The sequence below is a fragment of the Rhinatrema bivittatum genome, chromosome 5, assembly GCF_901001135.1.
Source record: "Rhinatrema bivittatum chromosome 5, aRhiBiv1.1, whole genome shotgun sequence".
NCBI lineage: Eukaryota > Metazoa > Chordata > Amphibia > Gymnophiona > Rhinatrematidae > Rhinatrema > Rhinatrema bivittatum.
In genome coordinates this window covers 121,027,248-121,171,426 of record NC_042619.1, presented here as the reverse complement: position 1 = coordinate 121,171,426, position 144,179 = coordinate 121,027,248, and the positions used below count along the sequence as shown (strand labels likewise).

The 144,179-nt window shown below is 42.9% G+C and overlaps 1 protein-coding gene across 2 annotated transcripts; it reads left to right on the top strand.

Annotated features, from left to right (window-relative positions):
• Positions 1 to 34,155: 34,155 nt before the first annotated feature.
• CDADC1 (cytidine and dCMP deaminase domain containing 1) lies at positions 34,156 to 136,515 on the top strand. 2 transcript variants are annotated; one of them, XR_003856935.1, is made up of 10 exons: positions 34,156 to 34,301; positions 46,338 to 46,441; positions 75,540 to 75,717; positions 98,853 to 99,431; positions 100,991 to 101,040; positions 121,239 to 121,414; positions 127,152 to 127,341; positions 130,098 to 130,158; positions 133,974 to 134,128; positions 135,435 to 136,515. XR_003856935.1 is itself a non-coding variant. In XM_029602860.1 (9 exons), the coding sequence occupies exons 1-9, from the start codon at positions 34,196 to 34,198 to the stop codon at positions 135,509 to 135,511; spliced, it is 1,521 nt and encodes a 506-aa protein (XP_029458720.1). In that variant the 5' UTR covers positions 34,156 to 34,195; the 3' UTR covers positions 135,512 to 136,515. The 2 variants fall into 2 exon arrangements, 1 of the variants encoding a protein (XP_029458720.1); XM_029602860.1 differs by lacking the exon at positions 133,974 to 134,128.
• Positions 136,516 to 144,179: the final 7,664 nt, after the last annotated feature.

Sequence of the window (144,179 nt, the reverse complement as noted above, 5' to 3'; positions counted from 1 at the left end):
CAATGTACTAAATGTGCTTTTTAACATTAACAAAGGCACTAACACCTTATACTGCGGTCTGCCACAGAGCAAGTGTCATGAAAGGGTTATCTGGGGCTTTTTCAGGCAGGCAAATTATTCAGAACAGCTTGAAAGAAAGAATCCCGGGGCATGCAGAAGGCAAAACCACCATAGATGATTCAGTAATGTTTTACCCTCCATCCCTGACCTGATCCAACAAACGTTAATTAGCACATACTTACACAGCAATTATTTGCCTTCAAGAGGCCTTCACCGCAAGAGAAACTTTTAGGGCCTCCCTTTTTCCCTCTTATAACTTCCATTTTCTTCTTTTGGAGACAAAATGTGAACTTCATTTTCTTTTCCTCCCAAGGCACATGAGAAGAGCTGAAGCCATTCCAGCTTGTTTCCTGTTATTCTCTCATATCCCCGCAGAATGGATTACAAAAAAAGTGTCAGGAATGAGATTTTAAATTATCCAAATTTGGAGTCATTTCTCCATGCTTTTAAAGAGACATTGCCATATCTTCTGCCACAGATCATAGCACTTGCTAAATGAAGAGTAGCCCGGAAAGCCTTTCCTGCTACATATGTATGCCAACACTCTCCCTGTCATATATGTCTCATTCTTACATGCTCTTACATACTTATATTACATATGCCTACACTGTACAAATGCAGCCATATGTCTGTACTTATACACATCAGTCCTACTGCCACACTACTAGAAACTATAAAGACACAAGGCACCAAAGTTATTTAAAATACATTTTTATTCTACTGTAAACTAGTTTAAATGATTTTTTTTCTGTTGTCTTCCAGGGTAAGGGGTGTTACTGTATCCTGGTGCCACGCTGTGTGGTTGGGGGGGGCGCAGTGTCCTCCTCCTCCAAGGTGCTAACTTTGCCTTCCCCTTGCTCCAAGTGGTAGAAAAGCATGGTTGAGCTAAAATAGAAAAAAATAATAATCTAGAATGCACCGGATTAAAACAGAGCATTACAAATCTAGATCAGGATTTAACCCCTCTGGCTATCCTTAGGCCACTGGACAGCTTGCCACAAACTCCGTAGTCACGTGGCCATGTACTAAAGTTGCATGCTAGGAGGTCTTTCATAAATCATTGTGATCAATGCTGCTAGTATGACAGCTGGCCCAACGTGCTGCTCTGCAACAGGGAGTAATACTTAATGCCCTCATTTGCATGCTAATGACTGCCTGCAAATTTAATTAAACTTACATAACCCCCCCTCCCCCCAGTTTTAGAACCCAAAATAGCATGCATTGTTTCCCCTATTGACTAATGGAAAATGAATGATCAAATGAACAAAATACACAAATGAAATTTTGGATCCAGAAACAAATAAAAGGAATCTCTGATCCAAACAAAGCAAACCAAACATTTTCCATGCATATCCCTTATCTGTTATTTCATATCAGTAAAAAGCACTTGCAAATATTTTCCTTCAAGATTCACCTTTGAGCAAAAGAGGCAAAGACAGGTTTTACCTCTTCCCAAACCTCACACTCTTCAGAGAGATGAGAGACTGAACTCCTCTCGCTCTCTCTCTCTCTCAGCCGCTAACCTTACTCAGAGACAAAGAGATTTGCTTCCTCTCTGTCCCCTTACTCCTAACCAGAATCTACTCAGGCTAATCTAACCCAAGCCTGGGACTGTACTATGTGGACACTCCTAAGCGGCGTGTCATAACAAATGGTTTAGTTCAAAACACAATTCTGCCACTCTCAATATTCCTCCACTGGTGAACATAGACACAGTGAAGGGACCATAGGCTTCTTTACATAGGCAATGGAAAGTGTTCTCTGAGTAGTGCATGTCAGGCTACTTGTCTTTGATTTTCTTGGTTACTTTGTGGGGGCAGTTTTCAATAGCTCTGGATTAGAAATTATGCACATATGCACTTATTCCAGCTCAGAGCAGGTGTAAACTTGACCTGTCTTCTTTTTTGCCTGCATACTTTTCATTATATCCTATGGGAGAAAACATATATTTTTATTTTTATTTCATATGTGCCATGTTGCACTGCACTATTTTCTTTTACTCAACCTGACTCCACTGGAAAAACTTCTCAGGAAAAGTAGCAAAAAAATTACATTTGGAGCTGTTTCTCCATGCTTTTTAAAAGACGGTATTGTGAAGACTAATACATTGTCACATTTGCTTGTTAAGAAGCAGAAATGACCTAGCAAGCTTCTGAACACACTATTTATTTATTTATTTATTTAATTTCTTTTCCTATACCGATGCTCAAGACTAGGTCTTATCGTACCGGTTTACAATGTAACTGAGGGGAAACCAATTAACATCAAGGTAGAAAGTAAAGTTACATTAAACAGGGAGCATAAAACCTGGGCAATGGAAGACAGTGCAGAGTTTAAACTAAGAAACAATTAGAGAGAGATAAATATATAAATCAACAAAAACTGTAAGATACAAAACATAGGTTTGTCCTAGGCAGTTATTAGCCTGGTATGTCCAGAGGGAGAAGGAAAGGGTGAGGTTGGGTGGGGGGAAGGGATAGGGGAGGGGTGGGGGAGTGAGAGTCAGTGATGGTTGAGGAGATCCTTCAGCGGTAGGCTTCTGCGAAAAGCCAGGTTTTCAATTTCTTTCTGAAAGTTGAATGGCATTGTTCTTGGCGTAAGTCTTGTGGAAGTGAATTCCAATGTAGTGGACCTGCTGTTGAAAGAGCTCGCTTGTGAATAGTGTTGTGGACCGATGATTTGTTGGGGGGGCCTTGAGCGAACCTTTGTAGGCAGTTCTGATCGGTCTTGCGGAAGTATGTAATTCAAGTGGGAAGGTGAGTTGGAGAGTGGATTGCTGGTAGACTGATTTGTGGATGATGGTGAGAGCCTTGAAAAGTATTCTATATTGTCGCACGTTTCCAGTGAATAATTAAATATTTGGCCCCCAGGCACCTCTCTTGGGGGTGCCATGCAATATTTTAATTAGGGGTCGCATTGTTAAGGAGGCACTAGGGTTGATTGGTCGCCCCCAGGGTCTCCTTGGCTTCTGGCACCCGTGAGCAATCGGCTGTCCGCTGGTTTAGAAAATGGATGCTGAATTTATCGGCATCTGTTTTCTTAATTTGCGCACAGCCACGGGTTTGGAAAACAGGTGCTGGTTAATTGAGTGTCCGTTTCCCAAACCTGACCTCCAGCACTTTAAAAACATTTTTTTAATCTTTTGTTCTTCTGGCGTAATATTGCCACAATATTAAGTCGGAGGATGTACAAAAAAGCAGTATTTTCTGCTTTTCTGTACAACGTTTTGGGATGCTCAGAAATTTATGCCTGGTCCGGGCAAGTATTAATTTCTGAGCACAAAAATGTGCGTATTGGATGCACATTTTTTTTTGTGTTTGGATGAATAATTAATAGACTCATTCGCATGCATTTGCATGTGATGAGCACTATTAGGATGCACCTACACAACCTGCATCCAACTGTTGAGCGCACGGTATTGCATCGGCCCCCAAATGTAAACATACACTCTGGGAACACCTCTTTTTAATCTTTCTAACAGTAATTATACTACAAAGCAGGCAGAGGAAAGTTATTTTCATCCAAGCCAATTTACCCAGTTGTCCTCATTTTAGGATAGATTTTAAAATGTGTGCATGTGCTACCCGGCGTGTGAGCATGTGTGGGCGGAATGTGCAAGGGGGGTAAAAATATGCAAATTCGCATGGCGACAAAATCGGGGCTCCCCCAGTTCCCTCCCAATCCACTTCAATTTAGGAGCAGACTGGGAGGGAACTTTCCTACCCCCTACCCTAACCTCCCTTCCCCTTCCCCTCTCCACCCTCTAAATCGCCTTTTTTTTTTTACCTTGTATTCTACAAGTTAAGAACATAAGAAAATGCCATACTGGGTCAGACCAAGGGTCCATCAAGCCCAGCATCCTGTTTCCAACAGTGGCCAATCCAGGCCATAAGAACCCAGCAAGTACCCAAAAACTAAGTCTATTCCATGTTACCGTTGCTAGTAATAGCAATGGCTATTTTCTAAGTCAACTTAATTAATAGCAGGTAATGGACTTCTCTTCCAAGAACTTATCCAATCCTTTTTTAAACACAGCTACACTAACTGCACTAACCACATCCTCTGGCAACAAATTCCAGAGTATAATTGTGCATTGAGTGAAAAAGAACTTTATCCGATTAGTTTTAAATGTGCTACATGCTAACTTCATGGAGTGCCCCCTAGTCTTTCTATTATCCGAAAGAGCAAATAACCGATTCACATTCACCTGTTCTAGACCTCTCGTGATTTTAAATACCTCTATCATATCCCCCCTCAGCTGTCTCTTTTTCCTTTCTTTTAATTCAATCACATATGCTCATGCTGTACCTCCCGGAGCAGGAGGTTACTTCAGGGCCTGACCTGAAGTAACTTGCGCATGCCGGCAGCTGGCCAGCATTCGAGGCTCCAGGACAGCGATGAATGGCGCTGTCCCAGCCTGCCCCCTGGCCCACCCCACTCCGCCCCCTGGCCCGCCCCACTCCGCCCCCTGGACTGCCCACCCCCACGGCTCACCCCATTTGTCAGGGCCCAGCACTAACGCACATGGCTGGGTCCTTTTTAAAAGGCGCGCAGTGCGTGGCCAAGCACATAAGTGGCTATTTGTACGCACGTGGCCGATTTAAAATCCGGCCGCATGTCTTCTCTATGCTGTATTTCCCGCCTCTGCATTCTTTGTTAATGCTTCTTTGTAACTATTACCCTCTTGTTTCTGGCTTTCTCTTCACTTCTTCACTTTTTTCCTAACTACCCAGAGCGAGTACCTGCCTCTTCAAAGTGCTGGTGTCCTGCAGACCAGGGATGCCACCAATGAATATTTGCATGCGTGCATGTATTCCCTGTTTGCTATTGGAGGTGTAGTTCTCGGTGCTGTCTTTGATTACTGCTTTATTCCTGCAGCTTTCTATATTGTCTGTGAGACTTTCCGAGTGGCTATTCTTTTTCCTTTCTTTCAGTTCAATCACATATGCTCATGCTGTAACTCCCAGAGCAGGAGGTTGACAGAGGAGGATAAGGAGGCCACCCCTTTCCTAAGATAGGATCATCACTCTAACTCCACCCAGAAGTTTGAGAAGCCCTACACCCTCTTTCCCTTCCACCCCTTATGTACTTTCTTCTTTTTGCAATAAAAAAACATTGGGGCCGATACTCAGGTGCAGAGCGGCCAGTTAAGTTTGCCGGATCCACCTATCTGGCTAACTTAACCGGGATATTTAGTGGAGCGGCAGCACCACTGGAATATATTCAACCAGGATATTTAGCGGCAGGGCAGCCCTTCGGCACAACCAGAGTTAGCTGCATAATTTATGAGGCTAACTCTGCGTCTCCCAGAAATGCCTCCCACCCACCTCTGGCCTGCCCTCGATTTATGTGGCTACATCTAGCCGCATAACCCCTTATCCGTCTAGAATGTAGCCACATATGGCGATGAATATCATCTGCTATGTCTTCCTTTGGTTGATTTTTGGTGTTCTTTTTTTCTTAGGATTAGTGGTATGTGTATATGCATTATGGGTGTGCGTGTAGAACCTTGAGTTCATGTGTGACAGGGTTGGTCCCAATGGTATATGAATGTGAGAAAGATGCATAAGAGGAGTCGTCACTGGAAACGTGCGACTAGTGTGTTCAGAAGCTTGCTAGTAGGTCATTTCTGCTTCTTAACAAACAAATGCGACAATGTGTTAGTCTTCACAATACCGCATGGAGAAACAGCTCCAAATGTAATGTTTTTGCAGTGGAGTCAGACTGAGTAAAAGAAAATCGTGCAGTGCACCGTGGCACCTATGAAAGAAAAATAAAAATATATGTTTTCTCCCATAGGATATAATGAAAAGTATGCAGGCAAAAAAGAAGACAGGTCACGCTTACACCTGCTCTGAGCTGGAATAAATATATTTGGGAGAAAGTCCTTGGGAGGGCAACTAAACGTTGTGTATGTAGATAAATAAATAGCCAATTCTAAGCAAGAGCGGAGCTTGATAATGGAAAGTATATGCAAACTCTGCCTCTTGATTGCTCCAGATATCTTTTTTTGGACCTTTGCTCCCATCTGGAGTATTTGAAAATAGACCGAATAGCAGCTGAATATTCCCGTTTATCACAGTAAATATTTGGAAAACCCAATATTTGGCCATTATTCTCCTTTTGGAAGCCAAAACTGCAAGGAGTGAATCAAGGCCTTAATTGATAGCCTCCTACTCATGGCAAGATATATGAAAGTTTAGAAAAAGGGTCAAAACACCCACAGAGAAGTGGAGCAGGTGGGAAGATTTGGTAGATTAATACTATGGAAAAATAACCCTTTTGTTAAAGGCTAAATTACACGTGGACTTTGTATCAAGAAGCAGGAACTTCATCCTTAATATTTTTCACATATTTATTAAATTGTATTATATTGTTAAATGTTTTGTGACAAGAACCTTGATATTAGTATGCTTTGTAGCTAGAAGGAAGAGGAGGATGGATGGAGTGGTTCTACGTGTTTTATTCCTAGTCTATTTATATTGTATTAATGGTGAGTGGTATGTTGTATAATGAACCTGATTTTAAAATGAATAAAAAATATTAAAAAAAATTGTGAGATTTATCCAGTAGAATAAACCATGCAAACAACAGTGCAGTGTCTACTCTTTGTTCATCTTTTTGTTCAGATTCTTCCTGGAATCCCTAGTAACCAGACCTTCCAAGGAAAACTATTCATTTCTGCCCCTATCTCCATTAATCTCTGTGGTGACATAGTTATGAAACAAAAAAAAAAAAATCTCCAAAGTAAACTAGTGCAGATGTGTTTGTGTGTGTGTGTATATATGCATCTTTAATAATGCAAAGAATCTACCCAAAGCAGTACACTTCAGCATGTAGTTTGTTTTATTCTGTTTTGCAGTTAATATAGCACTTCTTCTGTCTAAAAGGACTGCCCAAAGCAGCTTATAACAAAATTTAAAATACAATATAGAAATTACAAAAAGACTGAAAAGCATTTTAAAATATCATTACAAAATCCAAATTGTTTCTGCATGCAAATGAAAGGCACTACTATCATGAACAGTGAGCTTCAGTAATCAATTTTTTCAATCAATAAAGTGATGATTGTATTGCTATCAGGGCTGATGTTAGTTTCTACCCTGGACTCTAGTTTCTCTAAGGAGTGGGTGAGCTGAAATCCTGCCTCACTGATATCACTCAGCTTTGTTAAAGGGGCCATTCTGGATGTTGACTCAACCTAGTGACTTGTGGACTATCCAGATGGCCAGTAATTATATTCTTCAGAATGATTTCTACCATTTGGCTGGTACTGACACCAAGCTTACTGATCTGTAGTTTCCCAGATCACTCTTGAAACCTATGTATCATAGGTGATTTGAATGAGAAGTTAAAGATTACTAATAATTAATTTTCAATTTCAATTTTTAGTTGTTTTAGATCTCTGGGGTGTATGTCCAGTCCTGGCGATGTGTTAATCTTTAGTTTGTTAATTTGCTCTATTGCATCTTCCCAGTTCACTATGATTTGATCCATCTCCTCTGAATCATCACCCTCAAAGAATGTATCTGGCATACAGTAGGTATCTCCCTGATATCCTCCTCAGGAAAGATCAAAGCAAAGAATATTCATTCGGTTTTTTTGCTATGGCCTTGACTTCCCTGAGAGCCCCTTTTATGCCTTATCATCTAGTGATACAACTGACTTCCCTCATAGGTTTCTTGCTTCAAATATACTTGAAAACATTTTTATTTTGTTTTTTTATCTATCTGGCAAGTTTCTTTTCAAATTCTCTTTTAGCCTGCCTTATTAATGCTTTCCTTCTGACTTATCAGTGCTTATGCTCTTTCTTCTATTCTTCATTTGGATTCTCCTTCCATTTTATGAAAGGTGTCCTTGCTGGATGTCATTTAGTCTCCTTTCTATCTTTTCTAATGCATGGAATACATCATGAGGTCACCAACTTTAAGAGGGAGTCCACGAACATGGACTCCCTCTTAAAGATAAGTGCACTCGATAACTTCATTTCAAAGGATCTTGAAAGTTCACACAAGTTGGTGACCTCATGATTATACAAGCCCTAGCGCTTCTCAGGGCTTGATACCGATATAAGCCAAAAAGTCATTAGTGGCACTATATGAAGCTCACCAACACATAAAGAACAGCCCTTTGTATAGCGAGGTTATATGAGTGGCATTCAAGAAAGAGAGACGTTGAAAAAAATGTTTTGGAATTATTAAGGAAATAGGTATAATTGAGCAATAAGATTATGTAGTAGACATTTTATATAAAATTAGTATTAATGTAATAGAGAGGATAGGTAAGAGTTTTTTTAACAATACGAAAAGTACATGAAGTAAATGTGCTCAATCGAGTGATGCTGGTTGAAGCCCATTGCAGGCAAGAGCCTGTGGATTACGGTCTGTGAGCACTATGTAATCTGATACTTTTCCTTTTTAGCTTTTAGCTGTGGTGGTCCTTTTTTAAGGTTGTGGGATATTTCTGTTATTAGGAGGACTGTTGAGCTCAGTATATTTGTGATTTTTAAACAGCATCCATGCCTCATGCAAACTTTTAACTTTTGCAACTGTTCCTTTTAGTTTTATTTATAATTTCCCCATTTTATAATGGTTTTCTTATTTAAAATTAAAACCTACCACAGTAATTTTCTTTAAATGTCCTCCCTTCAGTGAATATGTTAAATTTGATTACATTACATTGATTACATTTCTGCCATCACTTCTTTGTTTCTATATTATGATCACTATTTCCAAGCAAACCCATCACTGTTACTAGGGATGTGAAGCCACATAATTTTTGGTTCAGTTCATTTTTTCATTTCAGAAGGGTTCATTTTAATTCAGTTTGTTTAATATTCCTGAGGAGAGATCTTTTATTAAGAGAATAGTGATGTAATTGAATAAGATTTGTGCTTAATTGTTTTGCTATATGTTGTATATCGCTTAGAAAGATTTTTTTTTATAGTTATAGTCTATTATTTTTTATATACCAACATTTCGGGGTTCCTTCATATCGGTTAACAATAAATAAACTTAAAAATTAAAATCACAATCAGAAAATATAGTTAAACAAATGATACTAAAATACTAAAATCAAAAACATCAGCTTCAACAATATGAATAGACTTTAGAATTCAATAAAATGCATAATTATACTAGATAAAACTATATTAAAATATACTAACAACATCGTAAAATAAACCTTTGCATTCTAGCTAAAAATGAAGCGTTAAAATTCTAGCTACTATCCAAGAAAGCACATTTAAAAAGCCAGTTAGGCGATTAACAAATGATTTTACATAAATATTTTTTTTTTTGTTAGGTTCATTTTCCAAACTGAAAAAAAAAACATTAAACAACAACAAATAAGAAATAAAATATAAAAAAACAGGAGTTCAGAAGTCCTGGCTGAGCACTCCTGTCACTAAGGCCTAGGCCAATGCAAGGCATAGGCTTGGGCTGGGCCTGGGGCCGCCCTCCTTTACAATTGCCAGGACTGGGGAGCTCCCACCCAAGCCCCCACTTATCCCTTTCCTAAATTAAGTGAAAATAGGCAGGAGTAAGGCCAATTGCTTCTGCAGGGGTCCTAGTGCTTTAAAAATGGCACCCTCAACCTGGAGGATGATACCAAATGATGTAAATTCAGGGACTCCCTCCAGTGCGGCAGCACCAGAGGAAGGCACTAAAGTAAAGTCACTTCGGTGCCATCCTCCAGGCAGATATGGCATTTTTAAAGGGCTGAGACCTAGGTAGGAGTCTTTAGGCTTCGCTCCTGCTCATTTTCAATAGATGTGGGAAGAGGGTAAGTGGGGGTCAGGATGGGAGCTGTCCAGCCCCAGGAACTAAAAATGACTACAACCAAACCCTAGCCTCAGTGCTGAGTTCAGCTCGGGCCTCGACCTTGGTATTGGTCTGGTCTGGCTGGGCCTAGGCTTTGGAGCTTAGGCCCAGGTCTAGACCTTGGCACTGGGTCTGGTCTGGGCCTAAGCCTCAGGGCTGTAATTGGGCCTTGGCCTCTAGGCTGGGCCCAGGCTAAGGTCTCACTGCTGGAGCTAGGTGTCTGTGCTGGGTCCAATTCATGTAAAGCCTAGGTCTTGGTACTAAATCTAGCCCAAACCTAGGCCTTGGCAACAGGAAGGCCCAGCCAGGGCTGCCAGAGTCCTGTGTTTGTTTTTGTTTTTAAATGCCACAAATATCCTGTAGATCTTTCCTCCTTGCATGCTATTAATATTGCTGCTCTGCAAGTTGCCACTCAGGCTACTTTGAGGAAATGGACGCCGTTGAATCTTTCCTTGGAGAGACTGTGTTCAGTTATACAAAATGATCATTTTCCCTAAATGGCTCTACACTCTCAGCACTCTCCCATTACTTTTTTCTAAGCAAGATGTTCGTAGATTGCATGGGGAGCTTCGGCACTGCTTATGGAGGAGGAAAAAACCTAGGATTCCCCTGACACAGCTGATGGCTACCAGTAAGCAGGGAGGGATGGGTCTTCCAGATATTTGATTATATAATTATGGCATTCACCTTCGACATATTGGTGACTGGCTTTTAGCTACGTTTTACTATTGTGACTACGCTTATGAGGCAGTTATTTCCTTTCCCTTTCAGCTTCGGTTTATACTACATGCTACCGGTTCACAACTCTCTCCTTATTTGAAGCAACATGTGCTTATCTTACCTGCTCGGCGGGTGTGGTGGTGGCTTACCTTTCAGTTGGTTCTTATGCCTATGGTCTCTCCTTTTTTGCCTACTCTGGGCAATATGGATTTTTCACCAGGGTTGGACTGCAAGGTTTTTCTAACTGGGCTCGGGGGGGGGAAGAGAATTTCTATTACACCATATTCTTGATGAGCAAGGGCAAATACTTACCCTGGATTCCTTGTGACAAACTTTTCCTGATTTCAATATTCTCATGTTTAATTATTTACAATTACAACATTTTGCAAAATCTCTGGATGTCAAGGCCCTTACGGCCAAGGGATGAAAGGTGTTCCTGGACTGGTTTGATTTGGAAGATCCATCCAGGCATTCATTATCATTTTTTCATAAATTTTTAAAGTTCTTACTTGGTAACAAACCTCTAGGGCACATTTGGTTCAGGTGGGGCCAGGACTTGCACACCTCTCTCCCTTTGTCTGACTTTCAGGCTTATTCTCGATGTATATCTAGTCTTATGCAAAATGCACATTTACGAGAGATGCAATTTAAATTGTTGCTCAGAGCATATGTTTCTCAACGGCAAGTGTATTTAATGGGCCTAACTGCTTATGATTGCTGAGGGAACCTTGGGTCACTCTATCAGGTTCTGCACTAATGATCAAGTCTTTTGGAAACAAGTATTTGATTATATGGAAGCCATTACATCTCTGTCTTTGCCTTTATCTGTACAACTTGCTGTATTTGGGATTTTTCCTGGGGCTGGAGCGTATACTATAGAGCACAGACTATGGGTTTCTAAAGCTTTGCTGGTTGCACGTAATATTATGCTACACTACTGGAGGCAAGATATGGACCCTTCTTTTGATTTTTGGAAGAATGCTATTCATTGTCTGTTAATTATGGTATTAATGCTGGGGAGGCGTAGTCACCCTTCCAAGAAGCGGAACATTCTAGCAATTTGGCTTCCGTATTTGGATTCATTATCTACCCAGTTCAGAAGCTTATGTTTGAATACTTACAGATGGAGTTGGTTGGATAAGGGACTTGCATCTATGGTTATTGGGGAGGTTGGGTTTGGGGTTTTTATTTTATGTTATTGATAATCCTGTGAGGTACAATCTTCTTCTGTGTAATATGCTCCTGTTGGGTTCAGAGCATACTCCTACAAGGTGCCTTTTTGATTCTCCACAATTTATATTACTGGAGCTCTTTGTTACTGTTCTTCTCTTTCTATTGATATTAATAAACAGACTTCAACATAAATGCCACAAATACAAAAGAAAAGAAAATTTTGGGATGTTTTTCCTAGGAGACTATTTTCAGTTCATTCCGTTTAAAAAGAATAAAAAATGGTCTAATTCATTGTATTTTTGGCATTTGTTAAAAACAAATGCACATTCCTAACTATTATCTCTCTCACCAGATCCTGCATTGTAGTGAGGATTAACTTTAGATTATTCCCCCCTCTCCTCTGTTCCAGGAACAGCTTCTAGAAACTTTACCTCCCTAGCATATCCTTAGGAGACACTTACCCAATCAATATTAGAGTAATTGAAGTCTCCCATTATTATTGTGTTTCCTAATTTCTTAGTTGTCCTAATTTCTGTTAGCATTTCATTGTGTCTCTCTTTATCCTGGCCAGGTGGATAGTAGTATACCCCCACAGCTATACTTTTCCCCATCACATAGGGAATTTCTATCCATAGAGATTCCATGGTGTATTTGGTCTGTATTTGGTCTCCTGCAGGAACTTTATCCTGTTTGACTCTGTTAACCTTAACATATAGTGCCACCCTTCCATCAATTTGACTTGGCCTATAATAGGCTATAACTTGTAGCCTATTATAGTGTCCTATTGGTTATCCTCCTTCAGTCAGGTCTTTAAGATGCCTATTATGTCTACATCTTCATATAGTGTCATATATCCCAACTCACCAATCTAATTTTTTACACTTCCAGCATTCACATACAGATAGTTCAATGTATGATTTTTAATTGTATTCACAGCCTGCCTAGTAGTTGAAATGAGTGGTTTAGAATAATTTATCTCTGTTTGCAGTTTATTTAAGTTCACCTGGGCTATTTTTGCCTTCATTACAATCTCTCTATTGGGAATTCTAACGTTCCCATATGCCAGTATCCTTTGAAGATACTCCGAATTCTGTGCTCTTGTGCAACTGTCAGTCTTCCCCCCCATGATCTAGTTTAAAAGTTACTCTATCTCCTTTTTAAATGTTAGCGCCAGCAGTCTGGTTCCACTATGGTTAAAATACAACCACTCATTTCAAAACTGGCTCCCCTTTCCCAAAATGTTACCCAGTTCCCAATGAATCTAAAGCCCTCTTCCCTGTGCCATCGCCTCATCCAGGCACCAAGAATCTGGAGCTCTGCTTGCCTCTGGGGTCCTGCACATGGATCAGAAAGCATATCTAAGAATGCTGCCCTGGAAGTTCTGGATGTCAACTTTCTATCTAAAGAAGAAATTACTACTTATCTGATAATTTTCTTTTCCTTAGTACAGATGGGTGAATCCAAAACCAGTGGGTTATGCACCTCTACCAGCAGATGGAGCAAAGCTGACATATATAACCCTGCAGTGACATCAGCCCACCAGTATTCTCTGTGAAAGCCAACTGTGGACAAACTAGCAAAACTTGATTATTAACAGATAACCATTCCAGCACTTAGTCAACAGGAAAACACTGAGCTCAGACAAAGAGTGCAATAATACTAATCTAGGGACTGGATTGAAACTGACCAGTACTCCCTGGAACAGACAGCCATGCAGGAGGAATATAGCACAACCATTCGGCAGCCAAGGGTGGGAAGTTAGATTCACCTGTCTGCATTAAGGAAAAGAAAATTATCCGGTAAGAGTAATTTCTCCTTTCTTAGTGTACAGACAGGTAAATCCAAAACCAGTGGGGTGTACCAAATCTACTCCCAAACAGGGTGGGAGGCTGCCGGCGGTCCAGTCAAAACCTCAAATGCGAAGGCTGCGTTCTGGGCCTGCACATCCGGGTGACAATTCCTGGAAACGGTGTGTAAGGAGGACCACATTGCAGCTCAGCAAATGTCAATGGGAGGCAACAATCTAACTTCTGCCCATAACACTGCCTGAGCCCTAGTGGAATGAACCCTAAACTGACTAGGCAACAGCTTCTCAGCATCCACATATGCGACCATGACAACCTCTTTAATTCAGCGGGCTATTGTAGTCTGCGACGCAGGCTCACCCTGTTTACTCTCAACATGGAGAATAAACAGCTGATCCGTCTTTCTGAGAGATTCAGAAACCTCTAAATACCCGCAAGATATGCCTTTTGACATCCAAGGACTGTAACAGGCAAGATTCCTCTGCATCTCTTGCTCTGTCCAGTGAGATGAGAGAAATTGACTGATTCGAGTGAAATTCTGAGACCACTTTTGGCTAAAAGGAAGGAACAGTACGCAGCTGTATCACCCCTGGAGTCACTCATAGAAATGGCTCCCAGCAAGACAAGGCCTGTACTTTGGACACATGATGCGCAGAACAAATTGCCACAAGAAAAACCATTTTTAAGGTCAGTAACCTCAAGGAAAGTTTACGCATCGGTCAAAAAGTGTAGGGGCCATTAAAAAATCCAAAACTAGATTAGGACTCCACAAGGGAGGACGAAGATGCTTCACTCTTTCCAAGAAACGGGCCACATCCTGATTAGCTGACAAGGGCCCACTATTCACCTGACCTTGGAAACAGGCAAGAGCTGTCACCTGTACCTTTAAGGAATTAAGGGCCAACCCTTTATTCAAGCCATCCTGCCAAAATTCCAAAATGAGCGGAATCTTAACCGAATGAGGAAGAACTCCTCGATTTTCATACCAAGCCTCAAACACTCGCTAAACCTGCATATAGGCTAAGAAAGTGGAGAACCTTCTCGCTCATAGCAAGATCACAATCACCGCAGTAGAATATCCACTCTTCAGCAACCAAGCCCTATCATGGGCCATACCGTAAGATAAAAGTGATTTGGATCTTTGGAAGAACAGGCCTCTGCTGTAGCAGATTCCATTGCGCTGAAAACTGGAGGGGAGAGTCTACCATAAGACTTCATAGATCTACTTACCATGGTCTCCTGGGCCAGTCTGGTGCCACCAGAAGCACCATCACCCTGTGACTCTCGACCTCTGAACCATTCTGCCCAACATGGGCCATGGGGGAACGGCATACAGCAGCTTGCCCTCTGCCCACTCCTACACAATTTCAATGATGCCCAAGGAATTTGGATTTTGCGACTGAAGAATCAAGAAACCTTAGCATTGTGAGAAGTCATCAGCAAGTCCAGAAACGGAAGGCCCCACTATTAGCCGAAACGCCTCATTTGACAATTCCCATTCTCCTGGATCCAGACGCTGTCTGCTGAGAAAGTCTGCTCTTACATTGTCTTTTCCTGCAATGTGCGAGGTTGAGATCTCCTGAAGATGCACTTCTGCCCATTCCATAAGTTGGGCTATTTCCTGCAACACTTGCTGTCTCTTGGATCCTCCCTGCCAATTATCCAGACCACTCAAACCTGCAGCCTGTTACCAAACTGCAAACATACCAACCGGACCCCACTGGCTTCCAGCCAATTGATTTTCCAGAGAGACTCTTCTGCACGCTGACGTCATTGTGCCGTCAGCTCCAGAAAGTGAGCTTCCCAACCTTGGAAGCTGACGGCCGTCATGAGTACTAGCCAGTCTGGTAAACCCAGGGAAACCCCCCCCCCCCCCCCCTTCTTAGACAATCTGCTTTTAACCACCACTGTAGTTGAGAGCAGACCTCCATTGGCAGGTGGAGCCAAATTGAATAGTCTTGAGACTGTGGGCTCCAATGAGACAACAGAGCATGCTGAAGAGGACACACATGCATCCTCACCTAAGGCACCACCTCCAGGGCCACCACCATCAATCCGAGAACCTTAAGATAGGACCACACTGTTTGACATATTGTGTTCGTCAATAGATGCATCTTCGTTCTCAGCTTCTGAATACGGCTCTCTGACAGGAACATCCTGTCCTATTTCATCTCGAACTAAACACTGAGATACTCTAGAGACTGTGATGACTGAAGATTGCTCTTGGCCAGGTTCACAACCCAACCTAGTTCCTGCAACAAGGAGATCACCTTGAGTGAGACCAGGAGGCTCTTTTCTAGACTCTTGGCCCGAATCAAACAGTTGACTAAGTATGGGCATACCAGGATCCCATCTTTTCTCAACTCCACCACCACCACCATAACCTTGGAAATAGTTCTGGGTGTGGTGGCCAAACCGGATTTGGATTTTATGCTTAGCTTTCTTAGGGTGAGCAATGCAGGGTATGATTCCTGCTTTTCATTGATAACTGGTAAGTGGCTTCTCTAGCTCTTAGTTTGCTAGATATATTCAATCTTTTGGCTGAGCTCAGTGTTCCTGTTGGTTGAGAAACACAAATGTTTGCCTGTTGCTAATAATGTTCAAGTTTTATCAGGTTTGTCCACAGTTTGGCTTTTCCAGAGAATACTGGTGGACTGATATCAGGGCGGGACTATATAGCCATAATGTTAACCTTTGCTATGTCTCCATCTGCTGGAAGAGATGTAAAACCCATTCATTGGGATTAACCTACCCATCACCAAAGGAAAGTAAATTATCAGATAAGTAGTAATTTCTCTGTATAGGGCCTATAGAGAGGAGTTCAGGGTTCTGAACAAACACACTTAAGGAGATCCAACTTTTCTCAATAATAATGCAGTGCTTATCCTGTGGGTTTTTAAACCATGTGACAATACTCTTCAGATATACTGACTTTTGGTACTGCTGAAAGTTGGAATTCCTAAGCCACCCATCACTTTAGGGGTAGATAGATCTCATATTGCTATTCTTGGCCTTTTCCCTAACCATATAAATTTAGACAAAACTGAATTTAACATTGCAAAATATGAATTTGGGATCCTAATTCAAAAAGTACCCTAGGCAGGACATTCATTTTTATAGCAGATACCATGAAACTGAGTAAGAAGACCAAATGCTAGATTCTGCTTTATAGCTTTCAAGAGATCCGGACATTTAGGTATTTGATACATTTGGGAATCTGTTTGAATGGGAATCTCTTCTTAATTTCTTCTTTTGCTTGTGAATGTAGTCTAATTTCAAGAATCTAAATTTTAGATGTTTTAACCTTATATCCAGCGTATTCACTAAACTCCCCGATTACTTGCATTATGGCCTGGAGAGAGACATACATGGATCTCTGACATATAGCAGACAGAGTGAGAGTCTGTTCCTTTCTATCATTGGTAACAGTGCCTTTAATATCCTTTTGACCCTCTGATCTTAGCCATTAGTGGTTCTAAACTTAATGTGAAGAGCATAGGTGACAAGGGACATCCCTTTCTTTTATTTGTACCCAGAGAAAAATGCTCAGAGATCTCTTCATTCACCCTAACCTGAGCCCTGATCCAGCGGAGAAAATTAGTTCCAAATCCAAACTTCTCTAGTACACAGAATAAATAGTCCCACCCCACATGATCAAATGTGGGGTGGGACATCTAAGACGCTCGATGGTCAAATGTGGGGTGGGACATCTAAGACGCTCGATGGTCAAATGTGGGGTGGGACATCTAAGACACTCGATGGTCAAATGTGGGGTGGGATATCTAAGATACTCGAAGATCAAATGTGGGGTGGGACATCTAAGACACTTGATGATCAAATGTGGGGAGGGACATCTAAGACGCTCGATGGTCAAATGTGGGGTGGGACATCTAAGACGCTCGATGGTCAAATGAGGGGTGGGACATCTAAGATACTAGAAGATCAAATGTGGGGTGGGACATCTAAGACACTCGATGGTCAAATGTGGGGTGGGACATCTAAGACACTCGATGGTCAAATGTGGGGTGGGACATCTAAGACACTCGATGGTCAAATGTGGGGTGGGACATCTAAGACACTCGATGATCAAATGTGGGGAGGGACATCTAAGACACTCGATGATCAAATGTGGGGTGGGACATCTAAGACGCTCGATGATCAAATGTGGGGTGGGACATCTAAGACGCTCGATGGTCAAATGTGGGGTGGGACATCTAAGACGCTCGATGGTCAAATGTGGGGTGGGACATCTAAGACGCTCGATGGTCAAATGTGGGGTGGGACATCTAAGACACTCGATGATCAAATGTGGGGAGGGACATCTAAGACACTCGATGGTCAAATGTGGGGAGGGACATCTAAGACACTCGATGGTCAAATGTGGGGTGGGACAGCTATATTCAATGGGCTGATTTTCAAAAGCTTTTACATGCTTAAAACTGGGGGTTACATATGTAAATGCAGTTTACCCGTGTAAGTGGGCATTTGTAATTTGCTACAATATATGCCATTGAATTGTCCATAGGTTTACTTACATGGATAAATGTTTTTCAAAATTGCTACAATAGCATGTTAAATTTATATGCATAACTCCTCTGAAAATTCACTGGAATATGTTAATCTATTTCTTCCATTATCTGAGCCTTGCCTCTCCTTTACAAAGCCTGTTTGGTCATTATGTATCAGCTAGGGCAGAATGTCATTGAGCCTATTAGCTAGGGCCCTGGCTAAGATTTTAACATCACTGTTCAGCAATGATATTGGGTGATATGAAGAACACTTCCCCAGGTCTTTACCCTCTTTAGGAATTACCGTACTATAATGCTGGGAAACTTCATTGTGCTTGGTAACTAAACCCTTAATAAGACTTCACTGAAAACATCAGCTAACTTTGGGGACAAAATGTGAGAATAAATCATGTAGTAAATTAAATTGAATCCGACAAACATGCAGGAGGCACTAGCAACACTCCAAAAATTGTCCACACAAACAAGACAGGAGGTGCAAATAATATATACCCAGTCCACAACTTTTGTAGAAAATCGAGTGTTAGTTCTTTTAATTTTTCATCAGTTCAGAACGGCTCAACCAAAGCTCATTGTAGTGTAATACAATGACCTAATTGAGAATTGTATTACACTACAATGAGCTTTGGTTGAGCCGTTCTGAATTGATGAAAAATTAAAAGAACTAACACTCGATTTTCTACAAAAGTTGGAGACTGTGTATATATTATTTGCACCTCCTGTCTTGTTTGTGTGGTAAATTAAACTGAAGCCATCACCACCAGGGTTTTTCTCCAATTTTAGGGATTTGATGGCCTGTTCCACCTTCTGACTATTTTCTCTTCTAGAACAAGGGCTTCACTTGTGTCCAAGGTTTTTAAAAGAACTTCTTTAAAGAAGTTATCGGTAACATTTTGCTGGAAACAAACCTCTGATGAGTAAAAGGATTTATAGAAAAAACCAAAGATTTCACATATCTCCCTGTTATTTGTGACCGTCAGTGCTGGATTTGGGATTATGGCACCCACAGGCCAAAGACGGGGGTGGGGGGTTTTGCACCCAGAAATTAAAAAGTAGCAAGGGGTAGTCCCAGGTTTTGGGCACCTTCAGAATTTGGCACCATAGGCACTTGCCTATTGATGCCTGTGCTTAAATCTGTCACATGCTCTTGAATCACTGGTACAATAATAATCTCTCTCAATTTATGGGCTGATACCTTATCTGATTTGTTTCCCATTGTGTAATATCTTTTAGGGATGTGAATCGTTTTAGGACGATTAAAATTATCGTCCGATAATTTTAATATCGTCTTAAACCGTTATGGAACACAATACAATACAGATTCTAATGATTTATCGTTATAAATCGTTAGAATCGTGAGCCGGCACACTAAAACCCCCTAAAACCCACCCCCGACCCTTTAAATTAAATCCCCCACCCTCCCGAACCCCCCCCCCAATAACTTAAATAACCTGCGGGTCCAGCGGCGGTCCGGAACGGGCTCCTGCTCCTGAATCTTGTCGTCTTCAGCCGGCGCCATTTTCCAAAATGGCGCCGAAAAATGGCGGCGGCCATAGACGAAAAAGATTGGACGGCAGGAGGTCCTTCCGGACCCCCGCTGGACTTTTGGCAAGTCTCGTGGGGGTCAGGAGGCCCCCCACAAGCTGGCCAAAAGTTCCTGGAGGTCCAGCGGGGGTCAGGGAGCGATTTCCCGCCGCGAATCGTTTTCGTACGGAAAATGGCGCCGGCAGGAGATCGACTGCAGGAGGTCGTTCAGCGAGGGTTCCGGCGCCATTTTTCGGCGCCATTTTGGAAAATGGCGCCGGCTGAAGACGACAAGATTCAGGAGCAGGAGCCCGTTCCGGACCGCTGCCGTTCCGGACCGCCGCTGGACCCGCAGGTTATTTAAGTTATTTGGGGGGGGTTCGGGAGGGTGGGGGATTTAATTTAAAGGGTCGGGGGTGGGTTTTAGGGGGTTTTAATGTGCCGGTTTTTCGATTTTTCGATTTTTCGATTTTTAACGATTTTTAACGATTTTTCACGATATTTTACCCCCCCCAAACGGCAACAATACGATTCCCTCCCCCTCCCAGCCGAAATCGATCGTTAAGACGATCGAGGACACGATTCACATCCCTAATATCTTTGTCTTTTTCTTTGTAAACAGAGCGCCATTTTCCTATTCAGAAGTTGATTCAGTTGCTCCCGCTGATATGCTCACCTGCCCTTCAGTGCATGTAAAGGGGATATTTTCTTCTTAGTCTAAGACCTGCAGATCACTTCTCAGTTGTGATACTTATTTTCTCCTTGATTTAGAAGTGGCATTTTTAAGTGAGATAAGCTGATCTCTTATGACTGCCATTGCTGTATCCACACTATATTCTATGGGAACCTCTGATGTTTCATTCAGATTAATCTGTCATGGCCTTCTGAATAGATTCGGCATGCTCTGGGCATTTAGGTAATAATGGGTCTAAAATCCAGCACCTAGGCTTTGATAGTTAGGTTCCAGCACAGAAATCACTGTTACTGGAGCATGATCAGACCACTATGTTTCCTACTAGAGCAGACTGAACAGCTGAGGTCCACTTGGCACAACCATACAGCATGTCAATATGTGAGTATAAATTATAAGGAGGAAAGAAGAAAGAATATTCCCTGCCAGTTTTAGGACACCTCCAAAGCTCAGTAAGCCCCACTGAAAATTTCCATATGACCCTTCATGCTGCTATTGGCAAGATCAATTTTGTCAATGTCTGGGCAACCAATCCTCTGAGAAAGCAGCAAGTTCAGTTAGCAATTGTGAAATAAATTCAATTTGCCCCATATTAGGTGCATATATTGAGCCCAAGGTGGTAATAAAGTTTGAAATTTTCCCCTTGACAAATATATATCTATTTTTTATGTTCTTCAACTTATGTGCTTGAAAGGGAATTTTCTAGAATTCTTGCCTGTAAATGAGTCCAGAACAGATGCACCCACTTTTTTTTTAAATTATTATTATTGGTAAGATTAAATTATTGTCTCTTTCTAAATTTTTTTGAAAAAGAGAAGTCTCCTCCTCCTTCTTGGGCTTCCAGCCCATTCCAAGTCTGCACTAGCCACACTCACTGCTATTTAAGATGGGGGTTCTATAGCTGAGCCATCATGGGCCTTCTTTTACAGCAATTTAGATTTTATTCCTCAATTGTAGTTACACTACTCCCTCTAGTCAAGCCATTGTAATAACAATACCCCAGATAAGACGGCACCAAGGCCCCTTCTGGAACCCAGTTCAAGGACACCCATCAATCAGCCAGTAGGTGTGGCTACTGAGCAATGCCATGGACTCCTCCTCACTGTGACTGCTGATTCCACAGAATCTCCAAGGTTCAAAAACCAGATCTGAGAAAGGAATTCGAGTCTGCCATATAGCAATCCTGCAGCTGAGCCATGGGGGCCAGACCTACACTAGCCTTCTAAAGAAACTCCTTCTTTAAGAATTGGGAAATCTTTACTTGACAACAATGGATTACCTGAAATTCTATGTTGTGTCTCCTTTTCTTCTTGTTTTGTATCTGCTTTGTTATACTAGCTGCTGTAGCTATATTGTTGGTCAGTAGAATACTAATATAATTTTTCTGATTTTACTTCAAAAGCATTAACATTTCTCAAGACAAACTAGAAAGCATGCAACTGTTAGCATCTGCTAAAAATACTGTATGTATAATCAGAATGTGAACTTCAGTTTTATTTTTTACTAACAAAGTTTAAACTAGTGGTGCCTTCATTTCTGTACCCTGTGGTGCATTGTGTGTGACCAGGCTGAGGAGTTCTTTACATAGTCTGTAAAATCAAGTAAATGCTTCCTTACCAGGGAATTTTTTTGTTCAGAAAACAAAGAAAGTCATTGGTATCTGCATAAAAGCTCTTTAAAATTAAGTGCTTTTTTGGCCAATATTCCCGAATAGCAGATAATAAAACTTCCTTTATCTTCACGTTGCTGAGAGGTAATGGCCTTAAAGAATGCAAAGTTATATTTAGAGAACGCGATTGAGATACTGTACACAGTTACTCTGAGATGTGCAGGCAAATACAATATTCCTTGACCCACAAAATATAATAGCAAAATACTGGAATTATTTGCTAACCATTTCAATGTTGGTCAACAGCTAGAAGTAAATATTTAACAAAATTTAACAAGTAAACAGGCAAAATGAAACATACCATAAAGGAAAATAATAGAAATAGAAACACAATGAGCAGTTAGTGTGTTTTAAGTGAGAGGAACAAGAATAACCCATTAGTATTGAAAATGATAATCAAACTCCCTAGCGCTTATTAAATATGTGCATGTGATTTTGCAATGTAATCCTGATGGTATTTCATCTTCTGGTTTGTAAGGAATAATTAGTCTTACATGCTTTATCTGATATTTAAATCAGATAAAATAAGGTCCAAGTTCATATAAAGAGAGCAGAATGTCTATACCTTTTCTTGAGGTTGAGACTAATCATTTTTATTATAGTAGCATAAGATGTACAATGGTTTTATATATGGTAGACATTAAGGGACAGATTTTTAAAAAGTACGCGAGCACATACTTTTGTTCGCGCACCCGGCGCAAACAAGAGTATGCCGGATTTTAATAGATACGCGCGTAGCCGCACGTATCTTTTAAAATCCGGGGTCAGGGAGGGAGGATCCAAGATGGCTCCCCGACTGGACGCATATTTCAACGCTCCTGCAAGTTCGCCTTACCTTTGAACTTTTTGCCTTCTAATTTAAAAATGCCTCATAAAAGAAAGGGGAGAGTGAGGATTTATCCACCCGAGCCCTCACTCCCCGCAGGACAGCGTATAATATCGCAATATGCTTCCCCCATATCACAAACTGGGGCAACGAGTCCCGCTAGTGGGTCGGGAGGAGGAGTCCCTTCTCCGCTTGGGGAGATATCGCTGACCCCACCGGAACCGCGAGAACAGCCGAGAGCAACTCCTTCGAGCGCTGCCGGGCCTGTAGAGTCGCCGATGAGGAGCATCACAGGAGCAACTCTATTGAGTGGACAGCAGGGTAACGCTGCGGAGTGGGAGAGGGTCCCTGAGTCCTCGATTTCTCCGGAGGCCGTGGCGAGGAGAGAGGAGAAGAATGGGGGAACTTCGCAGATAATAACATTGGCGGCAGGAGGAAGAGAGGTAATGGGTAACCTTATAAAAAACCCCATTGAGATAAAGAGACCGGCTGTAATTACAATAGAGTCCCTCTGGGATTTGATTGTGGGGTTGACAAAGGCATTTAATGAGCAGACCCAGAAAACGGAAGAAATCTCCCATAAAATGGACTCTTTTGAAAACCAATTTCATCAGAAGGGCGAAGAACAAACACAAGCACCTCAGCAGATTAGAAACAAGTGTCTGATGTAAACGCCATTTGTGTGAGAGATCAGGCTATTTCGATGCGTCGACTGGAATCTGTAGAGAATTACCTGAGACAACTCAACCTTAGGGTTTTGAGTTTCCCCAAAGTAGTGGGCGAGATACCAGTAATAACTTTTAAAAGATATCTGAAAGAAATTCTACAGATTCCGGATGAACAAATACCTGCTGTTAAAAAGATTCTGTATTTAAAGCAAAGACAGAGCCAAATACAGATATCCCCTGCTGGGGACATGGGAGATTTTGATAATCTATCTGAATACTTAGAGAGCTCTGGGCTCGAGGTTGTGGAGAGAACCGTCCTCTTTATATCCTTATTTTCAGAATTTGATAGAGCCCTTATTATGAAACACTACTTTAAGGTTATGAATGTTACTTATTTGGGTGGATTCATCCGTATATTTCCTGATTTGTCCAGGGTCGCACGATTACCCAGGAAATCTTTCCTACTTATGCGCCCTGAAGTAGTAACTTTAGGGACAAGTTTCTTATTGCGCTATCCCGCAAGGTGCGTAATAAAGCACTCTGGGAGCACCTTTGTATTTTATAATCCTGAGCAATTAAGGGGGCTCTTAGATGCCAGGAGGGAAACCCCTGCAATTTAAAAGATCTGGACCGCGTATTTAAAAATAGGGATGTGAATCGTTTTTGAACGATTAAAATTATCGTCAGATAATTTTAAAATCGTCCAAAATCGTTAGAGTGCACGATACAATACAAATGCCCCGATTTATCGTCAGGGGCATTTGTATTGTATCGTTAAATAGGTTTTCCTATTGTATTGTATTGTATTGTATTGTATTGTATCTTAAATAGGTTTTCCTATTGTATTGTATTGTATTGTATTGTATTGTATCTTAAATAGGTTTTCCTATTGTATTGTATTGTATTGTATTGTATTGTATCTTAAATAGGTTTTCCTATTGTATTGTATTGTATTTGTATTTGTATTGTATCGTTAAATAGGTTTTCCCGCCCTCCCCCGATTTACGATTTTTAAGGATTTTTAAAAAAAGCAAAACACGACGATCAGATTTCCCCCCCCCCCAGCCAAAATCGATCGTTAAGACGATCGATCACACGATTCACACCCCCATTTAAAAATATAGATATGGATATTGTCACAGGAGTTTTCTTAATGTATGATTTCTTATGATACTCCTCTGTTTTCTTTTCCTCCCCCCCCCCCCAATATTTCCTAGAAAGAATGAGGGTATATAATTCTGCATATAAGGCGTTGTTGTAACTGTTATTATTATTGTGATTATTAACAGATTTCTTTTTTGTAATCCCTCTTTGTTTTGAAATTTCAGGAGGGAGAAATTCCTTCAGTTAATAAGCTTTTTTATTTACCAGTTTCTGCTAAAAACCGAGAAATTTCTCAAAATATTGCTGCTAAAGGGAACCTTACACAATTTTTAGAAGACTCAACTTCTGAATTTTATGAATGTGCTACGTTAATGGTATCATTTATTACTGAGAGGGATGTTAGTGAAACTATGAAAAGATACTTTAAGAATATGGCAGTGCCCTTTAGGGGTACACAGATTCGTATATATCCAGATTTTGCCCCAGTAACACAGGAGAAGAGACGAGAATTTTTAGTGCTAAGAGCCCAAGTAGTCTCTTTGGGGTTTTCATTTGTGTTAAAATATCCCTGTAAGTGCGTAATTAAGTCTTCAACAGAATGCTTTATTTTCTTCTATCCGGAACAACTAAAATCTTTCCTTAATGCTAGGAGGGTAGTTATAACTCCCTCTAATAATTAGCACTAGAGTGGATCATGTAGTAATAAGCTCCTGTGACACGTTAAGCCCTACGTTAAGGATGTTTCTACTTTATTAGTCTCCAATTATTTTTTTTTGCCCTCAGGTCAAAGTTTCTTTAAGGGGAAATGCAATTGTTCTGTAATCAGATGAATGTGAAATTATTTTCTTCTCTCTTTTTTTTTCTTATGTACTGAACTTGCATATCCATTTTCTTCTAGTAAGATGATGTCTTGCTGTAATGTTAAATTAGAAAAAAAATTAAAAAAAAAAAAAAAAGCAAAGGAATCTTTGTTTATATTGTAAATGATAAATAAAAAATGTAAAAAAAAAAACAATCCGGGGTCAGCGAGCGCAAGGCTGCGCAAAATCGGCAGCCTGCGCGCGTCGAGCCGCACAGCCTGCCTCCATTCCCTCCGAGGCTGCTCCAAAATCGGAGCGGCCTCGGAGGGAACTTTCTTTCTGGCGCCCCCATGGTAGACACATTTACACCTGGTAATTTGTGCAGGTGGCTTTTTCCTGGAGAAAAAATATACATATGTTTGAAAATGCAAAATTATGTATGTAAGTGTAAACTCCTCCCCAATCCCACTCATCAGGCTATGCCCTCCTCTTCTGTTGCCTAGGTCCTGATTTACACTTTGAATTGCACCACAATAGATTGTCCTGAATGGTAGTCATATTAGTGACCGTAACATTACCGCATTCCCAGATACCCAGCCCAGTTTGACAGGGTAACGAAAAACAGCATTTAGGTTCTTTCCTTCACAGGCTCTTACATGCACCAGAGGCGGGTGCCACAACCTCAAATGCTCAGCTCAGTATATCAGCAAACCAACAGCCTGTTTTTTCCTTCATAGACTCTTACATTCAAGCTCAGCTCAGTACAGTTCAGCAGAGCAGTCTTTTACCTACTTCAGGCAGCCTTCTAGCTGCAGGAAAACTCACTCGGCTGTCCTCTTGTTAGAGACTTCACTGGGCTTTTCTATTGCTCCTGACCCAGCAGCCTCTATCCCATATCTCTTGCTTTTCTCATCACTGCTATGGGTATGCAAGGAATCCTGGCACTCCTTCTTCCAAGGACTCCACATCAAGGAACTTTGCCTGGTCTGCCACGTTCCTGTCTGCCACCTTCCTGGTCTGCCAGCTTCCTGTATCCTTGGGGGATGGAGGTAAACACCCTCTACTGTCTCCTTGTGCTTTTACCCTTACCGAGCTGGTTATGCTGGAATGGGATGTGAACTCCCCTACCTCACTCTGAACCATGCACTCCTCAGTGACTGTTCACTTCTCCTCAAGAACTAGTTTAAAAGCTGCTCTACTACACAATCTCTGGCAGTCCATACTCCTCTCCAGGAATTGCAATTCAGGTTTTTGCACCGCTCGTTATATAGCTGCCGCACAAGCAGGTAGCTATGGGAACCCTGGCGACGGTAGCTGCCCCAAATGTGGAGATGAACATGGTACTCTGGGTCACCATTTCTGGACTTGTCCAGTAATTCATTCTTTTTGGCAACAGGCGCATAGATATTTGCTCTCTTTAACCACTACATCTTTTGCTTTTACAGTGAATGTTTTTCTGTGGGATGACACCAGGGGAATTTGTTTTCTCAAGCAAGTATGTGCAATGGTGTTGTAGCTTGTTGATCCTATTAACTAAGAAATGTATTCTGCAAAAATGGATTGTCTCAGACCCCGCCCACACTCCCGCAATATCGCAATTTAATTCATCATACCTGTGTGCTTGATAAATTAGTGGACAAAACTGAATGGTATAAAACCAAACGAGACTTTGTCAAATGTTGGGATATTTACCTCCAGTCTCTTCCTCCTTTAGCCCATTGCTCAATGATTTACCTTCTGCTTAATGTTGGCCTCTAGTGCACGTAACTAATTTTATTTTCTCAGGATCACTTACATTGGGGAGGGGGGGGGGGGGGGAATGCCTTTTCTAAATTTTATATATATCCATAAGTTTTATATTATGTATTACAAGCATTAATTTTTTCGAGCACGGACTACTGTAATGCCCTTCTACTGGGATTACCCCACACCACGATAAGACCACTACAGGTATTACAAAACACAGCTGCAAGAATTCTAACTGGTAAAAGTAAAAGAGACCATATCACCGAAACCCTAATTGAACACTGGCTACCCATTGAACAAAGGATACAATACAAGACTCTATGCACCATACATAAATTAATACATGACGAAAAGGCAGAATGGCTGAACACGGCCCTTCGCGTACACATCCCTAACAGAAACCTGAGATCAGCAAACAAAGCACTGCTAACTATTCCCTCAGTAAAAACAGCCAGACTAACTCAAGTAAGGGATAGGGCCCTATCCCTAGCAGGACCTATAATATGGAACACCATGCCTTTAGAAATCAGACTGCAAAGAGACATCAAAACATTCAGAAAAAGCTTAAAAACATGGCTATTTAAGCAAGCATACCACAAAGAGAATGGAGAGTAGAATCCAGGGAAATGTAGGATGCGGTCAACAGAACTCTCCCCCCCCCCCACACACACACCCCAGCTTACTCGAATTGTGTGTATTTTATTCTTATTAGATTGCAACAACATAGGACGAGATTTAAGTTTTAATTTATCTTATAGCTGATATAGTTAGAAGTAGACATGACTTATCACAACCACCAAGTAATATTTAATATGAAACTGTTACAGTATTTGTTGGCACCAGTTTAGTTAAAATAATCTAACACATTTAAGCAAACATGAAATTATGTGCCTTATTGTGAACCGTTGTGACGGCAGCTAGCTTAACGATGGTATAGAAAAGATTTTAAATAAATAAATAAATGTCTCCACACTCCATGTCGCCCGAACGGATGAAGAATCCCCTCTGTGGGGCATGGCGAGAGTGAGATGTTCATACAATTCAGGTGGATGGCCTCTCTCTATATAAGCAAACCTGTGCTATAGGATGTAAAATGCAAACCTGTATAACGAAATAATGGAAAAAAGACGGATTGTTCATTATCTTGGTTTAATGTTTGTTCTATTGTACCTAAATAAAGCATTAAAAAAAAAAGCTGCTCTATCTCCTTATGTATTTTTTTTTTTTTTTAGCATCAGCAGCCTCATTCCACCATCTCAGTAGAATAGACTCCTCCATCCCAAAATGTTCCTCATTTCCTAACAACTCTAAAGCCCTTTTCCCTGCACCATTTTTCTCATTTATGGAGTGAGATTTTGGAGCTCAGCCTGTTTCCAGGGTCCTGTACCTAGAACTGGAAGTGTTTCTGAGAATGCTATCCGGGTGACTGAATATTTAATATCCCAGAACCTGCACCTTCCTATGGCATTAGTACCCATGTGTACCAAGACAGCCAACTCTTTCCCAGCACTCTAAAATCTTATCTAGGTGTTGTGTGAGGTCTGCTACCTTTGCACCAGGCACGCAAGTTTTCAAGTGGCCCTCACACCCACCAGCCACCCAACTATCTACGTTTCTAGGCAAATACAAATCTAGTCATTTTTTAGTAAGGTGCAATATTAAGGAAAAATTGCCCAGTGTTAGAGCAGCAGGCTCTGAACCAACAAAGCCAGGGGTCAAATCCTACTGCTGCTCCTTATGACCATGGGCAAGTCTCTTCACCCTCCATTGCCTCACGTGCAAACAATTGTTAGCCCTCTGGGGACTGAGAAATACCTATAGCATCTGAATGTAATCCACTTTGAAGTGCTGAAAAGTGGAATATAAACTGAAATAAAAAATATATATTATAAGTAATTTACAGCTCTAGTATACACTTCCCTGCAGCAAGCATATTCATTTTATTTCTGCTCATCCATTCTGCCTAACTCTAACCGAGCAGAGTCAAAATTGATCACGTTTTGATAGAGCCAGTGCAAAGATATTAAATATCCTAGGGGAACCTTCAATCTTGTACTCTCCCCCTTACCCACCTGCCTAATGGGCAGCAGCTCTAGCATGGCCTCCCTCTCTTGCTCCACTCAGCATCCACACCTCTTCATTCTTCTCTCACCTGTCAAGTCCTGCATCCCTTCCCTTAAGACTCCTGACCACAGTGCCCAGCATCCTTTCTATCCCCCTGTCCATCAATTCTCCTCTATCCTCTCTCCCCCACCCCAGCATCCTCCTCTTTCATTCCTTACTCAGCACAGCAGCATCCCCCAGTCTATTTGCCCCCTTTTTTCAGTGCTCAGCATCTTCTCTCCACCCCTTACCTGACCAGAATTCTATCGCTCCCCACCCCACCCTCACCTGCCCAGTACCCTCTTTCCACCCACCCAGCATCCTCTTTCCATACAATTCCCTCACCCACCCAGCTTCCCTTGTGTCTTCACCTCCCACACCTACCCAGCATCTATTCCTTTTTCTCGTGTGGTGCCATGCCTTAAAAGTAGGTAAGCAGCATCTGGAGGTTTTTGCTGCCTTCCCCTTCTCCAATTTTGACATCCTAGGCCAGTATTTACCTACTAGTGTGCCATGAAAAGTCACCATTGCCTGATGCTGAGATCCAGGCCAACACCTGGGCTCTGCTCTTAGCAGCTCACAGAAACAGGAGACACCAGCTGTGACTCTTAAGCATATAGGAGCTCTTTTCTGAGAACATTTGTAATCATACATGCTTCTTATTCCTAGCTAGAGTGTGGTAATTCACTGTTTCAACCAGTCTTTATTTTTGTTGTATTGTGATTGTTTATTATTTGTGTTTTTATTGTTTTTGTTTTAATGAATTATTTTATGAATGTATTATATGATCTGCGCTGGACCAGATTATTTTGGGAAGTTGTGGGAATACAAGCTTTGTAATAAATAAATAAACCAGTGTGCTTTCAGACCTGATTAGGGGTGCCACGGAAAAGTCACCACTGCCTGATGCTCGGATCCAGACCAGCACCTGAGCTCTTCTCACAGCAAAAAGAATCACCAGCAGTGGCCCTTAAAACATGTAGAAGATCCTTTCCGAGTGCATATGAGATCATGCATGCCTCCTCTCCCTGGCTACAGCTCAAGCCCTGGAGCGCGGTAATAAATGGACAACATACAGGGTACGGATAGCTGTGTCCCATTTTGTGCAGCACACACATTGCGCACAGCATCTCGAGCCTCATCCTTTCAATCCTTCCAGCCTCTGTCCTATCCCCAGATTGAGTGAGATGCACTTAGCACTGGATGTGACTTAGTCTGAGTTTTGGTAAAAGCAGCAGTCCAGGAGCTCTGGAGGTCACATATAACAGCCAAGATAACTGAGCTGCCTGCCAGCACCACACTTATTGCTGCCTTGCTTCACATTATACATAAAGGGAGCTGGTCCAACGTGATGAGCTCATGTGTGTCTCCATCCCCTCTTTCTTTTTGTTTATAATTGGGAAGAGGAACTGGTGAGGCTTTCAGCGCTTCCCTAGCTCTTATTTTGGCCATACGAGTCCTCGTCATCTGCATGTCTTACTCCATGTAGGTTAGTATGCCACGTAACATCCTACCTAATAAACGACGCTTGACCGACGTGCCGCAAATGCGCAGTAGAGAGCAGCTCTACTGCGCATGTGCGGGCGAGCACGTCGGTCTTAGGCAGCGTCAAAAAAAAAAAACCAACATGGCGGTGGCGGTACCGGCAGTGGGCGGCGGCAGCGGGCGGCGGCGGTAGCGGGTGGCGGCGGCCAGTAGCGAGGGAGGGAGGCGAGAGAGAGAGGGAGGGATGGACTGAGTGGGAGGGACAGAGAGAGAGTGGGAGGGAGTGACTGAGTGAGAGGGAGGGACTGAGTGGGAGGGACTGAGTGGGAGAGAGGGATTGAGTGAGGGGGAGGGACTGGGAGGGAGGGACTGAGTGAGAGGGAGGGAGAGAGGTAGGGGGTGGGGAAGAGTGAGGGGAGAGTGAGAATGAGGGAGAGGTGAGAGTCAGGGATGTGAATAAGTGGAAGGGGGAGAGGGAGAGGTGAGAGACAGGGCCGCAGCGGCGGCGGCGGCGGACGGGCGGCAGCAGTGAGGGAGGAGAGAGAGAGGGAGGGAGGGACTGAGTGAGAGGGGAAGAGAGAGAGGGAGTGGGACTGAGTGAGAGGGAGGGAGGGAGTGGGACTGAGTGAGAGGGAGAGGGGGGACTGAGTGAGGGGGGAGGGAGTGAGTGGGACTGAGTGAGGGGGGAGGGAGTGAGTGGGACTGAGGGAGGGAGTGGGACTGAGAGAGAGAGAGGAGGGAGGGAGTGGGACTGAGTGAGAGTGAGTGGGACTGAGTGAGGGGGGAGGGAGTGAGTGGTACTGAGGGAGGGAGTGGGACTGAGAGAGAGAGAGGGAGGGAGGGAGTGGGACTGAGTGAGAGTGAGTGGGACTGAGTGTGAGTGAGAGGGAGGGAGAGAGGGGGAGGGAGTGAGTGAGACTGAGTGGGAGGGAGGGACTGAGTGAGAGGAGAGGGAGGGTGGGGAGGAGTGGGTGAGTGTGAGGGAGGGAGGTAGGGGGTGGTGAAGAGTGAGGGGAGAGAGAATGAGGGGGAGGTGAGAGACAGAGGGATGTAGCCCGTTTTAACGGGCTTAACGGCTTGTTTTTCATAAAGTAAGTGTGCCTTGCACTTGAAAAGGTTGGGAAACACTATCCTAGGTGACTGTCTAGGTTGCTGCCTAAATAAGCCGTGCTTATTGAAAGGTCAGTTATTGACTCTCATTTGTTAGAGTATGATATGATAGAAGTGTTTAAAATCACGAGAGGTCTAGAACAGGTAAATGTGAATCAGTTATTTACTCTTTTGGATAATAGAAGGACTAGGGGGCACTCTATGAAGTTAACATGTAGCACATTTAAAACTAATCGGAGAAAGTTCTTTTTCACTCAACGCACAATTAAACTCTGGAATTTGTTGCCAGGGGATGTGGTTAGTACAGTTAGTGAAGCTGGGTTTAAAAAAGGTTTGGATAGTTTCTTGGGAGGAGAAGTCTATTACCTGCTATTAATCAAGTTGACTTAGAAAATAGCCACTGCTATTACTAGCATCAGTAGCATGGGATAGTCTTAGTTTTTGGGTACTTGCCAGGTACTTATAGCCTGGATAGGCCACTGTTGGAAACAGGATGCTGGGCTTGATGGACCCTTGGTCTGACCCAGTATGGCATGTTCTTATGTTCTTAACATAATTCAGGACAGCTTGAATGATGGCTGATAGCAGGGTCCCTTCTTACCACCCAAAAAATAATTGTAATCATGTGGGAGGAATGAAATCACAATTCAAGGTAACTGGGGCATTTTCTTTTCTCATTTGGCCCAAGAAAAACAAGAGGCCAGTTGTGAGAACTAGGGCAACCCATTCTCATTCAGGTCTCTGCTGCTCACAGCAATCAGGCTTCTGTGCGAACCTGGATGCCACTTTTTTTTTTGGGAGAGATACCTACCTATCTGAAGACTATGTCCACAGTTACTGGAAGATATTTTAACACAAAGATAACATTTCGTAATTATTTTGATTAATTCAACTTTCTTTTTTGTTTTAAAAGAAATTCTGTTAAACAAGCAGGGCTCTGCTGCTCTCACAAGAAGTGTCTGGATGTGCACCTGGAAGATAAGGACAAACAGATATTAGGGTCTTTACATACTTAAATATCTACTGGGCATACACAGATGAGCTCTGATTTAGGACTGTGCGTGTTACTGTAAGCCAGAAGCTTAAGATATTGTTCTTGCTCTGACAAAGTGCAGCAGCTTGCCTAAAGAAAAGGCAAACAGAACTTGCATGAGACTTAACTGAAAACTTATATTATTATTCTGGCCAGAATTAAGTGGGAGTTAGAAGCATTTTGCAAGTTAACTGAACTGAGATACAGAGAAGGGCTAGTGATTTTTCTCATATCTTGCAACCTAATTTTTCTCACTTTTCCATGTTAATAAAATTGTCTTTCTTTTTTGTATTATAATGCCATTTGTCTGTGTTGGCTATAGAGTATAAGAGTCTTAATGCGCTGTGACTGATTTTATATGCAATACTTGCTGTAGCTACATAAGGAGGGTTTTAGGTTGTCACTTATTTTTCTATTCACTGCTCCAGCCTCTCCTCCCCATCCCTGGGAGACCCTTTAGTTGTGTGGGGGGGCATTGCATGTGTCTGTACCTAAACACACAGCTGAGAGGTAGTTATTTTTGTGGCCCCTCCCACACTAGGGGAGAGGTTTACATTACTAATAACTCTGGAGTCACACTGCCAACACAGGATGCTGAGTTAGATGGACCACTGGTACCACCCAGTCTGATCATTCTGGTATACTTTAGTGCCCAGTCACCACAACCAGGCAACTACAGAAAAGCCCCAAGAGGAGCACAGACCTGCGAGAGGCTGGGGGAAATGGTTCAGCTTTCCTTCTCCTAAGCGGCACTCACGCAACATAAAAATGCCATGTAACCAACAGAGCACAGCACCAGCCTTTCACAATAGTCCATGCCAGCACTGAAGCAATGTCCAAACAATGGTCCTACATACGGTTCGGCATATTTTGTATCATGCCTAGTATGTGGGGTCTTGAAGAACAGTGTTTTAACACGGCTTCTCCTTTAAAAAAGGAAAAGTTTTATATCTTTGTGTCATAATGTTCCCCTGTAATTGTGAACTCAGATACGTGCCACATAAACTATGAAAAACCCAAAGGGCGCTGCGTCACCTATCCAGGTCCACTGAAACGTGAGCACAGCCACTTCACAACTTCCCACCAGGCCCTCGCTACCTCCCACCTGCGCTTCCACACCAACCCTTCCGCCTCCCCGCTGAGCTGAATTCCCCAACAGCGCCGAACACATATCCTTCCGCCCCTTGCTTCCCTGCCCGTCCCGTCCCGTCCCCCAGGTTGCGTCACGGCAGCGCGGCTCCAGGATTGGTTAGGTCGCTACGCGCCCAAGCAGTCCCCGGCTGAAGGCGGAAGGAGGTGGGAGGTGTTCCGTCACCTTACAGGTGGACTGTATGTGCGGGCGAAAAGAACAAATGCACGCTGTCCGGAATGCAGATCTCTACTCTAAGGAAGCGGAGCCCAGCAAGGCAGCCAGCACCCAGACTAACAGCATGCAGGGTAAGTGACAGACGGACTAACCACAGTTGGATTGAGTGATCGACAGCATATGACGTGAGTGATAGAGTGACAGCATGCAGGGTAAGTGACAGACAGACTGACAGCATGTGTAGCGAGTGATAACTGGAAGCTTGAAAAGTGACTGACAGATTGGAAGCATGAGAGGTGACTGACAGCAGGTTGGGTGAATGCTCTCCTGACAGAATGAGAATGACTGATAGAATGAGACATGAATTGCAAGAAATATATACATGTAGATATTAATTTTCAGGGTTTTTTTTTATTCTCTTGGATTAACCAGGATCATGGCGCCTCCATATTATAGAGGTTCTCTGTCAGCAAAAATACCAAGATGTACCATCCTTCGATCGTGATTCGGACCCAGAGCTTGGATCATAGCCATAGGGAGGTTCATTTTCAAAGCCATTTCCATGGGTAAAGCAGTGATTACCCTGTGGAAACGGGCTTTTAAAAAATTGTCTTCTCTGTTTATGGATAAACTTACATGCATAGTACCACTACATACATAACTTCACCTCCAGTTAGAAAAAGGTGTTCCTGGGGGCAGTGTTATGGAGGAGTTTGCATTTACATACATACTTTTTCTCTGAAAACCTACCCAAGTAAATGAGCAAGTATCAATATGTGCAGGTAGTTTTCCTGGGATATTTTTCAAAGTGAAAGTACATACCTTTACTTTGAAATTAGTGCAAAGTCTGCAGATAAAAAGTACCCACAGACTTTGCACTTATGCAGCCAGTCTGAAAATTATCCCAAGGAAACTGAGAAGCAATCAGAATATATGAGCTTTGTTTTGCCCTTACAGAGAAATCATGATGATAGTAATAAGAAAGCTACTAGTTAAGCAAGAACAGGGACCTGTTTTGGAACCACAACTTACAGCAGCAGAAGGCGAGAATGTTGCATGATCCTCAAAACAACAGGTTGCAGCATGCTGAATGCATTGGAGGTGCACTACCAGACAGCAGAATGCACTACCATACCGCAAAGAATGAAATTAAATGAAGGATGGATATATTTGCCCTCTATACTTTGACAGTTGTGCATAAAATGGGCAGTACTTTTGTGGATACAGAATAAAGCAGAGTTGCTTACGTGTAATAGATGTTCTCCTAGGACAGCAGGATGTTAGTCCTCATGCATAAGTGACATCATCGGATGGAGCCCGGCATGGAAAACGTATGTCAAAGTTTCTAGAACTTTGATTAGGTATACTGAGCATGCTCACGGGCACGCGGGGTCCCTCTTCAGTCTCGTAACATAGATGGGCAGATTTTCAAAGGGGTATGCGCGTACCCCCCGAAAACCTGCCCCAAGCTCCCCCTGCGCGCGCCAAGCCTAGGTTGAATAGGCTCGGCGTTGCGTGCAAGCCCCGGGACACGCGTAAGTCCCGGGGCGCATCATCATGGGGCGTTTCGGGGGCGGGGGCACAGGCGTTTTTCCGGCCCGGGGGCATGGCCGAGGCCTCCGAAACTTCTCCCAGGCCGGCATAACTTTTATAATAAAGGTAGGGGGGGGGGGGGGTTAGGTAGGGGAAGGTGGGGGTCGCCGGAAAGAAAGTTCCCTCTGAGGCTGCTCCGATTTCAGAGCGGCCTAGGAGGGAGCGGAGGCAGGCTGTGTGGCTTGGCGTGCGCAGGCTGCTGATTTTGCACAGCCTTGCGCACGCCGACCCCGGATTTTAATAGATACTCGCTTACTCTTGTTTGCGCGCGTATACTTTTTAAAAATCTGCCCCTGAATTATGATAAAAATAAAATAATAAAAAAATTAGGAGAAACCCAGCTCCGTGGGGTGGCGGGCAAGTTTCATAAGGACTAACATCCTGCTGTCCTAGGAGAACACCTGCTGTAGCTAAGCAACTCTGTTTTCTCCTAGGACAAGCAGGATGGTAGTCTTCACCCGTGGGTGAATCCCTAACTACAGGCTACTTCCCAGCACAAAAGGGGATCAACAGACACCAACCATGTGCCAATGGTCACAACAACAATAGTGCTATTGATAACAGAGGGGGAGACAGCCTGAACCCAAACAATGGGCCCTAGGCAGGGAGAGTTGGGTTCTACACCTCAAAGAGATTCCAGAGGAAAGACTGGCTGAACCTACTGTCACATCGGCCATCCCTATCCAGGACTTAAGACACATCTTCGGAAAGATCCAGGGGCTGCAAAACTAGCCTCTCAACATCTAGGCTATGAGTGACAGGGCCTGGAGGTTGGGATGCTGCAGCTTGCCCTGATCCTGCGTGATGAGATCTGGGGAAGACCCCAGACTGATCGGTTTCCAGAAGGACAACTCCCGAAGGAGTGGAAACTAGATCTGTCTCGGCCAATGAGGTACTATAAGGATCATAGTCCCTCGGTCCTCTCGAAGCTTCAGGAGATACACGTACATTTATTTATGTATTTATTTATTTTTTACTTTTATATACCGATCTTCTTGCATTAGATACAAATCAAACCGGTTTACAGAGAAACAACTAAAGCTTGCCCTTGAGCAAATACATAGAACAAAAAACATCTAAAAAACAACTTTGAGTATCATTTCAAAAACAACTTTGAGTTACATGGAATATGTGTTAACTAATATCAAGAACAAAAATTAGAGTAATATAGCAATAAGGATAGAAACTAGGCGTTAGATCATCTAAAACTGTTTGGGTAGTTACCGAGGGGGGTGAAAAGGAATGAATGGAGGAGAGCAAAGAGCTTGAAAAGGAAGAGGAGACGTGAAACGGCCTGGGATCAGTGGCCCTAGATGAGGGATAGAGGGTGAAAAACGACTAAGAGAGTGGGACTGAGAGCAAATTAATACAGGATATACTTAAGAGAGGAAATTGGTAGGTACTGTTGGAGGCTAGGATGAGAAAGTAATTGGTTGACAGGAGGGCTCTGGAAATGCTAGGCTGAATAACCATGTTTTGAGTTTTTTCTTGAAAGAGATTGGACAGGGGTCTTGTCGGAGATCCGATGGGAGAGAGTTCCATTGAGTAGGTCCTGCTGTGGAAAGGGCCCTATTCCTTAGAGAAGTTCTGGATTGTGGGACAAAAAGGGTGCCTTGGTATGCTCTTCTTATCGGTCTGGAGGAGTTGTTGGTGTGGAACTGGTAGGTGAGGTCCAGTGGAGCTAAGTTGTTTAAGTTTTTGTGCATGATGGTTAGGACTTTGTAGAGGACTCTATATTTAATTGGGAGCCAATGGAGGTTGTAGAGGATGGGCGTGATGTGGTCCCTTTTATTTGAGTTCGTCAAGATCCTGGCGGCTGAGTTCTGTAACATCTGTAGTGGTGTGATATGTATATTATACAGGAACATCGGTCTATAAAAACTAAAAATAAATAAATAAATAAATAGTGGCTTGGTTGTGACCGCGGGGAGCCTGAGCAACAAAGAGTTGCAGTAGTCAACTTTGGTGAGTATGATTGATTGAAGGACCAGGCGGAAATCATAGAAGTGAAGAAGGGGTTTTAGCTTTTTGAGAACTTGTAGTTTGAAAAACCCCTCCTTAGTTGTGTTGTTTACAAATCTTTTGAGGCTAAGTTGATTATCTAGGAGTACACCTAGATCTCTAACATAAGAAGTGTTTTTGAGGTTGTCTGGAATTGATGAAGTGAAGTTGGTACTCGAGTGGTTGTCTTTCTGTGGTTGACCCGCTGGGGGAGTGGTTGTCTTTTTAGAAGAGAGGTTGTCTTCATGGGAGATGAAGAGGAATTCGGTCTTGTCTTTGTTGATGACTAGGTTTAGTTTCGAAAGGAGTGCGCTGATTTCTTGGAAGCAACTGTCCCAGAATTTTAGGGAATTTTGTAGTGATTCCTTGATCGGGATGATAATTTGAACATCATCCGCGTATATGTAATGCTTGATTTTCAGCTTGGACAGGAGGAGGCAAAGCGGGAGAAGATAAATGTTGAAGAGGGTAGATGAGAGGGAAGAACCTTGGGGGACTCCCAGGTTGGAGCTGATTGGGTGTGATTCTTTGTTATTGATTTTTACCTTGAATGATCTGTTGCTAAGAAATGAACGGAACCATGTGAGAGCGGTGCCAGAGATACCAATGTCTGCGAGATGGTCTAGGAGGATTGCATGGTTGATTGTGTTGAAAGCTGCAGAAAGGTCAAGGAGAATGAGAAGGTGGGGAAGACTTTTGTCCCATGTTCAAGATGATGGAGTCCGTGAGAGAGATCAGAAGTGATTCCGTGTTTAAGGAATAAGACATACATACATACATAAGACCCTTTCCCAATAGCGAGCAAAGGCGTCCAAGGCTGGTTTGCTGTCTGACTTGTACAGGTAGCAGAACTGAGTCACCCTCCTGTTGAAGAGGGATGCGAACAAGTCCACATCTGGGTTCCCCCAGAGGCGGAAGATCCAATTCGCCACCCCCTGGTCCAGCGACCACTTATGGGGCCTGAAGGCTCAACTCATTCTGTCCACTATTACGTTCTCTGTTTCGGCCAGATACATGGCCCAGAGCACCATACCATGGGACAGAGCCCAGGACCAGATCTGGACCGCTTCTTGACATAGGGGATATGACCCATGCCGCCCTGCTTGTTGACATACCACATTGCTATTTTTTATGTGTCTGGATCAGGACAACATTGTTGGACAGCTGATCTCTGAAAGCTCATAGAGCGTACCTGATTGCTCAGAGCTCCAGGAAGTTGATTTGACATTGTGCTTCCTGGGCAGACCATAAACCCTGGGTGCGGAGCCCGTCTACATTAGCACCCAGCCCCAGGGTGGATGCATTCGTGGTAAGGACAATTTGGGTAGGGGGAGTTTGGAAAGATATTCCCTGCTCCAAATCTGAGAGAATCTGCCACCAGGACAAGGAGTCCAAGAGAGATGGATGCGAGCCTGGAGGTCCTGGGTGGCCTGGCGCCACTGTGACCAATAGATCCATTGGGCTCTGCACATGAGTAAATGTACCAAGAGGGTAACATGGACGGTTGTGGCCATGTGGCCCAACAGCCTCAACATATGCTGAGCTGAAATCTGTTGAATCACCTCTGCTATGGATGCCAAAGTGAGTACCCTGGAGCACAGCAGAAAGGGTTCCTATGAAGTCCAATTGAGGTGACGGACTGACATGGGACTTTGGGTAGTTGATAACGAACCCTAGCGACTCCAATACCCAGATGGTCAAGTGCAAGGAACAATCTGTACCTGCCTGAGAGGTGCTCTTGACCAGATAGGGGAAAACATGCACTCCCAGTCTGCGGAGGTGCGCCCTCACCACGGCCAGGCACTTTGTAAAGAAATTGGGGCCGACGCTAGCCTGAACAGCAATACTCTGTACTGGAAGTGCTGTTTTCCTACCACAAATCTGAGATACTTTCTTTGACTTGGAAAGATCTTGATGTGGGTGTATGCATCCTTTAAATCGAGGGAGCATAGCCCATCTCCTTTTTTGCAGGAGGGGAGTCAGGGTGCCCAGGGAAAACATCTTGAACTTTTCTCTTTTTAAACACTTGTTCAAGTACCGGGAGTATAATCCCTGCCCCCTTTGTCTTGGTGGGACAGGCTTGACTGCTCTGGCTGTTAAGAGGGCGGAGAATTCCCTTAACAGTACCTCCTGATGCACCAGCGGCCCCCAAAATGGGCATGGAGGAAAATTTGGCAGGATACCCAATAGATTTAATCAGTACTCTTGATGGATGATGGACTGAACCCACTGGTCCAAGGTTATACTGGGCCACCGATTCGCGAAGAACCGTAGCCTGGAGGGTCTAGCATCTCGGGTACAGGTGGCTGGCTTATGCTCCCTATGATCCAATCAAAACCCCGTCCCGGAATTTGGCTGGGGTGCCAGTTTGGGCTTAGGAGCTCACTGCTGCCTGGGACAGCCATGGGAGCTCACCCTTTGCAAATGGGCACGAGAGGCCAGAGAATAGTACTACCTCTGGCAGTAGAAAACCTCCTCTGGCTCTGTCTCGTAGACCTCCTGGCTGAGGAGGGCGGGATGAAGTGCTAGCGGAGAGATGCTGGAGGGTCTCATGGTGATCCCGCAACTGGGCCACCATGTCCCTCACCTTGTCTCCGAAGATATTCTCTCCTGTGCACGGCAGGTCAGCAAGTCTTTCCTGTACCTCCGGTCGGAGACCCGAGGTCTGCAGCCATGTCATTCTGCTGGCGGCGATTCCCACTGCAGAGACTCTCGTTGCCGTCTTGAAAACATCATAGGTGGAATGCACCTTGTGCTTTCCGCACTCCAGGCCCTGGCGCACCAGCAACAGAAAAGTGTCTTGCTGCTGTTGAATCAACCGCTCGGCTACCTCCTGCACCTGCTTCCAGAGGTTGTGAGAGTATTGGCTCATGTAGAACTGGTAGGAGGCAATGCGAGTAATGAGCATAATTCCCTGAAAAACTTTCATCCTGTCCATCACTCTGTAATCCTTCCCTGGGGGCGCTGAGGCATGGGTCCGAGAGTGCTTGGCTCTCTTGAGAGCGGATTCGACCATTACCGATTGGTGTGCCAGCTCATGCTTTTCGAATTTGGAAGCCTGTTAGATGAGGTAAACCCCGTCCGCCTTCCTATTCACAGGAGGAACCATGAGAGGGTGCTCCCAAATCCTCAACAGTAACTCCTTAAAGATGTTGTGTACTGGGACCACCACTATCTCCATAGGAATCTACACAAACTGGAGGATTTCCAGCATCTTGTGCCTGGTGACCTTCTCCATCATCAACTAAAATGGGATGGCCTCTGCCCTCACCCTTACAAAACCTGCAAAGGTCAGGTCCTCAGGTGGCAACCTCCTCCGTTCCTCTGAAGGAGACAGTTTTGAGGGAAGACCCTCCAAGTTCTCTGAGGAGGATTCTCCAATGTCATCCTCCCAGGGGTCATAAGGGGCCTTATCCTCACTGTAATTCATAGGGGATGGGTTCCTGGGTGCTCGACCTTCATCCAGAGGCCTAGACACCAGTGGCACTGGTGCCAGCCCCGGCAAAGCTGGATGGAGGGCTGCAGGCCTCAGTGTCCCTGCTGGCCTCGACAGTGCATCCTCCTTCGAGGAACCGGCAACGAGCACTGCATTGGTTGGCTGCCAGGCATTGATGGCCTCCCAGGAACCGGCGCCAACTGGGTCGGTAACACACCAATGAGCACGTTGAGACGTTACAGCAGAGGTTCCAGTAGGGAGAGCATGGGCATTGATATCGTCAGTGCCACAGGCTCGATGCCCCGCAGAGCCCGATCGACCGCCAGCTGGACTCTGCACTCCAACTCCTCTTCGAAAGTTGCCAATGCCAAAATGGACTGGGAAGCAGGAAGGGTGGCCAGATCTTCCTCTGATTCCCAAGGTGGATTGGCAACTGACACCAAGACCAGTGGAGACTGTTGTGGACCCCCAGCATCGATGGAGGATAGGCACTCCTTGCTGCGGGGTTGCTTCGGGGGCATCATGGCAAGCACTGGCGCTGACCTGAGCCCGGCACCATGCATTGAAGGTGGCCAGTGTCGATGCGTCCTTGTTTTCCCTTGGTGCTCGGCCTGGTCCTTCCTCGGTGCCAAGGTCGATGACGACAAGCCCGATGTCTTCAACCTGGAAGAGACTGACAGAAGTCAGTCCCCAATGCCTCTATCCACCGGTGGTATTGATGGAGCGGACGGCCCCGCTGATGTTGATGTCTCGGTGTGGCTCCATGATCCTTTGGTGTCGATGCCCCCGATGTCGATGGTTCGGACTTCCTCATCCTGAAGAGCTTTTCCATCTTGTTGAGGCAAGCATGACGTCCTATCAGGGTGATTTGGTCGCACGAGCGGCACCCCTAGACATCATGCAATGCTCCCAGGCAGAGGATACACACATCATGTGGGTCTATAATGGACATAGGGGGTAACGGAAGTGAAAGAAAATTTACCAAACCGCCGAAAACCTCACTGAGACACTAGAGGGAACTAGAGAGGGACCAGTACTGAAAAAAGCCACAAAGAAACCGAAAACTATCAGTGGAAAAGTTTTCCAAACAATTTTTTTTAGAAAAAAAGCCACGAGTTCAGTTAACCACAAGGCGAAAGCTCTGCAGGAAAAAAGAGTCTGAAGAGGGCCATATTATATTCCTTTTGCAATTTGGAGTCTTATGTGACTTCAGGAACAAGAAAAGTACTGCCAGCTCATCCACTCCAGAAGTGACTGGATGTAGTTTCTAAGTACTAATAAAAAGTTATAACCCCCCTCCCCCCCAAAAAAACAAAACAAAACACTGTAATGCTGCAACTGTTATAAATATTCAAATTATTATTAAATGACAAACATTAACAAATAACCAACAGGTTCAGTTTTGTATTCTTTGACTTGTAAACTTTGGCCACAGCTCAAATTCTTACTATGTCAGCATATTTTATCACTTGGAAACAGTGATTTGATTTTAGTACTTTCCAGTACAGTATTTTATGATTTTATTCCTTGTCACCCTTTTTCTCAGGAAGTGATAAAATATATGGTTTTATAATCCTTCTTGTTCAAACAAGAAGGACAGAAGAGACAGAACTTAATAGTACAGATGAATTAAATATTAAAAAGACCCAGAAGAGTTTCATGCTGGGGTTTCACCCACTGTATCCCCCCTCATTGACATAACCTAGCAAGGGCCAAACTTTGATAGTTTCAAGCCAAAAGATAATGTAGATGTCCTTTCAAGACCAAATGGGTGATAGGTATTGCGCAACTTTTTGGGATAAGTTTTACATTGGTCCTATAAAAGGTATCACAACCAGGGGTGACCTTAGCAGGGTGCAGAGCCCCGGGCAAATCAACAGCATCAGGGCCCTGGAAGACTGGAATGATAGCGCTGGGGATGGGACCCACCGTGGCAGAGTAGGGCCCAGGGCAGTCACCTCTGTTGGTCCCCCCTGCCTTCTTCCGCAAGGATGGCTGTGATCACAACCTACAAAGAATCCAGCTTTCTCTAGCACCAGTACAGCTACTGGAACTCTACAAAATATAGCTTTCAGGCTAAAAGACAAATATACATTGAATCCAACACTTAACACCAGTAAGATGGCCAAAAAAAGAGATTTCATTTAAAAAAAAAAAAAAAAAAAGAATTAAGAGGATTATGATGGTATTGATTTATTGAGTCAATTCCAAACAAAACCCAGAGCAAGACCTCGAATAACGATGAATCCAAAAACAATATAGAAAATATCCGAGCTAAAATTTAAAATTCTATATTTAATACTAAACACTTTCTTCGGGAATTGGTATCGGATATACAAGTGCTTATGATTTTTAATCAGCAGGTCTTGCCTGCAATGGGCTCCGGGTGCACTCTTGCGCGGTCCGGAGGCCACCGCCAGCATTCCTATGTGGCCCGGAGGCTGCTGATGTACCTTGCCACCTCCGTGGAGAGGGGCCTTCATCCTTGGCCTTGCCGGCGGTATGGAGCCGCCTTCAGTGTCTTCTCTGCAGCAGGGAAGCCATCTCCCATGTCGGGGCCTGCTCTGCGGCCTGGTTCCTGCTCCAGCTCTGTCTTCAGCGGCAGAGACGCCACTCTCCATGGTCCTGCCAACTCCTTCTTCCTAGGTGCGGGGCTGTGCTTCTCAGCATTTAAAGGGCCAGCATGGGAAAGGTCTTCCTGTGATGTCATCGTGGGACTCGCCTCTTCAGCCTACAAAAGGGTCCTGTCTTCATTGCTCCGTTGCCTTCGCAAGGAGCCAGTCCACCTTTGGACTTCTCTTCCATCTTGCTTCTCGTTGGCACTCTGTTCCATGTTGGAATTCCATGTATTCATCTTCATCGTGGTCTCTTGTCTGACCCTGCGTCTTCGTCTCGTCAGTTCCAGTCGGATCCTGTGTCTTCTTCATCCAGATCCTGATGTTCCTGATGTTTGTCTCGTCAGTTCCAGTCGTCCTGATGTTCCTTCGTCCTTCTCCTCAGATCTGCTGATGTTCTGTTCTTCAGATCTTCTGGACTTCCAATGTCATTTCGTCCTGATCTTCAAGTATGCGGATGTCCTCCCTATGGCAGCGTAAACCTCCATAGGATACCGGCTTTTAATCCGTCGCGCTTCAGGTTCCACACTCCGAGTTCGCTCGAGCCCCTCGCCGAGCCTTTTACTTCAAGTCCCTGGGATCCTGAGGCACTCCTCCTTTTCCTGAATCATGTCCAGATCTTCGGAGCTTCATGTGTTTGTCTTGTCCATACGAATGAACTCTACTTAAACCCTTTTCCATTGGCGTGGTCCGTCCCTGGCCTTGACTGGCTGTGGAAGGCGTGCCTCGGTGCAGGCCTCGCCAGAGTCTTAGTTTTGATTCTTCAATCAACCTGTGCGGGGAACCTCTAGCGTGATCCGTGACCAGCCCTGACTGGCTGTGTAGGGCATGCCAACTGGCATGGTCTGCGACCAGCCCTAATTGGCTGAGTAGGGCGCGTGATGTGGCAGTACCTACTCAGTATTCTTCAAGCAACTTTGACTCTTCGTGTGAAGCCCTCACGTATCCTAAGTCTTCGCTTGATGTCTATGCCCTTCAGCCTCTGTCCGCATTTGCTGTTCCGTACGGCAGGTCCGAAAGGGCTATCGAGTGGCCGGAGGGCTACCCCAGAGACCAAAATTGCGTTGCTGGGTCTCTTTGATGTGATCAGGTTCGGCAGAGGCCAGGGTTCTGCATCTTCAGCCTGTGCTTGGACACTCCTTGCCTGCCTCGGTGCTTCCCGGATCCCCTCTGCTGTTGTGTCGTGGCCAAGGGTACACGAAATCCCAGAGATGGGTTCGCCTCCAGCATTCCCACAACAGGAACTTTGATTTCCAGTCACCCTGAAATTGTTGTGGATTAGTGGGAGTGAGATGCACAGACTTTCTCTTCTCTTTCTTATATACACATATGCTCCCTCTCAAACAAACTCGCAGGTGTCTCTAGCTCTTCTTTGGTTGGGATCCACTAGCAGCTTCAGGCCCTTATCTTCAATTCAGCTGCTGGCAGGTTGGAATCTACCTGCAGCAATTATTCTCTCTCTCTTTCTCTCTCTCATACAACTTAGGCAGCTCCCATTCTTACTCTCACACACACACACTCCTCCCAGGCAGGCTTCCATTCTCACACACACACTTCTCCCAGGAAGGCTCCCATGCACATACACGCATACACACATACCCATCCCAGGTAGCCTCCCATTCACACACACACACACACACACACACACACACACATCACAGGCAGCCTCCCATTCACTCACACACACATATAGACCAGGCAGTCAGGGTCCACAGGTCATTCTTCCTCCGTTGCTGCTATTAGCCTCTACCTTGTTCATTGGGGAGAGCAGCCATTCTATAGCACCTCTTGATGTTCTGGTCCCGAGGTAATTCAGTATTCGCGACGCTAGCACTTCCTGTATTCTCATCTCATGCGTTGCAAGATAAGAATACAGAAAGCGCTGGCACTGTGAGTGTTGAATACTGCGGGGCAAGCACATAAGGAGGAGTTGCCGGAAAGCTTCCTTTTCTACTGTGGCCCCCTGCTTTTCTGTTGAGGGTGGACCCGATCCCATTGGTGGCACCACTGGCCTCACTTCTTACACCGTTGGTGAGATCGGGTCCACCGGCACCAACTTGGGCCTCTCCCTGCTCCCGATGCTATGTCACCGAGTGTGCCACCCTGTGCAATTGCACGGTTTGCTTACTTGGTGGCACTGGGCTTGGAAGCGGGCAGGAGCCTGTAGATTAAAAGTCATAAGCATTTATATATCTGATACCAATTCCTGAAGAAAATGTTTTGTATTAAATATAGAATTTTAAATTTTAGCTCAGATATTTTCTAAATTGTTTACTGTTTTATTGAAACCACATAGGGCCCTAAGATATTTATTCTCCCCTTAATCCAGCCCTGTTTATTGGACTAGATTTAAATAGGTATTCACAGATTCTGGCAAGGCCTTATGCTGACTTTTTCTGGTGCTTTTACAGTGTTACCTTGAGATCTTAAAAGAATAAACATTAGGATATTGTTTCTTCCAATTTACTTCCACCTCTTCCAGTTCATAGCTGTGAATGTTTTTTTGTATTTTGCTGATACAGGCCAGACCCCAAGACTTTCTAAAGTCAATCTTTTCACCCTGTTGAGTCTCTGGATGGAACTTTTCCCACCAAATGAACACCAACAGTTAAAAAAGAAATCCCAGGTAAAATAAAATAAAAAAAAAATGCTGATATGAATATTTGCACTTCTGATTTGAATTTACTGTTGAATCTGTTTTGCTGTATATTTTCCTCATATATCAAATCTGGTACAGTGCATTGTCTATGACACATCATAGATGCTGGCCATCACAAGAGACCTTTCATTCCATGATTCTTGGGACCGATCAGAGTGAATTAGACTGCAAGTTGAAATTCTGACCATTATCCAAGTATTATTGATTAGACAGGGTTTTCCTGATCATGACTGAAAACAATATTCAGGGACATTGCTGTGTGTAATTGTGTGCAGATTTGGTCACCCATCTAAAAAAAAAATATCTGATCTAGAAAAGGAAAAGAGAAGAGCAAACAAATCATAAATAGGATAGAACAAGTCCTTATGAAGGGAGGTTAGGTTAGAGCTCTTAAGCTTGAAGAAGAGATGACTAAGAGGGGGATGTGATATAAAATAGTGAGAGGTGTGGAATAGGTAAATAGGGAATGGTTATTTACCTTTTCAAATAGTTCTTGAACTTGGGGACTCTCCGAAAAACTAACTGGTATCAAATTTAAAGCAAATTTAAGGAAATATTTTTTCAGACAACACACGATTAAGCTCTGGAATTTGTTGCCGTAGGATGTTGTCAAAGTTAATAGCATAGTTGGATTTAAAAAAGTTTCTGCAAGACACATCCGTTAACACTTCCTACACAGGCAGGTGTGAGGATGGGGAATGAGCATCAGGGAAGGGATCTGGATTGGCCACTCTCAGTCAAGATGTTGGGCTCCGTGGATCATTTAACTAACCCTGCATGATACTTCTTTTGTTGTCAGGTTCTTTTTTTTTTTTTTTTTAATAACTATTTATTAATTTTTCCAAGGCATACAACAAAGAAATAAAGAGGAAAAACACCTTAACAGCGTCTACAATTTGTACAATCCACAAAAGAAAGCATGGAGAATGGGTACATTAGGTTGCAAGGTGGAAAGACAGCATAAACATGGTGGCTGAAGATTCTGTTCAATATACAGACGCATAAGACCCCCCTAAAAAATTAACAATTAAACATCTTTCAAGTATTCGAGATATGGGCCCCAAATACAATGGTATTTAGCGTGGGGGGGTTTTTTTTTGTTATTAAAATTTTATTAGGCAAGTCAAAAGACAACAAATACAACAATTGCATAAAGAAATTACATAAAATCGTTGCCTATAAGCCATACAAAACATCCTTTTGTATTTTAAAGAACCTTCATTGTTTCCTCCCCACACACCCCCCACTGTTGCAACAAGGTGTTCCTGAAAAATTAAATTTGCATTGGTTAGACGTGACATGGCCTGCGTAAAACTAAATCGGTAAGCAAAAATAGCTATAATAACATAGATTGACAGCAATTAAGGCTACGTGACAACATAACATAAAGGCAGCCCCTGGTTATGATACCCAAAACTGAGCTTATGAGCCGTGGCAACCAAAATGATAAAGGGGATGGAACAGCTCCCCAATGAGGAAAGGCTGAAGAGGTTAGGGCTGTTCAGCTTGGAGAAGAGATGGCTGAGGGGGGATATGATAGAGGTCTTTAAGATCATGAGAGGTCTTGAACGAGTAGATGTGACTCAGTTATTTACACTTTCGAATAATAGAAGGACTAGGGGGCATTCCATGAAGTTAGCAAGTAGCACATTTAAAACTAATCGGAGAACATTCTTTTTCATTCAATGCACAATAAAGCTCTGGAATTTGTTGCCAGAGGATGTGGTTAGTGCAGCTCGGTTCAAAAAAGGTTTGGATAAGTTCTTGGAGGAGAAGTCCATTAACGGCTATTAATCAAGTTTACTTAGGGAATAGCCACTGCTATTAATTGCATCAGTAGCATGGGATCTTCTTAGTGTTTGGATAATTGCCAGGTTCTTGTGGCCTGGTTTGGCCTCTGTTGGAAATAGGATGTGGGCTTGATGGACTCTTGGTCTGACCCAGCATGGCAATTTCTTATGTGGCAATCTGGTATATACTGACTTAACGCTAAAAGTGCCAGGAGTAATACTACAACTCCCATGGTGCGGCCGGACATGAATTACCTCTTACTCTTGTTCTTTTAGCCATTTGGTATAATGATCCCACATCAGATTGAAAGATTTTGTGCAGTCATAACATACCGTCGTTAGTCGGTCCAATTGGTAGTAGCCATGTACTTTATTAAGTACTCTAGAGATGTGAGGGGTGTGACACTGTTTCCACTGGGCTGCCAGCTCAATGCGAGCCACTATAAATACCTGTTATAGAAAGTGCTCTACTGGTTTATTCAGGTTATCCATAGGGAGATTTAAAGGGGCATGCCAAGGCTTCACTTCCAGGAGCTGCCGGAGGCCTAATGATAACCAGTTTGTTATTGTCGGCCAGACATTTTGTAACTTCTCACAATGCCACCATATGTGAAAATAAGAACCGACACCCCGCACTCCCTCCAGCATGCATCTGATAGAGAGGGAATTAAGTGATGCAGAAAAGTAGGTATCAATTGCCACCGGTACAAACGTTTATAACAGGTTTTCTGTAAGTTGGTGGAGATTGAACCCTTGCCTGCAGAGGAAAATACTTGATCCCACTCCTCGTCATTCAAAGTTCTCTTTCCAAGCCAACTGTTGTCTAGTCTTACCATTTAATCTTCCATTTAGTAAGGCATAGATTTTGGAGGTTAACCCCCTTATGGTATTTGCATTCACACAATAGTTTTCAATTAGGGATCCAAACAATCGTAAGCTGCCTTTCCTTAATGTCATCATTACAAAGTGTTGCAATTTGGCATAAGCCAAGAAATCCACCTTGTCTAGATTATAACATGTTTGCAGTTCCTCCAAGGACATAAGTGTTCCCTTTATGTGTATGTGATCAATACAAGTGATGCCTGCTTTTGCCCATAGCATGAATGCTTTAAACAGAGAAGTTTGAGGGAAAATAGCATTTTGAAAAAGGTGAGTTAGCAAGGTTTACTTTTCCTTACCTACCAGCACTGGTTTCCAATGTTGCCAAATCCTAAGTGTTGTTTGCATAGAAAATGGTATGCTGTGATTTGCTCCCCAGGTAGATTTCTGCTGCCAAGGAGTGGCTGATAGCGGCATGGCACCAAATATGGCCTGCTCCAATAATACCCATTGTGGGATATTCTTTGTTTTATGCATTATCATCAAAGCGCGAAGTCGGGCTGCACAGAAATACCAAGATAGATTCGGGGCTCCAAGACCTCCTCGAATCTTTGGTTGATATAATATTAATCTAGACACTCTGGGTGGTCGTTTTCTCCAAATGAAATAAAAAATCTTTTTTAGCCAGGCACGCAAAAAAGCTGGTGATAAATAAATAGGGATAGTAGTGTAAAAGTAAAGAAAACAAGGAAGGATATACATTTTAATTATGGCTATGCACCCAAGCCATGAGTGTGCGTGTCGAGACCATCTGTTTAAATCCCTATCTATCGCCTTCAATAAAGGTGTGTAATTCAGTGTGAAAAGATGGGCGACATTTGATCCAATGCTTACCCCTAGATATTTAAGTGCTGTTTTAGCCCATTTGAAGGGAAAAAGACTTTTGAGAGATGATGCATCCCGCTGGGCGAGGATTATATTGAAAATTTCGGATTTGTCAAAATTCACTTTGAGGCCTGCCACCCTGCTAAAGGCATCCAGTTCCCCAATTACTCCCCTCAGTAAATTAAATGGGTCTGTTAGCGTAAGCATATCATCATCTGCGAAAAGGGAGACTTTAAAATGATAACCTCCCATGTGGACTCCTGTAATTGTGGATGATGTTCGTAAGCGGGTCGTAAAGGGTTCTAGAAATAGTGTAAAAAGCAAGGGTGCCAGAGGGCACCCTTGCCATGTGCCCCTTCCTATTATAAAAAGTTCCCCATAATTGTCATGTATTTTTACCCGAGCAGAAGGATGTTCATAGAGTTTCATTAGCCACTTGATAAAGAATGATCCAAAATCCATTTTTGCCAAAGTCTTGAACAGAAAGGGCCAATGGACCAAATCGAACGCTTTTTCAGCATCGATAGATAAGAGGACCGTAGGCGTGTGATTGTGCTGAACTAGCACAACAATATCAAATATTTTGAGAACGTTGTCCACAGCCATTCTCCCTGGGATGAAACCTACCTGGTCAGGGTGGACCAAGTTTGGCAAGATCCCATTCAGTCTCTCGGCTAACACCCTAGCTAAAATTTTCAGGTCCAGGTTTATCAACTAGATTGGCCTGTAGGATCCGTATTGCATAGGGTCCCTACCGGGTTTCACTAGTACAGAAATACCAGCGGTGTTAGAGTTCTGGACAAGGGATTCGTTCTCCCGGAGGGAATTAAACATTTCAGTTAGAGGAGCTGCTATGATTTGAAAGTATTTCCTGTAATATGCACTTGTGAAACCATCCATCCCCAGGGACTTTCCCGGTTTTAGCTGTTTAATTGCAGCCAAAACTTCTGAGACCATAATTGGGCCATCTAGGAATTGCTGTTGTTCTTGGGTAATCTCGGGTAAGACTATGTTATCCAAATATTCGTTTACCTTGGAGTCCTGAATTGACCCATCCTGTTTGTACAGAACGGAGTAAAATTCAGTAAAGCTCCTTCGGATACCCCCAGACGTAGTCTCCGGCATACCCCGTAGATTATTAATCTTAGCCACTACAGTTTGTGTTTGTAATGCTTTTAACCATTGTGCGAGATAATGCCCAGCTTTATTCCCCCCTTCAAAAAAGCTTTGTTTGAGTAAATCTAACTTATGGCTGATGGAGGTCATCATCAAGGGACCTTAACTAGTCTTTAACCCTCAAAAGGCGCTGATAGATTCGGGAAGAATTGGTGGAGACATGTAGCTGGGATAAATGAGCTATGTCTGCTAGCAGCAGGTTCCTTTGTCGCTCCTGCTCTTTGTTACAAAAGGATGCTCTAGAAATAAGAATTCCCCTAGCCACTGTTTTAGAGCATTCCCAGACCACTGATGGGGACATTCCATCTGTTTGGTTAAGATGAAAGTACTCTTGCAGATTTTTACCCAACAGTTGAGAGAAGACAGTATCCTTTAGTAAGCTGTCATTCAGCCTCCAAGTACGTAAGCCTGGATCCGTATCTCTAAATTGCACTTCCACCCAGATGGGGGCGTGGTCTGACCACGTAATGTTGTCTATGCCCACCTTACGCACACTGTTTTGTAAATTTTTGTCAATGAAAAAATAATCAATACGGGAGTATGTGCTGTGTGACTGGGAAAAAAAAGTATAAGAGCTTGAGCTAGGAAATCGTTGCCTCCATATGTCCACCAAACTCCAACGCTGTAAAAATAGTAGCCAAGCTTTGGGCATACCATGGAGAACCAAAGACAAATTTGAAGAATTATCCAGAATAGGTTCCTAGTAGCATTGAAATCCCCTTCCAGAATTATAGTCCAGTCTGCATGCTTTGTTAATAGATTATCCACTGACTCTAAAAATGAGACCTGGGCTGCATTAGGAAAATAAACATTTACGATACTAAAAATGTGTGCGCCCACTCAGATTTTAAGTAGCAGATATCTATCTGCCTAGTGGGTCTGTGAATTGAAAGCAGTTCATAGACTAATAGATTAGAAATTAATATCCCTATGCCAGCATAGCTGGAAGTTTTAGTACTGGTGGCCCAATATGTGCAGGGAAAAGAGGAAAAAGATAATAAATGCTCGTGTCGCTTCTGTACATGTGTCTCTTGGATGAGAGCTATAATGGCGTGTTGTGTCTGTAACTCCTTATTTAATAGAAATCGCTTTCTAGGGGTATTTAGCCCCTTAACATTTAAAGATATTAAACGTGAAGCCATTGTTTACTTGAAAGGGGTCTGTCAATGATATAGCGGGAGGCTAATAGTATAACCATGATGCCAGTTAAACTTCCACTTAAAAGAAAAATCATGTGCTGCCAAGCATAATCTCGCATGTCATAACCCATAGCCACATCAAAAAACACCCTGTTCCCTGTTCCCAGTCCCACATATCCCATTATATTCCGCCGTTCCCAATCCGTAGAATTCCCGTCTCCTGGGGGGCCTTCTCATCGCCCGATTGTGGAAGAACTCTTAAAAGTGAGTCTGTCCCCCAGATTTTAAAGTCACATAATGCACTTAAAGTATTACCAACACTCATGTAGATTCTGAATGAATAATGCGGTTTTATACTATATATATATATAACTCTGTCCCAACAACTGATCTCAACATGACTCACAAACCAAATGTCAGTTGGTCACTGGAAACTGGCCATAAGAAAATAAGAAATTGCCATGCTGGGTCAGACCAAGGATCCATCAAGCCCAGCAACCTGTTTCCAACAGAGGCCAAACCAGGCCACAAGAACTTGGCAATTACCCAAACACTAAGGAGATCCCATGCTAATGATGCAATTAATAGCAGTTGCTATTCCCTAACGGGCCGATACAGTAAAGCGCAGCCGTGGTTACCCGGTTTTTAACCCGCTTTGGACACACATTTTGGACGCGTAAGGCGTACCCACGATTCAGTATCGGCTTTTACTCGTCCTTATCGCTTGCCGAAAAGGACGCGTATCCATTTCTGCCCGCTGCATGTATATGACATGTTAATGATCGGATTAGCTATTCCCTGCGATACAGTAACGTGCGCCCAAATTATTGCCCTGTTAACCAGCTCATTTACCACGTCTTTAACCTGAATATTTACCGCCTACCCTATCCCTGGCATTAGTGTGTTCAGTCAGCTTCGTACCGGATAGCGGTTGAAAAATGCTCAAAATGCGAGGCCCGCCTGTATGTGTAGTGGTGCATGAGCATGCTGACATGATCGCCCAGCAGCCCTAATACTTTTATAATATAGAGAGACTAGCGGATTTGCTCGCTAGCCCTCAGCTTGGACGTCCGGCCGGACGCTCAAGGCAGCGGCCTACAGGCAGGAAGATCCATGAACGGAAGCCGCAACCTCGGATGTCCAAGGTCGCGGCGTCCGATCATGGACCTTCCCGCCTGTATCCGGGCGTCCATGATCGGAGGCACCGCTGCCTTGAGCGCCAGGCCGGATGTCCAAGGTCATGGCTTGGACGTCCGGCCGGACGCTCAAGGCAGCGGTGCCTACAGGCAGGAAGATCCATGAATGGAAGCCGCAACCTCGGATGTCCAAGGTCGCGGCGTCCGTTCATGGACTTCCCGCCTGTATCCGGGCGTCCATGATCGGAGGCACCGCTGCCTTGAGCACCCGGCCGGACATCCAAGGTCGCAGCTTGGACGTCCGGCCGGACGCTCAAGGAAGCGGGGTCTATAGAAAAGAACCATCCACTTACCTGATGGAATGACATGTCAAATGACATTTCAAATGACATTTGTAATGACATTTCAAAGGACAAGTACCAGCGCACCCTGGATACTGTATAGGCGCTGCATACCGCTCTATACAGTAAAATGGATTGCGAGCGCCTACCACTTCATTGACGCGCTTTGGACGCCGCTTGGATTTGCGTCTAATTTGAATACTGAATCGAGCAGTATGTGAACCAAAATATGCGCGTAGCAAACGAGCGGGCGCCCAGCACTGCTGCACTGTTTTACGCGTCCTTGCTGTATCGGCCCATAAGTAAACTTGATTAATAGCCGTTAATGAACTTCTCCTCCAAGAATTTATCCAAACCTTTTTTGAACCCAGCTACACTAACTGCACTAACCACATCCTCTGGCAACAAATTCCAGAGAATTATTGTGCGTTGAGTGAAAAAGAATTTTCTCCGATTAGTCCTAAATTTGCTACTTGCTAACTTCATGGAATGCCCCCTAGTCCTTCTATTATTCGAAAGTGTAAATAACAGAGTCACATCTACCCGTTCAAGACCTCTCATGATCTTAAAGACCTTTATCATATCCCCCCTCAGCCGTCTCTTCTCCAAGCTGAACAGCCCTAACCTCTTCAGCCTTTCTTCATAGGGGAGCTGTTCCATCCCCTTTATCATTTTGGTTGCCCTTCTCTGTACCTTCTCCATCGCAACTATATCTTTTTTGAGATGCGGCGACCAGAATTGTACACAGTATTCAAGGTGCGGTCTCACCATGGAGCGATATAGAGGCATTATGACATTTTCCGTTTTATTAACCTGTCCCTTCCTAATAATTCCTAACATTCTGTTTGCTTTTTTGACTACTGTAGCACACTGAGCCAACGATTTTAAAGTATTATCCACTATGATGCCTAGATCTTTTTCCTGGGTGGTAGCTCCTAATATGGAACCTAACGTCGTGTAACTCCAGCAAGGGTTATTTTTCCCTATACGCAACACCTTGCACTTGTCCACATTAAATTTCATCTGCCATTTGGATGCCCAATCTTCCAGTCTTGCAAAGTCCTCCTGTGATGTATCACAGTCTGCTTGTGATTTAAATAGTCTGAATAATTTTGTATCATCCCTAAATTTGATAACCTCACTCGTCGTATTCCTTTCCAGATCATTTATCAAGTACAGATCCCTAAGGCACTCCACTGTTTACCATCCATAAAGTGACCAAACCATTCAGCCCTGGTCGGACATGGCAGACTGGGAGTCTTCAGAATGTCGGAGCCTCTTCCCGCTTTTGCCTGCTCTGTGCCATCTAGGGAGGGTATCCATCTTGTGAGATTCAGCGGCCATCTTGGGAACCTGAAAGTTGACTTGCAGCTGGGCCTGATGAAATACTTCAGCGGCTTCCACCAGAGACCTGATCCGATGAGTCACGCTCTTGACTTGAAATTGTAACCCAAAAGGATATGTCCAGCAGTACCGGATCCCACTATTGCGTAGGGTAGCAGTGACCTCTCAAAGCTCATATCTCCTTTTGAATGTCACTGGTGCCAAGTCATGAAAGATAGTCAAAACATGGGAGTTCCACATCCATTCTCTTTGTTTGCATGCTGCCCTCATATATTTGAGTCTTTTGCGAGTAACTGTGGAAGCAAATAATAATGTCGTAGGGGTGCTGATCCCTGGGTGCCCCAAGGCCTGGTGAGCTCATTCTAACTGAATTGTCGGTTGTAGTGGCTCCGAATCAGTAGGATCTGAGAATAAATGCGCATATTTGCTGTGCCGTAATATTGGCGTCTGCATATTCTGTTGTGTTGGGAACTCCGTGAATTCTAAGGTTGCACCACCTATTCCAGTTTTCTAGATCTTCTATTTTTTTCTGACAGAGTCAAATGTTCGCTGGTAATATGAGTTTGCTGTGCAGTTAAGTTGTTAATAGCATCACCGTGGCCTTCCACTCTGACATCCACTTCGTCTACCCGTGCCCTGAGAGTTGCGAGGTCCTCTCGTATCTCTGCTATGGAGGCTAGTAAATCAGTTTTATGTTGGTGCATGTCGGATCTTAAGTCCATAAACCATCCTCTGATTTCCTCTCTCGATAGGGTTTCAGCAGCATTGTTCGCCGAAATTGCGCTGGCTGGTCTTAAGTCCTCGTCTTTGCCTCCCGGCTTCTCAACCGGCAGCCCGGCCTGCTCGCCATCATTGGGCCCTGCCTCCATGGCAGACTTCCCGTAGGAGAATTGCTTTAAGTCCGCTGTTTTTCTTTTCACGGCCATATCAGTTGGTGAACAATTGCAGTAAGTAAAAATTGTCAAAATGCAGCAAAATATAGAACAGATTTTGCTGAAAAAGTTGGCTTTTTCTCTGCCGGGGGACAGAGCTCGTCTCTCAGGTGTCCAGTCCTATCGGCGTCGGTATAGCGCCCCGCATGTTTGTTTTTAAGATTGAAATACAGTAATTCAAATCAGTGATATTCCTAACCTGTCTGTGACTGCCAGTATTCAATTGTAGGACAGGATTTCCAAACGGTTGTCACGGTAAACCTAGCTGCTAAGAGCAACTGACCTGTCAGCGCTCTATATTTAACAGGTATCAAAGCTGGGGTCTCTTGACTTGTGTTCCTTTTTTTGAGATCCTTTGTGTTTCTCGAATGCTGTTCTTTTTGCCTTAATTTTTTCAGCCAGCTCCTTAAAGAACCAGATCAATTTCTTTTTCCTCTTACTGTTCTTTACTTTCTAACAGAGATTTGTTGCCTTTCTAATAGCTCCTTTTAATTTGGCCCACTGTTGTTCTACCTCACCCATTTTCTCCCAGTCTTACAGTTCTTCCTCCAGGTACATCCCCATTTTGACAAAGTTCGTATTTGTGAAATTCAAAACTCGGGTCTTTATGTGAATTCTCTGTATCCTATTCACAATATTGAACCATACTGTCTGATGATCACTACTGCTCAGGTGAGCCACTTCCCGAACATCAGAGACATTATCCCCATTAGTGAGCACTAGAGCGAGGATCACACCCTCCCTCATGGGTTCCGTTACCATTTGTTTGAGCAAAGCACCTTGAAAGGCATCCATTATTTCTCTACTTTTTGTAGATTCTGCAGAAAGGATATTCCAGTCCACATCCGGCAGATTAAAATCTCCAATGAGCAACACTTCTTCCTTCTTTCCCAATTTTTGATGTCCTCTATCAGGTTTCTGTCCATTTCATCTGTTGTTTGGGTTGGAGGCCTATAGATCACACCAGTAAAATGGAAGCACCATTTTCTCTTTTTAGGATGGTCCATAAAGCTTCTTCTGTACCCCACATCCCTTGCAATTCAGTTGCTTGGATATTGTTTTTAACATACAGAGCTACTTCTCCCCCTTTTCTGACCTCTCTGACTTTCCTTAAGATGTTATAGCCTGGCATGGCCGCATCCCAGTCATGAGACTCAGCAAACCATGTCTCTGTAACAGCAACAATGTCCAATTCCGTCTCTACATTAGGGCCTGCAAGTCTGGGATTTAATTGCTCAAACTACGAGTATTTGTGGTCATAGCTTTCCAGCTGCTCTTCCTAATCACCTTTTCAGTTATTTTGAACTGATTGATTTTGTTACTTTGTCTTCCCACTTCCTGTATTGCTTGGGGGTGACATTCCAATTTCACTGGCCACCTCCTGCCACCCCCACTTCCAAGTTTAAATGCCTGATAATGTATGATCGGAATTTTTCACTTAGCATCGTCTTTTCTGCCACAGACAAATGTAGGGTTGAGAAAGCAACAAGGAAGGCTGTCTAACAACGCCGTGGAGGCAACAGAATGAGAATTAGAAGCCAAGATGTCAAATTTTGATCCTTTATTGGAAACTTGGAATCTTAAAACCGCCCGACTCAGGCCGAGTTTCACCCTCTGTCTAAGGGCAAAATGTAGGCCATCCTTACCATATAATCTTTTATTGCTCCATACACAGCCCCAGTCTCCAATGTTTCCAAAACCATTTTCCTTACACCAGATTTTGAGCCAGACATTGGAATTATCTATATGGTATAACCTTTCCTTTCCCTTCCCATGAACTGGTAGTATTTTTTAAAAGGTGCAATGAAACAAATCGGAAGGTGGTCCAACGTAGCCAAGATAAATACAACAAGAGGAGGACCGTATGCCGTGGAAAAAAAGACTTTTATTAATATAATTAGATAAAACGCCTGACTCTGGCCGAGTTTCGCCAAATTGGCTGCATCAGGGGCTGAAAAAGTAGTAAAAATTGATATATTATTCATTATATTATGAATGTTTACACTAAAATAATTAAATATTAAAACAAATATCAAAGTCTTAGACATCAAAACACATAATAGAGATCAAAAACTTAAAAATCATTAACTTATATGAGGAATCAAATACAGAATTCATTACCTCAATTTTCCTTGTTTTCTATTTAGAGCAACACAAATGTTCTTATATGTAGCAATAAAGTCAGAAATGGTTGAAAAGACCTAAATATACAAACAGAATCCATTAGTTATAAATATTCAGCAAAATCATTTTTATAGCAAGACAAAATTATATTATAATCTTAAATATAGAGCTAATACTCACCAATTTAATTAACTTAGGGGGTCATTTATCAATGTGCTATATGGCGTTTTTGCATGCGTTAAGGCGTTTTTGCATTCAAAAAACGCCTTTTTCGCATGCGAAAGCACCATAACGTTTGGTGCGATGTAAATGAGAAAAAGGGGAGGATATTGGGGCGGGAATGTTGACCAAGTGGGTTGGGCTCACAGTTTTGCGAAGCCGTATCACACAGCTTTAACGCAAATTTTAACTACACCTTTTTCATTTGCTTAAATCCGTGCGATAGGGCTTTATCGCGGTTGTGGTTGTATATAGGTATTAGCATAAACTGCCTATTACCATAAAACACACCCCTTTTCCTATCGCATGCGATATTTAGTGCATTTTGATAAATCCATAATTTATCTAAAAATTATGAATATATTTTATTTATTTAAGGTTTTTATATACCAGCATTCATGATAAAATCACATCATGCTGGTTTACATTAAAACAGTGGTACATAGAAAGAAAAAACAAACTGGAACTGTAGTGCGGAAGAAAGCAGTTACAAAAAACAGGGATGCTTAAACTGGGAGAGGAAGGAAAAAGAAAAGGTTAATAGCATTTTAAATATTTACAACGAACAGTTAAATGAGCTGGTTGTGTTATAGAACTTGAAGTTGAAGGACATTAGCAGGAGTCCGGGAAAGCTTGTTATATAAACAGTTCTATCCAATAATCTAAAATTATATACATAAGATACAAAGAATTTGTGATTTCTTCATGTACCGAATAACTACATTTAATGATGATATATCTTCACTCAAACCCATACAAGGGTCACTAGATATCTTTGAATGACATTGCTATGTACATTTAAAGGAAATTTTATTTTGACTCATGTAAAAAATGCCATTTCCTTCTCAACTATTTATTTTAATTTACTATAGCCGCTGGCGTTAGATATATTGAAAATTTACCTTGATGTGTGTAAATCTTGCCACTGCATAGACTTTTTGTACAAAATACCAATCGCTGTCAGTTGAATGTTTGCAAGTGTACCATTTCAGTACCAAGAAAATTGAGGTAATGAATTCTGTATTTGATTCCTCATATAAGTTAATGATTTTTAAGTTTTTGATCTCTATATGTGTGTTTCGATGTCTAAGACTAGCTACTGTAACAACCTCTTCAATTCAATTACCTATGGCAAGTAAGATTACTTTTATCAACCTAAAATGTTACCTTGATGCATAGGAGTTCTCCAAATAAACAAAACATGCCACTCGAAATTCATATACAATTGTGCAGGCTCTTTGGATCTGTTTTTATACATTGTTTTTACTCAAAAACCGTGCAAAAAAGTTGGCACGAAATTCGTAGTGATGTCATATCCTTTGTAACCTGTCAATCATGTCTCTGTCTCTTACTCCTTTGTAGTTCATCGGGATTAGGTAGAGTTATAAATAATATAAATAACGATTGGTAAAAGGAACTGGATATATATATATAAAGTTAAAATAAAAGCTGTAGTTAATTTATGGGAAGTCATTCCAATTAAAATCATGAAATATAAATGATGATCAATTTGAAAATGATTAGCTTGAAAAATAATTATATAGATAGCAGCATATGTTTGTGAATGACAATCACTACTGAAGATAAGGAGAACTCCATAGCTCCAATTTGATCTTGATAGAAATGTATTAAATAAGAGTTAAAGCTTAATAATGGCCTTATTAGAAAATCAAAATTATTAGAGGTTGATTCAGGCAAGATGAAATCCTTATTATTCCATCTAAGATTGGCTTTTTTTTATAAAGAAAAAGCCATTAATAAAATATCTCTAATTTTTTCAAAAGAGAAAGCCATTCATAAAAAATCTGTTCTCATACACCATTTTACTCGCTGACAGACGGCAGTCTGCAGCCTTACCGTCTTAGTATTCAACTCTTTGAATGGGTCTCTTTTTACAAAACACAAAGGACCCATTAGGTTTCCTGTGGAACTAACTAATAAATAACTGATCCAAATTTTATTTTAAAAATCCTTATATATCTTCACTCGAACCCATTCAAGGGTCACTAGATATCTTTGAATGGCTTTGCTATGTACATTTAAAGGAAATTTTATCTTGACTCATGTAAGAAACGCCATTTCCTTCTCAACTATTTATTTTAATTTACTATAGCTGCCGGGGTTACATAGATTGAAAATTTACCTTGATGTGTGTAAATCTTGCCGCTGCATAGACTTTTTGTACAAAATAACAATCGCTCTCAGACGAGAGTTTGCAAGTGTACTGTCTCAGTACCAAGAAAATTGAGGTAATGAATTCTGTATTTGATTCCTCATAAGTTAATGATTTTAAAGTTTTTCATCTCTGAGTGTTTCGATGTCTAAGACTTTGATATTTCTGTTTTAATATTTAATTATTTTAGTGTAAACATTCATAATATAATGAATAATATATCAATTTTTACTACTTTTTCAGCCCCTGATGCAGCCAATTTGGCAAAACTCAGCCAGAGTCAGGCGTTTTATCTAATTATATTAATAAAAGTCTTTTTTCCATGGCATTCGGTTGTCCTCTTGTTGTATTTGCCTTGTACTTTTAAAAAGGCAATAATCTTAGGCATATGTTTAATCTTTTCTCCTAGATTCTGGAAATCTTCCTGTACCTTGTGGACAGATAGCAACCCTTTCTCCTATAAATTACAAACACAGTTATATCAATACACTAGTCAGGAGTCTAAAACACTAGCTATATTAAATAGATAGAGATTTCAAAACATTCACAACAGGAAATATAGGAGAAAAAAGAACAATGTCAGCAAAAAATCAGTCTTTTTCCTAGCATGTAGACAGATGGATTCAGGACCAATGGGTTATGCCCCCTGCCAGCAGAAGGCGACGGAGCAAGCTGACATCACAGTACATATACTCCTGCAGTGACCTCAGCCTGCTAGTATTCTCCGTCTCCAGCAGATGGTGGACATACTTATCCCTGTGGGGATTGCTATACTTTGGAAGGAAAAAATTCTACATTCTAAATTGAAGAAAATCGAGCCCTACTCTCCTGCAGTGATACCTAAAGGTCCCTCCCCCAGTTGAGAATTCCTGAGGTGATTTCCATGGTCCCTCAGAGATGTGCCTTGGTCCGGTAGCTGGTTCCCAGCATGGAATTTGCAGCTTATGCAGCTGAAAGGCAGTGGGTGCAGGAAGCCGAGCGCAGCGGTGACGGCCAAAGCCTTTTTCCCCAGCAGCCGAAGACCGTTTCTGTACTCAAGTGGTAAGCGCCAAGCCCAGGTAAGTTTAAAAAAAAAAATGGAAGAAGTTCGGAAGAAGATTTTACTTTCTGATTCAGAGACAATTAGAGGGGTTTTCTACAGGAATTCCTCCCATCTTCATACTCTGTGCACCGTCCTGACATTGTTTCCGCTCCCGTTGGGGTAAGGGGAATTGGGCAGCCTGGCGGGTTGTGTGGTCCCAGTGGGCTAGGCCTCGCTTTAGGCTTTGTCGATGCACCGTGTGGTAGGCCATGAGGTGCCATTTTTCACACGTTTTTGTGTGCAGTATTGCCCTCTATAGGACGTCGGGCACAGTGCATCAGCTCTGCGTACTCGCTGTGCACATAACATAAGGCGCGTTCCTATCCACGCAACTATTAAAAGCGTGGGATATGCTCTGACTGGGTGCACAGGCTGTGCGTGCACCTCATTGCGCCTATTACTTAGGTGCTTAAAATTTCTGCGCATAAATTTTAAGCGCGAGTCGTTTGAGCGCACAGCTACCACCACTAATGGCACTGGTAACCAAGAAGCCTATATCCACAAAAGAGAATACACGAATTCACCAATACAATCTCAAATTTATAATTTATTAATGAAACATATAAAATAGATCCTATCTAGACAATAATTTCTATCTAGCACAATCATTCCTCCATACCACAATCATATCTCAATTACAGTCATACCATACCTATAAAAACATCATATATAAAAATCCCAACACCAATATGTAACACTTCTTATTTTTATAAATCTAATATCAAACGTCTTATTGCAATAATCTCTGTAATACTTCTAATAATTTTATCACAAACTGTAATAATGGTGATGCGATATGATTCCGTGTCAGCAGAACCCGATAAGCACAGGTTCAAACATCACACTCTATACTTTTCTAAATGTTCCAAAAAACGGTGACATCGTCCATTGGACCCGCCCGACAAGGACTCCTTGTTTCGCCCGAATCACCTGGGCTTCATCAGGGATATTTTCGTCACTGTCGTCTTAAGTATACCTATATAGAATACAACCATCAATATAGGTAAAAATCACCACCATTGCCTGTAATCCCTCTTCTCTCCAAGCAAACAATAAAAAAGGATCTACCTTTGTAGAATCTTTTTAAATTCTTAGCAGCGTTCCAAGTCTGCAACCTCCGTTGCCGGATTTAAAGTGCTTTGTACTTCATTTAATTTTCCAAGTATAGGTAAAACATGTTACAATTCAACATCATTTCGCTAATTCCAGGGAACCACCCTGTAACCAAAACATAGCGAAAATATACAATTTAATACCAGCTCAAAAGTATCAGACACAGGCGTTCTACCAACTCCATACACACATTTCCTCCGGAACTGATGGCATCACGTATAGCGGCGTCACATGCAACCCTAAGTCTAAACGTAGGTTTTATAATGCCCCTCATTATCCTCTTAACCAATGCCATAATTATTAAACAGTATTAGCAGCAATGAATTGCTTACAAAAAAGCTTGCCACTCAATAGGACCATTAAGTCCATGAGGTTCGCACGTATACCAATCAAAAATAAATCTTTGCTCTACCCTTCTCAAAACAGCACCTAAGTCACCTCCCTGCTGTAACTTTACTTTTTTAATCACAAAAATCGTAAATCATCGATGTCATGTTTAACATCTAGCCAATGTTTAACTAAAGGAGCATTAATCTTCTCCAATCTAATCCTGCTTTTATGTTCAATGATGCGAAATTTTATGGGACGTATCGTTTGTCCAACATAAATTAAAGAGCAAGGACACAAAATTGCATATATTACTCCTGCCGAGGTACAACTAAATTTATTTGGAAGAATGTATGGCCGTTTTAAATGAGGATGACAAAACTGTTGTATCTGTAAAACGTTAGAACAAACTGAACAATTCCCACAGCTTATTTGACCCATTATATTTGTATCACTGTCAAAGGCATTAATCGATGTCTTAAGGTTGTCCCATAAATTTTTTCTTTTTTTGACAGCAAAAATTGGACTGTCTGAAAAATTTTTTAACGGAGATAACACCTTCCAATGTTTTTTTACCACCTCTCTGATTTCAGAAGATTTGGAGGAAAATGGAATAGAGCAAACAGTCCTAGATAAAGGATCCTTACGTGCTTTAATTAATAAATTGTCTCTATTAGAGTACAGTGCTCTTTTATATGCTTTTTTAATAACAGATTTGGAATATCCTCGAGCCAGGAATTTATCACTCAACACTACAGATTGTTGTTTAAAATCTTCTACAGACGAACAAAGTCGTCTGTATCTTAAAAATTGTCCCGTAGGAATGTTAGTCTTTAATTGTCTAGAATGAAAACTATTAAAATGTAACAGACTGTTTTTATCTGTAGGTTTTCTATATATTGTGGTTGCTAATTTATTTCCCACAATGTATATCTTCATATCTAGAAACGGTAACAATTTTGAATTAATGTCAAAAGTGAATTTCAAATGAGGATTTGCTGCATTAATCTCCCGCCAAAAAATTTGTAATTCATCTGTTGTCCCCCTCCAAATCAAAAAAACATCATCGATGTATCTAGCCCACCACAATACTTTCTCCCACCAACAAGATCTATAAACTATTTGGTTTTCAAATTCAGCGACGTATAAACAAGCCACCGTAGGAGCGATCGGGGACCCCATAGGGATGCCTGATATCTGTAGAAAGAAATGATGTTTGTAAGAAAAATAATTACAAGTTAACACCACTTCTATCATATTGATCAAAAATAGACGTTTTCTATCTGAAAAATCCATAGTAAGCAACACTGCCTTTATCATCTCTAATGCTGCATCTTGTGGCACGTTTGTATAAAGAGCTGTCACGTCTGCTGTTGATAACAAAATATCTTCTGAAAAAGATGGAAGCTGATCTATATGATTAAGAAAATCTATAGAGTCTTTGATGTAAGAAGGAATCGATTGTAATTTCGGTTGTAATATTTTATCTAAGTATTTGGCTAACGGTTCCAAAATTGAACCGATGCCAGACACTATAGGTCTTCCTGGAGGAACCGTAAGAGACTTATGTATTTTAGGAAGAATGAAGAAGTGTGGAATAACAGGATGAGTTACCGATAAAAAATTAAATTCTTTCTTTGAAATAAGTTTCCCATCAAAGGCTTCTTGTAAGAGGTTATTTACCTTTTCATGCGTCTGTAATGTAGGGTCACTCTTCAATTCCCTGTAAAACTGTTCATCTCTCAATTGTCTCATAATCTCAGTGTGGTAGTCAACTTCATCCATGACTACCACCCCACCTCCCTTGTCCGCAGACGTGATGATAATGGACTTATCATCACGTAACTCTTTTAAAGCCTGCCATTCCTCTTTGGTAAGATTATATGAGGGAAACTCAATAGATTGTTCTAACATAGAAAGATCGCTCAAAACCAAAGTTTGAAAGGCTTGTAACAAAGCACTGGGTGGAGTAGGGGGCATCCACCGTGAAGGTTTATATAAATTGTTAACCCCCATATCCAACGGAATGTCTCCAAAAAACTCTCTGATTTGTAATCTTCTAAAAAACTTTTGAAGTTCTACCCTAGTTTGAAACGCATCATAAACAGCATAAGGAACAAATGAAAACCCTTTATTCAGTAAAGATATCATGGGGTCTGTCAAACATTTGGTAGAGAGATTAAATACGATAGAATTATCAATGGTTACCTGCGTAGATTGTAATTGGAGGGCGTTTGATGAAATACTTGGGGTTTTGTCCCCCTGAAATTTTTGCCTCCCCGAGCCCTGGATCCTAAAAAAGACGATGTTAACGGAGCACTTACAGAATTGTGTGTACCTTCAAATTGATTTGACACGGATGCCTGAAAACCTACCCGTCTATTATCTTTTTTCTTTTTATTTACACTCTCACTTTCTTCAGTGGAATCTTCAGATGATGAAGAAAAATCTCCATGTTTCTTAACTCTACGTTTTCTATTGGTGTCCATCCACGGGTACACATATCCTACTGTATAATCCTTCTCATATCTAGTAAATTTTTCAATTTTTAATTCCCTGGTCTCTTTCCTATATTCATCCAGTTGTTCTTGGATTTTCTTAAACTGGCATTCCATCGTACCATTAACAACCTCTTCCTGTAACCTTGACACTTCTATCTCTATCTCTTTATTAACAACCTCTATTTGCTGTGTAGTGGTCTCCACGATTAACACCATCAAATCGTGAGAACACTTATTCAAAATGGAATTCCATCTATGAATAAATTGTTCATTATCAGAAAATAAAGAAGGTGCTTTATTTAACCTTAGACCACGAGGTATACGTTTAATGTGGCAGTATTCCGCCAACGTTGCCGCATGTAACTCCATTCTAATCGCTTTACGTTTATTGTTAATGTAGTTATCCCAACTACTTTTTAATGGAGTATGTGTTCCAGAGTCAAATAAATGAAAGCTCGCCAATATTTCCGATGCTGCCTGTTCTGAATATGCATACATATCATCCATGATCCCTCAAATCCTGAAAACCGTAAGGTATACTACACTGAGGGTAAGTTTATACTATAATTCTCTTATATCAAATGATTATATCCACAAAAGAGAATACACGAATTCACCAATACAATCTCAAATTTATAATTTATTAATGAAACATATAAAATAGATCCTATCTAGACAATAATTTCTATCTAGCACAATCATTCCTCCATACCACAATCATATCTCAATTACAGTCATACCATACCTATAAAAACATCATATATAAAAATCCCAACACCAATATGTAACACTTCTTATTTTTATAAATCTAATATCAAACGTCTTATTGCAATAATCTCTGTAATACTTCTAATAATTTTATCACAAACTGTAATAATGGTGATGCGATATGATTCCGTGTCAGCAGAACCCGATAAGCACAGGTTCAAACATCACACTCTATACTTTTCTAAATGTTCCAAAAAACGGTGACATCGTCCATTGGACCCGCCCGACAAGGACTCCTTGTTTCGCCCGAATCACCTGGGCTTCATCAGGGATATTTTCGTCACTGTCGTCTTAAGTATACCTATATAGAATACAACCATCAATATAGGTAAAAATCACCACCATTGCCTGTAATCCCTCTTCTCTCCAAGCAAACAATAAAAAAGGATCTACCTTTGTAGAATCTTTTTTAAATTCTTAGCAGCGTTCCAAGTCTGCAACCTCCGTTGCCGGATTTAAAGTGCTTTGTACTTCATTTAATTTTCCAAGTATAGGTAAAACATGTTACAATTCAACATCATTTCGCTAATTCCAGGGAACCACCCTGTAACCAAAACATAGCGAAAATATACAATTTAATACCAGCTCAAAAGTATCAGACACAGGCGTTCTACCAACTCCATACTCACATTTCCTCCGGAACTGATGGCATCAGGATTATACAGTAGGATATGTGTACCCGTGGATGGACACCAATAGAAAACGTAGAGTTAAGAAACATGGAGATTTTTCTTCATCATCTGAAGATTCCACTGAAGAAAGTGAGAGTGTAAATAAAAAGAAAAAAGATAATAGACGGGTAGGTTTTCAGGCATCCGTGTCAAATCAATTTGAAGGTACACACAATTCTGTAAGTGCTCCGTTAACATCGTCTTTTTTAGGATCCAGGGCTCGGGGAGGCAAAAATTTCAGGGGGACAAAACCCCAAGTATTTCATCAAACGCCCTCCAATTACAATCTACGCAGGTAACCATTGATAATTCTATCGTATTTAATCTCTCTACCAAATGTTTGACAGACCCCATGATATCTTTACTGAATAAAGGGTTTTCATTTGTTCCTTATGCTGTTTATGATGCGTTTCAAACTAGGGTAGAACTTCAAAAGTTTTTTAGAAGATTACAAATCAGAGAGTTTTTTGGAGACATTCCGTTGGATATGGGGGTTAACAATTTATATAAACCTTCACGGTGGATGCCCCCTACTCCACCCAGTGCTTTGTTACAAGCCTTTCAAACTTTGGTTTTGAGCGATCTTTCTATGTTAGAACAATCTATTGAGTTTCCCTCATATAATCTTACCAAAGAGGAATGGCAGGCTTTAAAAGAGTTACGTGATGATAAGTCCATTATCATCACGTCTGCGGACAAGGGAGGTGGGGTGGTAGTCATGGATGAAGTTGACTACCACACTGAGATTATGAGACAATTGAGAGATGAACAGTTTTACAGGGAATTGAAGAGTGACCCTACATTACAGACGCATGAAAAGGTAAATAACCTCTTACAAGAAGCCTTTGATGGGAAACTTATTTCAAAGAAAGAATTTAATTTTTTATCGGTAACTCATCCTGTTATTCCACACTTCTTCATTCTTCCTAAAATACATAAGTCTCTTACGGTTCCTCCAGGAAGACCTATAGTGTCTGGCATCGGTTCAATTTTGGAACCGTTAGCCAAATACTTAGATAAAATATTACAACCGAAATTACAATCGATTCCTTCTTACATCAAAGACTCTATAGATTTTCTTAATCATATAGATCAGCTTCCATCTTTTTCAGAAGATATTTTGTTATCAACAGCAGACGTGACAGCTCTTTATACAAACGTGCCACAAGATGCAGCATTAGAGATGATAAAGGCAGTGTTGCTTACTATGGATTTTTCAGATAGAAAACGTCTATTTTTGATCAATATGATAGAAGTGGTGTTAACTTGTAATTATTTTTCTTACAAACATCATTTCTTTCTACAGATATCAGGCATCCCTATGGGGTCCCCGATCGCTCCTACGGTGGCTTGTTTATACGTCGCTGAATTTGAAAACCAAATAGTTTATAGATCTTGTTGGTGGGAGAAAGTATTGTGGTGGGCTAGATACATCGATGATGTTTTTTTGATTTGGAGGGGGACAACAGATGAATTACAAATTTTTTGGCGGGAGATTAATGCAGCAAATCCTCATTTGAAATTCACTTTTGACATTAATTCAAAATTGTTACCGTTTCTAGATATGAAGATATACATTGTGGGAAATAAATTAGCAACCACAATATATAGAAAACCTACAGATAAAAACAGTCTGTTACATTTTAATAGTTTTCATTCTAGACAATTAAAGACTAACATTCCTACGGGACAATTTTTAAGATACAGACGACTTTGTTCGTCTGTAGAAGATTTTAAACAACAATCTGTAGTGTTGAGTGATAAATTCCTGGCTCGAGGATATTCCAAATCTGTTATTAAAAAAGCATATAAAAGAGCACTGTACTCTAATAGAGACAATTTATTAATTAAAGCACGTAAGGATCCTTTATCTAGGACTGTTTGCTCTATTCCATTTTCCTCCAAATCTTCTGAAATCAGAGAGGTGGTAAAAAAACATTGGAAGGTGTTATCTCCGTTAAAAATTTTTTCAGACAGTCCAATTTTTGCTGTCAAAAAAAGAAAAAATTTATGGGACAACCTTAAGACATCGATTAATGCCTTTGACAGTGATACAAATATAATGGGTCAAATAAGCTGTGGGAATTGTTCAGTTTGTTCTAACGTTTTACAGATACAACAGTTTTGTCATCCTCATTTAAAACGGCCATACATTCTTCCAGATAAATTTAGTTGTACCTCGGCAGGAGTAATATATGCAATTTTGTGTCCTTGCTCTTTAATTTATGTTGGACAAACGATACGTCCCATAAAATTTCGCATCATTGAACATAAAAGCAGGATTAGATTGGAGAAGATTAATGCTCCTTTAGTTAAACATTGGCTAGATGTTAAACATGACATCGATGATTTACGATTTTTTGTGATTAAAAAAGTAAAGTTACAGCAGGGAGGTGACTTAGGTGCTGTTTTGAGAAGGGTAGAGCAAAGATTTATTTTTGATTGGTATACGTGCGAACCTCATGGACTTAATGGTCCTATTGAGTGGCAAGCTTTTTTGTAAGCAATTCATTGCTGCTAATACTGTTTAATAATTATGGCATTGGTTAAGAGGATAATGAGGGGCATTATAAAACCTACGTTTAGACTTAGGGTTGCATGTGACGCCGCTATACGTGATGCCATCAGTTCCGGAGGAAATGTGAGTATGGAGTTGGTAGAACGCCTGTGTCTGATACTTTTGAGCTGGTATTAAATTGTATATTTTCGCTATGTTTTGGTTACAGGGTGGTTCCCTGGAATTAGCGAAATGATGTTGAATTGTAACATGTTTTACCTATACTTGGAAAATTAAATGAAGTACAAAGCACTTTAAATCCGGCAACGGAGGTTGCAGACTTGGAACGCTGCTAAGAATTTAAAAAAGATTCTACAAAGGTAGATCCTTTTTTATTGTTTGCTTGGAGAGAAGAGGGATTACAGGCAATGGTGGTGATTTTTACCTATATTGATGGTTGTATTCTATATAGGTATACTTAAGACGACAGTGACGAAAATATCCCTGATGAAGCCCAGGTGATTCGGGCGAAACAAGGAGTCCTTGTCGGGCGGGTCCAATGGACGATGTCACCGTTTTTTGGAACATTTAGAAAAGTATAGAGTGTGATGTTTGAACCTGTGCTTATCGGGTTCTGCTGACACGGAATCATATCGCATCACCATTATTACAGTTTGTGATAAAATTATTAGAAGTATTACAGAGATTATTGCAATAAGACGTTTGATATTAGATTTATAAAAATAAGAAGTGTTACATATTGGTGTTGGGATTTTTATATATGATGTTTTTATAGGTATGGTATGACTGTAATTGAGATATGATTGTGGTATGGAGGAATGATTGTGCTAGATAGAAATTATTGTCTAGATAGGATCTATTTTATATGTTTCATTAATAAATTATAAATTTGAGATTGTATTGGTGAATTCGTGTATTCTCTTTTGTGGATATAATCATTTGATATAAGAGAATTATAGTATAAACTTACCCTCAGTGTAGTAAACCAAGAAGCCTAAGCATCTTTCTCTTTGCGCTGCTTGTCACATTAGAGCTTCAAAGCCTGACCTGTCTTCCAACTTATGTCAGCGCTGTGAGAGTGGAATCTGTCGGAACCAAAGAAGAATCCCATTTTGATTTCCCTGTGGAAAGCCTCTAGTTTCTTTCCCGTGATGGATCCCATTCAGGAGTTGATTGATCTTGAATGGGACACGCCGGAGGCAAGTTTTAAAGGGAGCCGGGCGTTGGAGGGCCTATACCCTCTAGACCCAGCTGTGAGAGAGATTTCTGTTTCCCCAAAGTGGATGTGCTGGTCTGTGCTGATTCTATGTGAATGACTATTCCTGTGGCGGTAGGAGTAGCCTTAAAGGATGTGCATGATAGACAGATTGAGTCTATTCATAAACAAGCCTTTGACATAGTAGCAATGACCTTACAGATTGCTTCTTGTTTCACTCTTGTGGCTCATTCTTGTCTGCTTCTCTCTCAGGAGGTGGATAATTCTGGGGTGAATTCCAGAATGGTTATGGAAACCGCTACCACCTTTTTAGCAGACGTGGGCAATGATTTGGTTTGTACCTCGGCCAGAGAAGTGGCCTCAGTGGTGACAGCCAGACAACAGCTAGGGTTGTGGAATTGGTCAGCTGACGCAGCTTCCAAAGCTAATCTTACGAAAATGCCCTTTAAAGGATCACTCTTATTTGGTAACAAATTGAAAAAGCTGGCCAGTAAGTGGGGCAAGACTCCAGTTCCTCAGCTACCGGAGGATAAGAGGAAGCAGTTGCAGTGCCCTACTTCTATGATGGATCGTCTCAGGGGCTCCCAGCATTTTTGCCCCTACTGAAACTCGACATTTCAGAAGTCTTGGCCCTTTGGTAGGCCTCAGTCCAAGAGAGTGACGGGTTCAAGTGCTGGATTGTCCTGAAACCCCAATGAAGTTTTACTGACCCAACTTCAGGACGAGGAGATAGAGGGTGCCTATCTCTCTTTTATCAAAGGTGGGTCAAGATCACATCGGACAAATGGATCCTGGAAGTTGTACAGGAAGGATATGCGCTGGAATTTCTCAGCACTTCTCGGGATGAGTTCATAGTGTCTCCTTGCCACTCACCGCAGAAGAAGCAGGCAGTGGAGTCTATGCTTCTAAGGCTCCTCCCAATGAAAGCTGTGATCCCCGTATCTACGTCTCAGGAAAATACGGAGCTTTATCCCATTTATTTTGTTGTGCCCAAGAAGGAATGTTTCTTTCACCCCAACCTGGATCTCGAGTGCCAACTGTCACCTGCAGGGGACTCATTTTTGCATGGAGATCTTACACTCCATGATAATGGCCTTACAATTGGGAGAGTTTCTGTCCTCCCTGGATCTATCGGAGGCCTACCTACATATTCCAATCTAATTGGAACACCGTTTTCTGTGCTTTGCAGTATTGGGTCACCATTATCAGTTTCAGGTACTGCCCTTTGGCCTAGCCACTACACCCAGAACATTTTCCAAGATTACAGTGGTCATAGCGGTGGCATTGAGAAGAGAGGGGATCCTGGTGTACCCATACTTAGACGACTGGCTGATTCAGGCCAAGTAATGGAAGAGAGCCACCTGGTGACCAACAAGGTGATCTCCTTGTTGCAGGAACTTGATTGGGTAGTTAACCTGGCCAAGAGCAGTCCCCAACCTTCTTAGTCGTCGGAATATCTGGGAGTCCGGTTCAACACAAGGCAGGGCAAAGTTTTTCTGCCAGCTGTACAGATCCAGAAGTTGATGTCCCAGGTGTGTCATTTGGTGAACACTATACGCCTGAAGGTGTGGTGCTATCTTCAAGTGCTCGGTTTGATGGCGGCTACCCTGGAAGTGATACCGTGGGTGAAGGTGCATATGCTTCCTCTTCAGAGCTCACTGCTGACTCGTTGGAACCCGCAGTCTCAGGACTATTCAGTTTGCTTCCACTTGTGAATGGGAATCTATTCTCGCCTCCAGTGATGGCTGCAGGAAGCTCGTCTGAGCAGGGGAGTGTCCTTATCCTCCCTGAACTGGTTAGTTCTCACAACAGATGTGAGTCTCTGGGGCTGGGGAGCTCACTGTCAGGAACTGGCGGCCCAGGGACATTGGACAGCCAAAGAGGTCCTCTGGAACATCAATCACCTGGAAGCCCGGACACTCAGGTTGGCGTGCTTACAGTTCAGCGTGCTTACAGTTCAGCCACAAACTCCAGGGGCAAGTGGTCCGCATGATGTCGGACAATGGGACACCGGTGGCCTACATCAATTGCCAAGGAGGAATCAAGAGCCAGCAAGTGTCACAAGAGATAGACCTCATTTTGGAATGGGCGGAAGTACATCTATAGATAATCTTGGCCTCCCACTCGCAGGAAAAGACAACCTCAGAGCAGACTTGCTAAACAGAGAGTGTCTGGACCCAGGAGAGTGGGTGTTATCTGCCAAAGTATTTCAACTGATAGTGGATCGCTGGGACCTCCCGTCCCTCAATCTGCTGGCCACTTCTCACAATGTGAAGGTTCCTCGATTCTTCAGTCGCAGAAGAGATCTGTGGACCCTGGGCATTGATGCTCTTGTTCAGATCTGGCCGGAAGGCATGCTACTGTATGCCTTCCCTCTGTGGCCCTTACTGGGCAGGATCATTCGCAGAATCAAAAACCACAAAGGGTTAATCCTCCTGGTGGCTCCAGATTGGCCCAGATGTCCGTGCTATGTGGATCCACGGAGACTTCTGGTAGAGAACCCCCTTCGCCTCCCGCTGCACAGGGATCTGTTGCAGCAGGGACCGGTTCTTCATGAGGAGCCAACTGAATTCTACCTTACAGTCTTGCACTTGAGAGGGCTTGCCTGAGGAAGTGGGGATATTCTTCGATGGTGATTGTCACCTTGCTTCATACTCGGAAGTTCTCCATTTCTCTAGCATATGTGTGGGTCTGGAGAGTGTTTGAGGCCTGGGGCGAGGAGTGTGGCGTTTCCCCTCGTTCAGTCATAATCCCACTTATTCTAGAATTTTTTGCAAGATGGATTGAATAAAGGTTTGGCCCTTAATTCCTTGAAGGTTCAGATAGCAGTCCTTACTTGCTTCAGGGGTGAGATGAATGGAGCCTCCTTGTCATCTCATCCTGATGTGACCTGCTTCCTGAAGGGAGTGAAGCACCTTTGGCCTCCCTTGCAGTTGCCAGTCCCCTTGTGGAGTCTTAATTTGGTGCTGGATTTTTTGGCGGGTCCTACCTTTCGACTGTTGTGCAGTCTTTCCTTGCAGTCATTGACCTTGAAGATGGTGTTCCTGGTGGCTATATGTTTGGCGCATCGCATTTCCGAACTGCAGGCATTGTCTTGCCAGGAGCCATTCCTCTGGATGACTCCAGGGGCATTACAACTAAGTACAGTCCCATCCTTCTTGCCTAAGGTGGTCTCGGAGTTTCATTTGAATCGGTCCATTTCATTAGCATCCCTAGATAAACTCAGGGATGTGGAAGAGTATCATCTCCTGCGTTCCTTGGATGTCAAGAGGCTTGTAGTGCGGTATCTGGAAATTTTGGAACCAGTCTGAAAGACTGATTGCCTGTTTATCCTTCATGGTGGAAAGAAACAGGGAGAAGCAGCTTCACGGGCTACCATAGTTTATTGGATTAAGGAGGTGATCATGGGTGCGTATGTGGATACTGAATAGCCATTGCCTTCTCAGAATAGGGCTCATTCCACTAGGGTTCAGGCAATATCATGGGCAGAGGTTAGACTGTTGTCTCCTGGTCCTCCTTACACACTTTTTCCAGGTTTTATCGTCTGGACATTCAAGCCAGGGAGGATGCAGCCTTCGCACATGCAGTGTTGACTGGACTGCGGGCAGCCTCCCGCCTGATCGGGAGTAGCTTTTGTGCATCCCATTGGTCCTGAATCCATCTGTTTGCATGCTAGGAAATGAAGAAATTGCTTATCTGATAATTTAGTTTTCCTTAGTGTAGGCAGATGGACTCAGCTTCACACCCTCAGCTACCTAATGATTGTGTTATGGGTCCTCCCATGGGGGCTTCGAATCCAAAGGGATTACTGGTAAATATTCATCCAGTCCCTAGATTGCGGGTACCTATGTTCTTACTGGAGTTCAGTGCTTATCGTTGGTTGAGTACAGTTACCGTTGACCGATTTTAATCAAGTTTTCACTAGTCAGTCGACACTGGCTTTTGAAGGGAATACAGGCAGCCTGGAGATCACTGCAGGGGTATTTGTACTGTGACATCAGCTTGCTCCGTCTTCATCTGCTGACAGGGGAGCATAACCCTTTGGTCCTGAGTCCATCTGTCTACACTAAGGAAAACAAAATTATCAGGTAAATATTTTCTACAATATTATGGCTAGCAAATTAAAAATTAAACTTTTCTGGTCACAAGCACAGGTAGCTCTGTCTCTGGAGAGGCAAATGTCAATTCTCTCTCTTCTATTTAAATTACTTCTTAATCAGCCCCTGCAGAGCCTGGTGAGTCACTAGACCGAAAGGCTAATAAATTTTTAAGAAAAAAAAAAAAAGGTAACACCAGTTATTTCAATACACTAGCCACTCCCCAATCCCCTTCTTCCCCAAATCCTGTGCCTAGTGGCACCTATCAGGTAAATCCGGCCCTGCTTAGAGTTCAGAGCTGTGAGACTCAAGACTTCCTAGGTTCTGAAATTTGAAGTCCCTCTGTACCATACTTGGCCTGCTCAAGAACTTGGCTCTCTAGAGGATCAATTTCAAAGCGACTTTAGTAGGTATAACAGTGCTTCACCCCCAGAAATGGCACAGAAAATTGTGTGTGTGGAAATGTTGTCGGAAGAACGCCCTGCACAAATTAATAGGTGTAACTGAGAATTTTGTTGAAGTGATTTTCAGAGGGGAATTTAAGCTCATGAGTTCACTGTGAACATTGGTGTAATTTATGCAGACTGTTACAAAATTATCCCTGTATTACTGTTCAAAGTTAATTGAAAATGAACAGATTGTGGGTTTGTAAATAATGTGAACTTGTGTCTTGTATCTCTTTGTTTTCATTATAGATTAAAAAAACTGGTCTGGTGGTAGTGCAAAATATGAAAATTATTGGGCTACACTGTTCCGGTACAGAACTGCATGCGGGTCAGATTGCTCTTATTAAACACGGATCAAGACTTAAAGACTGTGACCTGTATTTCTCCAGAAAACCATGCTCAGCTTGCTTAAAAATGATTGTGAACGGTAAGTAATGAACAAAATAAAGCTTTGGACTTTTATGTTGTGGCCAACTTATTTTGACGGTTAGTGGAACAGAATTTTTTTGCTGTTTTTCTCCAACCCGCTCTCCAGTAAACTCATTTAAAGCTGCAGTACTAGTAATCTTCTCCATTGCCAACTCCTGATTCCATGCTTTCCACCTTTACTGTATCCTATGACTGGATTAGCCTTTCTGAGTTAGTGCGTCATGCCACTCTCTGGCCATATTCGTTCCACCTAAAACCCACCTTTTCAAAATTTGTTTTTAAATCTTAAACCCTGGCTGGTCTCAGTTTGTAGTAAGTAAAAAATGAGGGGGTATGAAAAAATAAAGTCCTTATAAAAAAGCAGCAAAAACATCAGTGTTGGAGCCAAGAGAAAATATTCTGTCAGCAGACACATTGCTGAGGAACACTGACTTCAGCACAAGAACTCCAGTCAAAGTGACATGCTACTTTACAAGGGCTATAGGTTTTTAAAAAGTCTATAATCATGCACCCTTTGAAAAGTCCTTTATTACTCACCAGATAGTCATATTTTTTTTTAAGTTGTAGTTAATGGCTTTGTTTTGGTGTATATGCTTGTATCATGGGTTCATCTTAAGAACAAGATGTGCCATACTACATCAGATCAGTGAGCCTAGCATCCTGTCTCCGACCGTAGCTAGTCTTGATTGCTTGGAAGACGTAGCCAGCAGATCCTAATGGGAAGATACATTCCCTGTTGTTTACTTCCAGCAGTCAGAGTGAGAGATGGCACTCTTCAGATCTGTCTGGCTAATAATTGTTAATTAACCTGTTTTAAATGTAGCTGTACTACTAGCTTTGACCACATCCCCGGGCAACAAATTCTACAACTTAATTTGCATTGACTTTTTGATCTCAACTAGTCTCCAACAGAACTCAAATAATGTCTTCATATGCTAATTCAATTTAAATTAGAAGCCACCTGTTACATCACTTGCATGAACCTACTTGGTGCAAAGGGCTAATGTTTCACTTACCCTTCCTGAATACACATAATAAAAAAACAAACATGCATCATTCCTTAATAGGTATGATTAATTTTTCACATAGTTATCTTAACTAATTGCAGTACCTCCATATTATGACATCACATAGACCACTGGAAAAATATTAAATCTGTGGACACATATTTGAAAAACACCAAAATCACAAGTTAACTTTGTAGTTCTTACTGTTATTAAACAGGTTAAAACTAATCAGAAAGAAAGATAAAATAATATAAAAATTTCAGCAATCATGATAACCATCATTTCAACATATTTATGCCTGCATCAAACCTCTTTTATGGTAGTACATAGTTTATTATGTTGTTGTTCAAAACAATTATGTCATTATCCTGTTGTGGTCCCATATACGTTGCTATAGAAAATATTCAGTCAGCAGACACATCGCTGAGGAACACTGACTTTCAGCACAGGAACTCCATTCAAAGGGTACATCCTCCATTCTGACTGTTCTTGATACAAAATAAGGCAGATCAAATGATTTGGTTCAGTACACAAGGAAATGAATAACGTAGTTTCAAACATCACAAAAAAAAAACCCATATTCCATAATGCATATACTGTTCTCACAAATAGTCTGCCTTTGCTTGACTTGTTAAACAGTCAGTTAAACCTTCTTATTCTCAACTTCCAAATATCAGTGAGTAGAATTCCTTGAATGCCAAACAATATTTATTAGAATGAAGAAACTGTTGAAGACTCACTGTGACTTGCAAGGTGGCAAGAATAGTCCTAAAGAGAGCAGCCTGGGTCAGCTGTTAAAGTCTCCGGAAGCCCAATAATCAAACAAAGATAACTGCAGCTGGTAAGTAGAAGTTGTGGCTACTAGTGAATAGTAGAGAATAGTAGCAGATGGGAAATAGAGGTGAAAGAGCGATGCTTCTAAGAGCTTGTAGACCATACAGGAGAGCTATTAATTTGTCAAGAACCTTCTTCCAACTGAAAACCCCACAGCTAATGAGTCAGACCCAGGCTGCTTTTGGTCAAGGGACCAAATGAAAGAGGCAAGAGAACACAGACAGAGAGAGGGATCAAAACAGGAATAGATCCAATAGGGGAGCTCAGAACCATTCAAACAATAACCAATCAGGAAAAAGAGCTCTATACTCTGCAGAGACTCTGAGCTAAACAATATCATAAGATGACATAAAGAAGCCTATGCACACACACCGTGGAGGCAGAACAATGCATGCACATGAAATATTTTTGCTTTTAGAATATATATATATAAAATTGCCTTTACTGAAGTCTCAGCCAAAAATTTGTCCTTTGTTTTTAGTGATTTTCTTGTCGCAAAAAAAAAGTTTCAGGAAACAGTTCAAGAAACGTGCAGTACAAAACTCCATGTACTGTAAAAAATCCTCTTTTACACTTTTTTTTTTCTTCTATTTTTATATTTTGCTAAATTATTACAAGTAACCACTTGCAACAGAAAATAAAACATGTACTAAATTAGAGTACAAAGAAATAATAAAAAAATATGTGCCTATTCAGTGACATTAATAACTAAATCACTGCTTGCCCTCTGTAAAGCCCCCAGTGTAACAAGGGGGAGAAGATGGCACAAACCCATACATAGGAAAAATAAAGGGAAAGAAATAACACTAGAGTAAGGCAAATGGCTATATTGTCAATCACACCAACAACTATTTAGATATAATTGACAGCGTCATTATTCAGCAATTTTTTTAAATCTAGGAATTGTCTCAAAAGTAGGGTTAAAAAAAATAAAACAAATATTAGAAAACGTAAACATTTTAAAGGGATATTGTAAAAAAAAAAAAAAAAAAATTCCCCACCCAGGGTGGTCACCTCTTGCCACATCAGAAAGAACTTGTGTCTATTCTGCTTTTGCTTAGAATCACCAGGGAAAAGCCAAACCCTCCGATCCATAAGCATACAATTATCAGAATGGAAGAAAAGCCTCATAACAGATGCTTTCTTTGTCTTAAAGACAAAGGAGAATAATAGTGTGGCATGATCCATCTCCTTAGAGAATTGCTCCAGGAATAAAGGTCCTAGCTGCCTGCTGAAACTTGAGATTGGTCTACCACTGCAGATTGCTTCCCAGTCTGCTTCTAGTAGGGAAAATTAGAGCATTTTATTCAAAGGAAGAACAGATTCCCCGGGAATTTTCAGATTCTCTGTCAGGAATTTCTTAAATATCTTACTTGGACTTGTAGCAGGAACTTGGGGAAAATTGAGAACTTGTACATTCAAGCGCCAAGGTTTATTTTCTGTTAACTGCAGTTTATGGTGTAGCAAATTACTATTTTCTACCATCTTGGAATTGAGTCATTGTAACTCAATATAGCGTGTTTTCAGACTCAACCTTTCTGGTCTGTTCACTCACTTGCCCTTTCAGCTTACCAACTTGCATACTAGCAGTCCCCAGAGCAACCTCCATTCCAGTAATCTTTGTACTCGCAATTTTTTTAAAGAGTCATTATAGCCTGCCAGAGGCTCTCTAAAGTGATTTTGCTAGGCCTCTCCAGACTGAGGTCTGTGGTGCAGTTGTTTGCCCTACTTCTATTACTTGAGCTCTTGAATCTCCTCCTGCTTGAGCAACTTCCTGTGCCGCAGATCTGAGTTTTGAGTGGCTCTAACCCAGCTCGCACAGCACTTTCTGGGCTGCACAGAGCTGCCGTCGCTCCTACACCTCCGATCACACCGCCCAGCTCCATTGTGAGACTCTGGAGTGAGGCTCCATGGCCTCTCCCCAGTTCTTCCTTGGTCATAGTGTGCTCATAGACCCTGTAGCCTTGGGGCTGAAGGAAACCTCTGGGATGGAAAGGGATCCCTCTTGTCCACGGTCAATGAGGGATGCCACTGAACCTGAACGGCCCCATAAACTGCAGGATAAAAGTCTGAGAAGAGTATAGAGATTCAAGGGTGACCCTCTCGTACCTTCCTTTTCCTCTTCTTGCTCCACATACAGGTAAAATCATGGAAGAGAAAAGAAATGTGAAGCAGAGGGCAAGCCCTCTTGGATCCCCTCTTACTTCTTTTTTAATTTTTACTTTATAGGGAAAAAAAGAGTTCCATTATCCTTCAAAGCATTAGCGATATGTCTATATCGCAATAATGACAATTCGAAATACTTCCATTTCTTTCAAATGCCCAGCCAAGGTCTGAAACCGTCAGTCAAGGGATGTCCGTACTGAATAGTGAATGAAATGCTACAATTGCTATAAAGCATATAGGATTCCACGTGCTATATAAAAAGATCTGGTTATACTGCAATGTTCAAGGAAAACCATTTCCGACATAGAGGGGGCAATTTTAAAAAGCAGTCACATACAGGCAAAGTCTTCAGGTATATTTATCTGTGCACTTCGCACCAGTTCTCAAAGAGAAAGTACGAGCTTAGCTTCCCTTTGAAAATTTACCGTGGGGAAAGAAATAAATGCAGAGACTTGCACTTGCTTTTTTGTGGGAATTTTATTCCTTGAAAATTGGCCTCAGCTCCTCAATATGTCTCTGCCTCAGCAGATGTGCAGACATCTGATGCTACAACAGATAGATGGATTCCTAGTAACTTGTTCCTGTGATGTCTTAAGCTGCAATATGGGCTTTCAGGAAAACAGGCAAGAGCCCGAAATATCATGGTAGAAGCAAAAAACCTTGGGAATACAGGCAAAGAGTCCTGTAGGTCCTGTTGGAAGCAGAAGCCCGGTAAAAGGGTCCTGGTGGAAATGGGCTCCCAGGTAACAGGCAAAGGCACTAATGTCCTGGTAAACACAGACTCCCAGGATGGCTAGCATAGGGCCTGATTTGTCCCTGATACGAGCAGGAATCGAAGAAGAAGAAGACACCGCAGCTAAGGCTGAGGAAAATGTGTATAATCAGTGTGGATGGACCTTACTTAAAGCAATGTGAGATAGCATTGGTAACTCTTTAAGCCTGTTCACCTACATGCAACCAAATAGTGGTCATGTTCTCCCAGGAAGGAACAATTCCCCAGGGTGGGACATAGGAGAAGATAACTAGGAGTTGCTTTCAGCTATGAAGTCCATAGCTGGTGGAGCTCAAATCTCCCAGCTCAGGAGGAGGAAGCTTTGGCTCAAACAGTTTTCCTTTCTCTTCTCAGGCCGCTATGTATGATCACTTGTGTTTCAAGACCTCCTGCAGTGAGGTTAACATCCCTTAGTGGAGGCCATGCTGGCTGTTTCTCACAGGTAAGGATCTGCAGAGAAAGGGAGGTCTGGACATAGGGATCCAGGCAGATTCATGGCTTGTGAGGCTAGAAGAAGGGAAGGTAAGCAAGGGGGAGGTGGGTCTCCCTTTGGCGGATGACCCCCATCTGCGCAAGTTCAAGAAGGATCACGGAGTATGTGTGGGGTCCCTTGGGTACTCTCTCGCAGGGGAATCAGTACAGTCTGGGTTCTGTGGTAAGGTTTTTTTTTTTTCCCCACTGTATGAGAACTGTAGTATGGGGCCGGTCCTAGTAGAGCGGAGCTTAACAGAAGCCCTCCCCATTCAGGTCCAGCAGAAACTGAGGCTGCATGGCAAAAAGTCCCTGGCTTTGAACACCCAGGGTAGCAAGTTTAATCCCCGGCTGCCCCGGACCGCAAGTAAATCTGTCACAAAATTTGGCACAATCGAAGTGCAGTTAAAAAAGAAAAAACCTGACTGATGTTCAAAGTCTAGAAAAAAAAATATAAAGCTCAGAGTTTGCAATTCGAAGGCATTCCTGTGTATTTTCTCCAAGCTCTATGACCAGACATTGGTCAAACATTTGTTCCTGGATCCCTCAAGGATTGCAGTGAGGCTCTTCCTTGGTTAGCATTAGCTCTGGATATTTGGGGGAGGGGGAGGGGGGGGGGAGCACAAGGAGCAGTAAGCTTCTCCGATACAGGGAGGGAAATGGGCCCTTCCTTTTTTAGCAAACATTAGCTTAGTGGTGGACCGAAAGGTAACCCTATGGCAACATATGTTGTTTTTAGATAGCATCCAGTTTTATTTTTTCCCCAGCCTTTTGTATAGGGAAGCCCTCATACTTGACCACAGATCTTTACTGTCCCTCAGAGAGTTGGTCCTTTGGCATAAACCATACAGATCGAAAGGAGACTGTGGTCAGGACCAGCAGAAACCGGATAGGAATCCTGATAGAGGAGCAAAGGGACCAGGTCCAAGTAGATGGCAAAGGCCAACGAGCTAAAATTCCAAATATTGGCTGCAAATTAGGCATTCTAAGAATCAGGAATTAGTGCCTGACCTGTAGTTGTTTGATGCAAACTTAGCCCTGGGCACTACTGGATTTCTAACAGCAGTTTCTTGCAATTGTGGGTAATAATGAACATACCAGATGCCTTGATTGGGCAAGGTCTCACAGAAGGAATAAGTACAGTCTGGGGGAAGACATGCAGGGGTTATCCCTCATTTTACATAAATAATTTTTACCAAAAAGAGCATGATATTCTCTTGCCAACCTTGGTGCTGTAAGGTCTATGCTATATAGAGAGGATAATGTTAACCCCACAATCAATGAGAACCAAAATATCATCACATCCCACAAACTTATATATAAACATAAAAAATGTTTATTAAGAATAATACATCCTGACTAGACACATGATACTAACTAACCAATCATCATTCAACCCCATTCATTCATTAAAAACATCAGTCAATGAATAACATATAGGCAGTTATAAAGACAAGTATTTTCCTAAGAGTACATTTGTCACTCTCATTTAAATCCCATGTTTACAAAGATGTTAAAGTAGGACACTGTCAGATTAACATTCTTCAGAATTTGATCCCTTATACACGATTGATAACTGCTGCCACAATGTTGTTCATTCAAGTACTTTTCAGCCACACACGGCTGTCTCCCGCTGCACACACAGCTGTTCCCCAATGAAGATCTTCGTTTCACCCATCTAGCGGGCCTCCTCAGGGAGAACTTCTACAAAATAGTACAAATCGAGTGTTTCAACATCACGAATATTTGCTTCCAAATAGATGTTTTCCCAAAAACTTTGAACATGTATCATCTTCTCCAAATATTTATAACCATTCATCAACTGGTCGCGAAACTTCAAAATCCTAAACATGGGATTTAAATGAGAGTGACAAATGTACTCTTAGGAAAATACTTGTCTTTATAACTGCCTATATGTTATTCATTGACTGATGTTTTTAATGAATGAATGGGGTTGAATGATGATTGGTTAGTTAGTATCATGTGTCTAGTCAGGATGTATTATTCTTAATAAACATTTTTTATGTTTATAAGTTTGTGGGATGTGATGATATTTTGTTTCTCATTGATTGTGGGGGTTAACATTATTGAATATTAGAGAACCTATTTCTATTATTGCCCTCAGTGTTTGTATTGCCTTGGTGATATAGAGAGGATAGGCAAGGACATAAGATTAGGGCTGCTGGTAAGGTAGAAGCGGTCCATGTAGCATGCTTTAGAGTCTAGGGGGTGTCTGAGAAGCCAGTGTTATCAGAAGTACAATATTCCAGAAGGCGCATCCCACCTGTATGGACTAGTCTGCTAGTACTAAACGAAAGGACATTAACAGGTAAGTGTAAATTTCACCTTTCCCCCCCAAATCCAACTCTCCCTTTTCCCTTTTCTGTGGATAACAGTCATTCCCAGTCCGCATAGTCCATAATCTTGGGGTCATTTTCGATTCCACTCTCTTTCTTTGCACATTTTCAAAATACTGCTAAAACAAGTCATTTCTTTCTCTGTAATATCACCAGAATCCATCCCTTCCTTTACAAATTTGCTGCCAAAACTCATATCCTTAGTCGTATCACCTCCTATTTAGGTTAGTGCAACCTGCTCTATTTACATTTATTAGAATTTCTGACTCGCCTAACACAAAATGGCCTAGGCGATGAACAGAATAACATACATAATCATAAAAACAAATACAAAACCATGAAGACTCAAAATTACTAAACACATAAAATTTTACTTAAAACATAAAAAAATAAATAGCATTAACAGAACATAAAAGTAGCAGATGTAAAAGTGATCAAAATCAGATTTTAAAAAAGCATCTAAAAATAAGCTAACTTATAGGCCAATACAGTACAGTGCGCTCCACTGTATTGGCCTATAAAAGTTAGCTTATAGGGGTGGAGCGCACTGTTAACCCGCGATTGGACGCATTTTCAATGCGTAAGCTTTACCCCTTATTCAGTAAGCTAGCTTTACCCCTTATTCAGTAAGGGGTAATAGCGCGTCGAAAACTCACGTCCAACCCCCCGAACCTAATAGCGCCCGCAACATGCAAATGCATGTTGATGGCCCTATTAGGTATTCCCGCGCGATTCAGTAAGTAAAATGTACAGCCAAGCCGCTCATTTTACTTTAAGAAATTAGCGCCTACCCAAAGGTAGGCGTTAATTTCTGCCAGCGCCGGGGAAGTGCACAGAAAAGCAGTAAAAATTGCTTTTCTGTGCACCCTCCGACTTAATATCATGGCGATATTAAGTCGGAGGTCCCGAAAGTTAAAAAAAGTAAAAAAAACCAAACAAAACCCAAAATTTTGAAATAGGCCTGCAGCTCGCGGGTTGAAAACTGGATGCTCAATTTTGCCGGCGTCCGGTTTCTGAACCCGTGGCTGTTAGCGGGCTTGGGAACCGACGCCGGCAAAATTGAGTGTCGGCTGTCAAACCCGCTGACAGCCATTGCTCCTGTCCGAAAAGAGGCGCTAGGGACGCGCTAGTGTCCCTAGCGCCTCTTTTTACCGACGGCCCTAATTTAAATAAATTAAATTACTGTACCTGTGCGTGCGCTGGGAGAGCGGGCACTTGCCCGCTCTCCCGCGATTTTTACTGTATCGGCCCATTAAAAAGAAAAGTTTTAATTTTAATTTGCTCCAGTAAGAGATTCTACAATTATAGCTTATCTGACATTAAAATCAGATAATATGCATTACATATTTATGCAAAAGGGAGCAAAATATCTACACCTTTTAGAGGTTTGTAATAAGACTTTTATTGTAGCAGCATAAGCATGTAATAGTTTTATATATGGTAGATATTATTTAGGTTTCTGGTTTAACAGAGCAAAGAAGTCTTGTTACAAAAGTTATGAAAACCCCTGGGTTTAACTCAAAGTCAACTTGCACCTTTCAAATGCAATGCCAATTAAACTACCCCAGCTTAATGTAGTAATTTTAGCTAGTTATCTTACACTGTACTAGTGTGCATAAAGATGTCTTCGGACAGTCTCAGGCTCAGGTTGTCCTTATAGAGAATCAGGGTCCTGTCTCAGCATGGAGAGCAGCCAGCTGGACCTCTGGTGGGCAAATGACAGGTTAATACCACAGTCTCAGGATAACAGGCCCAGAACTTACAGACGCTTCTGTAAATTATGCAGCAAGGACAGGGCAAAGATGGCTTGGCTGGCAAGGGCTTAGGCAAGGATGAGGTCAACAAATACTCCAGAGTTAATGGAGCAGGCTGGGCTGAGCTGGGAGCACAGTCTTGAGCTTAGCCCAAGATTCTTGAGAAGTCTTGGGAGCCAAGTTCATGGGTGTGAAGTTTGCATGAATGGCAGCAAGTAGCGCAGAATGCTGCGGTCCTGAATCTGTAAATCCAAAGTCCTTTTCTTTTCCCAGGGCCTTATATATATGCATATGCTTAGGATCCAAAAGTTGATCTTGATTGGATATTACCACAATCCACTGGCATAGGTCTGATGGGCTTCTGATATGAGTTCCTCTTAGCTGGTACATATATGCATATTCTCACAGAGGTGCTGGTGCGAGTCAGAAGACATCTGGCAAAACAATTCTGAGCCTCTTTGCTGGATATAAAGTTTGTCAAGGTCATAGATTCAGCAAGTTTGTATCCAGCAGTAGCAGCAAAATTGGAAGGTGAAGACAGATGCTCGATATGAAAAACAATAGCAGCTTCTTCTCCACCGTGTAGTTTTCACAGGCATTAAAACTGCAGGGATCATCACATGGCTGGACTTCCGTCTTGCATTGCTCGGGCCTGCAGAGTTTGGTTCAGATGCACACTCCTTTTTAGGGTGACTATAGTCCTCACTGAATTTTCTCTTCCCACTACAATCTATCAAAAATTTGGCTGTGTGATTTATCTTCTGCCAGTAAACCCTCTTCTTAAGTCACTACATTTGCTCCCTGTCCGTTCCCACATATCATTCAGGCTTTTCTTGCTTGCCTACAAGAGCATTCATTCTGCAGCTTCTCACTACATCTTCTCTTTTCTCTTTCCTTACACTCCTACTCATGAACTCTGCTCATTAGGTAAGTCACTCTTATCTATGGCTTTCTTCTCCATCATTAATTCCAGACTTCATGCTTTCCATCTTGCTGCACTGTATGACTGGAATAGAATTCTTGAATTGATATGTCATGCTCCCTTTCTGGACTTATTTATTTATTTATTTAGAATTTTTTTTTTTTTTTTTTTTGTATACCGACAACCATTTGCACATCGTATCGGTTCACATAGAACTTAGAACTAAGACAGGAAAGCTGTCTTTTAGGCAACGCCTTTACAAGGAACATAGATAACATAAAACACATAAGAGATTAAACAGGAGCATGAGTAGTAGTAGGGGTAGGGAATGAAGGGTGCTGGGAGATAAATATTTTGACCTAGGTGCTGGTAGGGGAATGCATACAAGGTGAAATGCAAACAAAGTACTATATACAAAAAAAAAAATTAGGTTGAGAGGAGGGGGAAAGGTGCTGAGGGATAAGGGGAACTTATTCAAATCCAGCCTTTATGCCTTTAAATCTTAATCATAAAACTTACTTTCCATAATAAAAGTCCCTTGAGTAGATTGTAAGCTTTAGGAAGAAGGGACTGTCTCTTGTGTGCATTTGTACTATGCTGCATATCTCTAGTAGCTGTATAGAAATAAGTAGTAGTGATAGTAAAGAAGAGTACTAGGACTTATGCACCATGCAGGTAGGTTAAGCCAAATGGCTTCTCATTCAAATTTTTTAAATGTCTTTTGGGCCAGCACATGAAGACATTAGCTGTGTCCTATTGGAGACTGGTATTAGTCTGTTCAAGTTTGGAGAGTACTTGAAGTTGTCAGAATGAGAAGATGAGCCTATGGTGCAAGTACATTTCCTTCCAAAAGAACTGCCACTGTTAGGTGAAAAACTTTCAAAACATTTTCTAGGAAGATTTGATGAAAAATAAAGGATTTTTCAAAAGGAATATGATTATAGACTTTGGAGCATTTAAAAAAAAAAAAAAAAAAAAGGTATAGTGCTTGTAAATTAGTATGATGCCCTATTAAAAACTTATTTTGTTCTGCATTGATGTTTTTTATACCACTTTAAAAGGACCTTTTTTCCATATCCTTTTGCTTGCTTGCTTTTTTTTTTTTTATTTAATTACATTCTTCTCCATCATAGCCTTATCTATTTTAATTGTCACTATAATAAATACATTTCCCTGAAACCTCCTAGTTTTTATTTTATTTATTTATTTAAAATTTTTATATACCGACATTCATCCAGGATATCATATCGGTTCACATTGTAACGCAAAACAAACGCAAGGCATGGCGCTTTACATTGAACAATAAAACATGATAACAAGGCATTAACGAGAGGGGGGGAAAAATAACATGGGGGGTTTTGCACTAAAATTATAAACAAAGTTTGCAATTATATACACATATATAGTTCTCTTGTCTGCAAGTCTTAACTTGATTGTAAGCTGCAGGGAAGGTACTGCTTCTTTTATTTAACTACAGTGCTGCATATGTCTAGCAGTGCTATAGAAATAAGTAATAGTATTACTAAAACATTGATTTGAAAACCTGGTAGAAAGAACTGGTCAACTGCTATCAGAAATCAGTACTAGAATCACTCTGATTTATCTAAATTATGACTGCAGCATAAAAAAAGCCAAAGAACGAAGAGATTTAAGAGTGTAATTTTAATAAAAGGTGCATATCTTTTATTTCATACAAATAAAAAAAAATATAGGGGTAAGTACCGTAATCAAACTATCTGTGGTCAGGCTAACCAAATGAGTAATTTTAACCTGTAAAATTTACCATAATAATGAAACAAAGGTCCATGAATACTTTTGCTTTCATTATTACCCTCTGAAAACTTATCGGCAGATAATTACGCTTTCTTTCTCTATGGATATATTTTCTCTCCGAAACAGCACGCATAGCTTTGATTTTACAAAAGTATGCATGATCCGCCATCCCTCAAAGATGTCTCTTAACATTATTATACCTGCAGAAATACCTTTGATTGTACTCCCTAAGAATAAAATATCTGAGAAGGATATTAACATAAATGTCTTGAGTCAAGAAAGAGGCAGTTTGTTCTTTGGGTAAATGCAGGGGTTAACTTGCACAGAATGGCAGTTACTACCTGCAACAAAAGACATGGGAATAACCTGTATGGAGCAGCAGTTACTACCCCAAAAAAAAAAAAAAAAACTTGCTGGGCAGACTGGAACACTTGAGTCTTTTCCAGCCAACATTTACTATATTACTACTATTTCTTTAATGAAACTGGTAGTTCTGATTTTGGATTATCAGTGTTTCACATTAAAATGTTTGCTTTTAGCTCTGATGTGATGTGTTGCTACTCTTTCTTGTAGTTTGGTGATATGAAAACATGGATTTTCAGCTGAGGCTGAATGCATTTGGCAACCTAGATCTTGATGAATTTTCAATTGAATCTAAGTACTTAAATGTTCAACTGAAGTTTTTTCTAAATTTAGTTAAGTTTAGGCTGCTTAATCTAGGCTGGAAATAGACACCTAACCCATCCCCTCTCCCCAAACTGCAATCTCCTTCTCATTGCCTGATATAATGAAGATCCTTGAGTAAGGCCTGCTTTTCCCCTCCCCTACAAAATCTTTACTTATGATTCCAAAGGGTCTTCTGTGTTTGCTAGCAGAAGGGACCTGATCAGTTTGTTTATGTTATATTATGTACTGCACAAGGAAAATAAGCTTCAGACAACCCATGGAGAGCTAAAGTCTACAGGAATTTTGTTCCCGCAGACTTTTATCCCAGATTTTCAAAGCAGACTTATATGCATAAGACCGCGTTGAAAATTTACAGCTTGTTCCTGTACATGCATGAAGCAGGTTGTAACTGTCTGCATGTACATTTCCTCGCATACTTTTGAAAATCAAAAGTATGCTTTTAAATCTTTTCCTGGCCCTGTCTCTACCCCCCTGGATTGCCTCTTGCGAGCGCAAGTAAAAATATGCACAAAATCAGGTTTCATGCATAATTTTACACTTACAACCCTCCCAGGTGATGTTCAAAGGGATTTAGTCCCTAATGCTTAAACCAAGATTGCAAGTATGCATACAAGCTGAAAACAGCTGTTACAGAAGACAGTGGCAGTAATGCTAAATGCTGTAATGGACAATGATGGAATACTATAAAGTGCTGACTTTTGAAAAAGGACAAAGATCGGAGACTTCCGATTAGTTGAGCGTCATCACCAGAAGCTGAACTCCTTTGCTTCAAAGGAATCTGCAAGCATCCTCCTTTATTCTGAAAAATTGTGTGATATTTTTTATCTTTCCTGTCAAGGTGGGGTGCAGATACTGCATGAACAATTTTGTGATGACACAAAGCACTGAAATGTCGACATGGCAAAAGAAATCCATGGTGGATGTCAGGTCTACCTGATGACAAGATGGCAGAGTCACCCATAATGTCAGAAGGGGATTTCAGAGACTTTGCTTCAAGAAATCATTAAAGCAGTTTCTGCCACGTTAAATGATCAATTGCAGAAGTTGCAATGTCATTTGAGGAACTACACGATAAATTGGAAACTGGTCAAGCGACTTTAACAGCGATTGACGCCAAAGTGGACCAACATGAAGAAAGACTAGATGATGTGGATGCTCATTTCCTAAGATTGCAACAGAAAAATCTAGAACTGGAAAACAAGCTAGACGAATTGGAGAACCAAAGCCGAAGGAATAATATAAGAGTGCTCGGCTTGCTGGAGCAACTACAAGGGGAAGAACCCCTTCAGTGATTTGCAAAATGGCTGCCAGAGGGCCTGGTGACCTCTGGTGCAGCGAGTAACATCATAGTGGAATGAGCACATCGTCTGGACATACCAGTGGCAGCGACATGTAGGCCTAGACAGGCAATTGCCAAATATCTTAACTACTTTGACAAAGCTAAGATCTTGGAGGTGTATCGCAGAAAAAAAGACCTAGCATATGAGGGTCACAAGATTTAACATTTCCTGGATTTTTCAGCAAGAGTCCTCATGACACACAGGGAGATTATGCTGTGCTGCATCCAATTCTTCAATAAATGCATAAAGTTTGTCTTACAGTATCAACAGGGTTCTTCCCAGATCTTCACTTCTAAAGAAGAAATCAGAAAGTTTGTGGAGGAGAACTGACCTACTGCTAGGCAGATGTGCCAAACCTTGGATTCTTTGCAGTTTTATTTTCTCTGGATCTTTGTTTACCACTGCCTATTTAAAGGTGGGGCGAGGGACTCTACCTCAGAGGACACTCATGCGATTGCATTTATTTATTTAAAAAATTTTCTATGCCGTCGTTAAGTTAAATACCATCACAACGGTTTATAGAAGGGCACGATAAAGAGAAATATGGGTGGTATAGATTACAAATTACTCGTGTGCCATCATAGTACGGTAACAATGTAAAATAATAAACTAGGTGTGTAAATTAAACCTGATTGTTAGGAACAAATTAGGCAGTTTGATTTTAACATTAATATGCTTATGTAGGTTACTAAAAACTTCTAGCTTGGTGCATCCTTACCGCTCAACTATTTTTCTCCTTTTCTTTATCTTTATAAAATGCTTGTTTAAAAAGCCAGGTTTTCAGATTAGTTTTGAATGTTTTTTGGTTTGCTTGGGGCAAGCTGCATTGCCTCTTTTTTTTTTTTTTCAGTGGCGCTGCTTTCATTTTGCCAGCTACAGGGAGCCTATTCATACCCTATTCTTTTGGGGCCCCTTTCTGAATACTCCTGACCACCAATGTGAGTAATTTTTTTTTTTTAATTTATTCAGAGACCGAGGCAGAGAAGAGTGGGAGTGAGTTTCTGAGTATGTATGAGAGCGTGTTACATTGACCATCTTTCAGTCTTCACGTACAATGGATGATTTTAATGATAGGTTACAAATTAATTGATATAAATCTGAAATTTCATTTTTTTTTAGTTCTTTCAGAACCCTGGGTGTATGCCATCCAGTCCAGGTGATTTACAACTCTTCAGTTTGTCAATCTGGCCTACCACATCTTCCAGGTACACTGTGATTTGGTTCAGTTCATCTGAATCATCACCTTTGAAAACCGTCTCCAGAACGGGTATCTCCCCAACTTCCTCTTCAGTAAATTCCGAAGCAAAGAAATTGTTTAATCTTTCCACACTGGCCTTATCTTCCCTTTAATCCCCTCGATCATCTCACAGTCCTACCGACTCCTTCGCAGGCTTTCTGCTTCGGTTATATTTTTAAAAGTTTTTGTGAGTTTTTGCCTCTAGGGCCAATTTCTTTTCAAAGTCTCTCTTCGCCTGTCTTATCAATGTCTTACATTTAACTTGCCAATGCTTATGCTTAATCCTATTTTCTTCTGATGGATCCTTCTTCCAATTTTTGAATGAAGATCTTTTGGCTAAAATAGCCTCTTTCACCTCACTTTTTATCCATGCTGGTAATCATTTTGCCTTCCTTCCACCTATCTTAATGTGTGGAATACATCTGGACTGTGCTTCTAGGATGATATTTTTAAACAAAGTCCATGCCTCTTGCACACTTTACCTTTGTAGCTGCACCTTTCAGTTTTGTTTTGTTTTTTTTAACTAATTTGCTCATTTTGTCAAAGTTTCCCTTTTGAAAGTTTAGTGCTAAAGCCATGGATTTACTTACTGTCCACCTTCCTTGCAATTCAAATTTGATCATATTATGATCTCTATTGTCAAGCGGACCCACCACCGTTACCTCTCTCACCAAATCCTGTACTCCACTGAGAATTAGATCTAAAATTGCTCCCTCTCTCTTCAGTTCCTGAACCAATTGCTCCATAAAACTGTCATTTATTCCAGCCAGGAACTTTTATCTCTCTAGCATGTCCTGATGTTTCACTTACCCAGACAATATTAGGGTAATTGAACTCTCCCATTCTTACTGCACTACCAATTTAGTTAGCTTCCCTAATTTCTCTTAGCATTTCACTGTCCTTCTCACCATCCTGGCCAGGTAGACGGTAGTATACTCCCATTGCTATACTCTTCCCCAACATGCAAGGGATTTCTACCCACCAAGATTCAATTGTGTATTTAGTCTCATGCATGAACTTTATCCCATTGGACTCTATGCCATCCCGGACATAAAGCGCTACACCGCCTCCCGGGTGCTCCTCTCTGTCATTGCGATATAATTTGTACCCCAGTATAGCAGTGTCCCATTGGTTATCCTCCTTCCACCATGGCTCTGAGATGCCAATTAAGTCTATGTCATTCACTGCTATACATTCTAATTCTCCCATCTTACTTCTTAGACTTCTGGCATTAGCATACAAACATTTCAAAGTGTGTTTTTTGTTTATATTTACATTCTGCTTTTCAATTTACAGGTATACATTGGAATCTTTTAGCTCAGGTGAGTTTTTAATTATAGGCACTTGGACTACTTTTCTTATTATTGGAACCTCTCTGTTGGGATGCCCTAACTCTATTGCTTCATTAGTATCTTTCGAAGATACCTCCCTTCAAACCAATGTCCTGCTGAGCAACTGTTGGCTTTCCCCTTAGAGCAGCTTTTAAACTAAATCAATCTCCTTTTTAAAGGTTAGTGCCAGGAGCCTGGTTCCACCCTGGTTAAGGTGGAATCCATCCCTTCAGAAAAAGAGTCCCCCTTCCCCAAAAGATTCCTGAATTCCTTAAAAAAACGGAATCCCTCTTCTTTGCCCCATCGTCTCATCCACACATTGAGACTCTGGACCTCTGCCTGCCTTGTATAAACACATTGTCTCCGCTAACTTGCGCAAAATTCAGTTTAAAATTTTACAAAGTGTGTACCTTACCATTGCCCTTGGAACAACAAAGCACCTCTGGGAGTCAGACCATTGTTTGAAGTGCAACACACAGAGGGGCACGTTGTGTCATATGTTCACTGAATTCAGCAAGTTACAAAATTATTGGAGACAAATTTGTTTTTTTGACTGTACTCTAGGCTGTCAGATTCTCTGGAATGGTCTTTTGATGTATTTGCATCTCTTGGAGAAGGGTGTCTGTTTACCTTAAGGGGGGGAAGAAATTTCTTGTTATATTCACTTCACTGGCTAAATAAGTAGCGCTATCACAGTGGGATAGTGACGAATTGCTTTCACTTTTGGACTGAAAGGAATTGATGATTCAGTCAGCGCAGATGGAACACCTGAGGAAGCGTACCATTCAACACCCCAAGCAGATGTTTATGCAAGTGGGCTACTTTAAAACACTTGCAGTATTGTGCGTTGATTTACTATCTTTCTAATGGTTTTGGGTTCTACCTCTCTCTGAGGCTGTGGTTCATCTTTCCTGATAATTGATTATGAGTCGATGGATGAGTGGCCGTGAATGTGTGGGGTTGAATGTGATGAAAGTGAAAGGGAGTGGGTGGGGAATGAGTTGTGTGTGTCTGTCACTTGCTTTTATACATATAAAAAAAAAATAGGCCACAAAATTGTATACTGTTGAATGTTTCATCTTTTGTGGTTATTTGTATTAATGCATTTTGTGCACCCCATCTATTGCGTAGATGTAATCCTTTTTGTGGTTTAATAAACAGATATTATTAAAAAAAAAAAAAAGGACAAAGATCAACAATTTGTGTGAAAATGCAGCCTCTGGGACTTCATGCAGATACACAAGGTTGTACTCCTATTCTCCCAAAACAATTGAAAACAGTGTTTCAGAGAGGAAGTCCAGTATACATGTATGCCATTTGTTACTGACAGGCATACAAGCTGCAAAAGGTACAATAATATGAAGAACTTAAGAAGTTACAGAAATAACCTGCAAGAATTTGTGGCCAAAGACTAGTTTAAGACAAACTCCTGACCATCTACTACAGCCCCCCCCCGGAATCCGGTTTGGCAAATCACAAGCCCTGAAGAGTAAGCTCTCTAAGCATTATTCTGCCGGACAGAGGGAATATGCGAACAGAAGTCCATTCCCATAGACTTCTCTTTTGAAGTAGTTTGTAGAGGTGTGCAGCTATTTGTGTATACTGAAAGATGTGGGATCTCTTTAAGTTAAAATCTGCTAACAACACTCTTAAAGGAGCAGAGGCCTTGATTAAGGCCTTGACTTTTTTTTGGTCTGCCTTCTTTCATAATAATGTTACCCATGTACTTACCTTGTTCTTGCATGAATTGCTTTCATCAGATTAACTTTGAATCCTGTTTTCTATATAAGCGCTCGATTTCTTCTATATGCTCCTGAGCCTCTTGTTTAGTATCCTTAGATATAATGATGTCATCAGCATATGAGTACACATATTCTCTGTCAGTTTCATCTAGTTGATCTAGCATTCAATTTGTTTGTACATGATGAGCTTTTGCAGGTGCATTGTGAAGGCCTTGTGGCAGCCTGCAAAAAGTGTACTACGTTTTCTGAATTGTGAAAGCAAATCTTAAAAATCAGCATGGAATAGGAAAAAAAACAGTGTGCCAAATCAATGAGAGAAAAATTTTCCTTTGTCCTGAATTCTTTCCACTTTTTCTGTAAGATTGGCCACACTAGGGACTAATTTGGATATAACCTTATCGACTTTCCTATAGTCACTTGTCATTTGCCAGTTTATATCATTTGCATTTCTTACTGGCAAGATAGAAGAGTTAAATGATGAACTGATAACTCAAATCATCCCTGGTCAAGCAGATCCTGAAATACCTTTTTCCAATCTCTTCTGAGCTTCAGAGGGATAGCTTTATTGTTTTTGTGGTGGTACAGCTTCTCCTATTTTTCTTACATAGGTATCAACTTTGCCGCAATCAATAGGCAAAAGTCCAGAGTAGAGGACTTATTTTCCTAGTGCTGTGTTACGTTTTCAGTATATGCGATCTCACATATCTGAGGGATCATCTCCCTGTTTAACCTCATTGATAGAGAACCAGGCATCTTGACAGCTAACCTGCTAAATGACCTTATTGGAAAGGTTCACCACACAGTGTTGTTTTTTCAATCAGTTCACATCCAAGACTATATCATTATGAATTTCAGGATTCTGAATGACAGAGCTCCCAAGTTGAATGCCTGCAATGATCACTAACATCTAAAAAGTGTCTTGTCCCTGCTGTTTTTCCTTCCATTTGCATCTTCTCTGCACTAAGGGGTAGATTTTAAAAGAAGCGCGATCAGCCTACTTTTGCTTGCGCATCAGACTCAAGCAAAAGTACGCTGGATTTTAGTAGATACGCGCGGAGCCGCGCGTATCCACTAAAATCCTGGATCGGCGCGCGCAAGGCTATCGATTTTGTATAGCCTGTGCGCGCCGAGCCGCGCTGCCTCCCCCCGTTCCCTCCAAGGCCGCTCCGAAATCGGAGCGGCCTCGGAGGGAACTTTCCTTTGCCCTCCCCTCACCTTCCCCTCCCTTCCCCTACCTAACCCACCCGCCCGGCCCTGTCTACACCCCCCCCTTACCTTTGTCGGGGGATTTACGCCTCCCGGAGGGAGACGTAAATCCCCGCGCGCCAGCGGGCCTGCTGCGCGCCGGGCCGCGACCTGGGGGCGGGTACGGAGGGCGCGGCCACGCCCCCGGGCCGTAGCCACGCCCCGTACCCGCCCCCAAAACGCTGCCGACACGCCCCCGGAACGCCGCGACGACCGGGCCCGCCCCCGACACGCCCCCGACACGCCCCCTTCCGAGAACCCCGGGACTTACGCGAGTCCCGGGGCTCTGCGCGCGCCGGGAGGCCTATGTAAAATAGGCTTCCCGGCGCGCAGGGCCCTGCTCGCCTAAATCCGCCCGGTTTTGGGCGGATTTAGGCGAGCAGGGCTCTGAAAATCCGCCCCTAAGTACTTTCCCAGATATTATAGCCTGTCTTTCTATTTTTGTGTTCTCTTGTAGTTTATAAATGCTATTGGAAGTTTATTTTCACAGAGCAGATAGGGGAAAGGGGGGGGGGGGGGGGAAGTGATGATCAGGTGTCAGTTCTATCCCAGGCACAAAAGCAAGAGCTTAGCTTTTGGGTCTTCCACAGTCCACTTTGCACCCCTTGCAGGTACTTCAGAACTCTGCGGCAAGAGTATTAACAAATTGTAAGAAACATGAGCTTATCACCCCTGTTTTAATCAATCTGCACTGGTTGCCGATAACACAAAGAATACAGTATAAGGTATGCTGTATCTTGCATAAAGCTATATATGGACAGAAAACAGATTGGTTGAACTTTTTAATTCGTCTACATACTCCACAAAGATTGTTGAGATCAGCGAACAGAGGACTGCTGCAAATTCCATCTGTAAACTCAGCCCATCTTATACTTGTCCGAGATAGGTCCATCTCAATTGCTGGTCCATGTATCTGGAACACAATGCTGCTCGAATTACGTCTAGAATCGGAGTTTAAAGCTTTTAAGAAAGCTTTAAAGACATGGCTCTTCGAGCAGGCCTATACTGATCACCTTGAGAAAAGGAATAGCTAGTATGAGGAAATGCAATTTTCTTGTTTTCTTAGTTTTATTAACTAATTTTATTTGATATTAGAAACATTAATGTATTTTAAGTTATTTTATGTTGATTTGCTTTTAGGATTTTATATAATGTAAACCGTCATGATGTGTTTAATGAATGACAGTATACAAAAAACCATAAATAAATAATAAATAAATAAACTGACCCAGAAAGCAGAGAAAGGAATGAAATAAGTCTTGAGAATAAGAGAGGAAGAGAAACAAATCTGCTGCAATATATTTTTATTTACAGGTGGCACTGAACCCAGTCCAGCAGTTCATTTTCCACAGTGAGCATTAGTTCGGGTCCAGTCGTATCAGATTGCTTCACTGGTATTTGTGTTCGGAGTCCAAGCTTTCCCTTGCAATAGAAGAGTTTCACACTCCAGCTCCAGGGTACAGCCCTCTGGTGTGGGGCCATGTCCCAGGCTATCAGTCTGAGGCCACCTTAATTTAAGCCACTCTGTTGCTTCACAAACGGGGCATTGGCCTCCGAGCAGGTGCACTTTGGTTCAGAGCCCACCAGATACCCTTTTGCTCTGCATAAATATGGTCTGCACTGTACGGTGAAAGCTCTGCCAACACCACTTATCAGAAACGTGGGGGTAACCTGCACGGAGCAGCAGTTACTACCTTGGGAAGTTTGCTGGGCAGACTGGATGGACCATTTTGGTCTTTTTCTGCCGTCAATACTATCTTATGAGCGTAGGTGTGACGCTTTCACCGGTCCGTACACAGTCAATTGCGTCAGTTCCAGGGTCCAATCCCTGAACGAGCTTTCCTGACCATTCAAAAACTCAAATAGAAGTTCAAGGTTATCTTTACAAATCCTCAGGCAGGGTTTGAACCCTCCCAGCCTGGACGGAAGGCAGAAGCCCTCCCCACTGAGCCAGCAACCCAATTTCCAAAGGCTGGCTTCAGAAGTTCATCTCAAAGTCCAAAGTCTGGCCCCATGGGCCTAACTGCCACCTCCCTCCGTACCTCTGGGATATCAACTCTTCCCCAAAGGTACAACCACCCACAGGCAGCCTCTCAAACAAGATCCTTTTTAAGTCTGTACATCCAGACAGTCCAACAGCCTGTATCTCCCAGCTCACCTTCCTGGAAGTCACACCAGTCATCCATCTTCCATCTAAGCAGGAGCACCAAAGACCTGACCTGACCTGACCTGACCTGACCTGACCTGACCTGACCTGACCTGACCTGACCTGACCTGACCTGACCTGACCTGACCTGACCTGACCTGACCTGACCTGACCTGACCTTAGTCCTTCAGTCCCCAGCAGGAGACTGACTCTGCTGGGTTAGGGAGTCTCTTTTATACTCTGTAACTCCTCCTCCTCTGCCCGCTGATTGGCTCCGGGGAGGTCCCACCCTTAACCTCCCACACCTGTGTGTTTGTCTCTATGGTTACAGGGGAAGCCACCAGTGTATATCCTTGACTCTGTGTCACCTGGGTTTTCTTCCCCCTCCTTCTAGAACTTTGGTTCCAGGGAGTTTTTTTGTTCCTGGCTTTATTCTACCTACTCAGACTGGCATAGTGACCCCGTCACAGTAGGCTATGGAAATAACTGAATGCAAATGAACTCAACTGTACACTGAATCTGAATTCTTAGGCATACTTAAGGCTACTACAGAACTGTGCAAAACTTCTTCATAATACTAATGAACATTGCTTGTTCAAGTAAGTGTTGCTTTCTACACTTGTATTCCACTGGGCAAGCATATCTCTACCATATTGTAGTGTAATGATAAAGGAATTAGAAATAATTAGAAGATCAGGAAGTCTCTTCAGACAGTACATCATATCACATGACCAAACTGACCGCCGCACCAGCTCCACTGACTTGTGCTAAATAGGGTTGCCTAGCAACAGGCAGCCTCATTCAGCGCAGGTTAGCAGGGCCAGCAGGAGGATATCGTAAAGTGGAGATTCTGGAGGGGTGGGGAGGAAGGGCCTGGGATCAACTTGGTGAGGGGGAAGGGAGGCCGCTCAAGGGTCCTCATTGTAACAGGCAGCAGAATGGAAGGACTGCAGCTCAAGGTTTTTTTTTGTTTTGTTTTGTTTTTCTTTGTTTAAAGAATTAGGGTTTGGAAGGGAGGGGAGGGCGTTGCAGCTCAGGGTAAGGGTGGGTATGATCACTGGCTCAGGGCACAGGGACAATGCCTAGATTTAGGACAGCTATCCTTGTGCTTAGTTTGACCATGCAAATTAGACACCTAGCACTGAAAATCCATGCTAGATGCCTAAATTCTCTCCCGTCCTAACTGCACCTACCTGTCCACCCATGTTTTAAGGTGTCTGAAATTAGGCTGTCAGAACTAGGGGCATTTACACTAAAGCAGATCTAGGCACCTCCTTAAGTTAGGCATCTGTAGCTTTTAAATATTGGCCCTTTTACTTTCGATAGTGCATGTGTTCTGTTTTTTCCAGCTGGTGTGAACAGAATCTCCTATTGGCCTGCTGATCCTGAAATAAGCTTGCAGTGGAAAGTCACCGCTTACTGCAGCAATGAAGATGCAAAGTTTGATGCCAAAGCTGTAGAAAGGCTGAAATCAAACAGTCGAGCTCACGTTTGTGTCCTACTTCAGCCTTTGGTGTGTTACATGGTACAGTTTGTAGAGGAAACCTCTCTAAAGTGCGATTTTATTCAGAAAATTGCAAATATGCAGCCCGAGTGCACCACAGACTTTTTTTCTAAATGTAGGCAAGAAACAATCAAGGAATATGAAGCGCTGTTTTTAATTTCAAATGAAGACGTGCACAAAGAGATACTGAGGACTATCGGTTTGGAAAACCTATGTGAAAATCCGTATTTCAGCAATCTGAGGCAGAACATGAAAGAACTGATTCTTCTTCTGGGCACAGTGGCTTCCAGTGTACCCAGTGGCCAAAATTTTGGGTTCTACTGCAGAGATTCACAACAGACCAATGAGATGCTCATTCGGGGTTTGTCCCAGGATATTGCAAGGCACTGCATGGTCCAAGCCAGATTATTGACTTACCGGACTGGTGAGTTGCTGTGTTACATTAAAAAATTGGTCAGGTTGGATATGTTGTTACAGCTTCTTAATTATACTTGATAAGGCATGGCGGTTATTTAGAGAATAATTTTATAACTCCCTGCATAGCTGTAAAGTCTGCATATAAAATATACACACAGACATTATTGAGGATTTTCAAAGCAAAGTTATGCATATAGGTTCATGTTTGACAATCTTTCCCTAATTGGCCATATATTTTTTTAATTTATTGTATTTAGTTTAGATTTATATTCCGCTTTTTGCACTTTTTTCAGCGCTTCAAAGTAGATTACATTCAGGGACTGTACATAGACACATGCAGAATTGTCTATGTACAGAGTTACGAATGCTGCAAGAAAGGTGTAACTTGTGCGTGCTAACTTACGTGGATATTTTTGAAAATACGAAAGTGTGCATACAAGTTATGTCCTCCAGAACTCCTGCTCCCAGTGGGGTAGAGTTTCAAAGAGTTACGCGCGTAACCCCCGAAAACCTACCCCGGCGCTTGCAAGCCCCGGGATGCGCGTATGTCCTGGGGCTTCGAAAAAGGGGCGGCCCGGGGGCATGGCAGTGGTTTGGGGCGTGGCCGGGGGCATGTGGTGGTCCAGGGGTGGGGTCGAGTGCTCCGGCACAGCGGCCTGTGCCGGGGCATGGCGCGCCGGCAGCTGGCCGGTGCGCGCAAGTTAGGCAGGCGTAAATTTTGGAGCAAAGGTGGGGGGGGGGGATTTAGTTAGGGATGAGGGGGGGTTAGATAGGGGAAGGGAGGGGAAGGTGGGGGGGGGTGGAAAAAATTTCCCTCCAAGGCCACTCTGAGGGAACAGGGAAAGCCATCAGGGCTCCCCTCGGGCTCGGCACATGCAAGGTGCACATGTGTTCACACCCTTGCGCGCGCTGAGCCCGGATTTTATAACATGCGCGTATCTTTTAAGATCTGGCCCAGTGTGCGTAACAGTAGCCATGAAACTGGGTTATGCCTGTACTTCTGCATGCACTGGGCCCTGCTTGATTTTCAGAGCACTACTTGTATGCATAAAACAGAGTTTTCTTCAGCTATACAGATTCACATTAAATTTGACTTATTCCATCATCCCAAAGAGCCTTTTGACCCTATTCCTCAACTCCTTGCAAAGCATAGTACAAATGATCCCCAGAAGGTTATAGCAGAGTTCACTATCGGTGTGGTAGGCCCCTTTCCTCACCAGAAATTGTGAGAACTGCAAGAGAGTAGAGGAACCCAACTCGGGGGTTAAAGGTAGCTCTTTAAGAAGAGACCAATACAATCGCAGATAGAAGTCATTTTCCTGCATATTTTCTAGGTGCTTGCTATTGCAGTCTGCAGTCATGATCCCATAACCGTGGCTTGCTGTGAAATGCTCAAGTTGTGTGTAGAGCTTTGGCTTACGGTCATTGAGCATTATTTTTATGGCTCCCATTTGCTGCCTTCTTCTATGCGATCTTAATGATATGAACCATTTAAACTAAAAGGAATGGTTTGGGACTGATAATAACTAAAAGTTTGCTAAGCCCATCAGTATTTTTATGTTTCAGAGGATCACAAAATAGGAGTTGGAGCAGTAATTTGGGCAGAAGGGAAATCTGTAAGTATCAAAAATAAAAATCCTCCAACTTCAGCTTTGCTGAAAATCGATAAATGTGTACAAAATGTGTAGGTTTTCATTTGTTTTGGTTCATCTTTTCCAAAGAAGAAAAAAAAAATCCAGAACACACTAAATAGAAAAAAGACAAATGATATCAAATGAAATAGATATGGTTAATTCATGATACAATATGCCATGTGCTTTTTTTCTTTTTTGTATCTTTGAACTTCCTCCTGCTTCCTTGGCCTTCCAGCTCAGTCAGAATCTGTCTCCCATGAGCCAACGGATTTCCCCATTTTATTCCCTATTTCCCCCTGCCATTTAGTCCAATCACGGCAGAGACTGTCCTCCCACTGAGAGCCACAGACCACGGGTCCCTCCCAGAACTCAGCCAGCTCGTAGCTCCACTGTTATGGGATGGCTCAGACTTTCTCCCTTTTAGAGCGAGGCTGTGACTGCTGCCTCTGCAGCAACCCTGAGAATAAAACTTCAGCTTCCAGCTCTGCACCTTTTTAATTTTTATCTATTTATTTACTTACTTGGATTTATATAGCATACCTGTCTAAAATGTAATTTACCAATTTTTCTGAATGGTAAAGGTGGCTTACTAATTTAAAAGTTCGCCTTTCTGCTCTGTCTGTTGCATTCAGTAATAAGTTATTGTAAGTCAGCAGGTGGCATAGTGTCTTGCTCAATGGCGAGGACGACCAGTGTACTAAGTCTTTTGTACCATAGTAGAGCATAGGTAGGTATGTCTTCACTAATTTTAAATGGGCAAAAGCTACAACAGTTACTGGTATAATTAAAACCATGCAATGCGTTATGTACATATTTCGGTAGACATCAGTTAGTTCTTTCTCAACTGAGAAGACCAGGGTGGGGGGCAGCATTATCATCATCAGGGATAACTTGGCACACAAATTATAACTCTTCACATAATTCAGCACCATCAATATCCTTGAAGTTTTTGTCGGTCAACAACAGTTGAAGTTCATTAGTGTTTAATGTGGTCAGATGTTTATGTATTTATTATTAAACTTGATATATCACGGTACATAAAACAATTTCTAAGCATTTCACAATAAAATAATGCGTAGATACAGTTAAACCAAACAAATAATTTTGCAAATACCCCTAATCCATCCCATTAATTCAAGGGTTAAATTAATACACTCTTAACTGCAAACGCCATCTGCTAGCTAGAGCGAAAAACAAAATTTAAATAATCAAAGATCAGTCATACGGGGATAATTTTCAAAGCTATATACACACATAAAACCTAGTTTCATATGTGCATGTGATTGTTCTAAAAGCTGAAGCAAAACTATGCATGTAACCCAGCTTTTCATATAACTTTATGCACAATGGAAAGAGGCATTCTGGGAAATAGAGTTGAGACTTGCATGGATACCTTTTCATTTAAAAAAGTATGAGGTCAATATTCAAAAAACCCTAAAATGGCTAACTTATCTGGCTAAAATTAGCTGGTTAATCAGTGGGATAAGCAGCCCATTGAATATCCCCGAATAAAGCCTATCCGGCTACCTTAAGCTGGATAACTTGAAACCTAACTGCCTATCTTTCAATATCACCAGTTAACTTTAAAACTATATGGCTTAAGGTAGCTGGGTAATTTTTGGTTTAACCAGCTATATTCAAAAAATTATAATTAGTTAAGTGGCGATAGTGTTTTAAAAAAAAAATTGTGGCACGCGGGCTGGTGGCCCGATTCTCAGACCCCCCCCCCCCAACCAATGACTAAAAAAAATGGGACCTGCCGAGCTGAGCCTCTCTACCCTCCAAACCACGCTAAGTACAATTTTAAAATAAAACTGTAATTGGTCCACTCACTATGTTCTCCCCCTCCTCCACCACCTCCCTGGTTAGTCAAACTCAGAAATCAAGGCCCTCTCCTCTCACAACCCCCCTCCCCTCCCAGCTCTAAGCCTCCCACCTACCCAGTACCTATCCAAACCCTTTTCTGACTAACTCCTAATATCGAAGTTAGCCAGATAAGTTATCTGGCAGTACTTTTTCAATCACTCTTGCCTCACATTAATTTACTGACATTAAGTCAATATGACTACATTTAATTTAAATTTTTTTTCCAGAGCACCCCCAAAATGCCCAGAACTTATTTAGATAGATTTTAGACTTGTCTGGCTAAATGTTAGCTGGATAAGTGCTAGAAACACTGAAATGTGGGCATTTAGCTGGATTACTTTTTAATTATTTGGCTAAGTGGCTTTGAATATGTGCATAAGTTCGCCAACACAAATTATGCCCTGCAGAGTGCAGGTGTAACTTTGTGTGAGGTAATCTGTGCACATATCGAGCCAATTACCCAAGTGTTTGCAAAGCAAATTTGTGTTTATAAGTGTGCTTTGCAAATGTTGGCCAAATTGTACATATAAAAGTTATGCACAGATTTTAGCCCTGTAATCACTTATAAAATTACTCTCTCTATGTAACAATGAAATGTAGAGGTATGTTTTTCAAGCCCTTCAAAGGACATTGCAGGACATTACAAACTAGCATGTTTCATAGGGGTTGCACATGCCATTTATTTACAGCTGGGCCCTGCCACACCTATATAAGCAGTCATCTCTCATGTACAGATGGTGAGGGTCTTGGCCCTTGGTCTGACATGTTGGTTATGTGAGCTGCACAGGGAGGCCTTTGAAGAATGCTGGTCTGAATATCTGAAGTTTGGATTGGGAATAGGATGTTGTCATGCTTTTACTTGTGTATATAGAAACCTGTTTAATGTATAGGCCATAATTTATTTTGTGATGACAATAACAGCAGCTACATGTGACATAAAAAAAAGGTTCACTGCACTGAACCAAAGGCAAAGTGGTGTTAGAAGCTATAAAGCTACGCTAACATGTAACAGGGAAGGTAGCCAATGGGAAACACTGAGATATCAGGGCCCAGCAAGGACCTTTGGCTGTCCAGCTTTAGGATATTCATATTGTTCCACTCAATGTTGGTACAGAGAAAATCTGCAGAGTAGTTTGTTTGGCCTGATTGCTAGTATCAATTACAGGCCTTATCCGACAACAGAAATGATGGCAGAAATCCATCCAGTCTGCCCAGCAAGCTTATGCCAGTATCTGCAGCACTGTGCAGGTGACCCCCATGCTTATCAGTTTCCCAGACCATAAATGTCTGGGCTCTCGGATGCTGTTTGAATCCAATTTCCCTTAACTGTTGCCATGAAAGCAGAAAGCAATGGTGGAGTTGAATCAAAAGTATCAGGCTTAGTGATTAAGGGTAGTAAGTGCCGCATCAGCAAGTTACCCCCATGTTTATTTGTTCCCCAAACCGTAAATGTCGGGGCCCTCATTGATTGCTGTCTGAATCCAATTCCACTTTTCTCACTGCCGTTGAAGCAGAGAACAATGATGGAGTCGCATTAACAGTATCAAGGCTTATTTGTTAAGGCTGGCACCAACAAGTTACCCCCAGTTACCCCCATGCACTCTTTTCTTTATTTCCAACCTCTAGCCTTTAGGGATCCTATATAATATCGTATATAAAACAAACTGGCCATGATTATACTCTCCACAATTCATAATATTCATTCTCCCTGGATTTCCTCTATATTAAAAATTCATATTCCTTCCCGTTCGACTAGATCAGCAAACCAAACGTTCCTTGACGTCCCCTCTCCAAAATTAACTCACCTTGAGGAAACAAGAGAACATGCCTTTTTCTCAGCTGGTCCATTTTTTTGGGACACCTTACTAAAAGAAGTGAAAGATGAAAACACTAAAAACACATCTTTTCAAAAAAGCATTTCCGAACCAAACTAGCAACCTCTAGTCCATCTGGCTTTCTCACCTCCAGGCGAGGTACCTGTAGTCCATCCAGCCTCGTTACCTCCAGTGTCTTCTGGCACCTAAATCTATATTCAGTGTAGTAATTTGAACATAAGAACATAAGAAATTGCCATACTGGGTCAGACCAAGGAACCATCAAGCCCAGCATCCTGTTTCCAACAGTGGCCAATCCAGGCTACAAGTACCTATCAAGTACCAAAAAACTAAGTATAGCCTATGCTACTGATGCTAGTAATAGCAGTGGCTATTTTTTAAGTCAACTTGATTAATAGCAAGTAATGGACTTCTCCTCCAAGAATTTATCCAAACCTTTTTTAAACACAGCTACACTAACTGCACTAGCCACATGCCCTGGCGACAAATTCCAGAGTTTAATTGTGCATTGAGCAAAAATGAATTTTCTCCTATTAGTTTTAAGTGTGCTACATGCTAACTTCATGGAGTGCCCCCTAGTCCTTCTATTATCTGAAAGAGTAAATAACCAATTCACGTTTACCTGTTCTAGATCTCTCATGATTTTAAAGACTTCTATCATACTAGCTGTTAAGCCCGTAACAACGGGCTACATTAAAAAAAAAATTTTCGGTCCATTTCCTTCCCCATCATTCTCCCTTCCACCTCATTCTCATTCTCCCTCCCCCTCCCCTCCCTTCCACCTCCACCTCCACCTCCCCCTCAGGCGCCCGGCCCCAGCAGGCGCCGGCACGCAGGCGCCCGGCACCGGCCCGCCCTCGCAGGCCCGGCCACCGCCCCCACCGCCCAGGCGCCCCCACCGCAGGCGCAGCGCCCAGCCCCGCCGCCCCCGCTCCCTTCCACCGCCCATCGCCCTCACCGCCCCCGCAGGCTCCCTTCCCCGCACCCCGCCCCACTCCCCCTCCGGCCACGCCCCCACCGCCACTGCCCGGCCACCGCCCCCACCTCAGTAGCCCTCACCTCAGTCTCATTCTCCCCCCTCCGCGCCCCTCCGTCCCCCACCTCCCCTCACCTCCCCTCCCCCCCTCATTCACCCCACACCCCCACCCACTCCCTCCACCGCCCCACCTCATTCTCGCCTCCACACGCATCCAGTCTCCCTCCCCCTCCTCCTCCCCTCCCTTCCACCTCCACCTCCCCCTCATTCTCCCTTTCCTCTTCCCCTCATTCTCCCCCTCCCCCCATTCTTCCTTCCACCTCCCCCTCCCCTCTCCCATTCTCCCTCTCACCTCTCCCTTCCACTTCTCCCTCCCACCTCTATTCTCCCTCCCACTCTCTCCTTCCTCCCCCTCCCCTCAGTCATTCCCCTCCTCTCCCAGCTCATTCACAACCACTTCGGATGGTGCGCGCGCGCCGCCGCCGCTACAGGTCCTGGTCCTCGCCGCCGCTACGGGTCCTGGTCCTCACCACCGCCGGCCTCTACGGGTCCTGGTCCTCGCCGCCACTACGGGTCCCCCCAGCGCCATTTTTGTAAATAGGCAAACTCTGGCCGACGTACTCGCCCGCGCATGCGCGGTAGAGCTGCTCTCTACTGCGCATTTGCGGCACGTCGGTCAGGGCTCCCTTATCTAGTAGATCTCCCTCAGCTGTCTCAGCACAGAACGCCTATGTGTACAGTAAAGTGTACGCTCTTGGGGGCGGGCTACTAATGAACACCTTACTATACATGTACACTCCGGAGGTTCAGCTACGGCTGCCCCAGATGGCAAAGTAAGAAGCACTGGGACAACATTCATACTAGTGAGCTGTAGGTGAGCAGGCCAGAAAGCTACTGCTTAGATGTGACTTGCCAGTTCATGGCAAAACAGCATTGCTTGGCAAATGGGTGGTGGGACTCACAAGGTATTCCCACTATCAGTCCTGCTATGCCAATTAGCCCTAGGTTCACTTGTGCAATGCAAGCATTGAGTGTGAGAGTAACACACCTGTAGCAAGTGTGGACATATGTAGCACACTTCACATTTACAGGTGATGTCACTTACCGGCCCTGGCTCGTGTTGTCTCATTCATGTCCTCATAGACGTCTGATCCCAGCCATTGGATGAGTTGCTGCTCCTCCAAGGATATGAGGACGATGAGTCATGGGGCTTCTCCTCCAGTTTGACATATATATCTGGACACTTTGTTCTTCAGCTGTGCCTTGATGTCTCTGTAGCAGTGGGCTACCTGCTTTCCGCTCCTTTTCATGCCACTCCATCATGATATGGCCTGTACGATGGTCTGCCATATCTAGCTCTTGGAAGCCCTGAAGGTCTTTGCAGCCTGGTTTCTGAAGAGCATGTTGTAGTTCTCCAGGACCCCAGCGATAAGCTGCTCATTCTTCTCCATGCTGAACTTGTATTCATGGAGCCACAGATGAGCTGCTGCCTGGCTGCCTTAGGATTGGGTTGCCACTTCTACTTCTGGAGAGATGGTATCACTCTCCTGGCTCTCGCTCCCCTCCCTTCCTCCCCCTCCTGCATCTGCCCTGAAAACTCCCCACTCTCTGTCCTCTCTCTCTAGCCCTACCCTGATATCCTTGTCCCTCCACATTCTCCTCCCTAGACCCCTCCCCCTCTCGCCTCTTCCTGTCTCTACCCTCCTCCCTGTCTCTACTCCTACTCTTCCTCCTCCTACCACTCTGCCCCTTACCTTTTCTGTTCTGCACCTCCCTCCTTTCCCCTCTCCTCATGCCTCTCCTCCCTATCTCCATGCACATGCTTTCCACGCTCCATCCTTACACCTATCCTCTCCTGTCTTTCACTCTCTAAACAGAAAGGGACACATCAAAAAATGAACAAAAACTGTCACTCTTCTTTCACACACAGATAAATACAATAGAGAAAGGGTAAGTTGAACAGATGACAAACAAGAAGCAAGACAACTCAAGCAGGTAATTGAATAAAGAACTCCTAACCAAACTCCTACCACCAGCACCTCTCTTCTCTCTAGCTCCTGACACATCCTCAAAGAGGCAGCTGCAGGAAGCTGGTATATATACGAACAAAAAAATTTCATGCGATGCGTAAACTGATGCGAGATGTGTAACATGGCACACAAAGTATTGTGTGATGTATTTAAATATGTGATGCGCTGTTTTGGAAATTACCCTAACCGTGTCCATTTTTTATTGCAGGATGTTAACGCACAATATTTCATATATTTTTACTGCTGCTTGATGCATAAGAACATAAGATAAGCCATACTGGGTCAGACCAAGGGTCTATCAAGCCAGCATCCTGTGCCTAACAGTAGCCAATCTAAGTCACAAGTACCTGGCAAGTACCTAAACAATAAATAGATCCCAAGCTACTATTCCTTTTTGATTAATAGCACTTTATGGACTTCTCCTCTGGGAACTTATCCAAACCTTTTTTAAAACCATTTACACTAACTGCCATAATCACATCCTCTGGCAGTGAATTTCAGAGCTTAACTATGGGTTGAGTAAAAATAATTTTCTCTGATTTGTTTTAAATAATCTACTTGCTAACTTTATGGAATGCCCCCTAGTCCTTCTATTATCTGAGACAGTAAATAACCGATTTACATTAACCTGTTCAAGTCCTTTCATGATTTTGTAGACCTCTATCGTATCCCCCATCAGCCATCTCTTCTCCAAGCTGAACAGCCCTAACATCTTTAGTCTTTCCTCATCGGGGAGCCATTCATGCCCCTTATCATTTTGGTCACCCTTCTCTGCACTTTCTCCAGTGCAACTATATCTTTTTCTTTTTTTTTTATTCTTACAATATTTACTTTTGGAATATTTCTTTTTTTGTTTTTTTTTCCATTTATAACTTTTATTGCCGAGTATGTGAACAACCTTTATGCATTGAACTGAGATTATACATGAACTGATATTGCAAGTACACATTAATATTGATAAACGCCGTTATAAGTATGGATTCCCTTGTACCTCCCCCCCCATAGAGGTGTACAACTTATACCAACACAAAAGTTGCTATAGAAGGAAAGAAAATTACAATAACAGAAAATAAAGGCATAGATGCAAGGCACGCCATGCCAGGCCCGATACAGATTCCACTGAGCCGCCTAATATAGCTGAATTCCCTGAAGATGCATAGACTTTTCCAGTACAGTCGAGCTAAATTAGCATACCGGTACTGCTAAGCTAACATTTAACCTGAATTAATTTGCAAACATTGATCATAACGTCCCCATATCTTATGAAAATTATGGATCGTCTTATTCTTATATGCAGTTATCCGCCCTAGACTGTGCATATTCCTGACCGATGCCTGCACCATCTGTAGGGTGGGTACCTTTGTGTCTTTCCAATATTGTGCAATGATGGATCTCGTCGCTGTCACCACATACTTAATAAAATAATTATGAAATTTATAACTGTCTTTGAGTTCATCATTCAGCAATGCTTGTGCCGGAGTGAGCTGAATGTTGGTGTTCAGTATTGTTGTAATCCATGCAGAAACCATACACCAAAGCTGGTATATTTTGGGGCATGACCACCATAAGTGAAAGAAGGTTCCTTTTCCCTGACATTGTTTCCAGCACAGTCCCGATGAGCTCGGCACGATGTGTTGTATATGAACGGGTGTGATATACCCTCTGAAAAACAGTTTATATCCATTTTCGATATGCAACGCCGATATTAATCTTTTCCTCAGGCCTTGAAACACTCGTGTCCAGTCCTCCACAGTCCAGTCACATTGTAAATCCGATTGCCAAGCTTGTATATGAGGCGCAGCATGTTAAAACTACCACACATTAGTCCATATATGTTGGAAATATGTTTGTCAACCTTGTCGGCATGTCTACACATGCTTTCAAAGGAAGAAATACCCTTAGTTAAATCGCGTTCAACCTGGTTACCGAGAAAAAAATGTCGAACTTGCAAGTATTTAAACATATCAGTTGATTGTAATTGGTACCTTTCACGGAGTGTAGCGAATGGGATCAGCCCTCCTGGTGCCCACACATGGGCTAGTTGTGTTACTCCGTTAGTGAGCCAGTGTGAGAAAACTTGTGGGTGGCCCGCGGGCCTGAAAGCTTTATGATGGAATAAATGTGTACTATGAAAGAAGTTTAGTGAACCCAGTAAAGTTTTCTTCCATTGTTCCCATGCCAACAAGGTGGCCTCCACAGTCTCAGGTAGATTCACCAACGGAAGCCAAGTAGCCCGTTTTTGCCACAGCAATGCACTTATAGGTAAATTCCCTATTATCGCCTGCTCCAGCTGTACCCAAGGCTTGCAGTGTTTAATGCTATGCCATTCTACTGCTGCTTTAAGCTGGGCAGCTCCTTGATATCGGGCAAGATTAGGCATCCCCAGGCCACCCTGTAGTCGGGGTAGATACAGGGTCTCTTTTGTGTTTTACCCTTCCATAAGTCCGGCCCCTTGACTTGGAAGGGACGCCGCCGATGTTGCCTGCCTCTGGGCCCTCCCCTCCACGGCTGAGACGCCGCCGACACGGCCTGCTTCCTCCCGCTCTGCAGGGCCGCTCTCCAAGGTCCTGTAAGCCTACCTCTGGCCTCCCTTTAGGCGCCGGCCCGTGCCTCTTCAATCCTTTTAAAGGGCCAGCGACAGGAAGTGTCCACAGCCCCACCGAAGCCCCAGCTTCCGCCTACTTCCTAGATGGGTCCTATAAGAAGGCTTTGCTCCATTCCTCCAGCGTCTTCGCATCTATCCAGATGTTCCTGAAGATGTCTCTTCAGTCTGATGCCTGTTCCATGTCCTGATGTCCAGTTCATGTCTTGATGTCCGTGACTCTTCAGCCTGATGCCTGTTCCATGTCCTGATGTCCAGTTCATGTCTTGATGTCCGTGACTCTTCAGCCTGATGCCTGTTCCTAGTCCGCATGCCCGTGAGTCCAGATCCTGATGCTGTTCCAAGTCCAGATGTTCATGAGCTCAGATCTTGATGCTGTTCCAAGTCTGGATGTCTGTGAGTCTAGATCCTGTTCCATGTTCCAAGATGTCCCTAGTCCTGCAGTCCACCCCATGTTCCAAGATGTTCCCTGTTCCAAGATGTTTCCTGTTCCAAGGTGTTCCCTGTTCCAAGATGTCTGTGAGTCCTAGTCCAGAGATGTTCCTTGTTCCCTCCTGATGTCGTCCCGGTCCTGATGTTCCAGGTCCTGAAGAACCCATTCCTCCGGAGATTCCCTGTTTTTAAGTCTGAGGTTGGTCCTCGAGTGCTAAGGGCTAAGCCTGATCTCCTTGTATCCTGTTCCGACTGTTGAGGCCCGAGGGGTTGCTTCGCTCCTGTGCTAAGAGACTTTCTGAGCTCACCCCGCACCCCTCGTGGTCCGCGACCAGCCTCCCAGCCTTATAGAGCACGTAGGGGACAGTGTGGTCCGCAACCAGCCCCACATGCTGTGTAGGGCGCCCTAGGGTCTTGCTCATCCCTTCCTGTGTCCTTGTTCCTCGCCTGAGTCTTCAGTGTGGTCCACGACCAGCCCCATGTGCTGTGTAGGGCATCTGAGGGACTCGCCTTCCTCATCCCAAATCTCCGTGTCTCCAAGTCTCCGTCCAAGTCTCTGTCAAGTGTCCCAAGCTCCATGCCAGACCTCTGAGTCCCAAGTTCTTCTTTGACTCTTTGTGCTCTAAACTTTCCTTGAACTTTCCTATGTTCCAAGTTCCTAGTCCTAGCCAGAGACCTACGTTGTAGCCCTGTGTTCCAAGCTCCGTCCAGCTCTGTTCCGGTGCCGCCCATCCTGCACACATACCTCACCATGGGTGCGACTCATGTCCCTACCTGAGCTGTCCTATGGCCCAAGGGCTCCGCTCTCCTATGAGCTAAGTGACGCATGCCGAGCCCGCTCCATCGGCCCCTGAAAGCTGCGCTCGCTACAAAACACGCTGCTACAAACATTTTACTACAAGTTATTTATCTCCAGAATTAAAGCAATGGCATTTCCACTATGTTATTTTTAGAACATAGTCAGTATTTGTTGAGCACCTTTTTATTACCGAGTTGAAATGTTTCATTGCTGCTACTTCAAATTCTTTACACTATCTGTTGTAAAGCTGCAGATAGCCTTTTGTTGATTGTTACGAGCGCGCGCGGGCGCGGTCGTCTCGGGCAGGTGGTGAGCCCTTGGGCCACGGCGGGACCCCAGGAGGAGCCCAAGGCCACACCGTGGGAGGTGAGCTGAGCAGGCATGGTGAGCCAGGCAGGCAGGAACAGAAGCAGGGAGTCCGACCCTCAGCCGGACCTGCATGCCCATGGTAGCCAACACGGGGAAGTTGACTAATGAACGGTCCTCCGACTGTTCCCGGCCCTTTCGGACCTGCCGCAGGGAACGGCAATGGGCAGCAGGCCGGACAGAGGCGAGGGCAGACAGAGTCCTTAAACAGAAGACATCAGACGGGGCAGAAGCAGGCTGAAGCAAGACGGAGACATCAGGACAAGGGCTGAAGCGAGACACAGGAAAGGTCCAGGCGAGCAGGAACTCCGATGCTGGGATACTCACATCCAAAGCCCCCTCGGCTGGCAGAAGCTCAAGAGCCCGTGGGACGAATCCCTCCTGTTGGCCACTCCAGGGCCCAACAGGACAGAAGGCTCAGGAACCAGGTCAAGGCAGAGACAGGTAGACATCCGGACAAGGGCTGAAGCAGACACTGTAGACAAGGCTGGACAGGAACATTGCACTGTCCATCAGGGCGCCCTACTCAGCCCGCCCGTGGGACTGAGTCGCGGACCACCCTGTCCCAGACGCGCCCTACACAGCCTAGGAAGGCTGGTCACGGACCACGCTGAGAAGGAGGGCGCGGGGAAGACCCAGGCGAACAGGAACTCCGATGCTGGGATACTCACATCCGAAGCCCTTTCGGCTGGCAGGAACAGGAGCAGACAACAGGCACACGTCAAGGCAGACATCAGGAAACACGTCTAGGCAGACATCAGGAAACATGGAGGACCTGGACCGGCAAGGTTACAGACAACTGTAATGCACAATCTGCAGGCCGAAGACAAGCAGGAGTCAGAGTCACGGACCGGAGTCAAGGCAGGCTGAAGACAAGCAGGAGTCAGAGTCACGGACCGGAGTCAAGGCAGGCTGAAGACAAGCAGGAGTCAGAGACACGGACCGGAGTCAAGGCAGGCTGAAGACAAGCAGGAGTCGGAGTCACGGACCGGAGTCAAGGCAGGCTGAAGACAAGCAGGAGTCGGAGTCACGGAGGATCGGGAGAGGCCACAGGCAACTGTGTAACCCAATCCGAAGGCAAAGACACAGTGAACAGAAAGTCCTTAAATACTGGAGGTAGAAGGCAACTCCCTGGGAGGAGCTTGCCAGGACCGCCCACCGCTGGTCCTATAACTAGGGTAGAGAGCTGCGGGCCAGCCCCTAGGGAAGGGCGTCGCCCAAAAGGAAGTCCAAACACTGAGGCTGCAAGCCACCGGCATGCCTCAGGAGCAGCTAGGCCTCTCAGGCCCTGGAGCAAGTCCTGGATGATGCGCAGGCGAGGCCCTGGCTTCAGAGCGGCCTCTGGAGGAAGGTAAGAGACCTCCTGCAGCGCAGCAGCAGGGGGGATCGCAACATTGATATGCTGCTTTTCTAATGTACTGTAAACCGTTTTGGGTGAAATTTGTACTTAAGGTGGATAATAAATCCAAATTGAAAATAAATAAATAAATAATAGCTGTTCCAGTTCCCAGAGTACTACAGGAACTTCAAACCAAAAATATGGCAAATGCCCTTATCTATGTTTTCAGTAGCAAGGAAGTTGGATCTCAAATACAGGATTCAGTCTTATTCTGGTCATTGAAAGGTGCAATTATCTCATGAATCTGTAGTAGTGAAGTTAGCTTTGAAAAAAGCAAAGCGTTCTAAGACATTCTAGCATCCCTCCAGGAAAAGATACTAAATTACTGGATAATATGGCAAAAAAAGATTTTTCAGTCACTATGTTAATACCTAGGATAGCTGCTCATCAACTGCATATGATACAATATATGTCGAACATTTTACAGAAGCTGCAAAATATATCACAACACCTTACTTCAGACTCTGTGGATTGCTACTACAAGAAGCAGAAGAATGCGGGAAACATCTATTCAATCAGGACATCTGCAGAAGCTATTGGTGCCAGAAGACTAAAATGGGCTTCAGGTCTTCATGAAGATGTTCACAAAAACTTCCAGTGCACAGGGGATAATCTCTTTGGAAACAGTGGATATTATTAAAGACCACTGCTCCACTCTCCTTACCCTGTCAGCAGCTATAATTGAGCAGCCATCTACAAGTAGTAAGTGTCAACCTTAGCATTACAGGAGACAGTACTATTGTTCAAGAAGAAGGTACCAAATCTGTTCTTTACAACAGCAGAGCAGGCCATGTGCTAGGGTACGAGCACAACTGCTAGGGTACGAGCATAACCCAAACCTCTGCAACAGACACAACCTAAATCTAATCCTAGCTTTTGCCTACAATATCAAATGTAACCCCCGGACTGGGGTCCTCTCATAGGAGTCCACGGGCACCCTCAACATTGGGGTTAGTACCCTTTTCAATTCCCATGCACTTCTAATAGCCCCAGAACTACAGGATTCACCATTAGGGTGGGGGATAACCTGGGCCGTGGATGCTTTCTTCAGCTTTTCTATTGTCATTGGTAAAAACATGCTGGAAACAAATTGGTATTCCAACATAACTTTACTGAAGATTTCTTTAAAGGTGTTATTATAATGCCTCTTGCAAGTCTCCTTTTACAACATCCATTAAACAAAATTACTTTTGCTCTGGATTGTCTTCAATAATGCAATCTCAAAACAGATCCCTCTCCATTCTGGTGGTATCTGGGATTCTTTCTTGTGAGGTCTATGCTTGCAGGGTAGAAACTGCTGTTTAACTCCCCATTTTCCTTACCTTAACATAGACATCCTTGTATCGCTGTCCTCTCTACTTCAGTCCCTGGATACCGGATAATTATTTACAGTAGTTATGCACCAGGAGGGTGCCACTTCTCTTCCTTATTTCTATTACTCCCTGTGGGCCCTGGAAAACTATCCAATTTCTCTTCCAGATTTTGGTTAGGTGGGTGCTGTCTCTCCCAGACAGAGAGAAACAGAAAAAAAAAACAGAATCAGAAAGGGAAGAAAACTTCCTTCAAAGAAAGTAAAAAAATTATCCAATTGTCTTCTCCTCAAAAGAGAGCCTCTGAATTATTCTTGAAATGCAGGCCACCATGTGCCTTAGCCAAAAACCAGGAACTCAAAAGAAACACTGCTCACTCTCTGAATTCTAAGTAAAAATCCACACTTCCACAAGGGGTCCTGATCTTTTATAGAAATAGGCAGGAACCACTACAGCAGCCATCCAAGGGGGTGCAGTAAGATATATGGTATGCTCCTCTAATACTAATCTTATCTGCATAGCCTTGCTACTAAGCTATACTTACTAGGGAACCCAGTGGGGCCCTACACAAAAAACTTTCCTATTAGATTTAAACATCCTTCAAGTGGAGGGAAGGCTAAAGCACTTCAGCCTACTATGGTCTTTGATAATAGGCTATTGGTTATTTAAGATCATAAAACAGGAATACGGTTTGAATTTCAAATCCTTTTCCCCAAACAGTCCTTCAAAGAATGACTCTATAAGTACAACTCCAAAAAGAATTGTCAGCCATCTTTGCTGCAAAAACAGCAGAACCTGACCCAATATACCAAAGAAACAGGTTATCTTCACCTTCATAAATTAAAACTTAGGATGCAACAGACCAAGGTTACTTTAAGGCAGGGGATGGATCCAGGATCACGGCACTGAATATAGCCCTCAAGTAGCCCAGGCCAAGGCCACACTCCCCTAAGGCTGAACTGGCAATTCATACACTGGACTGCAGAAGAGCATTATTGATCTTTTTGGAGAGAACAAAGTCATACAGAAAGTTTTCACAACTATTCATCTCTTTCAACCCAGTCGGATAGAGTTGTTCAGTTACAAAAAGGACTCTGCTCACTTAGATTTCTGATTGTATCTCTTATTGTTGTAATCAGCCAGGACAACTTCAAAGTAAAGTGAAAACCCATCAAGTCAGGGCTACTGTAGCTTCCTTAGCCCATCTTCATGCCGCTTCCATAAAAGATATCTGCAAGGTTGCCACCTGGTCTTCTATCCATAGCTTTACTGCTCATTACTGCCTAGAAAATGCTTCATGTCAGTACTTCATGTTTTGGCCAAGCAGTTCTCAAGAACTTATTTAATTAATTTCTTCAACTCTCCTTCCATCCCTAATGCAATATGGGTTGCATGCTCCACTATAAATATAGATTTGGTTCACAGGCATATTCCACCACGCGCTTTACAATCCACTACCCAGTCTCTTTTAAATCAGTATGTTTGCAGGACCCCTGAAAGTAAGCCTTCTCAGTAGCTGGATCCATGCTTTGGAACAGATGTCCCCTATCTGTTTATAAGGATCCATCAAGTGCTTCTCCGACCTGCAGGTGGTGCTGCGGGTTGCTTGAACTGTCTGTCTAGTCTTTCTAGTTCTGTGCTCCTCATTTCCCCCTGGTGGCCATCTTGTTGCCTGTATAGACTTGTATCTAACATTGAGGCAGTCTCTGCAGTCAGTTGCCAGAGCTTAGTCCTACCTTCCGGTCCTCATACTCTGGTTCCGTTCCTGCAACTGGAAGACTAAGTCAACTTCAGACTCTACTTTCAGCGCTCCTGTTTGTTCTGCCTCCTGGGTTCCTTGATTCCTGGTTTGTTTCTACTTCCCACCCTACTTCAGGTTTCTCGTTCCCTGTTCGTGCCAGGGTCTGACCCCACTTTTTAAGCCTTGCTGGCCACCAACAATGGAGGGAAGGTGGCAGACCTAGGTGGAATTTCCTCTATCATTGGTAGCCTGGATTTGACTCTCCTGGCACTAGGCCACTTGTTTCTGGGGCAAGTCACAGACAACAACCGCCACACTGTTAGGGAAACTTGATTTTAAAGATTTTTGTAAGCAGGTCAAGGCTTTTTATTTTAGACAAGCATTTAGTTAATACCTTTTAAGGAGTTTTTTCTGCTTGATCAAATGTTTACTTGCCATTTGGATTTATGTATCATATTGTCGTTTTATGTATTACTTGTTGGATGTTTTTAAGTGTGATCCGCATAGAACAAGTTGTTTGACTATTGCGTAGTAAAAAAAACTTTAAAAATAATTTTTAATTAAATAGAAACCTGAAAAATACTCACATGTAACCCTCATCTTGGGAGTCCCCCTGATTTATGTCCTGCTTGTTCACAGAGAAAGCAAAGTTAAAGGAGTTCTCCATAGACAGCAGGAAAAATCAGCCGCACAATCCCGTCCTCCTCCCCGTAGGGCTGGAGAATAGCCTGAAGTAAAGACTGAGGAGGCTTGCGTAGTGATGGTTGCAATGGAAGGTCCACACTCAGATAAGCCTTTTGTTTTTCTGCGCTCTTGAGAGAGTTTTTCCATCTCTACGCTGTTGTTTGACGTCAGCCGCCTGTATGACTGATTTGTCCTATTGTATATGGAGAACACCTGTTATGGGTGAGCAACTTTGCTTAATGACTGTGCTTAATTTTTTTCCTCCTGCTTGTTTGCACTTCCAGCTCAATCAATTCTAGCCCTTCCTTTGCAGCTACCCAGGGATTTTCCCCCTTTTTTTTATATCCCCTCCCAACTTATGTTTAGTCCATCCATTGCAGTGATAGTCCTCGGTTGACCCAAGGAGTGGAAGGCTGAACCAGGGACCTTCCATATGGCAATGCGTAGCACTTACCACTTGAGCCACCAAGCTGACCTCGTGCTTTGTTTTCAAGAGAATATCTCTCTACCTTTGTCTGCTCCTTAGCTATTTATCTTAAGTTAGTGCTTTATGGGCCAGATGTACTAAGCATTTTCCCCATAGACATTCTGGCTTATTATGTTATTCCTGGGATAATGCTGTGTGTAAATCCCCCTTCATCGGGGATCACCTTCTCAGCTTTGGGGAATCTGGAGTAATTCACCCAAAGTGAGGAAAAACAGATAATCTGCAGGGCCAAACTGGGCGCAGGACACACACACGCACTTTCAAAAAGCCACTGTCCGCCTCAAGGGTTGTGCTCCAAATGAAAAGATTATTAGAAGTATCTTCAGTTAATGTAGAAAAAGTATAAATTGCAACTTCACAGCAAATCATAGAAACATAGAAATGAAACATAGAAACATAGAAATGACGGCAGAAGAAGACCAAACGGCCCATCCAGTCTGCCCAGCAAGCTACGCAGTTTATCCATTTTTTTTTATCTTCCCCCCCACCCCTTTTTTTCTCCCCCTCCCCCGTCACTATTGGCTTCCAGCACCCTCCGGCCCCAATTCCCTTCCACCCCTCCACCAATGCAGAGAGCAGTGCCGTATCCGCATCCCAATGAACATCCAGTTCAATCAGGGGTAGCAACTGCCACAATAAACGGCCACACCCCTGCCCCATACTCTTACCCACCTCTGTTTTGCTTGTTTGTTTTTTGTTTTTTTGTTTTTGTTTTTTTGTTTTTTGTTTTTTTGGAGATGGCAGCCCTCCAACCTTCCGCTCCGTGAAGGTGGAACACAAACCACTAAGACTTCCCTCTCAGTCTTCCAAAAGCCTCAAACCAATTATGTTACAGTCAATATCCATCACTCTTCAACTCATACAAGGCCACATGTTCACAATCTCTTGTCAGACACAGTAAATCTCAAAGTACTCACTTTAACTCTCAGATGGCTGCAAACAACTCACCTCCCCTTGTTTTAGGAGGACACTGGAGACTTTCCACCCTGTTTCCAGGATCCAACCTGGCATGGGTTTTCTTTTCTGATACCAGAGGTTTGTAGTTCATAGTTCCTTTTCTTTTATGTACTTTTTACTCTTGGCTCTATTTTCAGTTACTCCAGTCAGGCTCCCTGAAACACTGCTGGAGAATCTCTGCCAACTCTCTCCTCTATTCCCTGGTTCCCCAGGAGAGGGTCCCAGCTGCTGCCTTCTCTTGGCTTGGTGACTCTGGGGGAGCCCCTGCCCTTCCAAAACTCAGGCCTTAGAGGCTGAAACAGTCTGTCAGTCAAAGTGTTGCTATACACTCCCTCTGACCACTAAAGGATCCCCCACTTTCCTTTAGGAGGACACAACAGCTCTCAGCATCATATACTCTGCAGTCTTTTCTGTGGCACCCAGGTGCCACATTTGCAACTGTGTCACGCAGAATTTGCACAGAATTTTATATTTTGTGTGCAGAATTAGACCTAGGAGCAGTGGCTGGCCTGGGCTGGAAGGGGAAGGAGGCAGTGTCCTTCATGCTGGGGCTGTTTCTTCATCTCCTCTGTTAGCGAACAATGACGCGGGCTGTTGGCAGCTTTTCTGCTTTTCTGCTTGTTGCTGTCACTAAACCTAATATTGTCCCCATTGTTCTGATCATCCTTGCCCTTTCCTCCTTCATGCAACCTAACTCACAGTCATTGTTGCAGGTCCTGTGCAAGTTTTTACAGCTTGTGCCCTCTCCCTTGTGGGAGCAAGCTGGTCTTCTTCAGAGGTTTTTTGTTTTTTTTTAAAGCTGTCCCAGGCTCTCCTCTTTCACGACCTGGAACAACGTTAACAATCTGGGCTGGCAGATTTAACATTAATAGCAGACGTTTGAGGAGGTGGGTGAGGGGTTGAGCTTGGGGGACTGGCTGAGGGAGAGACAGAGGTGGAGGGAGGGAGGAGGGGTGTTGAGCCTGGGATGGAGAGGGGTGGGGGAGGAAGAGGAATAGAGAACTGGTGGGTGGGTATTAAGCCGGGGTAGGGGTGAGGATGGGTGTTGAGCCTGTGGTGGGGAGAGGAAGAGGTGGATGTTCAGCCAGAAATGGGAGAGGGAGAGAGAGAGAGAGCTTGATGATGGGTGTTATGCTTGAAGTGAAGGGAGAGAGAGTTGAGGGATGGGTATTGAGTGTTAGTGGGAGAACAGCAAGAGATAAGGGGGTGTAGGTTGAGCCTGGGGTGGGGGAGGGAGAGCAGGCTTAGGGGATTTGAACAAGGGGTGAGAGAATGATTGCTGGTGGTTTAGGAGAGAGAGCTGGGATAGGGTTGAGCCTGGGTTGGGGAGAAAGAGCCGAGGAAGAAAGAGGAGTGTACACGTGCTAGAGAGAAGGAGAGATGGAGGAGAGAGCTGAGGAAATTTAAGCCTTTGGAGGAGGGGTTGGGCCTTATGAGGTACTCCTGGGTGACATTCTGCATAAAAAATTAGGATTTTTGCATCTATGAGTACTAACTTTTCCTCTAGTGCATTATAAATTATTTACTCAAAAGTGGTAATTGTTTATTTTGATAAATAATGAATACAGAATTTTGCAGAATATGTAAATATTGTATGCAGAATTTTTTATTTTTTGTGCAAAATTTCCCCAAAAGTAATGTGTGTATTAGTGCAATGCCTGCCTGGGCTTCTGGTAAGGAGCAATACAGCAGCACCCTGATTCTTTTTGATTCATAATGATGATAGTGACTAAGTAGTAGGAGCTTTTAGAAAATTTTTATCATCGATATTTTCTTGGGCATTGAATACAAATCAGAAATAACGAGAGGGTCTTAATGATTTTGCTCGCTTTCACTGCCAATTGAATTATCTAAAACACTTTTTTTTTGCCAGGTCTGTAGCCTTAAACGAATGTGTATTGTTTTTTAATTATCAGAAATACTTTTTGGGATCTGCCAGGTACTTACAAGCTGGATTGGTTCGATGGACCTTGGTCTGACCCAACATGGCAATTCTTATGTTCTTATCTCTGCTTTTCAATGTAACCGTTGAAATGCTCATCTACTGGTCTGAAGCTAAACTGAGGTGGAGAGGTCATTTGATGGAGTTTGCCAGCTGGCACTGTTGGCCTTACTTTTCCCAGCAGAGAATAACACTTGGCATCATTCTGCTAGCAAGGTCTGCTGACATTGTAGGGGAAAAGCACTGAAGGGGGGGGGGGTCCCCACTTCCTCTGTCTACGGGCACTCTTCATGATGCAGTACTGCTGTCTGATGATAAGAGGGGTGTGTGTATGACATTCCCCAGGTGCCACCAAGCCTTGGGTTACCAGGCACTTTGCTACCACTGGCTGCGGCAGCTCGGCAAAGGAAGATGAGTTGCTCATAGCTGGTTTATGAGATGCTTTCTTATTACAGTTGGAGGAAGGAATCGTCGAAAGTGGGCAGTGTTTGTGACTGGGGGAGAATGGTCCAATTATGTATAAAAAATAGTACAGGTATGGAAAGGATTTCTAAGGGGCGGAGGTGTCGAGGAATACATTTTACAGGCATTCCAGCAAATTTCTGGCACAAGATATTTCATGCAGACCCCCAAATGCCAAAATGCACACACAAAACTGAGCCTTGATTTAGCTGAACCAATGCAAGTCCAGGGCAGGTGAGTAAACAGATTTCATTTACCATTAACCGTTCTTCTTACCATCCTGTTTTTGCAGAGTCCAGCTAACTGCGATGGGACAGGAGCTATGTACTTTCTAGGATGTGGTTATAATGCCTTTCCTGTAGGCTCGGAGTATGCTGATTTTCCACACATGGATGACAAACAAAAAGACAGAGAAATCAGAAAATTCAGATATATTATACATGCTGAACAGAATGCTTTGACATTCAGGTAAGGGAATGATTATTTTTATTGTGGTTTTTTTTATGGTGAAAGGATTTAGAGAATGAACCCTTGTTTCAGATCTCTAGAACAGTTTCTTCTCCATTCTTCTAGGACAGTTTTCAGAATCTTTTACCGGCAGATTCCTATATCCCAATTTCAGAAAACCAGAGCAATAAAATAAATGACAGCAGTGACCAACTTAAGTACTAATAAATCAGCAGCCGTGACTCCCATCTTCTTCCCATCCCAACCCTTTGCAAAGCCATGTAGTCAATCAACATAAGAACATGCCATACTGAGTCAGACCAAGGGTCCATCAAGCCCAGTATCCCGTCCTCAACAGTGGCCAAACCAAGTCGCAAGTACCCAAAATTAGACAGTAATTAATAAGCAATAGTAGTTTGCGATCTGTCTTAACAGTTTATGGATTTATCCTCTAGGAACTTATCCAACCCTTTTTTAAACCCAATTACACTAAATGTTGTAACCACATCCTCTGATAATGAATTCCAGAGCTTAACTGTGCGCTGAGTGAAAAAGAATTTTCTTCGATTTGTTTTAAATGAGCTACTTGCTAACTTCATGGAGTGCTCTCTGGTCCTTCTGTTACCTGAGAGAGTAAATAACCGATTAACATTAACTTGTTCAAGTCCTTTCATGATTTTGTAGACTTCTATCATATCCCTCCTCAGTTGTCTCTTCTCCAAACTGAACAGCCCTAACTTCTTTAGCCTTTCCTCATAGGGCAGTCGTTCCATGCCCCATATCATTTTGGTCGCCCTTCTCTGCACTTTCTCCAGTGCGCTATATCTTTTTTGAGATGTGGTGACCAGAACTGTACACAGTATTCAAGGTGCGGTCTCACCATGGAGCAATACAGAGGCATTATGACATCCTCTGTTTTATTTTCCATTCCCTTCTTAATAATTCCTAACATTCTGTTTGCTTTTTTGAGTGCCACAGCACACTGGGCCGACGATTTCAATGTATTATGTGACGCCTAGATCTCTTTCCTGGGTGGAAATAGAAGGGCTCAGCTTTATTTGTGAAAACAGAACAACATCTAAAAATTTATAATTGAGCCAAGCATCTCTTCTTAAACCTGTGGAGCCTGCCATACTTAAGCTAGGTAGCGTGTGCTTCCTCACCTGCCGAGCCTGCCTTGGTACCAGGTAGACTGAGTCCTCGTAGGCTCCTGCTTTGTGCCCCACGCTTGGTTGCCCTGGTTCCAAGTCATGCCAGTATATCTGTTGTAGGCCTACTGCCCAGTACTACAAGAGGCCCCCATCTGGGTGGCTTGATTCGATGCCAACTCACCTGTGACCAGAAGTTGCACTCTCCTGACAGAAGAATCACTGTCACCCTTCCCTTACATAACAGGAATGACAACCCCACTCCCAGGAAAAGATGCTGTATATTAGTGCTCTTACTAATCATCTGCCTCTTGGCTCAGTTACTTCTGCCACGCGACTGGAATAACCCTAGAATTACTCCAAAACTTCCAACACTTAAGCTGTAGCATGACTCAGTAGACATTGCTTGAAGTCTTCCTGTATTGTATCGTTAAACAAGTTGTGGCTTAAGCCAAACTTACTGTAAGGCTGGTGCAGTCAGCTGAGGCCAGTGTCTCGTTTCACATGCAGAATGAAATATCAACAAGAGAGGCCACGCAAATTATTGACCCCCAAGTGTAAGAATAAAATGTCCAGTCATTCTCTGACATGAACCTGCTGACACATTAGTGGGAGCAATTGGGCCCAGTGCACCTGAACTCTGTTAGCTGCTAGGCCAAGATTTCTGGCACAGGGGCATGTGCTTGCTTGTTTGCCCGCCCAAAAATGAAGAGGGGTCCAGTGACCCAAACCATCCTTCATTGATCTGAAATAGCTTAGCATCTGGTTGTGCCCTCAAATTCAACCGTAATCCTCATGTACCCTGTGAATGCAGTAGATTGCAACTTGACAGTTCTCTGGATCACTTTATCAGGCAAGGTAGTTGCTGCCCCTATGTGGAAAGAATGAGTTTCACACTGCTGGGATTGGAAACTAATAGTTAGCAGGGAGTGCTTCAATAGAGTAGAAAACTAATAGCTTGACAGGGGAAAGAGATCCTGATGTATGGAGAATTGGACCCCCTTCCCTCTGCATGGTCTGACTTCCAAGTAAAATCAAACTTTTTTTATGGGGCACGTGACAATTGCCCTGATTAAATTCAGTGTTAGTGTCTGTCCTAAGCCCACTTGATCAGTTTTCGATCTTTGGATGCACGAAGATAATATATTGCAAGGGGGTCCTTGAATATGTACATTATTGGCAGGCATTGTATTTTGATGTATATTCCGCATTTTGGCACTTCGTGGCTAATTTTAAAATGAGCACATGTGTGCCCATACACGTGCGTACTGGCACGCAAGCTGAGATATGCTGCAATTTTAAATTGTGTGTGCACCTCAAAATGCACCTCCCGCGCACAAGAATGCAGCTAATCTTAAGAGATTGCTCGAGAAAACATACTTCCCATATCTTTCCTAGGACTTTGCTGGCTTTTAAGCAGATTTTAAAACCTGCTCGCGTGAGGGACAACCCAGTTTTTCCAATTAGTTCACCATTTTGCCCAGTTAATATTGAGGTCTTCAAGAGCCCCCTGTTTCTTCATGCTGCACACCCCCCAGTTGACCCAGACCCCTCACTCTGTCCTGTAAGCCCTAAAACTCAAGACCTACAAACTTGCTCATCTGGAGCAGCAGTAAAGTTATGTGGATAATAGGCCATCAGGCACTGCAGTCTCTGGATTAAAAATACGAAGTTCCGTACGTAACTATTGGCCCCGCCCTGCCCTGGAAGGCCTATGCTCCACACATGCTCCGCCCCTTATCCACCCTCTTATTTTTGACGCTTCATGGGTATGTATGTGCGTACTTCGCGGCTTTTTAAAATCTGCACTGTTTTTGCGCGGCCCACATACATGTGGTGTATGTGGGCATTTTTGCGTGAGCAACACTTTTATAATCGATTTCTGTCTGAGACAACGGAGAGTAAAGTGACTTGCCTAAGATCACAAGGAGTGGCAATGGACTTGGAACCCTGATTTCTCTGGTTCATAACCTGCCGCTCTAACTGTAGAGGGACGGACCAGTTCTCAGATACGGAGTTCAACAGTTTGGTCTTGACCAAGGGATGGATTTAGGTTTTTGTCACCCCCCTAGGCACTGTTGATGGTATCACCTCACCCAAGTCGGACATTACCAATGAAATTAACGCTGACCACCTCAAAATAGGAATAAAGTTATAAATATAAATAACTTTAAGAAAATCTACAACTTACTGCTACAAATTATATAAACAAACAATGTATTTATCCTACTGGCAGCCCAAGTCTAAAGTTGTTTGTGTCGTGCTGTCTGCTCAGTGAAGCTGTTAATGACATCTTATGATAAAGAATATGAAAATGCAGCACCATAAATATTACACCAGATCCTAAAACACCTCCTATTAGGAAAACTAAACAAGCCAAGCTGCTGTAGTCCCCTATACAGAAACTACATGCTAACAGAATACCTTACCTTGGTCACACCTACAGAACACAGACAAACCCTCACCAAATACTGAATAAAGACACCATAAAGTATAAATAGAAAGGTGCAGACAAAATCTGAACTGGAAACTACAAGAAGCTAGATCCCTGTATGCAGTGCAACAATGGAACAACAAAAACATTATTTTGGTTTATTTGTTTATCTGTTTGTATTTTTACATCTTTATAAGAACATAAGAAATGCCATACTGGGTCAGACCAAGGGTCCAACAAGCCCAGTATCCTGTTTCCAACAGTGGCCAATCCAAGTCACAAGAACCTGACAAGTACGCAAGCTATTATTGCTTATTAATTACCGTAATACAGTTTATGGATTTATCCTCTAGGAACTTATCCAAACCTTTTTTAAATCCAGTTACACTAACTGCTGTAATCACATCCTCTGGCAAAGGATTCCAGAGCTTAACGATGCACTGAGTGAAAAAGAATTTTCTTCAATTTGTTTTAAATGAGCTATTTGTTAACTTCATGGAATGCCCCCTAGTCCTTCTATTATCTGAGAGAGTAAATAACCAATTTACATTAACCTGTTCAAGCCCTTTCATGATTTTGTAGACCTTTGTCGTCTCTTCTCCAAGCTGAACAGCCCTAACTTCTTTAGCCTATCCTCATAGGGGAGCCGTTCCATGCCCCTGCATTTTCTCCAGTGCAATTATATCTTTTTTGAGATGCGGCAATCATCTTTGCTGGTACTTCAGTTTGTTTTTTCAAATATTCTTGAAATAAATTCTTGTAATTCATAAATAGAAAAAGATGATTTAATACATTTCCCACAAATGGAGTGGTATAGGTACAGTAAAAAGATTGATTTTTTTGTTTGGTTTAAAGAGCCTTGATTATACTTTTACTAAGGAGAAATTCCCTACTTTGCTAGGGAAAATTACCCAGACTGCAGGCTAGTGTGGGACCATTTACTAAGGTTTGTGGTAGGGGATGTGAGCCAACCATTTAATTGGGGGAACTGGGTGAGTCCAGTACTAATGAGAAACCTGAAAAGGTTGAGGATGGTTGGTGGTAATGAACAATATCTGTTACTATACTTCCTAGTTAGATAGGAATACTTAAGCACATGATTATTAGTTTAAATGTATTCCTTTTTAATTGGTAAATTTGAATTTTGTGGTTCTGTACATGCTTTGGTATCTTTTTTACTTTCTGTGCTTAATCAAAAATTGTACAAATTGTACTATGCATGTGTTGCATCATCCATTATATTCATTCATTTATATTCTGCCTTCTCATCCTTCAAAAAGTTGTCCGAAGTGGTGTAGAATAAAACATAAAGAAGAAATACAGCATAAAAGAACACAAAAGATAAAACCATCATTAATTTGGCAGCAAAAAAAAAAATACAGGATTGAATTACCAAAATATATAAAGTTTCCAATCTTTCTTTCCATGAGGCACAGAGCTATCCTTGTAAAAATGTGGTTATTGTTTCCAGGAATAAATGGTAAATTTGTTTTGTTTCTTAGATCTGCTCTCCTTGGGGGCAAACTTGAAAGATTCTCTTTGCTAAAAATAATCAGGTAGATTTTAAAAGGGCCATGCATGCGCCCATAAACGCGTGTATTGATAGGCACTATTTTATAAATTATAGTGCGTATGTCTGCAGCTCTGCCCACATATCTTGCACGCGCTGGGGAGGGGGAGAGAGAGAGAGAGACTCTCTATAAGGCTCAGTCTGATTCTGGATATATGCACCATTGTAAGGGGACAGTTTGATTTGGGGTGAGTTTTCAGGAGGTGGTTAGGGGGGGGGGTGGTGTTACAGACACATTCAGAGGTATCCGTGGTATAATTGACATGATTAAAAAATTTTTGACCTTATAAGTGCTGAAAATTCTAAGAGGAGTTGATTTGTACACTGCAGTCTCTGCCAGCTTCATTGTACAAATCAACTCCTTTTCATCACTTATAAGGTAAAAAATTCAATCTAGATTTTACAATGGATACCTCTGAATGTGTCTGTAACATCACCTCCCCTAACCCCAACCCATCTCCTGAAAACTCACCCCGAATCAAAGTGCCCTCTTTTCCCGGCTAAATAAAATTTGCGTAGCTCCCGCGCATATGTGGCCTTTTCTGCGCACCCAAGGCTTTTAAAATCTACCTCAATATGTTCAATGAAATGTCTTTAATTATTTAGGTGTCAAGAAGTAAAACCAGAAGAGAAGAGCATGATTTTTGTGACAAAATGCCCTTGTGATGAATGTGTACCATTAATAAAGGGTGCTGGAATCAAACAGATCTATGCTGGAGATATGGACATTGGAAAAATAAAAGCAGACATATCGTACATGAAGTTTGGTGAACTTAGAGATGTTGGCAGATACACAGTAAGTGGCAGACCCTACGTATTATACAAGCAACTTTAACGTTTGAGGTACAATAATGAGAGAAGAAACATACGATATCCAGAGCTTATGTCTGGTGAAGATTTACTTTACCTGCCTTATCAATCATGACGTTATGAATCACTGCTACAGGCATCGTATTATTATTATTATTATTATTATAGTCATATCCCAAATCCTAACCGGTATGGTTTACATGATATCCATAATGAATACGCATGAGATATATTTGTGTTATTTGGAGACCTTGTGTATGTAAATATATCTCATACATATTCATTATGGGCATCCTGAAATCCAGATCAGTTAGGCGTGTCTGTAGGATTGGTAAGGGAAATGCTGGTATACTAGATTACTTTTATTTGTGGTGCCAATTTGGTACAAAATAGAATTTCGTGATAACACAAGCAAGGATTTCCATCACAAATGCTCACTTGCCTGCTACAACCAGGATTAGATCTTTATTGCATGTGGAAGTCATAGCACGATATGAATTTGATGCTCGTTTCAAACGAGTAAAATCAGTTTGGGCTGGGGTAGGAGGGTGTTGCATCACAAACTGAAGTTCTGAGAGGACAAAAAGTGAAGTTAAAGGATTACTTTTAAGAATGGGAAGAACTGGAAATGTTCCAGTGCTCTGTAGGCTTCTTGGTAGTAATAGGATGCTGTGCAGGTTGTTATACTTTTTTGTTAGTCCAATACAAGAAACTGCCAAAGATAAAGTTGTGCATGAGTTTTGAAGGCCCCATAGATCCCATTTTTTGATATTATACGAAGAACAGACCCAGATGGTCTTGAATGTTCAAGGACACCAACATTTTCAGTTGAAATTCATACCTTAGTTGTCACTGTTTAGTTTTATCCCGTCCTGTTTATAGGATTTTTCATTAAAATCACTTTTTTTCTGAAGGGTAATGGCATTCAGAGACTCCTGCAGTGTCAACAGATCCTAGTGACTGACAGACAGAATATTTACATGAGAGTCTTGTGAATAGTTTAGGTTAGGGATCTGCAACCTGTGGCTCCTGAGCCATAAGTGGCTCTTTAAAGACCTGAATGCACCTTTGTAATGGGAGTCCTGGTGCCCAATGACATGAGACAAAGGGATGGGAGTGATGAGAAAGTGACAGCAGAGGATGATGCGGGGGTGGGGGGGGTTGAGACAGTGACTCCTAGGGATGGGAGGATTGAATGAATGCTGGGGACGAGTGGTCATTGGGAGAGAGTGAATATATATAGAAAGAGAGAGAGAGACAGTGACTACTATGGTTGCGGAAGATTGAGGGTGAATGCTGGGATGGGGGATTGAGAAAGTGATTCTGTGGATGGGGGATTGAGAGAGCATGTGGCTGCTGAGTATAGGGGGATTAAGAGAGCATGTGACTGCTTGGGATGGGGGATTGAGAGAGCATGACTGCTAGGTATAGACGGGATTGAGAGAGAATGTGACTTCTGTTGATAAGGGTAAATTAAGTAAGTGATTGTTGGGGATGGAGAGATTGAGAGAGAGTGCTGACAAAAAGGGGTAGATTGAGAGAGTGACCTCATGGGATGGGGGAAACAATGACTGCTGAGAAAGGGAGGATTGAGAGAATGCTGGGAATGAAGAGGGACTGAGAGTGTGTGTGACTGCTGAGGATTGGCGGACTGAGTAGAAGAGTGACTGATGGGGATGAGAGGAGCTAGAGATATTGACTGCTGGGGATGGGGTAGAAAGAGTGACTGCTGAGGATCGGGGAGAATTGAGAGAGTGATTGACTGCAGGGGATTGGGAAGGATTGAAAAAGAGTGACTGCTGGGGATTGGAGAGGAGTGGGAAAGAGAGTTGCTACTAGGGATCGGATTGAGAGAGAGAAGGTGTGTGACTGCTGAGGATGGGAAGGATTGAGAGAGAGAGAGATGGTGTGTGACTGCTGGGGATGGGGAGGATTGAGAAAGAGAGATGGCTGGGGATGAGGAGGTTTGAGAGAGAGTGACTGCATGGGTTAGGGATTGACAGAAAGAGAGAGTTACTGCTGGCGCTGGGGGGATAGAGAGACATAATGACTGTTGGGTATGAAAGGCATATTGAAAGACTACTGTGATGGGGTGGAGAATTGAGAGAGAGACTTCCGGGAATGGGGGAATTGAGAGAGAGAGAGAATGCTGAGAATAGGGGGCTTGAGCAAGAGAGAGTGACTGCTAGAGATTGGGAAGATGAGAGACAGAGTGATTGCTGGGCATGAGGGGGATAGATAGAGAGAGTGCTGGGGATGGAGAGAGACCACTAAAGAGAAGGAGGCAATTTACATGTTTCCCAATTTATGAGAGGGTTACAACTCCCAAAATATTTTGGGCAAAGAAAAAAAAAACATGACATGGCTGTTTTGAAAGGTTGCAGGCCCCTGGCTTAGGCTGTTTTAAAAGACCAAGATTCTCCTAGATTCCTAATAATAGTGCTGAGTTCATAGCATGTTGATTTCCCTGCTGCCAGGAAGCAATCAGTATTCAGTTTCCTTGGAAGGAAGAAATTTCAAGGAAAGTGAACCTCTGCCGTCTTTACACTTTGCGGGTGATTTATAAACACTCTGAGGAGTTGAATTAGCATAAGTTGGAAATTTCTCTCCATAGGCATAAACTAGGAGAAACCTCTTTGTAAATCAGGCTCTTTGTGTTTTGTTATTTTAGAAAATTTTCCAGTCATACGTGAAACAAGTAGCTCCCCCAGGAACAAATTTAACTTTTTCTTCTTTCTATAGTGGCAGCTAAACCCTGTAGGTGCCAGCATTACAGACCACAATGAATGTAGCGCAGCAAAAGGTGAGTATTAAAATATCAAAGGTGGTGGCGATTTTGTTAATGGAGATTTAAAGTAGCAGTGCCTTTTGGGGTTTTTTCCCTCTATATTTTGTGGATTTTGGATGAGTCATTTACATATTTTGGAGCTGATTTTGAATATGTTTTGTCCAATGAGAATGCCTGTTAACTGTGCTGAGCCTGAAAGCACACAAAAAAAGGTAGCCATCCCATCAGCTAGCACCATGGGTACACAGCTGTAATACAATAGCACAATACATGACAGAAAAAGAACAGCAGGCCTGTCCACTCTGCCCAGCTATCCCTGTCCACACTGTGAGAATAAGTCTCAGCTGCCAGCCACAGAGCGTGACTGCTTATAACATCTCTGTCCTTATTCGCCACAGTTTTTGTTGTCATCTTCATTTGCACTCCACTGTCTTAGGCAGATGAGCGTACAAGATCTGCCACTTTATGTATTTATTTATTTAGAAATTTATATAAAACAATCATAGAACCACAACATAAATTAAATATCTAAAACAAAAATGTCATTTACAACAACAAATCACAGAACATAAAAAATGAGCTCTGCACAGCCTCTAATACTCCCATTATTATTAAAACTAACTAAAGTTAGAAAGTAAAATTAAATTAAATTAAAAACAAATAGCAACAATAAATAAATAATAAAAGGAGTAAAACTATTATAAAAAAACAGCCATACAGTAATTTTGCCACTTTGGATATTAACTTGACCATCAGTTACTCAACACCTCCATAAAATTAGCATGTCCTAACAGGGAAAATAGTGGTTCGGGGGATTTTTCTCCATACTGGCCCATGGGTAACCAATTACATATATACACATTATAATTTACATATATAATTTACATATAATTTACATATATATGTACACACCCCTATATTTCGGTATGGTCCTCCCATATCAACACAGTACTATTTGCCAACACTCAAAGAATAACAACCCTACCTATGAAAAAGAATACCACAAATATTACACCAGAATCTAAAATATCAATACACCTCCTATCAGGAAAACAGAACAGGCCAAGCTACTACAGATCCCTACAGAGAAACCACATGCTAAAAGTATGCTTCATCTCAGTCTTTGCATGCAGAACACAAACTCTCACCAAATACAGAATACAAAATGAAGGAGCACAAATGACAAAAACTGAAATGGAAACTCCAAGAAGCCAGACTCCATGTATTAACAATAGAAAAATAGAACTACCATTCCTCATAAAACAAATAAAATCAAGAAACATAAAGCATCAGTTATAATAGTAAAACCATAATAAAAGAATATTTTAAAACTACTGATAAATAGAATTTCTATTAATTAAAATCATATACATTTTTTACAATTTCCCGAACACCAATAAAATATTTCAAACAGCACATATATCAAATAACACACAATAATTAAAACTAATAAGGATTTTAAAAAGCCCCTGCTGTCCCCTTCTGTGGGAGCTCTTTATTTCTAGTCACCCTGATATTGTCGAGGATTAGGAGGTTATCCTCTCTCTCACACACATACTCACATGTCCATTCTCTCTCACACATACAGTCACATACATACACATTTATGCTGTTATACCCACAATAACCTCTTGCTCTCACTGACACACTCTCAGGCTCTAAGACACTCTCCCTCCACACACACACACACACACACAAACTCTTACTCCCTTGGATTTTCTCATACACACTCATGCTCTCACACTCACACACACACACACTGACACCACCCCCCCCCCCCGGCAGGCTCCCATTCATTTTCACACCACTCCTTCCCCATCCCCCAGGCATGCACACATTCATTCTCACACACATACACCCCCAGGCAGAGTCCCATTCATACACATGCACACACTAAAGGCAGACCCCCCTCTCTTTCTTTTGCCAACAACCTTGGAACCTCTCTCATTCCTCTGCTGCCACTGTCACTGCTGCCGCGTGGCTATTGGGGAGGCGCCGATTGCTACTACTGACACTGAAGCCCATTCTGCTGCCTCCTCTGTGCAGGTCCCGTGGGCTTCCACTTCCTCCATGCTGATCTCGTACATTGTGAGATCCGCATAGAGAAAGTGCTTTTCTTGCACATTCCCAAAGACTACATGTGCCAATCACTAAAAAGTAATTTTTTTTTTTTTACTTTGCTGGCTGATCTTAGTTTTCTAATTGGTTGGTCACAGGCTTTTTTTTCCCACCTTCCCTTTCTTATTTTTTTTGCCAATTCCTTTTATATTGTCTTTTTTTCTGTTTCTTTTCTCTCCATCTTCTTCCCTCAAACACACACTCAGGTTCTCATTCTCACATGCTTTCTCTCTCTTCTCACACACACAGGCTCTCACTGTCACATGCTCTCTCTCATACAATCATTTATACACACAGTCTCTCACTGGCACATGCTGTGCTGACTCTCACACACACACAGCCTCTCACTGCCACATGCTGTCTCATACAATCATTCATACACACAGGCTCTCACTCTCACATGCTGTCTCTCTCACACACACACAGAGGATCTCACATGCTGTCTCTGCAAACATTCAGATCCTCACTCCCACACACAATTTCTCAACTCATCTCATACACGCGCACACACACGCTACAGACCCTCAGCCTCTCTCTCACCTCTGGGCCTTCGCGGGTCGCCGCAGGATGGGCTCTGCAGCAGCCCTGCTACCAGGCCTCTTCCTCTTCTCAGGATGCCGCAAATCATCGCAGCGGCCCGTAAGCGCTGCTCCTCTTCTGCACGCGCTGATGCTTCTCCTCCTTCCTGCCCACGCGGCTCCGGCAACGTTTACTTCCGGGGCCGCATAGGCAGGAAGGAGGAGGAGCATCAGCGTGTTTAAACGCAATCTTTTTCTTCGGCCCTGCCAATCTGCCTGCTATATACGTGTCGCTGCTCAGCGGCCGCATGAGCCTCCTTGCACCCGGGGGCATTGGCTTCCCTCAGGATACCACTGCTCGCGGCGCCCCCTAATACTTTGGTTGGAAATTTTATAATTAAAAAAAAAAAAAAATCACATGACAGGAGTGACCGGCCCACCGGGGGAAGCCTGATCCCCCGATAGGTCAATCCGCCCCTGTGTCCTAATTAAAAGCTTGCTGAAGAAAGAACCCCTTGACGAGCTTTCTAAACTTGAGATAGAGCAAGTAAGTGAGTTCCAAAGCTCAGGCCGCTGCACATAAAATACGTGCTCATGGGATTCATCTAATTGAACAACCTTGTGTGATGGAACTTCCAAAAAAGTTTAAGGAGGCTGATCTAAGCAGCCTAGAAGGGTCAATAAAATTTCAGACGAGAATTAAAACATTCAGGCAGAAGACCATTGAGGCCCTCGAAAACTAGCATTAAACTTCAAGTTGTATTCTCCACTAAACAGGCAATTAATGATACTTGGAAAGCATTGGTGTGATATGTTGGAAAATCAAAGTTCCAGTCGCCCTCCTAGTGGCAGAATTCTGGACATATTGCAATGCCTTTATGGAGGACTGCGGAAGACCGAGATATAAGGCATTGCAATAGTCCAGGTAAGACAGCACAATAGAATGCAACACAGTTTTAAAATCACTTCCTTCCCACATATATCCACAAAGTTGTCTCTCTTTCTTGTAAGTAATGTAATAATGCCAACAGCTGACCTGTCTTTATCTCGCTCCATGTGTAATGATGTGAGGTTCCACTGAAGAAAAGTGATATTAAGGATTTTCATGTATCCAGATTTCCCAGCTCTCCCTTCTCAACAGTAAGACCTCTTATCTGGGGAAAAATATCACTATTTTTTCATTGTCCCCCTCAGGTCAGCAAAAGATTAAGACATCTGCCTGTTTTCTTTGACAAATGATCCTCTTACAGGAGCCGTCAGGTGTTGAGAAGGTTGTGTATCTGCAAGCGACCACGTGCCCCGAAGTACTGAGTAAAAGTGTGCACAATTTGAGGCCCCAGAGTGATAAGGTGTGCTTGGCTGTGTGCACCTGTTAGTGCATGGTTGTGCACACATTTTTGTGTGTACAACTTTACTTCTGCTTTAATGAGTTTAGCACATAAAAACTACAAGTAAAAATTAACACTCCTCCGCGCACATCCCGTGTTAATCAAGGCATTGTTTTTATTCCTCAATACGGAGGTCTGATGGCTTTACTCGTGTTTTCTTAACGCTGGATATTTAACTCCTAGTCAGAAATGGAGTAAAGTTTTTGGAGCTAGTGTTAGTTTATGGAGTTCATGGTTTGGGAGGGGGGGGGTGTCTTGTACTCTGGATATCTATACTAATAAACGAAGCTTGACCGACGTGCCGCAAATGCGCAGTAGAGAGCAGCTCTACTGCGCATGCGCGCACATCGGCCAGAGCGCAGCGTGTCAGGAAAAAAAATGGCGCCTGCTCCTTAGGAGCAGGACCGGCAGCGAGCAGGACCGGCGGCGGTGGCGGCGACGACGAGCAGTAGCCGCGGCGGCGACGCGCGCGCGAGAGGCAGGGAGGAGCAATAGTGGCGGCGACGCGCGCGCGTACGAGAGAGAGAGGCAGGGAGGAGCAGTAGCGGCGGCAGCGTGTGAGAGGCAGGGAGGAGCAGTAACGGCGGCAGCGCGCGCGCGGGAGGGACACCCCCTGTCTGCCGGTTGTGGATGAGCTGGGAGGAGAGTGAGCTGAGGGGAGGTGGGAGAGAGTGAGGTGGGAGGGGAGGGGCGGGGGAGAGAGTGAGGTGGGAGGGGAGGGAGAGAGGGGGAGGGGGAGAGAGTGGGAGGGGAGGGGGAGAGTGAGGTGGGGAGAGAGTGAGGGGAGGTGGGAGAGAGTGAGGTGGGAGGGGAGGGGGAGAGAGTGAGGTGGGAGGGGAGAGAGTGAGGTGGGAGGGGAGGGAGAGAGGGGGAGGGGAGAGAGTGGGAGGGGAGGGGAGGGGGAGAGTGAGGTGGGGAGAGAGTGAGGTGGGGAGGGAGGGAGTGAGGTGGGGAGGAGAGAGAGAGAGGGAGGTGGGGGGAGGGAAGAGAGAGAGGGAGGTGGGGGGAGGTGTGGGGGAAGGTGAGAGAGAGAGAGAGAGAGGTGGGGGGAGGGAGTGGAAAGGAAATGGACCAAAAAATTTTTTTAATGTAGCCCGTTGTTACGGGCTTAACGGCTTGTATACACATAAAACACGATTTGTGCACAAATCCTGTCTTCTGCACATAAGAGGTCAGACATTATGCTGCTGAATTGCATGCTGTGACCCAATTCAAAGTCGAACGAGTTGTACTTTCTCATTATCTTAACGCTTGGTGTTATTTTTAGGTGGCGGGCTGAAAACCACACCTTCAGATGGTAATCACACCCATAAGAATAAGAAGATATGCCTTGGAAACAGCTGAAACAGATTGTGAAATAAGACCCATGAAAGATATTTATAGCACTTTTATACCCCACCTCGTTTACTTTAGATAAATAAGGCGGGATTTTATTTATTGATTACTGAATGTAACATAATATTTCAACAATTAGCATATTTATTATTGCAATGGAAGTTTTCCAGAGCCTTGAATTTTTATTTACACACTGCATTCCCCTTTTGGATCGGTTTAAACCTGTTCTAAAATAGCCTGGGCGTGCGCTTATGTGCAACCGATTTTAAGTGGCTACGTGCCAAGCTGCTTAAATACCGCTTCTACCGTGGAAGTCAGGGGGATTTAAAAGGAGCGTGCGCCCATGCTGTTACCAGTTTCACCAGTTCAACCACCAGTTCTCATAGTTAAGAGCTCCCTGTTTAATAGCCCACACTCCCCTCAGTTAGATCAGATCCTTCAGACCCCACCGATATGGCTTTTTTTAAAACTTATACCTCCTCCATAGCAGAAGTAAACTAGACCCGATCTTGCCCGAGTGCATAAGTATTTGCGCACACATCTCTTGGCCATGCCCTGTGACGCTCGTGCCCCACCCAGACTCCGCCCAAACCACGCCCCTTTTTCATAACAAGTGAGATGTGCGTGCCAAGGCAGATACTCGTGCATCTCGGCGGCTTTTAAAATTTGCTCAGTGCGCACATGTGCGTGTATGTCCCGAATTTGGTGCGCACCGGGCTTTTAAAATTCTCCCTATACTGTATATGAATTGTTTCAGGTTGAGCAGTTAAGTTATCTCATATACAGTCTTCTAAGAAGAACTAGCACTGTCTTACTTAATAATAAAGCAGTACGATTAAAAATAATTTTGATCAATTTGATCAGCAGCTACAACAAACACAGTTACTAAGATTTCTATATTTTATTCCGGAGCTAAAATATCTTTGGGCCAGATTTTAGTACCTACGCCCGATTTTATAACATGTACGCGCAGCCACGCACATGTTATAAAATCCGGGGTTGGCGCGCGCAAGGGGGTGCACACTTGTGCACCTTGCGCGGGCCGAGCCCTAGGGGAGCCCCGATGGCTTTCCGTGTTCCCTCCGCCCCCCACCTTCCCCTACCTAACCCGCCCCCCCCCAGCCCTACCTAAACCCCCCCCAACATTTTGGATGTTGCGCCTGCTTCTGGGCAGGCGTAGGTTGTGCGCGCCGGCTGAGTGCTGGCTCGCAATCCCCCGGCCTAGAGGCCCTATGGAGGCCTCTGGCCACGCCCCTGTCCCCGCCCGACCCCTTTTTTCAAGCCCCGGGACATAGGTACGTCCCAGGCCTTGTGTGCGTCGCCGGGCCTATACAAAATAGGCTCGGCACGCATAGGGCTTTTAAAATCTGCCCCCAGAATTATGAAGCTAAGTAAACAAGGTATTTTTGTGCTGGTTATCATCAGACACCTCTTATGTGGCTTCTATTAGGATCCAGAAGGAATTAGACTGCAGCCCTAAATGACACGTGGCAGAAGACCCTAAACAGTTGGAGAAAATAACTTTGCATTTAAAAATGATTTCATCCTTCTAAAGAGTCTTAGTGTTCTGTTTTAGTGTCTTTATCGAGCCGACATTTTAAGTCAGTGAGGTTCAAATTCTCCTTGAAGAAAACTGAAAGAAAAGTCTCATCCAATTTTAGTGTACTTTTTAATTTGCTCTCTTGTGATATTTTTGTCTATGAATTACTTTTTTGTGCGCAACAAAACACTAATTTTTAAAACTTTCTCTTTCGTAGGTGAAAATGTTAATGTTTTTTGTGGACTGAAAAAAAAAAAGGGGGGGGGGGGGGGGGAAAAACAATTTATTTCACAACGCACAATCCAGTTACCCCGAAGAAAGCCTGTAAATAAGGCGAATCAGCCACCGGGTGCTCTGCTAATCTATTCCATGCTGTGTCCATTCGTCTCGATCATTTATCCTCAGGCGTGGGTAGTAGGTGCTAATTCTTTTATGACAGTTTTTCTCCGGAATGTGAAATCCAATGTCAGAAGCATGACAGGAAAGCACTTAATTTACAATAAGAATTCATAGGCAACTCCAAAAAGCATGGAAGACTCTTATGTACGGTACAGAGAACGGAGCTGGCAGCAGAACTGCAAAACCGCCAACAAACTCAAAACTCCCAGCCGCCAGGCAGTGTGTCGGCAACGGCCTGCACACCTAGCTTTGTGGCTATCCTGGTCACCACCGTGGCAAGTGAGAGGCGGTGGGGGTGTAACGGCCACTCCAAAGCACACAAGCTTAAAGCGGGTGAAGTCACCATCAGCCAGCTGGAACCTTCAGGATAATTGTTGTGAAAAATTGTTTTTCATTGCCAGCCCCTTGTGTTTTTTTTTCAGTATTTGGGGATTGTGGATGCCCACAGATATTTGGAGTGTTCCTTCTGTGCTGTCACACTGTGAAAAATGACTGCAATGGTGCAAACACTACATTCACGTCGCTAGAGCAGGGGGGAGCAAACTTTGTGAGCTGCAGCCCCCCCTTCCATTCATGCAATTGGTTGGGGCCTCCCAAGATGGTTTAAGGTACCCACACACACATATATATATATATATATATATATATATATATAAATATAATATGCATACACACACGCGAAGGGTCTTCATCAGGCAGCCACACTGCCAAGCAGAGGCTCAGAGCCCCCATTTTGTTTTTGTTAAAGTTGCTGAAAGGAGTGAGCTCACATATATTTCCCCCCATCCTCGCCCCCACCCCCCACACACACAGGCACAGAGAGACAGATACCCCATACCCAGTCAGACACAGAGAGAAACAAATTCCTCACACCCAGACTGACAAAAGGCGCAAAACAGATACCCAGACAGACAGACCAAAGCACACCAGACAAACACAGAGACACACACTCCACACCACACCCAGACACACTGCACACTGCAAACCACAATGGTAAGGGCTTGAAAATTACAAAAAAAACAAACAAACCATAGGTGCCATCCAAAACTTTTTATGAGCTGAGGAAAAACTCCATCTCATCCTGCCCAACTTTTTTTTTGGTTGCATTTTTACTGTTTTCACTAATTTTCCTATTTCCCCCTCTATTTTTGTATTTTTCTTAGCTGGCTCACATTTATTTTCTCATGCTTTGATTACCTTATTAACTTTTTTTTTTTTATACTTCCTCTCTGCCTTTCTTCTCCCTTCCCCTACCTCCTCCATCTCTCCCCCTCCACTTCCTCATTCCCTCTGGCCTCACCGCCCATTCATTCCTTTCCCCATCCTCACCACTTCTTTCCCACCAGTGTGATCTCTCTCCCTGGGTGGGCACCTGGCAGCAGCTGGAACTCCTCCTGGGCTGAAGCCTGAGGAGGTCAGGTCCTCCTTGGTTGTGGACTCCCTCAGTGGCAGTGGCCATGCCCACGTGTGCCACAGACTTAGCAGCTCCACCCCTGGGCTTGCCACAGCAGAAGCAGCTCCTCTCCCTGGTCCACGGAAAGAAACGCATGCCCCCCCCCCCCTTAGTTTGCTCACCCCTGCACTAGAGTATGACCTAAGAAGGGAAGGCTGATCGTACTGTACAAGAATAAGATTCAGTTTTAAATGTCTCACGATAAGTAAAGATAGGAAAAGGATGTTCAGAAAAATATCTGATAGTTCTATGGCGTTTTAATTAAATACTATATTTTTAAATTTAACTCTGGTTATTATTCCTCCTCCCCTATCAACACCATATCCACCCTACCAGAAACTGTAATATTTCTGTTTATTGCAAACAGAGAAAGGGATATGTATTTCTCTTAAGCAAGATCACGATATCTAGGTTCACACTTGCTATTTAGCAAGAAGGAAATCAAAATGAAACCAGTTCTATAGAAAAAGAATGTGCCAATTGTCAGTGTGCCAATAAGGTCAAAACACCACACCACTATGTGAAACGAACAGTTTCAATAAACATAATCTATGAATTTAAATACAAACTTTAATATCTAATATATTCATAATATCACATCATGTATCACATTTCACAAGTTATTTTGTTAAACATGTTATAGCAAAGTTCATTTGAGATAAAAAATACAAACATACGAAATCCCTAACATCCACACCACACATACACATAATTTATTGAATGAATGGGTTTGAATGTTTTTATGTATTGGGATAGTGTGAACAATTTATGAATTTAATGAATTTTTTTGGTCTCAGTTGAACTTTGCTATAACATGTTTAACAAAATAATGTGTGAAATGTGATACATGATGTGATATGAATATATTAGATATTAAAGTTTGTATTTAAATTCATAGATTGCGTATATTGAAACTGTTCGTTTCAAATAGTGGTGTGGTGTTTTGACTCTATATTGAACAGTATGGGGTAGTCGGGGGATTTTTTTTTTTTTTGCTAGTGTGAGAATAAGGGCCAAATAGACTAGCAATTCCAAAATTCTTTTTGTCCATAAATCACCTGCACATCAGGTCACATCCTGTCTAACCACACGAAAGATCCACAGAGGAAAGGAAGGTGTGTGAGTGTAACTAATAAGAGAGAGAATTATTTAATAAAATTATATTGAAAAGGGCTTTGCATTTTATAGTTTGCATTGATTATTAGCTCATTCTAAATAGAGTAGATTGAAGTCCTAGCAGTGGTAGACTTTAAGGAAGTTATCATAACTATATGTGATTATTTCGTTAACTCTCTATGGGGCCGATGCAATACAGCACGCTCAGCCGAGCGCACTGTATAACCCAGTTGGACGCGGGTTAAATAGGCACTAATCCACCCCCTAATGCAATAGGGGGATTAGTGCCTATTTAACCCGCATCCAACACGGAATGAGATAGCGCTCATCACATGTGAATGAGGCTATTACTCATTCACTCCAAATGAAAAAAATAAATGTGCGTCTCAGACGCTCATTTATCGCTCAGCTATTAACGCCTGCCTGGAGCAGGCGTTAATAGCTGAGCGCATTGAAAAAAGTACAGTAAAGCAGAAAAAAATGCTTTTCTGTACGTCTTTAAAAGTAAAAAAGAAAAAAAATAACCTCAGCCGGCCGCATTGAAGATCAATGCCGATATGCTTGGCGTCGGTTTTCATAACCGGCAGACTGCCGATAACCACGGGGTCGGATTAGCAAGGAGGCACTAAAATCGCGTAAGTGACCCTAGCGCCTCCTTCCTGTAATGACCCCCTAATTTGTTTATTGCATGGCACCCCCCCTTGAAATTATCAGTCTTTAATATTGCATCGGCCCCTATAGGCGTGAGCACTAAGTAACTCAGGTCTGAGCTGTTTGTACTGAAGCAGGGTTAGCCCCCCAGTAGCAAAACGTATGATTATAAGGGTACATAGTGAATGTGTTTATGCTACCTAGAACCAAACGGACTCCTAATATTTTAGGGGTCAATTCACTGAAAATCTTTTTGGTCTCTGGAAGACGAATAGTGGGAAAGAAACTAAATAGCAAGTGTTGTAAAAGCAGATATTTGGGAAATCATTTGTCAGAGCCTGAAAAAACCTATGCCGGAACGTGCAGGACAAGAAGCCCTGCCCTGCACTCCACTGCCATACTTGTCCATAAAGGCTCATTCACTCAAACATATACTTGCCTTTTATTCATCTCCAGAAGCTCTCAGACTCGAATGCATTTACTTGTGCTCAAGGCTGGAATAAGTTTGATGGAGAAGAGGCCATGTCCATGCATCTCTCTTTATAAACGAATCAGGGATTTTAATACTTGTAACGCTACAATCCCATTTTTTCACAAACTGCAGTAGTCCTGCATTCCAGTACTTTCTACAGCATGCAAAACAAAAAAGCTCTTGGTTGTGTTCACGTTCCATGATTTAAAAAAAATAAAAATAAAAATATGTCCAGCATCCAGCTGGAACGTGGCTCGAGCTGCAGTGTTCTGCATCTCGGTGCAGGAAAACACGTGCTTGACTCTCCTGTCAATGGGGTTGGCAGAGTTGGGGTTTGCTATGCTCCATCCTGGGGAGGGAGGGAGGGAGGGAGGGAAGACATCTGCCACTACAGTGACTCCTGTCAAGCGAAGGAACAGGGCTAAGAAGACATCCTTTCAGTCTCCTGGCTTGTGCTGGCATGTGGTACCAGGGCGTGCCATGTGGGGAGCAAGGTCTGAGAGAAAAATGGAGCTATAAGTTCATCTGTCTGTCTTGCCATGATAACGTCTCTTGAGCTGGTCTGCTCTGTCTTATGCTAAAGCACTACAGTAAGCAGCCCTCAAAAGCATCCTACTCATTGCACAGACTACAAACCTTTGGAAACAACTCCTATAATCACAAAAGACACATTCAAACGTCTCTGAGGTCCAAGTTCAGCTGCTGTTAGCCGGATAACCGTATCCTCCTAACTAGTGGGCTGAATATACCCAACAAGCCGTTGAGCCCGTTAAAACGGGCTACATTACATTTTTTTTCAGTCCATTTTCAAACACAGCCCCCCTCACCTCCCCCCTCCCCCTCTCACCTCCCCTCCCCCCCTCTCACCTCTTCTCCCCTCACCTCCCCCCCTATTACCTCCCCTCACCTCCCCCCCTCACCTCCCCTCCCTCCTCACCTCCTCTCACCTCCCCTCCCCCCTCTCTCCTCACCTCCTCTCACCTCCCCTCCCCCCTCTCTCCTCACCTCCCTCTCCCACTCTCACCCTCCCCTCCCTCTCCTCACCTCCCTCTCCCACTCTCACCCTCCCCTCCCTCTCCTCACCTCCCTCTCCCACTCTCACCCTCCCTAACTCTCACCACAGAGTTCACAGCTCCTCACCGCCCCCGCCCCTCACTCTCACCCTCCCTCCCTCACCACTGAGTTCGCTGCTTCTCGCCGCCCCCCCTCCCCTCACCACCGAGTTCGCTGCTCCTCGCTGCTGCCGCCGCCTCCCTCCCTCACCACCGAGTTCGCCGCTCCTCGCTGCCACCGCCGCCGCCCCCCTCCCTCCCTCACCACCGAGTTCGCCGCTGCTCCTCACCGCCGATAGTGCTCCTCACCGCCACCATGTTTTTAACAGCTGACGCTCCGCTTGACCGACGTGCTCGCCTGCACATGCGCGGTAGAGCTGCTCTCTACTGCGCATTTGCGGCACGTCGGTCAAGCTTCATTTATTATTTATTTTATTTATTTATTTAAAGTTTCTTTTATACCGATGACCGTTTACACATCGCATCGGTTTACAGTTAAAAAGGAACAAATGGGCAGAACCCTTACATATAACATTGAAAAAACAGGTTAACTTTTGGGCGGGGCCCTTACATGTAACTGAGAACAAGGTGGTTAAAAGTGGAATAGGGTATAGAGCTGACTATGCCGCGAGCGTCCGTGATATCAATAAATAGCTACAGCAAAATCAGCAAAATCACAACTATTTACAAAAGCTAATTACATAAGTAGCCGAGTCAAAGTACAAAATCGATGGGCATGAGACGTATTCCGAGAAATAGATTCCTAGTCATGTAGCAAATTCTTAGTTACTCAATTTTTAGTTGATTATCTGAAAGTTAGCTGGATAAGATTATCCAGCTACCTTTAGGATAGGTCACTGGCATGACCAGACTTAGCTGGATATATTATCCATCCACCTCCAGAACACAGACTTGTCTGGCTAAATTCTAGTCAGATAATTAGAATTTAGCCAGATAAGTCACTGAATATGCCATTTAGACAGATACAGTAACTGAAGTTATCAGTCTTTATAGGGCTTTGATTATGGTCCTTTCTGTGTATAAATGTGGCAGATCCAACAGCCCTGCATTTCTGTACCTTCTTACAGCTTCTCAACAGTCACACTTACCAGTCACAATTGAAAAAAAGCTCTCAAGACATTACATTCCACTTAGAGAACAGCAAGAAATCGGACAGAAGTTATTCAGATCTCTGGCATTGATAAACCATCAAAAACACTTCTAGCTCAAACACTGTACATGTCACGACACCCAGGAGTCCTGTCTGAAGAGGCAGAACAAATCGGTCTCCAGAGGACATGCAGTCAGAAGGGTAAGGAATATTTCCTTACTAAAAGCAATACTGTTGTTCCCGACAATGTTCGGTCTCGTGAATGTGTAGTTCCGGTGCTCTGCCAGTAGAGGGTGTGCAGTGTCACATTTAATAGTAGTAGAGAGAAGTTATTAAGTTCTATTCTTAGTAACAGTAATAGAAATAGTACAAAAACCCCATACCGATGAGAAAGCAGAAGTTCTTCTGAAGCAGTAGAGTATGGAGGTCAGAGTTTAAGCTCTTAAGGAGAAAGAGAGCCAAAGGCTGATTGTGAAAGGGTGACTTGATCTTCCAGAGAGGAGAAAGAGGCAGGGGCTGGAGCTTGTGCTAGCACAGGAGATCTCGATCCTTGCAATTTCCAGTGAGAGAGAAGAGGAAGAGATCTGTCTCCATCCCTGGGATAGATCCAGTCTGTCTAACTTTCACCGACAGCCTGAGGGAGAGGAAGAGAAGTCAGCTGTAGTGTATTTAAATCCTATTTCACACACATCTTTTTGTGTTTGGAACTAGCAAACCTTTTCAAAATTCTAATACGAGTGAGTACGGTATTGGCACGAATTATAGGGCTGCCTCAAATATAGAATGACCTCTGTCTCTCAGGAAAACATTTTAGGAAAAAAACATACGTGAAATACCTTTTTCTCCCCCATCTTATTTTCTTCCTCCCCCTCTCTCATTTTCT

Bases quoted from the DNA above. Each gene is read 5' to 3' on its own strand.
- CDADC1 (XM_029602860.1), top strand. From the start codon at position 34,196: ATGTGCGGGCGAAAAGAACAAATGCACGCTGTCCGGAATGCAGATCTC. The intron at 99,432-100,990 runs GTGAGTTGCTGT...TTTATGTTTCAG, and splicing joins ATTATTGACTTACCGGACTG to AGGATCACAAAATAGGAGTT. The intron at 101,041-121,238 runs GTAAGTATCAAA...CTGTTTTTGCAG, and splicing joins TTTGGGCAGAAGGGAAATCT to AGTCCAGCTAACTGCGATGG.